Consider the following 144179-nt stretch of genomic DNA (forward strand, 5'->3'; position numbering starts at 1 on the left):
AGTATTTTTGAGCCATGTGGTATGTTTTGGTTTGGCTCTGTTTTGTGGCAATTTTATGGGCTAGGGGCATTTGTCTACTTTCTGGGGATAGGGCTTCCCTATATAATGTTCTTATCTCTTTGAGATAGGGTTATGAGGGTTTGTAATATTTTCAGAGAAAAACAGTGAAACCTGTTCTACTGCTCGGCTGTGGATGTAGCTTCCATCTTGGAGGTGAACCATGTAAATCTCTGTGTTATGCATTGTGTGTGCTCTCTCTATTTTCGTTTTTCTTCTGCAAATTGCCATTCTGGGCGTTGTTTTTTAACAGTTTTAGGATATTGCTTGCGGATTTATATCTATGTTTTCAGTTGGTTTAATTGTTAAAGAGAGTGTTTTAAAAGTGTGGGTGTTAAAGAGTGGTAAGTGATGTAAGTGTTTGTTAAAAAGTGGTAAGTGATGTAAGAGTTTGAGAGTGAATAGACTGCCCCTTGCCGGTGGAAAGTCATAGCCACTAGAGAAGTACTCCATGGAGCTGCGAAAATCATACCCACTGTGCACAAATGAATTGTCAGTGGTGTATAATTAGTCACAGAGTGGGTGACAACCGTAAGTGAATGTAAGTGATTGTAAGGGGGTCGTGTTCCTCTCATACTATGGATGGTGGCAGCCTGTTTCCCTCAGTGCCGGCTAAAGTAATAAAACGGGTGATTTCAAATGCCATAGTTTTTTAAAGTGTGTTGAGTTATCAAGCAAGTGTTTTATCGAAATTTTGAGAAAATTTAAAGGTGTTTGATTTAATTGTCGTGAATGTTTGGTTATTTTATTTTGTTGTATTATAATCTTACTATTTGTTATCTTACTGAGTTGTTGAGCTCATCCCATTAATTTTGACATTACAGAAGAATAAAGTGGAGGCACTGGTTGTAGCGGAGTTTGAGGGCGACTCAAAGTCTTCTTTAATTTGTTTTATTTTAGTACATGAATATAGTAGGGAGCTACTTCATGTACACTCTGAGTGATTTGAAGTTTAAGTTAAGGATATACCTTAGATTGTCACCAGTAAGTATTTTTTGGGATTTAAGGTCTAATTATTTTTGTTGAGACTTTAATTTGATGAGTTAGTTTTATGCTTGATTTTGTAAATGTTTATCAATCGTTGATCAGCTCCCGTGAAGGCTGTACCTTTACTTGTATCCCGGTCTGGGTCATTACACCCTTGAGAGTTAGTTTGGCAAGTGTCACAGAAGAAATATGTTTCGAATAAATGTATGGCATGATTAAAGATATATTAATAATATAGTGACTAGAGTAGAACTATTTGGGGGGAGGGGTAAAGGATTGAAAATGGGGTGGTGAAAATTGATGACAAGAAAATAGCGCAAACTGAAAATTTTAGGTACTAAGATCCAATTACAAATAAAAGAAGAAATAGATGATGATATTGCACAAAAAATTAGAATAGGACGTATGAAGTGAAGGGATGCATTCATAGTGTTGTATGATTGATGTATTCCTTTAAAACTCAAAGAAAAATTTTATAAGACAGTTATAAAACCAATAATGATTATGGAACTAATGTTAGGCAGTAAATTAAAGAAACAACATATAAATAAACTTGGTGTGACTGAAATGAAGACATTGACATTGATGATTGGTAAAAGAAGAATAGATAAATAACGAATGAACAAATTAAACTTAATATAGGAATAACTCCAATACATGATAAGTTGCGAGAAAGTTGTTTGAGGTGACATGGACACGTACAACAGAGACCTTTGAATGCTTCAATACAAGATGTGACTTGATACAAATTGAAGGAACTAAAAGAGCCAAAGGTAGATCTTAAACAACTCTAAGAGAAGTGGTAAAACTTGTGTAGCTTAGGGCTACCAACAAAAAAACATATTTCTAGTTAACCCAAACGAATACATTTTTTCAACCCTAAATTTCAACTGCTGACCAGCTCTTGTTCCTTTAGCTCTTCTAATCTGCACTTTACCACTCCTTATTGTGCATGAGATGGCCTTTGTGGTATTTTTGCCTAAACCACCATGATTTTTCTCATCACTAATCAGAGCCACTTTTTAACTACTTGGAATATGTACATTTTCTCTTTTATCCTTTCTAGTTTTTGAATCCTTTTTTTTTTTAAAGATAACCCAGAAAACCAAAGTTGCTCCCTAATTAGAAGGATAACTTTCACTTTTCCTTTTACAAAAAATAATAAACAGAGGTACCACATCTAGGCATAGTCTCATTTAACTAAACCCTACACAAACTTTTGCAGAGTCTGGCTTAGAGCCTTGGACCACAAGCCACAAAAATAAAGGTTTGGCTCAACTTCAATTAGCTGAGTTTGCTAATTGACAATTCTTTCTTCAATGGCCTGAGTTTTGCCAATTGACAATTCTAGGTTGAGTATGCCTAACTCCACAATCAATGGTTCTCAGAAACAGACAGCCTCAGATCTCTCTAGGCCTTCAGGCCCAGCAATTGGCAATCAGTCTAACAACCCACTGAGTCTAATGGAAGAACCCTGGAATATTCATCAGAAACTTTGGATCAGTTGCCACTACGGCAAATGGTCCAAACACTTAGAATACAGTTCAATCATCTGATCAAAGAGTCTTTTCAAGATATTTTTCACAAACAAGCATGCAACCACTCAGGACACCGAAAGCACTGTACTGGGTAAGAAGGTACAGTCTCTCTAGACTGCTGAAAGGCACACTCCACAGAATTAAGGTCCCTAAAATGGAAAACTGACAACAGTTAAATAATCTCCATGATTCTTGAAAAAATCCCATTCAAAAGCTAACACGCTAAACTTATCAGGCTAGGTAGATTTTTCAGGTCCAATAAGGAACTAGGAAAGAACCAAGACATTTGATCCCATACTGAACTTGGGTATGTTCACCTTAACTTTGGTAGAGATTGCCAAATCTTTGCAGTCCATGGCATGTATGCAGAATTATTGAATACTGATACTTCTTTCAGTCCAATGGAATGTCCATTTCAAACACTTCTAGAGTGCAAATGCTGCTGTTCAAAGTTTGGCACAATAGACCATTGAGTCTTGTTCTTCTAAAGATTGTTCTGTCTTATCCTGAATGGATTTCCTCTTTTATTGTCACAGAATTTTGTACTAATTCTTCCAATTATCAATGAAAGTCTAGATAGCTTTTGTTCTCTCTCCCAAACCCCACCCCCCCCCCCCACCCCCTAAACACACACACACTCAGAAAAAATACCAAAACATTGGCTTTGGGTGAGTAATCCAGAATCTTAGGTTCCTCAGGTTAGTATAGAGGACTATATGGCAGAGAAGTGGATTGTATCACTACTAAGTCATGAATCAAAAAACATATCAATACTCAATAGTAACTCCAAGATGCAAATTCGTTTTAGGTTTCTTTCTACCATTAGGAAGAAATAAATTGGAGTATAAACAACCACCCTGGATGTTCGATTCACCAATTTTATATATAAAAAAATATAATATGTATGTCATAGAGCCTGATAATTCTAGCATAAAATCATTAGATATTTGACTAACCATGCAAAATAACAAGAAATATTGTTAATAACATGCATAGCCACAAGCATAAACAAATTCCAATGCTAGATCATTAGATTCAATGCACAACTAAAATTGAACTTTTGCAATTATTGGCAATTTGATATAACTGTTCTTTCAACATTATCTGACATATGGAAAATAAGAAATACAGAAGCAACAGGCATTTTCTTAAATCCCATTTTTTGTAACGCAATTCACATGATCAACTTTATTCACCAAATATTATGCACTCCTCTTATCAAAAATCAAAGAACAGCCTGGGAGAGAATCTATTCTTTTATTGAAGCTAACGATGCTGACACACCTGGATATATTCTATGGTGCAAGTAAAAACAAAGCCAGCAACTCCAACTGTAAGAAAGTAAGTATATTTTCAATCCACCAAAGGATTGTTCCAGGGCACTTCTTCAATGGAACTAGGAGCTTGCACCATAAACACGGATTCTCTGGTCAATCTGAACACGGCAACATGGACAAGTAGCTTTGGTCTTTTGGATATATTCCTCATTGCAATTGGCACACAGTACTTGATGAGCGCATGGAAGGAAAACAACCGAAACTTCATCCTTCATGCAAATTAGGCACCCCCTGTCGAAGTTATCCTCTTTATCTGAAGAATCTTGCAATTTGTTCAGTTCTGGATGCATTCTTGCACTTATTTCTTTCTGGGACTTAGCTGTTTCATCTCCTGTGCACAAGGTATTTGATGAGCAATTAAGCTGGGTAGATTCTGCTGATGCTTTGAGGCGAGAGAGTTCCTGTTCCAGTCTTTGGATATCATCCTTATGACGCTGGAAGTCGATCTCTATTTTGCGTTGCAAGGCTTCCCGCTTTCTTTTGACACTAACCTCAGTTGCATCCTTGGATCTTCTTTCCTCCTCCGCCTGAGCAATGGCCAGCTCTTTAGCCTTCAACTCTTGCCTCCACTTCCCCTGTAATAAGGAGATTCCAAAAATATAAAGGCTATCTTGATTCAACAAAGTCGATTAGAGGAAGTAAAATTGAAACCATTTTCCATTACCAAAGAAAATGAAAAGGAAAACATCCAATGAACAGCATATTGTAAGAGTTGACAAGAACTAATATGAGTTGACAAGAACTAATATGAAGGACCAGTGGTGCACCATCCTAAATACACTAACTCTTGAATGTTGGGAGAGAATAAAATCCAGTCCAGATAAAAGGGAACTGCGGTTATGCACTGTGAAAAAAAAAAAGCTGATGTTAAAGGCAAGACATGTCCCAATATCTTTTGAAGCATCTCATATGACTGATACAAGAATTATAACCCATATTAGATGTGGCAAACTGATTGAATGATCACATCAATGTACTTATAGAGTGCAAAATGTGATGTGTGCTCAATGATGCATAAAGGATTATAAGCCTCAAGTGTTATACATTGTTTGGAACTTATATTCACTTGGTTACACATCATCATTACCCGCTTTACAGTAAACTTGAAACTGACACAGGGCAGAAGAGCAAAGATAAAACCCAAATATAAGAAGTTTGTTTAACTCACATCAGTTTCCTTGTGAGTCCCCTTGATCAGATGCAACTGCTGTTGTAACTGGGCAATCTTCTGTTTCTCCTCAGCAACCTCCTCCTGCAACTTAGCCTTCTGTTTCTCCCATGCCAGAAGCCTCTTAAGGCACTTTTTCTCCCTTTTTGCAACCTCCAAACAGGTATTGACGGACTCTGATGCACTCAACTTGGAAGCTTCCATCTCTGCCCTGATCTCAGCATTCTCAGTTTCAAGCCGTCTCACAGCTGAATTTGCACGATCAACTTGACCGCTTGCTTTCCTAAGAGCATTCTCCATCTCTGAGAGTCTCTTCATGGTAGTGTCCTCAAGAGCCTGTTTACCCTTCTTCAAACGTTGGGTTTCCTCCCTCTCCATCCTCAACATTTTGAGCTCCGTGAGATCATTGCCAAGCTTTCTAGCAGCTTGCATTGCTTTCTGGTGGGCCCACTCCTTCCTCTCCTTCACCTGTCCCTCAAGTTCCCTAATCTGATGGATTAGATTCATGATCACCTCATTCTTATGATCAACTGATCTACCATCCGGCTTATCATCAAGACTCAAGTTACCCAAGCTACTCAACACAGAGTTCACCACATCCGTGTTCTGCAAATCTCGAGGCTCCTCAAGATGCTCAGATAGGACTTCAGATCCAGATACAATCCCTGTGGGTTGTTCACCATTCGACAAAGAGCTAGGACAAGACTGTGATTGCACCTGAGTTTGTACCATAGTTGCTTTTGTGTTGGCCCGGAATCCCGCAGCAAACATTGCAACATTCCTTTTCAATAGAGACTTCATCGACGGGGATAGATTAAACCTTTTTGGACATTCAATGTCTTTTGTCAATGTAGTTCCAAAACATGAAGAGAACCCCCCATAAACAGGAATATCACAAGGTCCTCCACCTCCATACCCCCAGCCTCCATGAAATTTACAGAGCCCAGGGGAAATCCCAATGGTGTGGCCATTTACAGTTTCAGCATTACCAATGGTAGGACTACTACCAGCATTAGAGGGAGGCAGGACTGGGATCTCCATGGTACTAGCTCGGCCAACATGGAGATCACTCATGAGGAGACACCACATAGCATCCCCTTTACTTAAATGAGGTCGAACCTGCTGGAGCAGGCAAACCATACCTGCCAAAGAGTACTCCTCAAGTTGCCTCAAATCCACAAAAACCGATTCTGGTTCATCAGAATTCCCATTGTTACTGCTACAGCTGCTGTTCAGATAAGCAATCGAGTTTTGGAGGATGTTGGTTAGAACATCCATGCTACCATAGCAATGCCCATTACGGAGGATTGCTTTCAAGGCAACATCTTCATCATATCCAAGGGCAACTAGTTTCGTAATCGCTTCATTATACAAGAATTCAAGATTCTTTAATAGTAGTTCTTCTAATTGGTCTTCAGTACAGTAACCCCAACCAGCCTCATCGTAATTAGAGATAGGATTAAAATTAGGATTCCTGTGGTGTTCACCATCATCGGAGAGTCGATGATCAGGTAGTTTCAGGCCGAAATCATGCAGGGTAGCGGCGAGCCCGGCTCTGTCCGGGTGGTGGGTATCGATGTCAAGTTTCATCGATCGAGGTTTCCGACTGCTTCCGAGATGCTTCTCTCTTACAGTGCAGCCCATATTTAAGGGAGAATCAGGAGATGGAGACAGAAAATATAAAAGAAACGAAAATGAAGAACCCTAAAAAGAACAAGTGATTGAAATTGACGATCGGATAAGTTGGAACCAATCGTCCATCAATGGATTGGATAGAAAATAAAACAAAATTTTAGATGGGATGAGAGAAATCTCACCGATTAGATGAGAAACCCGTTCTTCGCTTCGGTCTCAGTTGCAGAGAGATCGAGTCTCACTAAAGAGAGGAGAAATTTTAGAGAGAAAGAGAGAGAGAAACCAACATGGAGGTTGAGAAAGGCTCATATAATATAACAGAGGAGGAGCTCCAAAAATTATTGAAAATTACCAAATATATCACGAAGACGGAAAAATCTTGATTTCAGCAGTAACGCCAAAGTTTTCCTTTGTGGGGTTGGGGGTTGGGGGTTGGGGGTGGAGTGGGGTGGCAGTGCACATTCTGCCATGTGTGCCACCTGGTCTCTGCTGTGCCGTCGGATGTGCACTGCCACCCTGATGATACTACAGAGGATGTTGGTCCCACTCGTATTAAAATCCTCTGTTGTGCCGTCAGATGTGCACTATCGCCCCGCAGGTACTACAGAGGATTTTAATACGAGAGGGTGGGGTGGGGACCGTGGGGTCTTCTCCAGCGCACCCCCGAGCATCCAGCACGGTAGTAGGCATCGACACGTGGCTTAGGTGTCATTCGAACGGCATGGATCGATGAAGCACAGTTGGACGTGATGCGCATGCGATGGAGAGAAGGATTGAAATCCTCATTTCCAACCCGATCTGTGCCGTTGGAATGGCAACCAAGCCACGTTCGATGCCTGTTGTTGCGTTGGACGATCTCCAACTCGGGGGTGCAGTGGAGAGGAGTCGATTCTGTGGTTGAGGTGATTAGAAGAGAAGGAAGAATCCCTTCATCATTTTGGTGATGGGCCATTTGATTGGACTCTCGTTCTATCATCAACTCTTATCCTTTAACTATTTAGGGTCAAAACTACACCAATGCCACCATGTTAGAAGAATTGGGTGAAGGGAAACACGATCCTACAATTGTTGTGATTTTATAAAAATCCAGATCAAAAGATGAAACAATTCCATTACCATTTTAATAAATAAGCTCCTATGTTGTTCAATATCAATTACGGGGAAAAGATTCTCATGACACCATCGTGCCGAATTTTACGAACATCCTCTTACAAATAGTAAGAATCCGGCACCCTCCCTCTCTCTCCTTTAAAACTTTCTATGTACGATTCGTTACCCGGGTTTTCCATACGCCCAAATATTTTTATTTTCTGGTAAAAAGCAAGACTATTCATTCATGCATGCCTAACATACGCCCGAATATTGACATAGTGGTATAGATGGATGTGAAAATCAAACATCAATAATCTTTTTTGGGTAAACATCAAACATCAATAATCATCATAAAGATTAGGCAACACATATATTATTTATTATTTTCTTTCCTTGTTCCCATAGAAACAGATATTACCTATTCAAATCACTAGATCTGTCCATCACATAGAGATATCATGCAATGATCCATAATGGCGAAGTAAGCCCAACCACCCACACTCCCAAAACAAGATAAGCATGTAGGGGGTGTTAGATCCCAATCCCCAATTCCATACGTTGGTCCCCCTCCTATGTAAGTCATCAAAATCGATGTAGATGAAGCAAGTCACGGTAATCCTGGCTCTGCAGGGATTGGTGGTGTGGGGAGAGATCAGCTTGGAAATTTCATCTTTGGCTTTTCGACTAGAATTAGTGAAGATCACTCGATTGTTGTGGAGGCCCTTACTGTGAGACAAGCCATCATTGTAACTGTCTTGAGAGGTTACCAAAATATTGTCATTGAAAGTTATAACTTAATGGCTATCAATAGTCTCAAAAGGGTAAATCACTCTATTATCAAAAATTAATATTGAAAGTGATAACTTAATGGTTATAAACATTCATGAAAAATATTATTTAATTTATGATTTTAATTTAATATTTATGATTAAATTGGTTTTACTTTATAACTTTTATGATTGTAGACAAACAATGACAAATCAGATATTTGAAGACGTAATCACATGTTTAAAGATAATTACGAGCCTTCAGAGATTCGGCAGCAATGTTGCACGGAGATAATACAAACTTAGGAAATCAAATTAATTACGAGCCTAATTTGGATTTGCCTGATTTTGGGTTTAGAAGTTATGGGGAAAGAAAATAAATAAATAAATAAATAAATACGGTTTGAAGGGCAAAAAGGAGATTTAGAAAAGGAGAATATGGTTTAAAAGAGAAGAGGGGAGAGCTAGATGCTCCACGATTTTTCTCTCACCCATCTTTCCTAAAATCCCAATCCTCCTAAAATCCTATCTCTTCTATGAATCTCATCTCTCCTCAAATCGCTCCATGATTATTCCCCTTTAAATTCCTCTTTTTCGTCTCTCCTTCTCTCACATTTTTATCTTGGAATCGGCAAGGGAAGTAGAGAGTGAACATACAGAGCACCTCACCACCACCATTGCCCTTGTGTTGGTTGCATCATCGTTCAGCAGTTTCACCCATCCTTCATTGTATAACTGTTTCGGTTGCCTCAGCCATCTTTCACTGCATCACCTCGTTGCGCTCGTTGTGCTTCATTGGAGATCATTGCCACAGTATCATGTCGTTGGTTAGCACCATGAACAACTAAGTTTTTATTGTCTTTGGATGAGATGAAACATAGATTCTTTTAATTAGTTTAAGGTCAAATCCAGATTTTAGTTTTGTGTTTCATCGGATTGTTTGATGTTGAGACTTTACTCTTTTGAATGAGTATTTTACTAATTAAATCTGGTTTTAGGAATTTGTTTATGTGATTCCAATTCCCTACTCAAGTAATGGTTTTATTGTGATTGTGGTTGTACCTGAAGGCATCGCAGATGCGATCACAGTGGAAGCGTAAACAAAATCACAGTATCGATGGAGAAGTCATTCAAATAACAGAACAAAGCATGGATCGATTATTACCTAAGCCTCATAAGTGCAAGACCTCCAATCGATGATAGTCCTTTCTCGATCGTTCCATGCCCCACGCAAGCTTTGCGTTCCCATGGTCAAGCTGTCTCCTCCACACTTCCTAGAGCACAAAGTATGGACTATCTCTAAGATCAAACACTAAAAGAGGGGAAAGAGAAAACGGTTTAAGAGGGAGAGGGAGAGCTCCATGTTTGGGTGCATTGTGCATTCCTTGAATGTGATTTTGCAATCCCAAAATCAAATATGAACTGCTTCTCACTTCATCCCAATTTGGTAGCTCACATAGGCAAAGCATATAATTGAATTTCTTAATGGGACTCAATTGCTAGCCTATCTAATCTTTTCCCACAAGGAAAGATATGCATTGCTAGGGGAATCCAATCTTGGGTGGAATATCCAATATTCCCCAATTGGCTTTCATTTTCTAACAATTTCCTCCATCCTTCTGTAAGATCCAATCTTATAAGAGGATCATGAAAAGGAAACCATGATCAACCGTTACAGCGTAGATGAATGGAACCGAAAGGAAAGGGGTAGGATCACAATGGGATTCCACTCAGCTTCTAAGAAATGTAAAATCGAAGATGCTAAGTAGATGTAATAACCTACGCCCAAGTTAAGTAGTTAAATCACGCATCAGTCCCCCACAAAACAATGTTGCATGGTTCAATATAAGGCATGTGTACGAGACTGTCAATCCTCAATGAACCGATACACCGATCGAGAGATTCAATTACCTTGATTGGACCAAGAGAAAACATTTCAAACAAAATATTCAAGAAAATAGATAATGTTTCATATATATAAGTAACTAAAAACATGTCAAAAACATTTTGAAGATGCTACTGGATCCGGATTTGTGTCCAATCCTGTATAGAATACTCTCCTCAACATACTCCCAACGTATGGGCTGTGGGTTCCATGTTGGACATCTTTTTTGAATACAGTCAGACATTGAGAATCCAGTACACCGATATATAGTCAGAGAAAGACATCAACCGTTGGTACATCAAAACTCTCAACATATGAATGCGTCGATAAGGACCCCTCAGGTCAAGGGACCAATCGTGAACTACTTAAGAGAATCTCATTTTCTTTATAAACTGACAGTACACTACATGTGAAATTCTCAAGTGATCCAATCCAATGTACACTCATATTTGTGTCTTGAAAAAATATCCTCCCTAAACACACACAATGTGACCACCATGCCGGACAGGGTGTCCAGTCCCATCCCTAGTGGTGAACAGTTTTAGGTATGAATACCTAGGGAAAATAACTGAGCTCAATAACTGATCATGCTAATCAAAAACAAAATTCATTAATTCAATAGAAGGAGTTTTGTACATCAGTGCCTCCTAGTGTTTTGTACAGCTTCAGCTCTTCTTCCCTTGTTAGAGAAGGGTTTCTTGGTCATCTTTCCTTGTAGACACGACTCACAGGTTGGATAAGGTTCTACCTTCAATGATTCCAAAGGCCCATCCTTCACCAACCTGTTTATCCTTTCTACTCCAATATAACCTAACCTCAAGTGCCAAAGATATGTTGAATTATCTTGGGTTGATTTTCTTTTCAAAGAAATATTGGAAATCTCATTAACTTCTAGTACCGGTTTTAAGAGATATAATCCGTTATCTAGTAGGCCAGAAATAAGAAATGAGTTATTAAGCCAAATAGTTAACTTATTACCAAAAAAGAAAGTGTAACCATCCAAAACAAGCCTACTAACAGAAACAATGTTCCTCCTGAAATGACGAACATAAAAACAATCTCTCAAAATTAAAGTACTATTATAAAAAACTAAAGTAATATCTCCAACGGCCTCAGCACCCGTACCCGTTCGCAAACGAACTTCATCTTTACTCAGTCTTCTTGTCAGCTTGAACCCCTACAACAAGTTACAAATATGGACGGTAGACCCCGAGTCCACCAACCATGTGTTAATAGGTTCCTCTGACAAATTAGACTCATAAAGAACCAAGGTTTTAGAAATACATTCTTCCTGTTTCTCCTACTTCTTTTTATGAGCAACCAGAAAAGCACAACATTCCTTCTTCCAATGTCCGTCCTTCTTACAATAGAAACAAGTCCCCTTGCTCTTGTTCTTCTAAATTCTCTTGTTGTCAACCTTAGGGTTTTTGCCCTTGTCAGCCTTCTTCTTCTTGCCCTTGGGCTTTGAGGAAGAAGACTTGTCCTCTGTAGTCAAGACCTCAACTTTTTGCTTCTTGGATGCAGCTTCCACTCCTTGCAACATGTTGCCCAACTCAGGGAGTTTCACAGAAAGTTTATTCATGTTATAATTAACAATAAACGATCCGTAGATCTTCTGAGACAGAGAGTAGCAGATGACATCCGTCTTATAATTCAGCTTGAAGGATGTCCCAAGGTTCTCCAGATCTAGGAACAAGTCCCGCATTTTCATGACATGGTCAATAACCGGAGTACCTTGAGCCATCTTTGTGCCATGGAGGAGTGTCACTAGTTGATGATGGGCATGTCTTTCTTCTCTCCCATACATCTCCTTCAACTCCTCCATCATGTCCTTGGTCAAGTAGAGATCCTTGATCGAATCAACAATGGTCTTTTTCAGAGAACTCAACACAAGGAGTTTTGCCTTAGAGTTCTTCTGTCGAAACAACTCATAGGCAGGTTTAGAATCGGGGTTCTCCTCATTAGGAAATTCAGGCTCATCTTCGTCCAGGACAGACATTAGACCTTCTGCAGACAGGAATAACTTGATGTTCCTCCTCCAGTCAACATAATTTGGGCCAGTCAAAATATGGTATTTGATAAGGGCGGCATAGTTCATTTGAGTTGACATTTTTTTTTAAAATCTACATGATGTACAAAAATAATTATTAGCATGATCGACAACCATTGAAATAACCGGGGTAAGAACAATCAATGGTCAATAAGGGGTGTCAATGGGTCGGTTCGGTCCGATTTTGGATCGGGCTTTTCGGTTTCGGTGTGACTTTTATAGAAACCGAAACCGAATCATTAAGAAATGTTCGGTTTTGGTTTCGGTGCAGTTTGGTTTCGTGTCGATTTCAGTTTATGATAACGGGTTGATATCGGTTTGGATTCGGTTTGATACCGATTTTATATAACTAGTAAGGTCCGGTTTTTCTTCTCTTTCTTTTTTAACTACATAAAATATTTCAAATACAATGCATCTTTCCATCCTATGTCCTATGGCCTATGGATACAATTGGTTGGGTAATCACTAAGACACTAACAAAGGATATGAGATAAAATGAGAAAATATCACAAGAACTGTAACAATATGTAAGTATGTTAAATCAATAGAATATGAGAGAAATTATAAGAACAACATTTGAACATTTGATAAAAGTTCACACCATATGGAACCCAAGAAAATTTTCAAATGCAACTACAAGTCAACATCCACTTAAAAGTCCATACAACATTTACTTAAAAGTCCATACAACATCCACTTAAAAGTCTTAAAAGTTCAATATTAAGAATTAATGTTCTCTTAAAATAATTATGTTCTTTGTCCCTCAAGAATGATAACACAACATAAGACTTGAAAGTTGAGACCAAAAGTGAAATAACATGTCCTGCACACACCAAACAAAAAAAAAAAAAGATTTAACTCCAAAGATCAACAATTGTTATATTTTCTTAGAAATCAAAGAATAAATTATGAAATGTGTGCAAATGCAAACTACCTTTTCAACAGGCTCGAGCCAATCCTTCTCTACTTATTATAACCTGAAGGCTCACCAGTCTCCCTTTCAATCTGCAACCGTCCAAGCACATTTTCTAGCGCGTTGTCCACATCAACGGGATCATCAATAGGTTCATCTACATACATAAGAATATAATATAGTAATTTAGCAACTAAAGTAAGCAAAAATGAAAAATAACTCAATGGAAATTGAAAAATTACATCTGACATCTATATCAAACATCCAGTCTCGAAGACATATTAGTGCTTCAGCGTTGGTAGGTAGTAGTTTGCTCCGATTTTTGTCAATAACACGACCCCTAGCGCTAAAAGCTGACTCAGTTGCAACCGTTGAAACTGGTATAGCTAAGACATCACGAGTCATCCGAGCCATGTCTGGACACCTTGACCCATTCGCCTTCCAAAAAGCCAACACATCATACTCATCATCACGATTATTGAACGAAATCTTGGGTTCATCTAGATACACATCTAGCTGAGCTTTAGTTCCATTATCTGCCTCATCAATCACGGATTGCATAAATTCCTATGAAAATTGAAAAATATGAGTCATTAATAAGATTAGCAATGAATATGGAAACTTGCAACTTAAAAAATGAATCAAAATTACAAGAAATGTAAAATTTACTTACAGTTCTGGTTCTAGATTTCCCAAGACTAGTGAACAGTACTGGAATTTCATAATCACTTGCTTTCATACTCTTGTATTCATTAAAAAGTTGATACAAAGCAAATTTCACATTGTTTCCCATATCAATTCCAATTGGATCCAAAGGAGCAAGCTTAGCAAATGCCCAAGTCACAAAACTAAGCTTGTAACGAGGATCGAACACTAAGGCAATGGCCAAAATTGGACTATAGTTCCTCCAATATTTGTCAAATTTCTTTTTCATTTCAACTGGCATTGGCTTCATAAAACTAAGCCTATGTGATACATCTTCTAACAATCTTTTGTGAATCTTCCAAACATTTTCAAAATACAAATTTGATGTAGGATACTTGGAACCTGAAAAAACAGTGATTTCATAGAAGGAATGCAAAAAGTCCATCAATTTCTCAATCTTTAACCATTGATCAGAACTTGGACAAGTCTTATAATTGTCCTCCACTAGTCCAAGGTTCTCAAATACTTTCCGATAAAATAAAACAGAATCAAGCATGATATAAGTTGAGTTCCACCTTGTGGTGACATCTCCATGCAACCCCTTACTACTTGGTAATGACAATTGCTTACAAATATCCAAGAATTTCATTTTTCTTGCTTGTGATCCTTTCACATAGGCTATACTAGATCGAATCAATGTCACAGCCTCGTCTATATGTTTTAGTCCATCTTATACAATGAGATTGAGAATATGAGCACAACACCTATTATGAAAGAATTCTCCTTTACATAAAAGAGCATTCTTCAAATTCAGATTTCTCTTCAACAACTCAATAAAACTGAAATTAGAAATAGCATTATCCAAAGTAATTGAAAATAATTTTCGGTTAATACCCCACTCAGACAAGATCTTTGAAACCATTTCACAAATATTGATGCCAGTATGTGGAGGTGGCATGATACAAAACTTCAATAACTTCTTATGCAACACCCAATCCTTATCAATATAATGGTCAGTCAAAGATATGTATCCATCATTGGTGATGGATGTCCATAGATCACTTGTCAAAGAAATCTTTCCATTAAATGACTTAAGTAGATTATGGATTCTACTGGACTCCAAATTGTAAAGCTTCAAAATCTCTGCCAATTGTGTGTTTCGGGTAATATGGGTGTAGTCAGGAAAAAGGTATGTGATTAATTCCCTGAACTCCTCATACTCAACAAAGATTAAAGGTAACTCATGTCTCACAATAAGCATTGTGACCTTATCACGCACCCAGAATTGGTCAATCTTTTTATCTCTTAACATTAATTTTCCATCATTAACACCCAGAGTCATTTGGGTTGGTCCTTTGTTTTTCCGTTTTGGGCAATTTAAAATATGTCTCCTAAGGATTCCAGTTCCATTAGTAGTACTATCAACCTTATAGATTTGCCCACACCTAATGCATTTTACTCGTTCCATCCCATCACTAAAACCCTTCCCCTCAAGAATTTCAAAATCCTCCCAAACAGTACTCCTTCTTTTCCTCTTGGTTACATCTATTTCAACAGTTGTTGTGCCAGCAGGTTCTGTTGCTGAAATTCCAAGAATGTAAAGTCCATCATCGGACATCACATCAGCATCTGAGCCACAATCGGGCTCATCTTCTATGTTGACTTGTGCGTTGGACATTTCTATAACTATAATTAATAGAAAAACATATAACGTATTAATAAATAATGACCAACAAGGCCAGCAACAATACACAAAATTTCCTAAAAATATACATATACAAGGCTACAAGCACAAACATGACTGCATGACACATCATATGAGAAGAAATGAAAGATGAAAAAAATACTTAATTTTGATGAAAAGAAAAAAGAAAATACATCATAGCATTTGGTAAATATAATTTTCAGATGTAAAACTATATTACTTTTCAAATCAAAGGAATTTGATTGCAAAGTAAAGTGAAATATAAAACCAAATTTGGTATGTTTTGGATTTACACCATAATGTGAGGTAATGAACTATAAAAGTTTTTATTTTTTGTATTGATTGGTTTTCACTTCTCTTCCCCCCTTTTTTTAATTCACCTTTCTTCCCCCTTATTCCTCTTGCAACCAAGCAAAGCCTACAAGATCTCAATGAACCAAAACACTGAATATTAGGTTGTGGTTGTCACTGTTGTCAAGGAATTCAGGCTCTCCATGACAAAGAATAGAAGAATCAAAGAAACGGGATGGGAGATTTGATGAGTTCCAATAAATGGACAAATTACAATTATAGGCATCATATTTTGGCTTACTGCTTTAAGAGTTTAAGTCTTCAATTTTATTTACAATACTTATTTTCTGAATCCAATTACTTCACTGACAGAAAGGAAATCCTAAATCCCATGTCTAGTATGTAAAAAATCAAGCTTGTTCTACAGAAACCTCACCTTTTATTGCCACTCAAAGCTAAATCAAGTGCAACAAATACATCTCATCGTTCAAAACATAAGAATGATAAGATCAAAACATTTAGAACTGAAAAACAAAGCACAGCATTACCCAAGCTGAACACTCTTTTAGTACTTTTCCATAAAAAGAAATCAACTCCACTACAAATATCAGGGTGAGCCGATGAGGAGAGGTTCTCAATCCAATGGGTTTTGAAAGAAAACGACTTAATCCACCATCAATGCTTATACATTCATGATTCATTGCACACACAATCATCTCGAAAAATCATATGAACACCCATTCATTGCACACACAATCATTCAAACAGAAGGAACTCTTTGTTTCAGCAAACAAAGAGAAAGAACAACAAAACAAAAGCAAACCTTTGTTTCAGCTTGTGAATAAAAACAAAGCGTGTGAATCGTGTGATGATAAAACGCAAAACCAGCAGCTCCGGTGTCTCTGCTCATCTGCCGAGTGCTGAGTGCCGCTAAGGCACTGAGAGAGAAAGAGAAAGAGTCGCTCGCCGTCGTCTGGTCTTGAGGCTTGAGTGCCGGCGGCGCTTAAGCCTGAAGGCTGAGCCTGAAAGGCTCCTGAAACTATGAGAGATTGAGAGTGAAAGCCGAAAGGGAAAGAGTGAAACGAAGAAGATTGGATTTGGATCGAATCATCGAATGCTCGAAATCCTCGAATAGCGTCTCTGCGTTTGCGTCTTAGCCTCTTAGAGTCTTAGGGCATTTGGTTAGATTTTAGTTAGATTAGGGTATTTAGGTTTTTAGTATCGGGTCGGTTCAGTTCGGGTCGGTTTGGGTTCATTTTACCAGGTTCACTGATGTATCGTCGGGCTAGCCCAAACCGAGCCGAAACCGAATGGCTCCTATGTCTACAAACCGAACCCGATCCAATAAGGGATCGGTTTGGTGTGGCCCAGGCTAGTTCGGGCCGATTTTATCAGTTCGGGTTGGGTATTGACACCCCTGGGTCAATCACACCCCAAGCTTCCCTCTAGCTTGTAGGACATGAATTGGAAACCATCAACCCTCATGCTCCTGACTTAGCCTATCGGAGTTCATTATTCGCATCTTGGTTGGGTGGACTATTCTGTCCATCACTTAGACTTCCAATGTAATTTGGCCACCTAAGTGTCATACTTATTCCTATCGAGTGACACACACTCAAGTCAAGTGTTTACCCTTAATTTTGGAGGGAACTATGGTGTTTGTGAGTTAATGCCTATTATCATAGTGCACATACCACTGACCACATTCTCTACCTATCACATGTGAGATGAGTGCAAACAATTTCACCAATTCACCCAAATATTATCCTATCGGCATCTACAAGGGTGGATCAATGAAATTTCTACAATCACCGACTAAGGGAGGCCATGAGAATCCCATCAACTAGGGTTTCCCATATCACACTTGTATTAAAATTGAGGGAAAAACGGGAACGCATATAAACCACAAACATACATCCAATGTATAAACACAATAGCACATCCATCCAAGGAAAACTATAAACATATAAACACCAATGGTTATGGGATAGCATCTTTAATCAACATGAGTTCATATCCAAGACAAACTCACTTTGATTAACAGATGGATGAGAGCAATCATAGCCTCATATGTTACTCCCACACATGGCAAAATTAGTATGATAATGCATATGCAACTAACTATTACAGGAAAATTTCAAAACTGTAATAAATTTGGACACTTCAAGTGAGCAAGTCCATCCTTCAATCTTCTCCCCACAAACCGACAAGATCCTTGATCCACAATCCACAATCCACAATGGCCTCCAAGTGGTTACAATGAATAAATTTAAACTAATTCCAAAAATATTACAATTGTTTCCAAATAAATAAAATTACATAACAGGGAACCAGTCCACCAAAATTGGACTGCCTAGAGGAAAGAAGGAAATTACATATAAAATCACATCCATGCCATGTCTAGCACACACATACATCTAATGCATGTAATTTTTAAATCCCATAACCAGGCCATGGTCCTCATTACATATATGATGCTCAAAAATAGTATTCCAATATTTTATGTGAAAATTTCCCAAAAACACAAAAACATCATTATCATGACAATCCAAGTCATTATGATCATGTGCATCCAATGCATCTATCATGCAACCATTTCCATGACAACTTATGTCATAATGGTTATGTGCATTACATGACTATTACCATGACAATCCAATGTCACTATGATCATGTACATCACATAGCCATTACCATGACAACTTATGCCATTATGGTACACGTCATGACACATACCCCCACATAAGCCACCACATACATGCTTAACATAAAATTAATAAGCATAAAATTATAATAAGCCATTATGCCAATTGGGGAAGGTGGGTGAAGGAAAGAATCTCTCCACCCATCTTCTCCAATGAAATTCCCTTTCAACAAGCAAAACAGAATTGTTTTTTTTTATAATAAAAACTGCTACACAAAGTATAGCAAAACAAAAGGGAAAATCAGGAAAACAAGTGCACAAAGGCACAAGGCAGCACCGCATACGGCAAGGCTGCCCACACACGCACGCGGTTGGCAGCCCTGCGCGCATGCCGCAGGCGGCCAGGCGCACACGGACAGGGGGCATGGGCACGGCAAGGGGTGGGGTGTGTGCGGCTAGGGGCGCGCGCAGGCAGCAAGCCCGTGGCCCCTATGTGCGCATGCATCTCACCCCAATAAATTTTTTTTTTTTTTTAATAAACAAAGCTGAATAAAATTTTTATGAGCATCACATAATAATGAACAAATTAAAATTGAAAATAACCCCATCGATAAAGAGGCTCTGATACCACTGAAGGCATCGTAGATGCGATCGCAGCGGAAGCGTAAACAAGATCATAGTATCAATGGAGAAGTCATTCAAATAACAGAACGAAGCAGGGATCGATTATTACTTAAGCCTCACAAGTGCAAGACCTCCAATCGATGATAGCCCTTTCTCGATCGTTCCACGCACCACGCAAGCTTTGCGTTCCCACGGTCAAGCTATCTCCCTCCACACTTCCAAGAGCACAAAGTATGGACTATCTCTAAGATCAAACACTAAGAGAGGGGAAGGAGAAAACGGTTTAGGAGAGAGAAGGAGAGCTCCACGTTTGGGTGCCTTGTGCATTCCTTGAATGTGATTTTGCAATCCCAAAATTAAATATGAACTGCTCCTCACTTCATCCCAATTTGGTAGCTCACATAGGCAAAGCATATTGAGTTTCCTAATGGGACTCAATTGCTAGCCTATCTAATCTTTTCCCACAAGGAAAGATATGCATTGCTAGAGGAATCCAATCTTGGGTGGAATATCCAATATTCCCCCACTGACTTTCCTTTTCTAACAGTACCGAACTAAGCGTATTAAGCGAGAAGCGAAGGACGATAGTGATCGGCAAGATAGGTTACATCTAGGATGAATTACAATTATCTTTTTGTGATGTCATTAGGCTTGTAGCTGTGATGAATCGTTTGATGTTTACAAGAGATTAATCAATAGGTCAATGTGGATTCGAAACCTGAAGGCAATTTTCTCCTAGAGATTTTATTTCTTCACAATTTTGCAATTTTTTCATCTCTCTTGATTAATTAATTTCTTTTTCAGAAACTTCTAAAAAGCAAATGCAATTTAGCCTTTAGTTCCCCGTGGATACGATACCCTTTCTTACCGTTGTTCTAGTAGTAATAATTAGGTTAATTAATCTTTATTTTTTATTTGATAACGATTCGATCACATATCCATCATTTGATGACTGATTGCAATATACTAGTGTCTTGTATTCAAGAAGTCTTCTTTACTCATACGCTAAGGGAGGGCAACTTTGTCGCAAACGCTTTAGCTGCAATTGGTGTTCATTCAATAAATTTTCTTTTTACCTAAAAAAAATGTAGGAGTTGTTAGATGTAAAAATAAAAAATCAACAGGTAGTGGTATAGATACATCACCTTATTATTTATTGCCTAACATAAAAATTATTTAATTGTATGCACTAAATAATTAAAAGAAACCATATCATTTAGGGTTACACATCACCCCCTGGTTTTCAAACTTTAGATCACCCCTGGTTTTTGAAAAAACTCAAATCACCCCCTCTACAGTAACGGTGTTAGTCTGCTGTTAGTTATTGGTGTGACAAGACTATTTTACCCTTGTACTAAAACATTAGAATTAAATTTATAATACTACCCTTCCTTCATCTTCAACATTGATCAAGGGTAGTTTAGGGATTTAAATTTATTTAACTGGCTGACATCATCACTTAACAGCATAAGACTAACGGTAGGGACTAATTTGTCATATTGGGGTCTAAACCATGGGTAATTTGAGTTTTTTCAAAAACCAGGGGGTGATCTGAGTTTGGTTTGAAAATCAGGGGTGACGTGTAATTTACCCTATCATAATAAAAGAATCTAATCATTAAATACTTACTAATTTTAAGGTAAAGATAAAATTGGCTTGACCAATAGAACTTTCAAGAATTTATCATTAATGATCGGTTACTGACAATGGCCTTTGCAATGCATATTTGACAACTGGCAATTTTTTATTTGACAAATGGTTATTGTGCTCACTAAAATCCTTTAGACAAACCAAAATCGAAAAAGAGGTGAAGGTGCCATCTAAATTCAAATATTATCTTCACCCTTTGATTGGATTTGGGAACTAAGGCCAAAGTTTTCCTTGGGGTGGAGGAGGATACTAGTTGATGGACCTTTAGTTTTATTTCTATTAACTTGTTTAGTGATGACACTAAAACAATATATTGGTTTGTTTATTTCATCTTCATTAATTCATAGTTGTTATTTTGAGAAAGCTTACGTAGACTCTTAGCGAGTTTGAAGAAGTAAAATCATGAAATTCATCATGGTTTTGTATTTTAGATTGTTTTATTAAGTAAGGAACACATTAGATCTCATAATAGTGAAAAGATCCATAACAATAATAATGGAACAATATTGTTAGGAACCATTAAAGTTCTCCCTTTTTTATCGTGCCTAGAACCGTTTAGGAACCAACATTGTCTCATCCAATTAAGAATTGAGACCAAGACCTAGGTTTTGGCCCGTAAACTAAATGAGATGGTTCTGGGATTGATACCTTTGGTACTGGTACCGGTATAGACCCGTCCCAAATACAAGGAACCGTCCCAATTGACACCCTTACGCCGACGTGCCTAGCCTATACTCATATTACCTCTTCATATCATTTTGACAGTAAAAATATTCAACATGAATGGTTTTACCTCCGGCTACAACAGGGTTGGGTTGGGCCAGGGTTTTTAATACCCCAATCCAACCCTGAATACTCCTAGCTTAGCCCAGGCCCGCCCCTACCTCAGGGCCTAAAAACCAGCGCAACAGTATTCAGGCCCTGAGTCAGGGTCAACCAGGGCAAGCTTGGGCTAACCTTGAGCCTGATCCTAATGGGTTGGGCTCAGGGTCAAAATTAGGGCTGGGCTGGGTCGAGCTGGGTTGAGCCCTAGTCAAACCGACCCTGAATAAGGGTCAGGAATTTCAAGCCCTGACTCGCCTTCAGGACGACAAATATTTAGTCCAGACCTTGTTTGGGCTCAGGACGGGTTCGGACCGACTGGGCCAAACTTGTACCCCTAGTTTTACCATTTTAATTTAAAAGCATGAATATGGACTACGAACTAGAGTTTTATGATTTTAGGCCATCAAATCGAGCCTTTTAAGTTGTTAGGCTTAATGATTTTGGGCCATCAAATCGAGCCTTTTAAGTTATTAGGCTTAATGTTTAGAAGCCCACAAGTAAATTGCTTTGATTTGGGCCTATGTTTCCTTTTTCAAACATTGGAGATCTGGTTCACTTAGTATCTGCACCCCCACCTGTCATTCATTTTATTTGGTAACATCTATGATTGTCATCACTGCTACATGACACACATGATTTTCACCCAAAACAAAAAGAAACATGACATACATGATGGAAGTGGGTAGTCAGTCACATATGATTATCTCTTTTCATATGTCAAATTCTGATATGAACAAGCAGAGAAAGTGGTTAAAAGGATCGAGTTTCCTTCCACCAACGGTAAATGAGATCTTATTGATTGAGGGGCGGGAGAGGACGAGAATGGATATCGGGAGGATATTTTGGAACATACTAAAACCTTTGTCCTATGATAATGGGTGAACCACCGTTCTCTATGGGTGGAAGAAAACTTTGTCCTGATTAAAGAGTGTGTTTAAATTATAAAAATACAAAGAATGCCATTTCATTATTGAATTGTAATAGAACTCAGCTGCATTCATGTAATTTTCATTCATTATTGAGGCACTCTCTCCTCTTGTTTGGGGTTGAAATTTCACTGATGTGGTGAGATTGGATCCTATACAACATGGACCAACATCCCTTGTATGTGGCAAATGATGATATCTTTTTTTCTTATTTTGTCACTGTACATGACTTTATGCTCTGGTCTAGTGTTAGAGATTTAATATATTTTTGGTAGCTAGAAATGAGTTTAATTATGTAGTGCCATCTCAACACATCAAGATTCGTTGTCTGGGTGGTGTAGTTGGTCATCACGCTAGTCTCACACACTAGAGGTCCCCGGTTCGAACCCGGGCTCAGACAAAGTCATAGTTTACATTTTTTTTTTCTTTTCTCAATCTTTAACAAAATGATGTTTTGGGTACCTCATATTTCAAAAGTGATGTTTGGGGTGCCTTTTAAATTGGTTTTATTTAAAATTATTTTATTTTCCAATTTTACCCTTCTAATTGATTATGTTTGGATACTCTCATTATTTACCATCATCCTTTCTCTCTTCCCTCCATTACTCTGCAAATTTCCAATGATTGCTTCACAGCTTGTGACTCCAATGATTGTGTGCAGATCGTCATCGATTCGCCAATGAGGATTCAGATTTGGCCATTTGGGTTGCCAACTTGATCGCCAGGATGACTGAGCACAACCCTATCGCACAGGATTAGGCCCTTTGGTGATGTTGCAAGTATCCAAACACTGACATACAAGGGTAAAATTGAAAAATAGAATAATTTTAATTAAAACCAGTTTAGAAACACCCCAAACGTTGGTTTTGAAATATGAGGTACCCTAAATGTCCTTTTGTTAAATATTAGGCACCTTGCATGTATGTCATTTTCTCAATTTTGAGCGATAAAGAATGAGAAAATTCCAAGCGCCATATCGGGACTGGATGGTCAATTCACGCCCAACTGTGTCTAGACGCAATTTTTATGCCTTGGACATGCATCTCAAACAGGGTTTGTCTTTTTCTTTAAATCAGTTTGACTATCTAAAACAAGGGTTTGTCTCTTTTTTTTTTTTTTTATTATTCATGTTGAAACACTTTAATTAATGCGCTATGCTCTTATGTGAAAATCTAATACTCAAACTCAGCTCAGAGGATAGGGACAACAACCAAACGAACAATTTTTGGTTCAATTAAAAGGAGAAAGAGATGGAGAGAACTCACTAGTTAGCTATTTGGGAAGAAAACGATATGACCCAAGGTGAAGAATCTTGCTGTGAAAACCAAGACTTCCTGCCTAGAAGAGAAAACCCTCTTGAAATGATTCAACTTCTCTCCCAAATCTCTCGCTCTCTCTCTCTCTATTCCTCTACTCTTTCCTCTCTTTTTTTTTTTTTCTCTAATTTTCTCTCTCCCGATTCTTCTAATCTAAGAACTCTCAAGATCCCAGAATAAAGAAAACTTCAAAATCACATATCTCTTATGATGCATTCTCTTTGTTCCAAGCATGGGAAGAGGAAACGAAACCCTAAAAAGTTAAAAACATTTCTAACCAGAACAAAAAAGTTAAAACATAATCATTATATATATAAAAAAAAAGATTTTTAAAGTGTATACAGTATATATATGTATGGTAAATAACTAAACATAAGAATAATGCTAAATAAGGATTGGGCTGGCCGGGCTCAGTCTGAGGCCTCAACTTTGGCCCGTCCTAGTCCTGACTTGGGGCCTGCAATTTCCAACTCTGACTCACCCTCAAGACTGAGATATCTAGCTCAGGGCAGGCCTTGGCCGACAGGTTCAAACTTTCACCCCTATAACCGAGGAATAGAGAAGTAATAATAAAAGGCCAAACCATTGGATTTTAATTCATTGTTCTCACAGGTGAGGGTGTCAAATGAGAACCAAAATTAAACTGGCCAGTCATTTTACACCCAATTATGTCTAGGCGTAGTGTTTTACGCCTCGGACATGACCAGGTGGAATTCTTTAAAATCTTTGATTTTTTTGATGAGATCTTCAACCCTAATCTTAATTATGGATTAAAAGTACTTTAGAACAGAATTGTTATCAAATGCAGCAAAACTATGACTATAAGAGATTTTAAGAACTAAATATATGAGAGAGAGAGAGAGAGATAATGGAATCCATTATTGTTACCTGAAGTGGAGCAATAGGATGACTGAAGCCATAGTTTTCCTGGTCTGATTATGATTTTGTAGTTTTAAAACAGAGTCCTGCGACTCACTTGTTTATTGTGATGATCGATACCATTGAAGAGTTATTGGAGTTGTACTCCTAATTCTTAAAGCTGTGTGGTCAACTTCCTGGTGACGTGGAATATTCCAAAATTATTATAATCGAACTACATGCCACATGCGATGGGGTACCAATGATCAGTCACGCTGAGAAACCTAATTTTATTCTTTTTCTTTCATCTTAATTTTGCTTAATTTGATGTCTATCTATCTCTCTATCTATCGATCTATCTATATATGGGTATAACCCTAGATCAGATATCTATCCAAATTTGAGAAGAAACAAGCCAGCTAGAATCTTTGGATACTATTTATAATTAATCTTTCCCCCAATTCCTGATCATCTTCTTCCTCTCAGTACTACTCATCCATGGAAACCACCAAGTCCCTCCTTATGACCTACTCCAATTCACTAAAGCCTTTACTAGATGAGCTCCCTACAGTGAACTGGTGGGGTGATTTTGCTCTATACCAATGGGAAGGTTTCTGGTATGTACCCCGTCATCCCGAAGGCGCCATGGAAGCTCGTTCGCACTTTAAAGCTCGCAACGATGATGTTATCTTAGCTTCTTCCATGAAAACAGGCACTACATGGACCAAAGCCCTTGTTACCTGCATCATGAATCGTCCATGCAAAGGTAGTATAAATGGTGAAGAAGAAGAAGCCCATGTCAAAGGTAATGCCATTGACCCTTTGGTCACTAAGTGTCCTTCTGCCTATGTACAAACCATTGGATTTTAATTCATTGTTCTCACTGGTGAGGGTGTCAATTGAGAACCAAAATTAAACTGGCCAGTCATTTCACACCCAACTATGTCTAGGCGTAGTTAGGACAGCTGAACAAGGACACTTAGTAACCAAAGGGTCATTGGCATTACCTTTGATACTATCTTTGCATGGACGATTCATGATGCACGTAACAAGGGCTTTGGTCCATGTAGTGCCTGTTTTCATGGAAGAAGCTAAGATAACATCATCGTTGCGAGCTTTAAAGTGCGAACGAGCTTCGATGGCGCCTTCGAGATGACGGGGTACATACCAGAAACCTTCCCATTGGTATAGAGCAAAATCACCCCACCAGTTCACAGTAGGGAGCTCATCTAGTAAAGGCTTTAGTGAATTGAGTAGGTCATAAGGAGTGACTTGGTGGTTTCCATGGATGAGTAGTACTGAGAGGAAGAAGATGATCAGGAATTGGGGGAAAGATTAATTATAAATAGTATCCAAAGATTCTAGCTGGCTTGTTTCTTCTCAAATTTGGATAGATATCTGATCTAGGGTTATACCCATATATAGATAGATAGATATCAAAACAAAAGATAGAAAGAAAAAGAATATAATTAGGTTTCTCTGCAGCGTCACTGATTATTGGTACGTACCCATTGCATTGCATGTTCCATGCCATTGCTCCACTTCGGTTAACAATAATGGATTCCTCAATATACCAAAAACTTGTCTTAGCTTTGAAATTGATTTAATAAAATGAAGGGACATGCTGCAATGAACATGGTCATCCCTCCCCCCACACAACCCAATCCAACCCAACCGAACCCAACCCAATTCAAATTAAATAAAGGTAAATTATTAGTGCCACCCACTGACGTTTGCCTATATTTTAAGGCACACCCACTTACTGTCATAATATCAGCGCCACCCACGGCTTTACAAAACTAATTCCACACAGACCTCCTACCTGTCGTTAGTTAAGAGCTGTTAAATGGTGATATCAGCTATTTAATATTTTTTAAAAGACAACTTTCTGCCCTACTTAGTGGGCAAAGTACCTAATCTACCCTTTCAATTAAAACACCCATAAACCCTTCTTCTTCCTCACACTCACCCAACCACAATCTTGGAGAATCCACTCCAACCTACCATCTTCTGAAGAAGAGACCCACTCTGGCAACTGCAACCATCTCTTCAAGCTCCACTTTCAAATTTCCCCACTGCAACTCCACCAATTCCATCCCTCCTTCCCCATTCCCCACTCTCACTTGTACCATAAACAATGAAGGTGCGACTTCCAACACCTCTATCGACAATCCCATCATCTGCTTTTCCAACCCAATCACACTTTTCTTCTTTTCTCTCTGCTGTGTATCCTAATTTCTTCCCAACCCCAATCACTCTCTCCCAATCACACCTTGCAGCAAGTAGGGTGACTCCAACAACGAAGATCTAACGACATTGTCTAATGAAGCCAAATCCCCTCCGGCTCCACAAACTTTGTTCTCCAGATGGGTACATGACCAAAATTTGTCTTCTCAATGAGGACTACGCTCCCGTTGTCATCCAAATCTAGCAATTGGGGATACATTTTAGCGATTGTGGGTCTCGAGTCCTTGAAAAATTCTTCTCTGAAATTGAAATCTGGTGGGGGAAATTTGATAGAAAAAGGTTCTGGGAAGATTGCATTTGCAGGGCTGTTGAGATTTGAGAAAGTATAAACAGAAAATAGGGAAAGGACGGGTTAGGGTTTCAATGAATGAATGAGATTGGGACTTTAATTGGTTTGATGAAAAACCGAATTAGAAAGAAGAAATAATGATAGTATTTAAAAGAAGGAAGAAAGATACAAGCAAAGAGGAAAAGAACAAAAGCTAACGCAGAACCCACGAACACCAACACCATAAACCTAACAAAAATTTGCTTAGAAATGTTGTTGATAAAGACGTATTGGTTGCTGATTATCCGTTGAGACCAGGAGTTGCAAGGTCTTGGTATGCTACACTTCATAGAAACATAAATAACTCAGAAGTGAATAAGGATTTAGCAGACTGAGTGCATTGGAAGAAGCTAAAGTGCTTGATTTCATGGTAGCTGGAGACCGAGAAGAAAGGGGGAGGGTCACAACATGGAGGTTGGAACCGCTGTCACTCTGTCAGGGTTCTCTGCCTCGTTCGGATCCTTCGTCGGATTCCTTAATGGCCGGAATCCGCTCCTGCAATTTACACAAAAAAAAAAAAAAAAAAAAAGAAAGAAAGAAAACCATCGCAATGTTTTTTTTTTGTTTTCGTCGGTTTTTTCTGCCACTGGAATCATGGTCATTAAATGAAAGCTGAACGGTTGAAGAACACTTCGACGACGGTTGCAAAGGGGTTGCAAAGCTGAACGGTACGTGGCGGGGAGTTATTTCGTTCGATTAAGGAAGAAGTGATTCACTTGTTTTCATTGGAAGAGTAATGGTCTTAAAATTGTATTTACGGAGAACCAAGACTTTGTTTGAAGTCTAATATAAAGGGTATATCGGTCAAAGGAATTTCATATGTTAACACTGTTTAAAATAGGTAACGGTTGATATTATGGTAGTTAGTGGGTGTTTCTTAAAATATAGGTAAACGTCAGGGGGTGGAGCTGATAATTTCCCTTAAATAAACAACTAATTAATTAGTAAATTCTAAATTTACCCTTACATAAGAATAAATTATTATGTACCAATCCACCACTAATCAACATCATCATTATGAAATCTAGGGCATGTACACATGTATTGTCAAACCTCATTCTATAATACATGTCCATATCAGAGCGTCTATGTACGTGATTGGAATCCGCAAAACACGATCAAACATTTTTAATCAAAACTACATATAATCTATTATTTTATGTGAAAATAGCTTTTGCAAAAACCATTTATAAAATAGTACTGGATCCAGATTCTAATCCGACCATTCACAGACAACCTTTATCTTGATGTTCTCCAATCGAGCAGTGGTGACCATGTTGAGTAACTCTCTCACTCACGAAATATTTGCGCATTCCCAGAACATTGGCTTTGACTCTCTTGAATCCCAGTCATTTATGATCTAAAGAATGCGTTCACATTTCACAGTGACAAGGTCATCTCAGGTACGGGGTGTTGCGTGTGAAAACCTCCGTCGCCCGGTTCGCCCATCGATGAGCCTGCAAAAAGATGGGTGAGCACAAGAGAGCCGGTGTGGCTCCAGCCTAGGAATCTCCAATGCTCAAGTCAGGTCTCCAGTGCAACAGCGTAACAACTTAGTCAAAAGTGAGATGAGCGTTTGAGCTCCAAACCTGAGTATTTATAGAGTGAGGTGAGGCGGTTGGGAGAGTCCTAGTATGGTAGGAGTTCTTCTCTTCGAAGGCTATCTCGCGTAGAGCGAAGTGGAGAGTTATTTTCGGGGTCGGACTCTTGTTAAGGTAAGAGTCCATATCTAAGTGTGATTCCGTATTACGGTAGGATTGTGGCTCGATCCTTATCTCGCGATTCTCGGATTGTGCTGACGTGGCTCCGTGATTCTCAGCGAGCCGTTACAAAGGCTTTTGTGGAGGGCTTGACCTCGGAGCTTCGCCACAGTGGTCGGCCTCAGAGCTCAACCTCGGCCTCGGCTGACTCGCGTGAGGTCTGCTCGGGGTCGATGGCTGATTTGGGGGTGCTTTGTGGGCTGAGCCATGGTGCTCATCTCAGAAATGTGATCTCTCGAGGACCGGATCGGCCCGACTTCCCTCGGTTCAGGTCGGTCCTCGAATTGACCTCGGCTCGGCCAGGTGGCAGCATCTGATTGGCGAGGTGATTCCATGCCTTATCACGGGGTTTCAGTGATACATGTCTATCCCAATCCAACATCTGGCATATATGAAGGAATCAACAAATTAGATTATTCACCAATGCACATCATAATGTGCTTCGTATCTAACATCAATATGTTTAGGCATACCTAATGCGACGACTATATCATAAAAGCGCCCAACCCAAACCCTAATCTTGACTACAAATTTAAGTTAAACTAAAGGAAACATAATGCTCAAAAAGTTTATATCACATGTGATAATATTAAACCAAAATATATAAATGGTTCAATATAATGACCGGTTGGCGTTCTTTCTCCCTATAGTATATTAGTAGGGCTTGGTATTCTTTTTCTGATTGAGCACCAACCATTTCAATCCCTTTTAAAAACTATGGTTCAGATATTTAATGTTAGGGATACAATTCAATTTTAGTGCCCATCATGCATTGTATTTATTTCCTGGAAGAGGGTTGGGTATTCCGTTGGCTTTCTTAGAGCTAGTGGCTATGCCCAATGGATAGGGTGGGATGGTGGGATGGGAGGGTAGGGGGTCATTTCCATAAGGAGAGGGAGAGAGACAGACTAAGGCTAGGGATAGCGCCGACGTAAGGGTGTCAATTTGGGACTAGAATCGAGAACCGTCCCAGAATCATCCCGCTAAAACCTGGTATCGGACCATCCCAATTATTAATGGGCCGGTATTGGGAATTGATTTTGATAACGAATAATAAATGGGACGGGACAGTTCTAGGACGGGATCCCAACAGTACTAATTCCGAAATAATAGTTAGATACTGGATGGAACCGAAACTACCAATATGTTATGTATGTAATGAATGAGGGGATATTATCAATTTAGGAGGGAATAGTTAGTTAAGATTTTAAATATTTTAATTATTATTATTATTAATACTGTGTTTAAATGTTATAGTTAATGTGGCACGTGGCTAAATAGTTATAAGCAGTGGAGAGAAGTGTGGCAGTTAGTGTTAAATTAGGGAAAGGGTAAGTAGTTATAGATAACTACTAATGTAATTTGATTTTTATAAATAGCAGAATAACGAGTAAAGAAGGGACTTTTGAAATCTTAAATTATCTCTTAAGAGTTATCTTAAGAAGAGGATTGGCCACCTCCCAATTGTGCCAAGATGTCTGGTGGCTTCGTCCGTAAAACCCCAAAACCCAGATCCTTCTCTCTCTTTTCTTCCCCCAATTATCTCTCTCATATTCCCTATTTTTTCTCTTCTTTCTGTTATTTTATAATTCTAGATTATCTCGCACATAACACAATACCCTTTCAAAGGGCATATTTCATGTTCTTGTGTTCAAGTTTTATGGTCATAGTTTGATTAATTTGGGTGCTATTTTCTCTTATAGATGTTTCAGTTGATGGACCTTTAGTTTTGTTTCTATTAACTTGTCTAGTGATGGCACTAAAATAATATATAGACTTGTTTATTTCATCCTCATTAATTCATTGTCGTTATTTTGAGAAAGCTTACATGTGTAAAGGGAACCCTGGAATGGGTGGAGGAGGAGGAATTATAAGAGATGAAAATGGTCATGTCTTTGCAACCTTTGCAAACATTATGGTGATTGTACTAATTCCATCGGTGAATTTAGAGCCTTAAGGGATGGTCTAAAGCTTTGCATTGAAATGGGATTTTCGAAATCCCACATCAATTTGGATTAAGCCTTGGCGGTGCACTGTATTTCCAAGTAGGATTGCAATGTTTGGAAGGGGTAGTATTGGTTCCATGAAATTTTGTTCTTTGTTCAAGCTCTTCGCCCAATGATTTCCTTCACCTTTAGAGAGGGTAGCAGAGTAGCGGACTAGTTAGCAAATTATGCTTGTGCTTCGGCGTCCAAAACACTATTTAATTCTTTTGCTAATCTTCCTTCTGATTTTAAGCAGATTAATCGGAAGGAGGCGGCTGGTTTCCCGATTGTGCGGAAATAATACTGTTTTTCTTTTGGGTTTGTGTAGGGTGATAAGCTCCTCTTTTGAGTACGTGAGCATCGTATGTATTTTTGGGTGGGGTAAGGCGGGAAGTCCCCCCCGTGTATTCTTTCTTCATATTTGATTTGATCATTAATAAAATTTTAGGGGCCAGCCCAGGTCCCAGATAATATTTGGGTTAAGAAAAAAAACTAAAGCTTACATGTGATCTTAGCGAGTTTGAAGAAGTAAAACCATGATGTGGTTTCATATTCTAGGTTGCTTTAAAAAGTAAGGAACACCTTAGATCTCATAATAGTGAAAGATCCACAACAATAATAATGGAACCATATCGTTAGGAACCATTAAAGTTCTTCTTCGTTTTCTCACTGTGCCTAGAACCATGTAGGAACCGGTACTATCTCGTCCGGTTAATAACTGGGACCACGACCTATGTTTTGTCCTGTAAACTAAATGAGACAGTTCTGAGAACGACACCTACCGGTATAGACCTGTCCCAAATATAGGGAACCGTCCAAATTGACAACCTTACGCCGATATGCCTAGCCTTTACCCATATTTCCTCTTCATATCCTTTTAACAGTCTAAAAATATTCAACATGAGTGGTATTATCATAGTAATTTAAAAGCATGGACATGGACTACTAGCTAGAGTTATGTGACTTTAGACCATCAAATTGAGCCTTTTAAGTAATTGGGCTCAATGTTTAAAAGCCCACAAGTAAATTGCTTTGATTTGGGCCTCTGTTTCCTTTGTCAAACATTGGAGATATGGTTCACTTGGTCTCTGCATCCCCACCTATCATTCTTTATAATTGGTAACCTATTTCTTTCTCATATGTCAAATTGCATATGAGCAAGCAGAGGAAGTGGTTAAAGAGCGTGTTTAAAGTATAAAAATGCAAAGAATGTCATTTCATTATAAAAATTGTAAGAGATCTCAGCTTCATTCATGAGATGGGATCATGGTTTGAGGAATTGGTATCAGATTGACTAGATCAACCGATTCGTATCAAGATCGATAGAGACCGATATATATTGGTATCGATAGAGAACGATACTGATTCCTGGCCAATCTCATATCAATGGATTGGTACAGATTAAAGGTTAAAATGTAAAATAAAAATTAATTTTTGAAGAAAACAGGAGTAAATCTATCTGATCCAAACTGATATGGACCGATCCGAATCGATATTGGCCAAAACCAATACCGATTACTAAATCCTTGGGTGGGATTGGGTCCTCTACAATATGGACCACGAACATCTTTCTTTCTGTCACTCAAACCATGTGTCACTTTCAGATTTTAGAGGTTTAATAGCTTTAAATTACTATACTTTACCATCAATTTCTGTTGTCTGGGTGGTGTAGTTGGTCATCACGCTAGTCTCACACACTAGAGGTCCCCGGTTCGAACCCGGGCTCAGACAATTTATTAAATTTTTTAGGGGTGAAACAACCCTGATTACTTTTAACCCAACCCCGCCCTATCTCAGCCCAGGCGCACTCCAGCCCAACTCAGCCTTGATTGTCCCTGATCGAGCCGGGATGTGTTGGGTTGGCCCTGATTGATCCTGACTTTTGCTAGGGAATTGGTTTGTTTCATATTCAATGACTATTAAACTTTCTTTGGGTTAAAAAACTTAGTCCAATCTTAAAATTGTAAATATTTTTCAGGAAGCAGTTTTCTGTGCAAGAGTGTGGCCTACGCCAGCACTCCAATGTGTCTATCTCTCTCCTCCTTAAAACAAGGGGGCAGAGGTGTCTTTTCACATGGGGAGGAGAGAGATAGACTCATGGGAATGCTGGCGTAGGTCACACTTCCGAACAGAGAACTTTTTCCCATATTTTTGTTCAATAGATAAATATATCATTTTTTTTTTGGGTAAACCAATGGATAATTAGATACTAAACAAAAATTGTAAAATATAAACATAAATTGTAAAGCATAACCTAACACAAAGTCAGGCTGGGCTTAGCCTGAGGCCTCAAACGGAGCCCAACCCGATTCAAACTCAAGGCCTGAAAATTTAAACCCTAACCTACCCTCAAGGTTGAAAAATCCACCCTAAGCCCTGTTCGGGCTAAGAGCGTGCTCGGGCTGATAGGACCAAACTTACCCCCCTAATAAGTATGAAATCAATGTGGCTGTGGGGTCAAGGTTCGTAATCTCGCTCTCAGATCGAGAAAATTGCCTAGATACTGATTCGATACATATGTACGGACAAGGGTAAATTGGTAATAAAAACAATTTTTTTACAAACCATGGTGAGGGTAGAAGGGGACGCCCTCTTTGAAGTTTTGGTGGTGTGAGACATGATTGCATATACATATGGGAAGCACTTTTATATTGGATACCAAATTACTCTCCGTGAGTAAAATTTTAAAAAAAATATGAATACAAAGTACTTTTTGAACAGAATTGTTATCAAACACATGAATGAATAACAAAGAACATCCAAGACGAGGTATCGTGGTGTATGCTTTTTGCTGATGATATCATTTTGGTGGGATAAGAGGATAAGACAAAAGCAGGGACTAATGCTAAGTTAAAGTTGTGTAGATCGATTTTGGAAACAAGGAACTTTAAGATTAATAAATCAAAGACAGAGTATATGATGTGTAAGTTTTATGAAAAATAGTAATTTTAACCATTATTAATTTGATGGGCAAAACAGTAATTGTATGTTAAAAATCAAACAAAAACCATCTTCTTTTAGTGATGTTCTCACCACGAGGATGCCACCACCACCGCCATTTGTCATCACCACCGACACTGCCATCACCACCCCCTTCTTGGTCCCAGCCCCGCCCAGCCACTACCACCCTCTCCTAAAGAAACATAATCTATTCTCTGAAATAAAACTACCAAATGGAGTTCATATTCTTAAAATATTTCAGTTTGGTGCAACCAAAACAATTTATATTTATTGACCAATAATCTATTTGTTGACTATTTCACGAAATAAATCCAAAATTGAAATAGATCATACCAAATCACATAACAAAAATAAAAACAAAATGATAAAGGGTAAATTATACATCACCCCCTGATTTTTGAAAAAACTCAAATTGCCCCCTCTATAGTAACGGTGTTAGTCTACTATTAGTTATTGGTGTGAAAGGATTATTTTACCCTTGTACTAAAACATTAGAATTAAATTTACCATACTATCCTTCCTTTACCTTCAACATTGGTCAAGGATAGTTTAGGGATTTAAATTTATTTAACTGGCTGACATCATCACTTTACAGCATAAAACTAACGGTAGGGACTAATTTATCATATTGGGGTCTAAACCAAGGGGTGATTTGAGTTTTTTCAAAAACTAGGGGGTGATCTGAGTTTCGTTTGAAAACCAGGGGGTGACGTGTAATTTACCCAATGATAAATTATTAACAAATTAAATATACGATTGATTAATTAGCAAATTCCAAATTTACTCTTACATAATAATTTATTATTATGTACCAATCCACCACTAATCAACATCATCATTATGGAATCTAGGGCATGTACACATGTATTACCCAAACCCCATTCCATAGTACATGTCCATATCAAAGCGTCCATCTGAGTTCCATAGCTTTGGGTCCGCTATCCCGATCATGATTTTCCTACCCCCAGAGGTAAAGGAAATGTCACGCCCCTATTCCAGACAAGGAATATAATATCATATAAAGGGTGACTAGGACGACGCGTGTCATCCTACTAAACCGCCCGGATCACTGACACAGTGTCCCAACGCACAGTCATATCCAATATTAACACAATGTAACATTAGAATGCAGAAAAGAGGAATATTACATTCCAAGGATCAGTAGTATTGCGGAAGCGTATAAATCGAATAGTTACAAGATGTTCAAAGCTAGATGATAAATACAGTAATTAGTTACATTTCCAATGATCATCTAATAACTATCAAAAATGGTATTACAGTAAGTATTTCACCATAGGCCTTAGCCTCAAAAGTAATCAAAAAGGGATCGAGTCCCGAATATCCTCACGGCCCGTAGGCACAATCATCGCAAGGACACCCGTCGCCATGTTCCTCAAACACGGCCTCCGGTTCCTCCTCACCGATCTCATCGTATCCCGAGGGCTGAACTCCAAGTCCCGCGAGATATCCGTCACCGCACCATAATCTAAAAAATGTGCGCACGAGGGGGTTAGCTCCACCGAGCTGTGAGGGGATGGGAATGCACAAACACGCAATTCACATAGTCCAATGATGCATGCACATGTTAAGTCCATTTTTCCACCTAACAAACAACTAAGTCAATGGCATATGCTATCGTGACAACTCGGGAGACACGTGGGTCACTTAACTTATCGCCACAATGAAACCTCAATTGTCACGTGGGACCTACGCCGATCGAAGCCTCCAAGACCACTCGTGGCGGACTCGATAACCAATACTACCATGATTGGCCTCTCCCACCTCCACGAATCCGGTGTCTGATTACCCAACACCTAAACCCCTGTTGGTAAGGGTCGTAGCATAAGGGTGTGAAATCCTAGCCACAAATATACTACATGCAAGTCCTATCGTCCCGAGAGGTAATCCGGGCGCATCAACTTTTCATCCGGTTTAGTGCCCGGTTACAAGACGGCACGGCGCATACATTCAACATGACATTCAACATAATTTCTTCATAAATGTTTATAGAGTTCGGGGTTCCGGCACCGGTACCCACCGGCACCGAGACCCATCAAGATACAACATTATCAATCAACATTATAACAAATAGATATAAAATTATGCAATATGCGCAAACATGCTTATTAATTATAATGAGTACATAATATATAATGCAATAATAATAACAAGCCCATACAACCAAACCCACTCACAACGTATACGCCAAGCACCCAGTTTATCAGTTGTCGCCTCGATCAAGCAATAAGCCACAAAAGTGAATATTTTAACCTATACAAAGAGTGGAATAAGGTTAAACGAGCGAAAGGAACGGATCCCCAAAAGATCTCCCATAAACACTTAAGTATAAGGTTTCAGAGACGAAGTGGTTGCAGGAGTGGTTTCATGCCCAAATTCTGCAACCACATGTAAATCCTAGGAAACCGGGACAGTTTTAGTCAAGGTCGGATGCAGATGTGGTTTCAGAAAAACTGAATCCAAGTGTAAATCCGAGCTTCACAGGGGCTCAGGACAATTTTTGCCAAGGTCGGATGCAGATGTGGTTTCAGAAAAACTGAATCCGAGTGTAAATCCGACCTTCACAGAATCCTTCTCGGGAAGGTAGTTTCAGGGGGGTTTCTTGCAGGTCTGAAATCACATGTAACCCTCACACCTTCAGGTCCAAAATCCGAAGGATTCCCCTCCAAGGACCCCATTTCAAGTGGTTTTTAAGGCACAAGGACTTCTAGAAAACTCTATCCTAAGCTCCTTAGGGTCCAACCTTAAATCCCCCAAATGGCAATGAGAACCCTCACATTAGAGCTCATAATGGAGTGAACTAACTCCACCATAGCTTGGCTTTAAAGCTCCATCTACTCCCTAGGTTCCAAGAGAGATCTAGGTCAATCTCTCCCATTACCCAACCCCTTTTGAAATCCAAAATAGAAGAAGGAAGAAGCTTACCTACCCCCAAGATGAGAGCTCCACGATTTCTGCCCAAGAGATGGGGTCTCCACCTTCCTCCAAGCCTCTCTCTCCTTCCTCTTTCTCTTTCTCTCCTCTTTCTCTCCTCTTTCTCTCCTCCACGATTTAGGGTAGAAGAGGATGTTGAAGAAGAAGTAATGTTCTCTCCCCCTCCTCCTCTCTTTTATAATAAATGGGTATTTGGGGTACCTCAAGTCAAATGGGTCATGAGGCCTAATGGGTCAACCCATTAGTCCTATGTGGGTAAGTGGATGGAATAACCCACCATTGGGCCAATAGGTTAAGTGGGCCTGCCCACAACCTTAATTAAGGAAAAGCCCATTCTTAGATGGGCTCATATGAGATGGGTATAAGTCCCCAATGTACTTCCTAAAGGTACGCGGGACCCGAACTTAAATTATTCCCTTCTCTCATGAAATAGCTCGAGCGGTTCAAGCCCGGACCCGCACTTCGAGGTTACCAAGGGAAGAATAATTAATAAGACTTGAGGCTAGAACTTACTTTTCCCCCTGTCATGGTTTATTACCCATGACCCCGAACAGCTTCGCCACGGCAACGCTAAGCTCATCACCGAACGAAATATCCAGCTGAGGTGACGGTCCAGGATGCTCTCTCCGAACTCCTCGCTTCCCGGGCTGGTACTTGGAGGGTAGTCGACGAAGTCGCCGTCCACGAACTTTCCCCATCGGCGGTTGAGGAATCTTTCCTCCACAGCAAACCCGTCTTGTGGTCAACGATTTTGTAGCTAGGTTTGACCATCATGGAGAACAGTCACCAAGATACATGGCAGCGGTATCTACACGTCACGAGAAGAAATGATATTTAATTATATCCCGGGGTACGGGTATAACATCCCCCCCACCTTATAAGAAATTTCGTCCTCGAAATTTGACGTACCTTGTAAATAGGCAAGAAAAGGGTATTTTGCCCGCATTTCTACCTCTGCCTCCCAAGAAGCTTCCTCTTCCGGATGGTTGCACCATTTTATCTTCACATAATGAATGGGCCGGTTGCGAAGATGAACAACCTTGCTGTCCAAAATCTTTTCAGGCAGCTCTTTATAGGACATGTCGGCCGCAAGTTCTGGTGGTTCATGCGTCAATACATGGCTTGGATCATGGACATACTTCCTCAACATAGACACGTGGAAGACGTCGTGCACACCTTCTAAAGATGGAGGGAGTGCTAACCGATATGCCACCGGTCCAATCCGTGCAAGGATCTCAAAAGGTCCTATAAATCTCGGACTCAGCTTGCCCTTCTTGCTGAAACGCATCACCCCTTTGGAGGGTGATACCTTAAGGAACACTTTATCACCGATAGTGAACTCAAGGTCCTTCCGTCTCAAGTCTGCATAACCCTTCTGCCTGGACTGAGCCGCCTTGATCCGCTCACGAATCAAGTCCACCTTCTCGCATGTTGCCTGAATTAACTCGGGTCCAAGAATACGTCGTTCACCTACTTCGTCCCAATATAATGGTGTCCGACACTTCTTCCCATACTGAGCCTCAAACGGTGCCATGCCTATAGTAGCCTGGTAACTGTTATTATAAGCAAACTCAATAAGTGAGAGATGCTCGTCCCTGCCTTGCATATCAATGGCACAAGCTCGGAGCATATCTTCTAATGTCTGAATAGTCCTCTCCGACTGTCCGTCGGTTTGAGGGTGGAAGGCTGTACTAAAACTCAACAGTGTACCCATTGCCTTCTGAAAACCTCCCCAGAACTTAGATGTAAATCTGGGATCCCGATCGGAGATGATGCTGACAGGAACTCCGTGTAGACGAACTACATTATCAATGTACAAGCGAGCCAGCTTGTCCATCGAATAGGTAATCTTCATGGGGATGAAGTGAGCCGTCTTTGTCAATCATCAACGACAACCCATATGGTATCGACACCTCTAGGCGTAGGGCAACCCGGTGACAAAATCCATGGTTACATGCTCCCACTTCCACTCGGGAACAGGCAATGACTGTAAGAGGCCATGAGGTCATGTCTGTCCGCCTTCACCTGCCGACAAGTAAGACATTTTGCCACATACTCAGCCACATCCTCTTCATTCCACTCCACCAGTAATATTCCTTAGATCTCTATACATCTTCGTACTACTGGATGAATAGAATAGGGAGAGTCATGGGCCTCGGCTAACACTTCCTTCCTCAATCGAGGGTTACTAGGAACACATAGCCGTTGTCCGAACATGAGAACACCACTCTCTGTTAAAGTAAAATCCAGTTCCCGCTGCGTGTCCCCCTTGATAGCCTCAATAACCTTTTGAATCTCCTCATCAGAAGCCTGGGCTGATTGAATTCGCCCTACCGTGTGGATTGTATTGATAAAGCTGATAGAGATAAGGTAACACCATCAACCGTAATTCCAGGTCCATCCTTCTAGCTTCCTCGATGAGTTTCTCACTGGCGCTAGTGATGCCGGTGACAAGGACCGAGATTTCCGGCTCAGCGCATCCGCTACTACATTTGCCTTGCCTGGGTGGTAATGGATAGTACAATCATAATCTTTCAACAACTCCAACCACCGTCTGCCTCATATTGAGCTCCTTTTGTGTAAAGAAGTATTTGAGGCTCTTGTGATCACTGTATATTTCGCTCTTCTCACCATATAAATAATGTCTCCGGATCTTGAGCGAAAACCACAAGGCAAGCTCCAAATCATGGGTCGGGTAGTTCTTCTCATAGTCCTTCAATTGCCGAGAAGCATAGGCCACTACCTTCCCATCTTGCATTAGAACACAACCCAAGCCCATTTTAGATGCATCATGTAGACTACCATCCCTCCAGTACCATTAGGAATGGTAAATCTTGGAGCGGAAACCAGCCTCGCTTGAGCTCTTGGAAGCTCTTGTCACAGCCTATCGACCACTCGAACTTCACTCCCTTTCGGTCGGTCGTGTCATAGGAGCGGAGAGCCTTGAGAAGTTCTCAATAAATCTCCTGTAATAGCCACTAGTCCCGGGAAACTACGAATGTCCGCCACATTCTTGGGTATCGCCCGATCAACTCATCGACTTCACCTTGCCAGGGTCAACCTCTATACCCTTACCAGAAACAAGGTGTCCCAGAAATGCCACTGTTGTAGCCAAAACTCACACTTACCGAATTTGGCGTACAACTGCTTTCTCCCTTAGGCGTTGCAATACTAGGCGGAGATGGTGCATGCTCCTCGTCGCTCTTGGAATAGACCAAGATGTCATCAATGAAGACAATGACATACTTGTCTAGAACATCGTGGAACACCCGGTTCATCAACTCCATAAAGGCGGCCGGGGCATTGGTCAGCCCGAAGGACATGACCAAGAACTCATAGTGACCATAGCGAGATCCAATCTTGTCTTGCCGATATCACTATTTCGATCTTCAATCGATGGTACCCGACCGGAGATCAATTTTCGAGAACACCTTCGCACTCTGTAGTTGATCGAACAGGTCATCGATCCTAGGCAAAGGATACCGGTTCTTGATTGTCAATTTGTTGAGCTCACGGTAGTCAATGCACAGACGCATACTACCGTCTTTCTTTTTCACAAACAACACAGGTGCTCCCCAAGGAGATACACTGGGTCTAATGAAACCCTTCTTCAACAGGTCCTTCAACTGCTCTTGTAGCTCCTTTAACTCAGTTGGGGCCATCCTGTAAGGTGCCTTGGATACTGGGGCTGCACCAAGAATCAGATCTATCATGAACTCTGTCTCGCGATCTGGTGGCAACCGCGTTAGATCCTCAGGAAAGACATCTGGAAAGTCTTTCACCACGTACAACTCTTCCAAAGGCCTGCCTTTGGCTTCAGTGTCTATCACAGATGCTAGATAACACTGACATCCCTCTGCCAACAACTTCTGTACTTGGAGGGCAGAGATGATAACTTTCTTGGGTCTCTCCCGCTTAGTACCCATAAACACAAACTCTTCACCTTCAGCTGGTTTGAATAGAACCTTCCTCTCTGAACAGATTAGACTGGCTTTGTGAGTTGATAGCCAATCCATTCCCAAAATCACATCAAAGTCTTTCATATCCAGCAGTACTAAGCTTGCTTCGAGTCCGTGACCACCCACACATACCGGGCAAGGATCATAAACCGAGTTAAGTTCAACCTTGCTACCCGTTGGTGTACTGACTATCAGTTTCTGGGCCATTAGCTTTGGTTCAATGGACATCTTCTTAGCAAAACTAGGGGACACAAAAGAGTGTGATGCCCCCGAATCAAATAAAGCATAAGCAGGCTGAGAGCAAACAAGAACGACACCTGACAAGCAACAGACAACCAATCATAGAAACAAAAGCTATTATATGCACATCTTAAGAGTAGAGTGCATTACCTGTATTAACTGGATCGGCTGGCCTCTTCATTTGTCACAGAATACACCCGACCTTGAGATCTATGGGCCGGAGCAGGAAGAAGAGAACGCACAATCGCCTTGGCTTGGGGTGCCATCGTAGCTGCACCTGGAGGACCTATCATCCGCGGATGAGGACAGTCTCGAACCATATGCCCGGACTCCTTGCAATTGTAACATATAAGAGTCTGGGAACCATAGTGAGGAGTTGATGTAGGCCTGGGTGCTTGCACCGCATCTGACCTCCGGGACTGGACCGGAAAAGTAGTAGTGTAAGATCCTCTCTTTTGGAATTTTGTGGATCCCCTAGGTTCGTGAGAGGTCATGGGCCTTTTACCAGCCTGAATGGCCCTGTAATTCTCTCTCTGCTGGTCCTCAATCACCTTAGCGGCCTGGACCGTCTCAGCGTAAGTAGGGTACTTGTGTAGCACCACAGAAGTACTAATGCTAGGTCTAAGCCCCTTCTCAAACTTCCTAGCCTTCACATTCTCGGCCTTCATGTGTACCGGGGCGAAGTAAAACAGCTCCTCAAAAGCTTGCTGGTACTCAAGGACCGATTTGGATCCTTGAAAGAAGCTCATAAACTCAGACTCCTTCCTATCACGGAAGTTTTGAGGGAAGAAATTTTTGAAGAAGACTTCCTTGAATTGAGCCCAAGTTGCCTCTGGGTGAGTTGCCCAAAAATGGTCTTTAGAGGAGAGCCACCACGCATCAGAATCACCCCGGAGCTGGTAGGTAGCACACCGGATCTTGTCCGTGTCATTGCACTGTATCACTTCAAAGATTCTCTCAAGATCCCTTATAAATGTTGCCGGGAAAAAGGAATCATGGGCCATCTTGTAGAAGGTTGGAGGACGATGTTTCTGAAATCTCTCCGATAACCTAGCAGCATCCACCCAAGCCGGAGTCACCGCTTGGACCGAAGGAGCCACAGAAGTGGAAGGTAGAATAGGTGCTGGCACCTCTTGTGTCAAAGGAATTCCGGCAGTGGCTTGAGCCAGAGGAACACTAGGTACAGCAGAACCCACAGGGGCAGGTGGGGGAGGATTGACTTGCACAGGAGGAGGCACTGGCTGCCTTTCCCTAACAAAGGCTTGGAACATAGCCGTCATGTTTTGCATAAATTGGCGCTGCTCTTGTTGCGCCTCCCTATGCTCTCGTTCCATGGATTGCAACCTATTGCTCAACAACGCGGCGACATCCGCATTATTACTAATTGGCGGTGCTACCGGTAGAACCGTATTCAAGCCTCACCGGCCTCTTCCCTAGCAGGAGAACGGTTGGCATTTGACCGTGTATTAACCATGGTTCACACCTGGTTACTGATCAACACCCACATTATAGGCACAATTGCAATATTAAGCAAACCAATCAAAAAATCGATTTGCAAAGGTAAACATAGGTTACACGAGGGGTAAGGGAAGCAATAATGAGGGTAATAAACATTAGAAACAAGTTGGTTAAGCAAAACAGGGTCAAAAAACCCTTTCTGGCCGGGTCGGATTTACATGCGGTTTCACTAGGCTGCATCCGAGTGTAAATCCGACCTTCACAGGACCAAAGGCTGGTCTCGGGAATCCGCGGATTCACAGTCGGATTCAAAATCTTGCATCCGAGTGTAAAACCGCATGGCCTAAAAACAGAATTTCTCACTCGAACTCTCCTTCAAAACCCAAATTTCTTTTTCCAAACACTCCCTACGCTCTGGAGAACCCAAAACCGCACTCGTTCCTTGCTCCCTCTCCCTTCTAGGTGGATTTTTGGCACTCAATCCACGCACAACAGCTCCGATCGAGTTCAGGTATGCCCTCTTCCCTCTCTATCGATCTATCTCTTTCTCCTTTCGACTTCTATTATGGAGAAACCCCAAAATCCATTTCGGGTTTACAAGATTTGGGTTTTTTTGTTTTCTCCTAGCTATTTAGATGGATTTTTGTCCATCCTACCTTCGTTTCCCTTCATATGCAACCTAGTTGGGGCATTTCCCCCAATCTTGCACCATCACCAAGGGTTTGGGTTGGATTTTGGAGAAATCCCCAAACCCTAACCGAAATTCTATGTCTTTTTGCCCAATTCAAGTTCGGTTTTGCTAGGTAGGCTTGGTGTATATAATTTGGGGTTGTCTCAAGCCATTACTTATTTATTTCTTGCAAATTAGAACTTCAAGAATCACATCTGAATTTTCTTTTAGAGATTCAAGCATTATTTACCACAATTTAGCTCCATATATTGCTTGAACTAGGTATTTAGTATAAACTTCATGTGTTAGGTGTACTATGGCCATGTATGTATATTGTTTACCATGTCATTCAACTTCCAAACACAAAACTGAAAATTTCCTCTTTGGGTTTCATAGTATAATTTTTTTTTTTCAATTCAGTCCAACTTTGTTTGAACTAATTGCTTGTATAATGCTCTCTAAGCATAAATGTGGCCATGTACATTTATCCTCTATGAGTGCATCTACATGTTGGCCATGCATCAAGGTCTAGGTTCTAATTCCTTGTTTCTTTTCATTGTATATCTTCTTAGGCCTTAATATCCAAGCATTAACTTAATATATTTCTGTATTCTTGGCCTTCCTTGGTTGCAGGTTAGGGAATCTAAATGGCTCCTAGAACAAGGCGCGCGCGGGCCGAACAAACTGCCCCAGTTGCTTTGGATACGCAATGGTTCCAAGACCTAGAGAAACAGGAGATGTACCAAGACCACTTCCGCTTTAAGAGTATCTTGGAGGGGAGAGATGTGGTACTGGAAGACCTCAAGGCCTACAAAGTAGGGCCGAGATTTGAAGCACTGGGGTGGTCCAACCTCCTCAACCTTCCAGAGCCATTCTATCCCAAGCTCGTTCGTCACTTCTACGCCAACCTGCACACCGAGAACCTAGGCACACGAGATTACCGGATCCTCTCTTATGTCAAGGGAGTCACCATATCCTTCACAGGGGCACAGTTGGCAGGCATCCTCAATGTAGCTATCTGGGGAGAGAAGACCTACTGCGCACCATGGAAGAATCCCTACTCCTTTCTCAGGAGAGAGGCATACAGGGAGTTATACAGGGAGCTTACACGTGGGGCATTCGAGAAGAAAGTGCCTGAGACTTCTTTTGCCAATTCTCCCAGGATACTGAGTCGGATTGTGCAGCACAACATCGTGCCTATAGCCGGTCACCGCACCATGCCTTCCATCTTCGTAGGCTATGTGGCCTATCACCTCTACAAAGGCATTCCCATCTGCCTGCCCTACATTATCATGCGGACTATGGATCATGCGGGGCGAAATCCCAGGAGGAACTTAGATTTACCCTATGGGAGGTTGCTCACCACTATTTTTCAGCATTTTGGAGTTGACTTGAGTGAGGAGGATCAAGACTTAACCGAAGATCCACCTCTAGATCGTAACGCAGTGGCGAGGATGCGAATTGCGATGGATGCATATAGTGATGGGGAGCCATTGGTCCCAGCAGAGGGTCACGGGCCTGAGCCTCAGTGCAGGAGCCTCCTCCTCGCCGGCTTGTGCATGCGGCCTCTTCATCCAGACCTTGCTCCTAGTGGGTCCGACATCGATGCAGAATTCTTGCAACTCTGGGCCGATGAGCACCAACATGGCTCGGGGTTTGAAGGAGTGAACACTAGGCTCGATGCATCAGACAGACGCATGGAGAGCCTCGAGCAGCAGATGGAGGACTTGCACTCCTACCTCCATGATGAGGGCACAGAGGACGAGCCCAGTAGTGATGATGAGATGGAGCAGTAGACCTCCTGTCCATTCCCACCATGCTCTCAATGGACCCCTAGCTTTTTGTCTTACCATGCAGCAAATTTATTTTTTTTTTTTTTCTTTTTCTTGGTTGTAAGAACTCAAGTCTCGTTCATTGAATTTTGTTGTAATCACTCGTTTGGCTTATGGAAATGTATTAACACTGAAATTAAGGAATATATCTATAATTATATACACATGTCTTTCATTTCACTGTTGTCTATTATTTGCTATTGTCTTCGGCTTTCTCCCTAGCATTCACACACATTCCAATTATGCATTGTTAGAAGCTTTTACTTTAGCAACCTATTGTGTAGAGTAAATCACAATTCCGCTAGACTGTGGCTGGTGCAGAGCATCTCGCTCTGATACCACGCTGTCACGCCCCTATTCCAGACAAGGAATATAATATCATATAAAGGGTGACTAGGACGACGCGTGTCATCCTACTAAACCGCCCGGATCACTGACACAGTGTCCCAACGCACAGTCATATCCAATATTAACACAATGTAACATTAGAATGCAGAAAAGAGGAATATTACATTCCAAGGATCAGTAGTATTGCGGAAGCGTATAAATCGAATAGTTACAAGATGTTCAAAGCTAGATGATAAATACAGTAATTAGTTACATTTCCAATGATCATCTAATAACTATCAAAAATGGTATTACAGTAAGTATTTCACCATAGGCCTTAGCCTCAAAAGTAATCAAAAAGGGATCGAGTCCCGAATATCCTCACGGCCCGTAGGCACAATCATCGCAAGGACACCCGTCGCCATGTTCCTCAAACACGGCCTCCGGTTCCTCCTCACCGATCTCATCGTATCCCGAGGGCTGAACTCCAAGTCCCGCGAGATATCCGTCACCTGCACCATAATCTAAAAAAATGTGCGCACGAGGGGGGTTAGCTCCACTGAGCCAGTGAGGGGATGGGAATGCACAAACACGCAATTCACATAGTCCAATGATGCATGCACATGTTAAGTCCATTTTTCCACCTAACAAACAACTAAGTCAATGGCATATGCTACTGTGACAACTCGGGAGACACTGTGGGTCACTTAACTTATCGCCACAATGAAACCTCAATTGTCACGTGGGACCTACGCCGATCGAAGCCTCCAAGACCACTCAGTGGCAGACCCCTGATAACCAATACTACCATGACTGGCCTCTCCCACCTCCACCGAATCCGGTGTACTGATTACCCAACACCTAAACCCCTGTTGGTAAGGGTCGTAGCATAAGGGTGTGAAATCCTAGCCACAAATATACTACATGCAAGTCCTATCGTCCCGAGAGGTAATCCGGGCGCATCAACTTTTCATCTGGTTTAGTGCCCGGTTACCAGCACGGCACGGCGCATACAGTTCAACATGACATTCAACATAATTTCTTCATAAATGTTTATAGAGTTCGGGGTTCCGGCACCGGTACCCACCGGCACCGAGACCCATCAAGATACAACATTATCAATCAACATTATAACAAATAGATATAAAATTATGCAATATGCGCAAACATGCTTATTAATTATAATGAGTACATAATATATAATGCAATAATAATAACAAGCCCATACAACCAAACCCACTCACAACGTATACGCCAAGCACCCAGTTTATCAGTTGTCGCCTCGATCAAGCAATAAGCCACAAAAGTGAATATTTTAACCTATACAAAGAGTGGAATAAGGTTAAACGAGCGAAAGGAACGGATCCCCAAAAGATCTCCCATAAACACTTAAGTATAAGGTTTCAGAGACGAAGTGGTTGCAGGAGTGGTTTCATGCCCAAATTCTGCAACCACATGTAAATCCTAGGAAACCGGGACAGTTTTAGTCAAGGTCGGATGCAGATGTGGTTTCAGAAAAACTGAATCCAAGTGTAAATCCGAGCTTCACAGGGGCTCAGGACAATTTTTGCCAAGGTCGGATGCAGATGTGGTTTCAGAAAAACTGAATCCGAGTGTAAATCCGACCTTCACAGAATCCTTCTCGGGAAGGTAGTTTCGAGGGGTTTCTTGCGGTGTCGAAATCACATGTAACCCTCACACCTTCAGGTCCAAAATCCGAAGGATTCCCCTCCAAGGACCCCATTTCAAGTGGTTTTTAAGGCACAAGGACTTCTAGAAAACTCTATTCTAAGCTCCTTAGGGTCCAACCTTAAATCCCCCAAATGGCAATGAGAACCCTCACATTAGAGCTCATAATGGAGTGAACTAACTCCACCATAGCTTGGCTTTAAAGCTCCATCTACTCCCTAGGTTCCAAGAGAGATCTAGGTCAATCTCTCCCATTACCCAACCCCTTTTTGAAACCCAAAATAGAAGAAGGAAGAAGCTTACCTACCCCCAAGATGAGAGCTCCACGATTTCTGCCCAAGAGATGGGGTCTCCACCTTCCTCCAAGCCTCTCTCTCCTTCCTCTTTCTCTTTCTCTCCTCTTTCTCTCCTCTTTCTCTCCTCCACGATTTAGGGTAGAAGAGGATGTTGAAGAAGAAGTAATGTTCTCTCCCCCTCCTCCTCTCTTTTATAATAAATGGGTATTTGGGGTACCTCAAGTCAAATGGGTCATGAGGCCTAATGGGTCAACCCATTAGTCCTATGTGGGTAAGTGGATGGAATAACCCACCATTGGGCCAATAGGTTAAGTGGGCCTGCCCACAACCTTAATTAAGGAAAAGCCCATTCTTAGATGGGCTCATATGAGATGGGTATAAGTCCCCAATGTACTTCCTAAAGGTACGCGGGACCCGAACTTAAATTATTCCCTTCTCTCATGAAATAGCTCGAGCGGTTCAAGCCCGGACCCGCACTTCGAGGTTACCAAGGGAAGAATAATTAATAAGACTTGAGGCTAGAACTTACTTTTCCCCCCTGTCATGGTTTATTACCCATGACCCCGAACAGCTTCGCCACGGCAACGCTAAGCTCATCACCGAACGAAATATCCAGCTGAGGTGACGGTCCAGGATGCTCTCTCCTGAACTCCTCGCTTCCCGGGCTGGTACTTGGAGGGTAGTCGACGAAGTCGCCGTCCACGAACTTTCCCCACTGGCGGTTGAGGAATCTTTCCTCCACAGGCAAACCCGTGCTGTGGTCAACGATTTTGTAGCTAGGTTTGACCATCATGGAGAACAGGTCACCAGCATACATGGCAGCGGTATCTACACGTCACGAGAAGAAATGATATTTAATTATATCCCGGGGTACGGGTATAACAGGAAAGGTCCTTCCCTTTTGGGCCGGTTGTGGGCGAGGAGGGATTTGAACCCCCGACACCGTGGTTCGTAGCCACGTGCTCTAATCCTCTGAGCTACAGGCCCTTCCCCGTCTCCACTGGATCTTGGGGTGGGCTTACTACTTAGATGCTTTCAGCAGTTATCCGCTCCGCACTTGGCTACCCAGCGTTTACCGTGGGCACGATAATTGGTACACCAGAGGTGCGTCCTTCCCGGTCCTCTTGTATTAGGGAAAGTTCCTCTCAATGCTCTAACGCCCACACCGGATATGGACCGAACTGTCTCACGACGTTCTGAACCCAGCTCACGTACCGCTTTAATAGGCGAACAGTCCAACCCTTGGAACATACTACAGCCCTAGGTGGCGATCCACAAAACACGATCAAACATTTTTAATCAAAATTACATATAATCTATCATTTTATGTGAAAATAGGTTTTGCAAAAACCATTTCTAAAATGGTACTGGATCCAGTTTCTAATCCGACCATCCACAAACAGCCTCTATCTTGATGTTCCCTAATCGGGCAGTGGTGACCATGTTGAGTAACTCTCTCACTCACAAAATGTTCGTGCATTCCCAGAACACCGGCTGTGACTCTTTTGAATCTCAGTCATAGATGATCCAAAGAATGCGTTCACATTTCGCAGTGACGAGATCCTCTCAGGTACGAAGTCTTGGTGACACATGTTTATCATAATCCGACATCTGGTAGTAATACATGAGGAATTGACAAATTAGATTCTTTGTCAATGCACATCATAATGTGCACTCGCATTTGTACCTTGACATCAATATGTCTACACATACCTAATGCAATGATCATATGATAATTAGGGTACCCAGCCCAAACCCTAGTCGTGACTACCATTTTAAATTTTCGGATCCATAATGCTCAAAAAGTCTATATTATGTCATAATATTAAACCAAATGTATAAACGGTTGAATACAATGTAAACTGGACTGAACCTAAACAAACGGTGTTTAATGGACACAAAATTCCAACAAGAGAGAAAGATAGAGAGAGCAAATTATTCAAGTATGAGAATTCTTATATACATTTGCCCATGGAGAGTAGGGATTCAAGTACGAGAACTCTTACGTTACCCCATGGAGATTAGCTAGGGTTTACATTGGTTGCTTTGAGTGGAGCAAAGAACAAATTAGACGTCAGTTTTTGCCTCTAAATGGTTTCTTCTACAAAATAGAAAATAAGGCAATTGTCACAAAGTTTGTTAGACGAAAATTCTTAAAATACGAATCGTCTAAAAAAGAAGAAGACGATTCTTCCTGAACATAAAAGCTTCCATCAATCAAATGAAGGTACCAACATCTCTCCCTATGGATTGCTATTAAGCAATTTCAACAACCCCACCTCCAAGTTCTGAAAGTAGGTCACATCTAAATTTCTCCTCATCAACAACCAATAATTCCTTCTTTTTTTCTCTTTTTTTTTTTAAGAAAATAACCAATAATTCTGGGTTTCTTAAAGCCTGCAATTTCTAGGATGCAGAGGGCGAGAGGGGAGAGAAAGGTGTACATGGTACTAGTACCGACATGGAACAGAAACTATCAGTACCCTTTCAAAGGGCAAATTTCATATTTTTGTGTTCAAGTTTTATGGTCGTAGTTTGATTAATTTGGGTGCTATTTTCCCTTATAGATGTTTCAGCTGATGGACCGTTAGTTTTGTTTCTATTAACTTGTTTAGTGATGACACTAAAACAATATATAGACTTGTTTATTTCTTCCTCATTAATTCATAGCTAGTCGTTATTTTGAGAAAGCTCACATGTGATCTTAGCGAATTTGAAGAAGTAAAACCATGTATTCATCATGGTTTCATATTCTAGGTTGCTTTATAAAGTAAGGAACACCTTAGATCTCATAATAATGAAAAAAATCCAAAACAATAATAATGGAACCATTAAAGTTCTTCTTCTTTTTTACCATGCCTAGAACCGTGTAGGAATCGGTACTATCTCGTCCAGTTAATAATTAGGACCGAGACCTAGGTTTTCTCCTGTAAACTAAATGAGACAGTTCTAAGATTGACACCTTTGGTATCTGTATCAATACCGGTATAGACCTGTCCCGAATACGGGGAACCATCCCAATTGACAACCTCACGCCAACATGCCTAGCCTTTACCCATATTTCCTCTTTGTATCTGATGAAGAGTCTAAAAATAATCAACATGAGTGATTTTACGATTTTACCATTTTAGTTTAGGGAGAATGTTCTCTGTGCCGCAGCGCAGCCTGCACCTAAGCACGTGGGCAGCCTATGCAAGGGGGCAGGGTGGTCATTGCGCCCATCCCCCATGTGCCTAGGTGCAGGCTGCGCTGCGGCACAGAGAACAACGCCCCTATATAAATGCATGGACATGGACTACGAGCTAGAGTTATGTGACTTTAGGCCATCAAATCGAGCCTTTTAAGTTATTGGGCTCAATGTTTAAAAGCCCACAACTAAATTGTTTTGATTTGGCCTATGTGTCCTTTTTCAAACATTAGAGGTATGGTTCCCTTGGTCTCTGCATCCCCACCTATCATTCATTATAATTGGTAACATACTAACATCTAAGTTTGTCATCACTGCTACATTTCACACATGATGGAAGTGAGTGGTCACATATGATAATAGAACTCAGCTACATTCATGTAATTTTCATTTTTTATTGAGGCACTCTCTCCTCTTGTTTGGGGCAGAAATTTCACCAATGAGGTGGGATTATGGTTTGAGAAATTGGTATCGGATTGACTGGAACAATCGATTCGTATCAAGATCGATAGAGGCCGATTCATATCAGTATCAATAGAGACTGATACTGATTCCTAGCCAATTTTATATCGGTGGATTGGTACAGATTAAAGGTTAAAATATGAAGAATTAAATTAAATTTTTTTTAAAAATAGAGATAAATCTATCTAATCCAAACCGATATGGACCAATCCGGATCGATATTGGCCAAAACCAATACCGATTACTAAATCCATGGGTGGGATTGGGTCCTCTACAACATGGACCACGAACATCTCTCTAGAAACCTTGTGTCACTTTATGGGACTTTTTCTTCTTCTTTATGCTCTAATCCAGATTAGGTTTAATACTTTTAAACTACTTTACTTATTTGTAGCACAACCAAATACCATCAATTTCTGTTGTCTGGGTGGTGTAGTTGGTTATCACGCTAGTCTCACACACTAGAGGTCCCCGGTTCGAACCCGGGCTCAGACAACATACTATGTTTTTAGGATTGGAACAGGACTCGGTTGGGTTGGTCTTGATTGATCCTGATTTTTGTTAGGGCCTGGTTGACTTGTCCTGCTTCATTTGAATGTGTATTTGTTTGTTAAACTTAGCCCAATCTTAAAATTATAAATATTTTCGTTCAATAGATAATTATATCTTATTTGTTTTGGTAATCCAATGGATAATTAGATACTAAACAAAAATTGTAAAATATAAACATAAATTGTGTAGCATAACCTAACAAAGGGCCGGGTTGGGCTTAGCCCGAGGACTCAACCCTGTCCCTAACTCAGGGTCTGAAAATTTAAACCCCAACCCTCCCTTAAGGTTGAAAAATCCAACCCAAGTCCTGTTCAGGCTTAGGGCGGGCCGATAGGGCCAAACTTAAACCTTAATAAGGATGGTTTTAACGTGACTGTGGGCTCAAGGTTTGTAATCTCGGTCTCGAATCTGGAAAATTGCCTAGATACTGATCCAATACATATGTGCGGATAAGGGTACAATGGTAATAAAAACAATTTTTTTTTACAAACCATGGTGAGGGTAGAAGGGGGTGCCTTCTTTGAAGTTTTGGTGGTGTGAGACATGATTGCATATAGATATGGGAAGCACTTTTATATTGGTTACCAAATCATTCTCTGTGAGTAAAATTAGAAAATAAAATATGAATAAAAAATACTTTTTGAACAGAATTGTATAAAGATCCTTGTTTGTGAGGGCAATAATCCAACATAAATTTTCCAAACATTAAAATTGAATAAAATTATCATCCACTGTAATTAAAACATTGAAAAAGAATACGGTTTATTTGGTTCCTTTTTCGGTTTGAAAATGGGTAATTTGATTCGATTTAACGGGTTCAAGCACTAAATCGAAATTGAATCGAACTGATGAAAGATTCCAAATTTTGAAATCAAACCAAATTGATTTAATTTGATTCGGTTTTAAAAGGCTAGTTTTGGGTTTCGGTTCTAAATTGATATCCTTAACTTTAGCCACTCGATCGCCACGGGAGTCAACTAACCTCTAATCATCATCATTGAAAGGTCCTCCCAATGTGTCAAAATGGGATTTTCATGTTCTTAAGTGCACATTTAAATTGCATCCAAAGGTGGCCATTGCACTTGAGACGATCGATAAGAACATGTTCTTGGCCCCTGCCAGATGCACTTTAAAGGTGCACTGGGCAGTGCACCACACCTGCACTTGAGAGGATAAAAAGTCGTCAAAATGCAGTGTCTGCAAGTTGACAACCTTATCTCTTCTCATTTATCAAATTACAACCGTGTATGTACACGATCTGCATTAAATGCAGCCAAATTGAAATTAATGTCAGTCCAAAATGTCATAAAAACCCCTAACCCCCTTACTTGATGAAGTTGATGAGAGAATCTCCCGAGTCTAAATACCTTCCCCTTATAATATTAACAAGTAGAGAAAGTATAAAAATAGAAAGAATGCCATTTCATTATTGAATTATAATACAACTCAGCTGCAATCATTTAATTTTGATTCTTTATTGAAGCACTCTCTGTTCTTGTTTGGGGCAGAAATTTCGATGAGGTGGGATTGGGTCCTCTACAGCATGGATCAGCAGCAACCCATGTATACGGAAAATGATACATGCAAATATTTAAAAATTTAAGTTCTGATCCATCGTTGGCTGGGTGGTGTAGTTGGTCATCACGCTAGTCTCACACACTAGAGGTCCCCGGTTCGAACCCGGGCTCAGACAACCATTGTAATATGTTATGTTTTTTTTTATAATTTTAGTGTTTCAAGTAATGACGCCACCCCTATACAACCGGTTTAAGTAAAAAATATTCAAAACCGAACCATTTAATAAACGATTTCACATGTTGCAATCGAAACCATTTATAAACGGTTCTATAAGTTTTTTTCTGTTTTTTAAACTTTTTCATTCAAATGTTTAGTTTTCATTACATGTTTTTTTTATATTGAAATAGAAATATGAATTAAATTCTTATATTTTTTCTTTAAATAATTGTTTATTTATACCATTACATATTTACTAATTATTTATTGATACCTCATTATATTTAATTATTACTAATGCATATTACTAATATTTATTTTGGTTTAAACGGTTTACCATTGGTTTAAATGGTTCAGTATGGTTAAAAATGTTTAACTATACTCTCTCAATTGTAAAACCAAAATTGAACCATTTATTAAATGGTTTCGGTGTAAATGGATCGGTTTGGTGTCGGTGAATGATTTCAGTTTGATTTTGTCACCCTCGAACATTTGACCCCTCCCAGAATTAAAAATGGAATCGTTTTGGTTCAATTATGGTTGTAACATAGGCTCCTGTTCGATTTTGTTTCAATTTCTATTTTTCTACGTGTTGTAAATGATTTCGGTTTGATTTTGATACCCTCGAACATTTGACCCCTCCCAGGATTAAAAATGGAATCATTTTGGTTCAGTTACGATTTTGTAACATAGGCTCCTGTTTGATTTTGTTTCAATTTCTAGTTTTCCACATGTCGTACCTTCAATTAAACCAATTGACACCCTTACTCACATGAGCGTGTAAGAGTGAAGAGAGAGAGCTCAAAGGGAGAATGGAAAAGAGAGAAAGATGGAGATGAATTGAATGTGAAGCTATATCATGAGAGAGAGAGAGAGAGAGAGATTACTTATTTTAATATAGACAAACCGAGATCGATGACGGCAATTTCTAGCATTATATAACGCATCTTTTCTTTTTTTTTTTGATAAAAGCACTTCATTAACGAGGGAACAAAGTCCCCGAAGCATCAGCAAACAGAAGAGGGGAGATAAAGGGGGGGGGATGGAAAGCCAGCACATGGAATGCTGAGATTCTGCCGCCTTAGAGGCGAGCAGATCAGCCACGCTATTGGCCTCACGAAAGACATGCTCAAACAGAATGACATCAAAGTACGAAAAGAGAGAACAACAGTCAGAGATAATGGCGGTAATCCTCCACGGCACGTCTCTAGTATGTCCATTAAGAAGGTTAACAAGAAGGAGATTATTGTTCTCCAAGAAAACGTTTTTGAACTGAAGCTGTCGTGCCATTAGCAAAGCTCTCCTAGCCGCAATTGCCTCAGCAACTAATGCAGAGTTCCACCCAATGCCCTCTGAAAAGGCACAGATGAATTGTACAGAATTGCTTCGACAAACTCCCCCTATACCTGCAAAACCTGGATTGCCCTTGCTAGCTCCATCAATATTGAATTTGAGTAGGGGTGCTTGTGGCTGCCGCCAGCCTATTAATCTTGTTGGCCTTGGAGTGCGAAAATGATAGTGATGGACGGCCTCTTTAGCTGCAGTTATAGCTCTTAGAAGGATGCCATTAGTATTGAAGGGTTCCTGGCGAAAGGTATAGTCCCAATAACCAACCCAAATATACCAAAGGATACTACAAAACAACGCTATTTTCAAAATGTTGTCTCTGGTGGGTGTATTGAGCCCTTGGAGAAGGGTTCCCAGAACTCCAAGTAATGTATGATTGTCGATCAAACCTTGAAGTTCAACCTGATTCCAAATAGGGGAAATGATTGGGCATGTCAGAAACAGATGCTCCGCAGATTGAGAGTGAGTTTGGCAGAGATTACAAAAAGGATTTAGATTCAACCCTCTACTGAGGAGGATATCAGGAAGTGGAAGCCTGTTGTGAAGTGTTTTCCATATGAGATGCTAAACTTTGGGAATAATCGAAAGGTGCCAAACTTTGAGCCATTTACTCTGTGGTTGGTGGAGAAGACCAAGAGTGGCAATGTTGTATGCCGAAGTGACAGTGAAGTTTCCAGAAGCAGTAGGAACCCAAACATATTGGTCCTCCATGGAAGATATAGGAGTCGGGATAGACACAATCGTCCAAGCTACATCAAGAGGCCACCAATGGAAGACGACTTCCCATTTTCAAGAACTAGAAGGGGCATCAATGAGATCCTTGACCAGAATGGGAGCCTCCCTTGGCAGGGGGTAAGGAGCCGATGAAGGAGGGTGATTAGGAATCCAGAAATCCAACCAAGGATTGATAGATAGACCATTACCCAATCTAGAGAAGAGGCCACGACGAAGCAATTCCCTTGCAGAACAAATAGACTTCTAGCCCCATGAGGCAGTGGGCGAGCAACTAGCTGCCAAAAAGTTAGTGTTTGGAAAGTACTTGTGTTTCATAAGTCTCCCCCACAAAGAAGAAGGAGAAACCAGGAATTCCCAAGCCTTTTTAGCCAAAAGAACCTGATTCATATGAGCTGATCGCTTAATATTCAAACCCCCAAAGCGCTTCGGCTCACAGATGGTGTTCCAAGCCATAGTAGGGATAGTATTTTTCTGACCGCTGGACCAGAAGAAATTTCTACTTATACCATCCTATTCCTTATGTAAAGAAGCAGGGATCTGAAAGCATGACATCATATATAAAGGTATCGCAGAGAGGGTGGACTGCACTAGGACTGCTTTACCCGCCGGGGAGAGAAATTGTGATTTCCACAATTGCAGTTTCCCGTTGACACATTGAATCAGATTGGAACAATAAGTCTTTCTTATCTTCCCCCCCCCCCTATGTAAGGAATTCCCAGATAAGTATCAAGAGCTGAGGTAGGACTGATTTGAAAATATTTGCGTAATTGCCTCTTAATGTTAGAATTCACATTGGGGCTGAAATGCGCTCTAGTTTTGTTGAGATTAATAGATTGACCAGAGAACCTGCAGTATTCCTGCAACACCTCATCCAGACCTCTTGCCTCTGCCATGGACGCGTCGTCAAAAAGTATAAGATCATCTACAAAGGCCATATGGGAGATTCTTTCTCCCCCACGTTGAATTTGTATGCCATGGATCTTTTTTTCCTGCAAAGCCAACGCCAATTTGGTGGAGAGGACTTCTGCACAAAGAACAAAGAGATACGAGGAAAGTGGATCCCCTTGCCAAATACCTCTAGTAGGGCTGAAGTATGGGAGAGGCGAGCCATTCAATAGGATGCCAAATTGGGGACTCTCCACACAAAACATAACCCTATTAACCCAAGATTGGTCGAACCCATATTGCAGTAAAGTTTCCTTGAGGAAAGACCACTCCAGTCTGCCGCCGTAGGCCTTCTGCATATCAATCTTTAGAGAGAATAGTCTTTTACCACCTCTCCTAGTCCCCTTGATTTTGTGAAGGAGCTCATGACTGATCAACACATTATCTTGGATATGACGGCCTTTAATAAAACCATTATGGTTGAAGGAAATAATCTTGTGAAGAACCAGTCGCAATCTATTGACAATGATTTTTGAGATAATCTTATAAACAAAATTGCAAAGACTGCTCAGTCGGAATTCATTCACAGAAGTCAGATAATCAACCTTGGGTATTAATGAGATGTAGGTGAGATTCATTTAGAGAGAGAAGGTTTCAGTTAGAAAAAAGCTTCTAACACAAGAGATGATATCCTGCCCTATAACATCCCAAGATTTATGATAGAACATGCCTGAAAAGCCATCAGGACCAGGAGACTTGTTAGCGGGCATGGATCTGACCATTTAGTAAATTTCCTCATCAGTAACTGGTCTGATGAGATTCCAATTATCTTCATTGGAAACCCGATTCCTGATAGGCCCTAAATAGGCAGTAGCAACAGGGGGTGTTGTGAAAGGAAAATGCTACTGCAACAGGGGGTGTTGTGAAAGGAAAATGCCCTTGTAAACTCTAAAAAATTCTCTGTCAATATCCACCTCATCCGTTAGGGAAAGCCCTCCCGCATTAATTGCTTTGATCACATTTCTCGCCCTTCTTTTGATCGTAGTGAGGTGAAAGAACTTGGTACTGCGATCGCTGTGCACATACCAGTTAGAGTGCGACTTTTGTTGTCACAGTAATTCCTCTTGATGATTCAACTTTCTCAAAAAGGCCACATGCTGTTTTTTCGGTCAAGAACCAAGCATCATCTCTGAACTCAATAGGGACATGATAAAGTGATTGAAGAACCCCTTGTATTTCCTCGATCCGTCTACAGATATTCCCTACACAATTCTTATTCCAGCTTTTCAGAGTTCCCTACAAATCCCTGAGCTTCGAGCAGCATTGATAAGATGCAAATTCTCTATGTTGAGAAGAATTCCATTGAGAGGCAACCACATTAAAGTAATCCGGTTCAACCAGCCATAAGGCTTCAAAATGGAAAGGGCGCTTATAGGAGGGTTTCAAATCGTCTGTGTATAGAATAATCGCCCTATGATCAGAGGTTGCAAGGATCTCAGAAAGAACAACTGCTCTAGGATAATGAGAAAACCAGTCCATATTGGAGAAAAACCGATCCAATTTAGCTTCAATTCGATTAGACCCCACTTGCCTATTATTCCAGGTATAAGGATAACCAATGAGAGGAATACAAGTCGAGTTAACAAACTGGCTAAACTCCCTTATTTGTGAAGATGAAACTGCTCTATGGCATTACACCACATTAGAAGGAGACCACCCGCCCCATTAACAGCTGGACTGCACACAAAGTTCTCATAACCAACCGATCGACAGAAGGAGTGGAGACGACTAGTAGACTTCTTAGTTTTAGAAAGAAAGCACACAAAAGGTCTAACTCTATTTACAAGAGAGCGAACTTCTCTTTCTGTCGAAGGTTGATAAATCCCACGACAATTGAGCGCCATGAAGTTCATTTCTCACTGGGTGACCTAGTCTGGCCTATCACCGGTGCCTCAATATCAATTATCATAGCTGAACTGGTGTCAACTTTTGCTTTCTTTGAAGGTCCTCCTTCCCCAGTGGGGGAACGGCTGCAGGGTGAGTGGGTCATGATCCTCTATAAGGAGTGGCCTTTTCAACGGCAAAATAGGGCGCAAGCCCCCACAGAAAGCCCCACGTAAGACCGGCTGACCTGCAAGAGTAATGCCAGGTGCAACCGAGGGCCACAGCTTGCCAATATTAGGGAGGGCTTGGGCATGTATATGAGCCAACGAACCTTGATGAGGTTGCTGTACTTCTTGAGCAAACATTGGTCCCTTCATTTTCTAAGAAGTGGCTTTAGAACCATGAGCTCCAGCACTGCTACTAGTACCAGCATTAGTATATTGGGGAAACATATTCTGAAGCTCCGGATTATTTTTCACAAGGTCTATCATTATCTTCCTGGTATTGGCTGAAGTCAAGGGAAGTTCCACCCCAAACACATGAGCAAGCTGTATGATAGATTGCAGCACTTCAAGTCTATGCTGCTGAGAATAGGGTACCGAGGACTGTGCCCTTCCACTTTCTCCACCCGTTAGACCCTAAGAGGTGTACGATATATAACGCATCATAAGTCTGAAAAACATGGAGAAAATAAAGAAATAGTGAAGTTGAGTCGTGATAAGAGTCGCTCTCTTTAAGACTATAGACATCCCCAATGGTTCAGTCGAGTCCTTGCGAATCAGCCTCCAAGGTAAAATAGCGCTGCAGTCAGAGCTATTTAGAAATGATGCACCTCAAATACTAGGCTACTAAGGACATGAAAAGGTGCACTCAATTGGACATAAACAACAGAGAAACAAAGCTGAGGAAAAATGAAAGAAGCTTTCTAAAAAATTATTACTAGAAAAGTGGGCAAGACATACTCTTCACTTTATATATAGAACAACAAAAGGCACCCCCAAGGGGTGTCTCCAAAGGATATACCCATAAAACATGCATTTTTCATAAGACTTGTTTATTGATCATTCAAACAAATCTTCAAATAAGCACGCACATCCATTGATCATTTAGGTGTCTATTAGAAAGCGACAAAACGCTCTAATAAACTTTTTTATAAAAAAATAAATAAAATATTTTGAATAAAAAATATTTTAATTAAATTCACTTAAAATTCCAACATGAATTTTACTGATATACCAATTATAGTACTGGCGCATAAGGATACTTGACCAAACTGTGACATATATTATCTCACTCAATATGGTATAGTTCTTGTGATGCTGCTACATGTAGTTATAATCACCATCATCATCATTATTGAGCTGTTTATTAACATGAAAACATAAAATCCGTTTAATTAAGGAAGGTAATTTAGCAAAATCTTCTTACCCAAAAAATAAAAAACCCTAAAACAGAAAACTAACAAAATCCCTTTCACTAAGAAACTCTAAATTGAACAATTCTCTCCTCCCGTGACCTCGAATATTCCAATTATTTAGCTTCCCAATTAATCTACCACACTTTCCTCAACCCTATAAAATTGAAAGCAACTAAAAAGACTGTGACGATTAAAATCCCTTTAATTAAGGAAGCTAACTTAGCAAAATCTTCTAATTACCCCCAAAAAAAAAAAAACCCTAAAACTAAAACTAACAAAATCCTTTTCATTAGGAAACTCCAAATTGGTTTACCAAAAAAAAGGAAACTCCAAATTGAGAAATTATCTCCACCCGTGACCCCGAATATTCCAATTAATCTTCCACACTTTCCTTAACCCTATAAAATTGAAAGGCAGCTGAGCAACTGAGAACATTGACGATCAATTAGTCTGACGATCTTATAGATGGAGAAGATGGAGAAAAAAAAAAAGATTAATACCACCTCCAATGCAACTTCAACCACCACCACCACTATCTCTGCCACCACCGCCTCCACCGCCACCTCCACCTCCACCTCCACCTCTGACACAACCACCACCACCACAGCCACCACTACCACCACCACCTCCATCGCCACGCCCACCACCGCCACCACTACCTCTACCTCCACCACTACCTCCACTATCGCCACCTCCACCATCTCCACAACCACCATCACCATCAACACCATGGCTACCACATACGCCTCCACCAAATTTTTGGGTATTTAATGATATTTTTTAGGGAGAAAGTTCTCTGTCCGGGAGTGTGGCCTATGCCAACACTCCCATGAGTCCATCTCTCTCCTCCCCATCTGAAAAGACACCTCTGCCCCCTTGTTTTAAGGAGGAGAGAGATAGACACATGGGAGTGTTGGCGTAGGCCACACTCCCGGACAGAAAACTGCTTCCCCATTTTTAAAATTTTATAGAAGTTCTAGAAACAGAAATGATTGTTCATAACAAATGCGTTTCTATTTTTTTTTTTTTGGCCAAGAAATAGAAATTATTATGTGTTACCAAACGTGTTTTTTTACCCAGAAATTTGGCCCAGTAACAGAAATGCAAAAAGTCATTTTTGAAATAGAAACATGGCCCAAAAAGCGAAGTGTTATCATGCAGGCCCTATGTCTATATGAGTTCTTCATATTAAAAACCAAGTTAATGCTAATAAATCCATTCATTGAGATGAAGATCGAGTTTCCCTTCACCCACGATGAGGAGAGAGATCAAAACCTTTTAAGTCACATCATCCCACCTTTGATTTGGAGTGTAAAGGATTGAATCTATTTTATACAATCAAGGGTGGGAGTTGATGATGAAACTCACTTCCCTAGAGTGCAAAGGATTGAATCTATTTTATACAATCAAGGGTGGGAGTTGCTGATGAAACTCACTTCCCTAAGAGTCCAATCATAAGGAAGGTCACATTATAGTGGATGAAGAGAGATCCGGATGATGATAAACTTAGGCTCCATTTGGTTGCAAGGAGAATTAAAGGGAAGGGAAGGGAAAATTTTCAAACCTAAAGAAGAAACTTTTGTAATCATTATCCTATGTGATTGTATAAACTACCTAAATTTCTTACCATATATAGTAAATATACATTTTACATGTAATATTTATTTTACATTTTAAACCAAAGGGAATTGGATGCAAAGCAATGTGAAATTTAATAACCAAATATGAAATGATTTGGAATTATTGATATTGTCACATGGTGTCACATGGGGTAATGATTATTAAAATTCCTTTTCTAAGTATGAAAATTTCCCTTCCCTTCCCTTTAATGTCCCTTGCAACCAAACGGAGCCATTAAAAAGGGTGGAAAGGGAAACTTTTAATTCCTTCTCCTACAAAGGGTTCACTAAGAATGATAGGTCCGAGATACTCCTCTCCATGGTTTGAGGTATCGGATCGGTATCAGCCAAGACCGATCCGATCCAGCTGTACGGACAGGGGTAAAAATGTAAAAAAAAATAGGGACAAAAGTATCATATTTGCCCAAGTTTGGGCGATCCCGATCCAGCCGATACGGAGATCACGAACCATGCTCCTCTCATAAATCAGATAGCTTTGAACAAAGATAAACGCAGCCTCATGTTAGTTCTATTGATTTAGCTGCAGTTCAAGTTCATCCCATGCATTACAACCCTTCTATTAGACTCATTCTTTGTTGGTTTAGGATCCTCCACAGATTCCTTAGCTCATTCAAACATGCCAAAAAAACTGGTCAGCGGCTGTATTTGAATTTTTTTTTTTTTATAAAAAAAAAAGTTGTGTTTGATTTTTAGTTTTCAAAATCAATACATGGACACCCTGTTTAAAGTAGCCACGGGGAGGATACAATATGCATGACAAAGTTTTACTGGTTGCCAGACTGACCATGTATTTGATTTAGCCCTAACTTTTGTTGTTTTGTGATATAAAAAAATAAAATAAAATAAAAAAAAAAAAATTTTTTCCTTGAAGTAGAATTGAAAGATCATCTTATAACAAGTCCTTCATTATTTTAAAATGCTTAATTGGATCTTTATTGTATCTTACTTTTTTGTGTTTGGTATGATTTCTTGGAATATATTTACGATTAGCATGGAGCAACAAAACCCTTCATTATTGGGCTCCCCTTCCCCCTTTCTCGTAACCTATCCCCTACAAAATTCAATAGATATTGTTTCTTAAACTTTGATAATTAGAGTGGAGAGCTGTCTATCGTAGTTGGAATGGGCTAGCATGGTAGGCGCTTACGCACCCTGAAGACTCGAGTTCAAGCCTCAGCTCCACACGTAGTATTCCCCCTTGTATCCCCTTATTCCCCATCCCCCTTTTTAACATTTAAAAAAAAAACACTAACATGTAGAAAATCCATGGAGGCTCTATTTATCCAATGGTTAATTTATTCAACTCACATTCATCAAAATATTTGATTATGAAGTTAAACTAATCTACTTTTTTTGTGGTTAAAGTTAAATTAATATTTTTTTTTTTGGTGGTAAAATTTAAACTAATCTACTTGTGGCCATGGAAATAATATTTTCCCTAATTTATACTACCAAAAAAAAAAAGTTTAATTTAGTTCATAAGTAAGTCTTGTGAAAAATCTCAAATCTTATGTTTTTTAAACTTATGTTTCATACGTATAACTACAAACTATGAATCACTTCTCAGATGAGTAGATTAAACTTTGAAGCACCGACAATTTTTTTATTTTTTATTTTTTTTGAAAGAGAAAATCTCTTGAAAACTCTTAACTTGTAAGTTATAGGATTGGTCCTCATAAACCTAAACTTACATACCTTATGCATACAATCATAGGAAGAAACACCTAACTAATATTCACCAATACAAGGAAAATATTACACCAATATTATAGCTAACACCCCTCCTCAAACTCAATATGGTGGATGAGAAATCATTTGAAGATTGGATATCAGAAATCAAATATGCAAAGAAGTGTGAGCCTAGGCTAGGTTAGAATAACGGTGAGTTTATATTCAGAGGAGATGGGTGCTAAAAGCAGTATTCCATGACGAAAATAGGGACAAACAAAGTGATAATCAATTTTAATATGCTTTGTTCTGTTATGAAAAACTCCATCGTGACTTATCTAAATGACACTTTTATTGTCAAAGAAAATTAGAGTTGGAGCAGTCATGGATACACCCTTGTCAAGTAGAATCCTTTGTAGACAAATAAAGATGTAGATCAGCAAGGACACGATACAGCCTTACTACAACAACTAGAAACAATAAATCGCTTTTTGTTATGCCATGAGACGAAAAAATCTCTCAAAATATATAGAAGTTTGTAGTAGATCAATGCTCTATTACAACACCAGCCCAATCAACATCAGATATGCCCAAGGATCAAAAGACGAAGATGCAGGAAAATAAACTCCTTTAAATAATGTGTCTTTTAAGAATACGAAACACAACGGCACAACGGATAGACTGAGGAGTAGCCATAAACTGGATGACAATATGCACAACATAAGTGATACCAGGCCGAGTAACTATGAGGTAGACTAAACTTCCCACCAATGTGCTATAAAGTATAGGATTAGAAAGTGGCTCTCTATCAATGAAACGAATCTTGACATTGAGTTCTAGTGGAGTCTGAACTAGCTTATATCAGAAAGTCCAATCTCAGATGGTAGATCAAAAGCATACTTAACTTTAGACAAAACATAACCAACAGGTGTCAGAGTAACTTCAATCCCCAAGAAATATATTAGATTACCAAGGTTCTTCATCTTGAATTGTCGATGAAGAAATATTTTAAGAGTTTAAATACCCTCGAAATCATCATCAGTAATAATCATGTCATCCACATATAAAACTAATAAAACAATACTCTGACTCGTTTTCTGGATGAAGAGTATTGAATCATTCGAGTTCAGGGAAAAATCAAAAGTGAGAATGGTGGAATTAAAATTTTCAAACCATGCCCTTGAAACTTGTTTGAGACAAATTTGGATGAAATTTTACGTAGATGGTCAAAATAGCTAAATGAGACTAAATCAAAGAGTTTTGTCTCAAATTGAGGAGGTTCCAACACCACGGTAAAATCATACATCATTTTCACAAATGGCTGTCGGATTTGGGTTAAATTTTACTCATGAGTTCAAAATGGCTAAATAAGGTGCTATCATATGAGTCTTGGCTCTACTTGGAAACGTTTAGGTATAGAAAATAGGCTAGGGGTAAAACAGTCGTTTTCACCATTCGATCACCACAGGAGTCAGCCAGTCCTTAATCATCATCGCCGAAAGATCCTCTAAAAGTGTCAACTACAAATAGAAAACCTTATCTATTCTCATATGTAAAATTGCAATTTGAACAGGCAGAGAACGTGGTTAAAAAAAATGTGTTCAAAGTATAAAATTATGAGGACTGTAATTTCATTATTGAGTTGTAATACAAGTCAGCTACATTCAAGTAATTTTCATTCTTTATTGAGACACTCTCTCTTCTCGTTTCTACACCATGCACAATGTAGTGCCACCAACAACCTTTATATGCTGGTGTCTATTGAGCACAACTTCCCCAGCTCAGTTATTATTGGGGAAGCTAGAGCAATCCGTCTAGGATCGAAGGCGGCTACGAATGATGGGCTTCGTCGAGTTATCCTCCACTTCGACTGTCAAAGGTCCTTGTGAAGTGTCTACTAGGCCCCTTGCTCGCCCCTCCTATTGAAACCCCCACCATTATGATGGATTTAAGGCTTCTTTCTTCACGCTTTGAGTTTATATATCTCTTTCTCTTTTGTAGGTAGAGATGACAATGTTTGTGTCCACAATATCTCCAAGTGGGCGTTGTGCTATCCTTATTTGGGTTTGTGAAAATCTTCATTTCTAGAAGACCTCCTCAATATTGTATCTTCCTTTTTGCCCTCTGGGCCCTAGTATATCACCCCACTTGCGGGGTTTTTCGTGCCATATAAAAAAAAAAAAACAAACAACCCTTGTATGCTGCAAATGATTATATATCTATATTTTTTTTTTCTCTAGTAATTTGGTCCCTATCTCGAACATGAAAACATGTAAAAATTTATGCTCTGGTCAGAGTTCAGAGGGTTTATACTATTAAACTACTTTGATTATATTTAGAACTTCTGTAAGGCATCAAGTTCTGTTGTCTGGGTGGTGTAGTTGGTCATCACGCTAGTCTCACACACTAGAGGTCCCCGGTTCGAACCCGGGCTCAGACAAACTATAGTTTAAATTTTTTTAGATGTAGAGAATCTTGTTGAACCTTTCCAAGGATGTTAATCCCTCTTAAACCCTTTTGCCCCTTAGAAAGATGAATAAAATTTTCCCGTGGTCGAATTTGCACCCCAAAAAAAATAAAATTTGAACTCTTAAAATATTTGGCCGAATATTTCCAAGTGAAAACTTATTCTTTATAGACAATAAAATCCAAGTTTTCCAAATTATATTTTGTTATATAAAACAGATCGATAGCTTTGAACAAAGACAAACGATTCTCATAAAATATTACTTCTTACTCATTACCCATTATTTATCAACTAACAATTCATTCAAACATGACCATTTCACCAGGATGCAAGAATTCAATTTATTATTATTTTTTTAATTCCTCTCTCTTTCAAAATGAAGGTATCCTAAGACCTGCTGACATATTATTAATGTAATTTCCATCAATTGCAAACTATAATTAATGTAAATTTTCCATCAATTGCACAAATCCACGATTTCATTGATGGATCCACATAATTTAATTAAGAAGTAATATTCATCTCAACAGTCAAGTTTCAGTCTTATACGAATATATATATATATATATATAAAACAAGAGTAAAACATGGTTGAAAGTTATGAACATGCGATGATTTCCAAGTAACAATATGTCAGTGGCATTTAATGTAAATTTTTTTTTTTTTTTGTAATTTTCGATAAATTAATTTTGACATATCATCCATATAACATATTCAATTTAAATAAATCAAAAATTGACTAGTGAGATGGGTGTGTGATTTTCTATCAATTGCACAGACTCAAACATGTTAGCTGATATGGCATCAATGACAGTAGTGGCAGGTCACTAACTTTAATGACATTATCATGATAGATTTATTATTTGCAATAGCTGTAGTTCAAGCTCATCATCTCATCACAATCCTTCTATTAGACTCATTCTTTGTTTAGGAGTCAAGGCCAACCAAAGTTTATATATGACCTTATATTATCCTATATAATTATAGTTTGCTGGCTTAGGAACTTCCACAGATTCCTTAGCTCATTCGAACATACAAAAAACCTGGTCATTGGCTGTATTTGATTTTTAATTTTAAAAAAATATTTACATGCACACCCTGTTTAAGGTAGCCAATAGGAGGGTGTTCAAGATGTCTCTTGAGTTAGAGATCTATTTGTGTCAGACTCACCATGTATTTGATTTAGCCCTAACTTTGGTTGTTTTGTGATAAAAAATCCTTCAAGTAGAATTGAAAGAACATCTTAAAGGATCATGGGGCAACTAGACCTTCATTATTATAAAAAGCTTAATAGGATATCTATTGTATCTTATTTTGATGTGTTTGCTATGATGTCTTAGAATTAGGGATATAAACGTATCGGATTCGGCTCAAATATGGATCGGATGTGATTCGATCCGGATATTTCTATGCCGAACACGGATACCTCTAAACAGACTCAAATGGCTTCAGATACGGATTGAATTCGGATTTTCAACTGTCCGTTTACGTCTCTACCTTGTGTAACCAGGACCTTCCTCCCCCTAGCGGATACATTAAGTCACTCTCAATTCATATCTCGAGATCATGATTCTCTTTTCCTCATATTCTAGAACGTGTTGAATATTTAAGAAAAGATCATTATTTACTTAATTTTTTATTAAGTATTCAGATTTTTTTTTCGAACGGATTTATATCAGAATATTTGAATTTTTTTTTGGATATCTCTAAACGAATACGGATGTCTCTAAACAGATACGGATGCGGATCGGATTCGAATTTTCGGATATCCATTTACATCCCTACCTGGAATACATTTAGGATTATTATGGAGCAACAAGACCTTCATTACTAGGCTCCCCCTCCCCCCCCCCCCCCCCCTTCTCTTGTAATCAATCCCCTAAAAAATCCAATAGACATTGTTCCTTAAACTTTGATAATTAGAGTGGACAGCTGCCTAGCACAGATGGAATGGGCTAGCATGATAGACGGATAATAACGAGGGAAGAGTTTGTCCAAGTAGCATGTCTGGAAAGGAATCTCTTGATGGATACTTCAATGTTACTATGTGGAAGAATGATATAGCAATTCAAGCGATAGAAAATGGTGTGAATTACTACATGTTATTGATTCAATCAAATACCTTGCCATGTATAGGCTTGCATTTTGATGTATGTCCATGCATGCCTACGGTTAGTACTCCAACAACTACTACACATAAGGGTGTCAAAAGTGAACCGAAATCAAAAACCAAAACTGGGTGTCAAAAGTGAACCGAAATCAAAAACCAAAACTTAAACAGCCCATTTGAAGTTGAATCGAATCAAATAGAATTAAATTAGTTTGGTTTTGAATGTAAATTTTTGGTTGTGAATAAAAAACCATTCATTGCATACCGACCAAACTAATAAACTAAATAAAACCACAGAATAAAAATTGAATAAATCGTAAACTGATAAGCCGAATAAAAATCGAACCGAACCTTGGTTGGACCAATCCAAAAGCATTACATTCTATAAAACCAGTGATCAAGAACTCGACCGAAACCTGTTGAAACCATCGAGTTGTCTCGGTTTCGATAGGTTCCGAGACGAGTTCGACTGAAACTTTTAAAAATCCCTTAATTCGGCCTGGTTTCGAGCGTTTCTTGGGAGATCAATAAAGAGGTTGACATTAAATTCCAACCCTGTGCTTTTCTTTTTCCAATCGCTAATGGACTATTAGACCAATTGGTCTCATAACATGTCATGGGATACGTATGTTGTGCATTCAGAGGACCGGCTTCGCAATCTTCAGTGGTACGCTACTCGTGGATTAGACCTACCAAGAAACTCCGCATGGAATTGAAGACGGGTATCTTAATGTTTTATTTGGATTCAATATATTATTCATGGTTCAAGTACTTTATAATTATGTGAACTAATAATAAATTTATAATACCATTTTAGTGTCTGTATTATATCAGCGCGTACGTTAGTAAACTTGGGTCAATAACCACAAGTACTATTTTTCAGTGATTTTTTGGTGAATGTAATTCATGGATTGTGTTTAAAATGTGAAAAATAGGTAACCTGCAAAAAATCAGACCTAAAAAACCTTCTTTTGGGGTCGAAACCTTAGTTTCCCCATCAATGGGAAAAAATCCCAGGTTTCGACCGAGATATGGTCGAAATCGAGACGAACTCGAATTCTGGCTGGTTTAAACCCGAGTTTTACAACCTTGTATAAAACAGAACTAACTATTCGATTTCGAGAGTTGCCCTCTTCCACTTTTTTGTCTCTTCGGCTCTTCCTTTCAAGTTGAGATGGTGCAACTGTCGCATTTGTGAACTTTCAGATTTGATGGGCTTTTCCAGAATGAATCTGTTTGATAGTTTAGAAAATTTTGAAATTTATATTTTGGAAGAAAGTTATCTGTGGGGGAATGTACGTACCGCCCACATCCAGACACAAAGGGGGCCGAAATGACCACCCCACCCCCCATGAAAGGCGGAAATCCCACTCCCATGATGCCACACACATGCTGTCATTGACCCCCGCACATGCATAGAGGCTGTACTCCCCTACTACAGAGAACACCGACTCTTATATTTTATACCTATTTGGATATATTTGTTTGATCCCTGTAGATTTTGATTTGTGGTGTGTTTATATGGTGTTAAATATATTAATTGTAGTTTAAACCTTCAAGGCATCCAATGATTGTATAAAGTTTATTTTCCCCAATGATCATCCAGACCTTAACCAAATTCAAATCAGATAACCAAACCGAAGAACAATCAGATAATCAAAACCAAATAAAAGATTAATAATCGAAACTGAATATATAGTAGTCAGTTTTAATTTGAAAAATTAGAACCAAATAGTATTCAGTTCTATGTATGTTTATCCATGTTATATCATGAACTGAACCGAAACCAAATCGTTTAGATAGAACCAAGCCGAACTGATAAACACCCTTAATTACGAACCCTGAGGCCTGTAATTCTAAATTTTACAAAACTCTATTTTGCTACTTAGAAAATTCCGATTGGACTGAAATTTTATTTTGAAGAAAAGATCTTAGGGTCTACCTGCCCACAAATTTAGGCCTCACCTAAACTGACATATGACACATATTTATGAACCACCAGGAGATTCCTTCCAAGCAGGCCTCATCGAAAACCTCTTCCCAAATAACAATTATGCTAATGCCCTCCTACTTTTAAAAAATCAAAATTAGTTTACTTATATTATTTCCATAACAAGACTTTACTAGTAGTTATCCTTTTTTTAATTTTAGAAGTAATATTTTTAGAACTTAAGCAATCGGTAGAAAAATAGTACTTGGTCCTCAAAAAAATTAAGATAGAGCTTCAGTAATTATACTTATCCATCCATTTTATTTATATAATAGCTTTGGATATCCTCTTTATGTCTACCATTAATTGCCTAATACAGCTGAAAAACACACTTATTGTATCCCTTAATGGGTCATCACAAAATCTGTCGGCATCGTCAAAAGTATTCAGAAATTGGTTTGCCTTCCCAATACGTAATACATAATGAAAAAAATTCCTTTGTAATGTCTTAGTCTAACGGTGCATTGCGATGCAAATTTAAAAATTTGACACGTGAAAAATACGACATCTAACGAAGAGTTAAGCATTAACTTACATGACTTACAAGACAAAGAGATAAACATTAATTTTCACTATAAATTTCAAATAGAAATGGTCATCATCTTCAATCTTCATGGATTGAATCAAGGAAAGATACAAATGGACTCAAGTATTAAGGATAAGAAAGCCAGCCAATGAAATTGAGAATATTCCTATTATGGAGAAACTGAAACCCAATCTCATGTGCCTTGTTAAGATAAGCCAATTAATTATCTCCACTCCATTTAATCTTATTTTATTTGTTTCTCATGTGGACAACACATCTCTTTTTTCTTTAAAAAATAACTTCAGAAAAAATAAAATAAAGGAGTTGACTAAAGATGATGGTGGGCTGTTTCAGTCACCAATCACCATCTATCTAATTTGACCACAAAAATAACTGATTTTTCAATTCCCCTTTCTCCAACCTTACATTGCTCAATGCTCTTAATTGGTTCTTGCTAACCATCTCAATTAACTTAACTTAATTATATAACACTTGTCAGCTGCCTATTAATGGAAAAAATAAGTAAACCGTTGTGCATCCCGTCAACAAACACAAGTAATTTTTCTCTTCTTGAGTGAATCGAATAAAAAGCAAACAAATAGAGTAATATATATTGAACACAATGAAGGTAATAACTAAGCTCCCAAATCAGCAACTTAATGCATCACAAGCACACATGAACACCATCAATTTTTAACGTGGAAAACCACCTCAATGAGAGGAGTAAAAACCACGGGACTGTAGTCCACCAAAATTTCATTATCTCCAAATAATGGGAATACGCAAGAGTCTTCTCTAATAAAGTTAGAGGCATACAACTATTCCAAACATCAAGAATAATATAACATTGGCATCTATCATCAATAAGATGAACTCCAAAAAGAGGAATGAATAAAAAAAGAAGAGATCTCACCAAAACAGAGGCAACAAAAACGTAGTTATCGGATTGAGTTAAAGGAATCAAATCAACAATCACACCGTTCAGAATGAAGATCTATGTCTTTTAGACAATTCGATCAGAACCCTATTCATAATTCACTAAAACTCGAGGTGGATGTGGGGATGTAAATGGATAGTTGAAATCCGTATCCGATCCGTGTTCGAATCTATTAAGGGTTTTTGAATCCGAAATTTTGGTTTTTGAAAAACATTTGAATTCATCCTAAAGTTAATTGAATTCGAATTGAAATATTTCTATTTTGGATTGAATAATATTCGGTTAATTTACTATCCGATTGTAAAATTCGACTAGTTCAATATTTTTGTAAAAACATATGATATATTACTATATTATCCTTATTATAAACCTTTTTATAAGGATATTTTGGTAATATACCTAGTCCTAAGTTGAAATTGATAAACGGAGAAAGAAATCCATAATCGATATAGGTCAGATTCGTTTACTAATTAGATAGTTTATCAGATCAGATAATATCCGGATATCCGATAAACTCCCGAATTTGAATATGATATTAGTTTTTAAAATTCCGTCGGATATCACATCGGATGCAGATATATCATTCGGTAAATAGATTCAAATTCGGATAGTAGTAAATCCGAGCCAAATCTGATCTATTTTTCTTTTTCTTTTTTAAAGGAAAATCCGATCCGTTCACATCCCTACTGAGATGGTTTTTAAGAAAATTATTCAAAACTAAACAAACCCATTTTACAACTATTTGGATTTAGTTAGCTAGACGGTTTGGATCCCATCAGAACCCTATGGATCCTGAGTGGATTGCTTAATTATAGAGTTGAACACAAACTCTAATTGTATGGTGTGCATAGATAACCAAGTGCATCTCGCATTTTGCTCATAGGGAGAATATTGAACCATTTACTGCCATCCGATCGATCGAATCTTTTCCCTCCATGCCCGCCATCAACCTCAACAAGCTTGATCACTGTTGATCTTGTATGAACTTGTACAATCTATACTAACGAAGCAGAATCTGTCTGATATACACCGTTAACTGCATGTACAACGCCAGAAAACCATGGTAAACACCAAGCTTCAAGGGTGGGCATTTATCAAACTTCAACCCTTGTAAGCTTCTCCATTTTAAATAAGCTCCACCCTCATTGCGCCACCTTTGAAATCCGTTAAACCTCGTTCTAATGCCATGTTGAGATTGACTGCACAACTATGAAGAAGAAACCAAGTAAACAATCTCACACAAACTAAGAATTTAACGTGGCTCAGCATGAATACCTACATTTAGCAAGAGAACCATAGAATTTTTTTTACTAAGAAGACAAAAAACTCTACACTACTCTTCATCTCACTATGTGATCTCTCTTACTTATGTCTAAGATTTTAACTACACATAAAATCTATATAGAAAAGTCACAAAAACAAAAAACAAAAACCTAATCCTTCCACACAATTAAAATTTTTGTCATGTACTTATAAAGAACCCAAAACATGACCCAAACATATATAAGCTCAATAAAAATTGAATGGACCACTAAAGATATATAAAAACCCAAAAAAAATACCCTAATCCTCCCACACAACTAAAATTTTAATCGTGTACTTATAAAGAACCAAAAATGTGACCCACACATAACATATATAGAAAACCCAAAAAAAACCCTAATCCTCCCACACAATAAAGAATCTGAAACATGACCCAAACATATATAAGCTCAATAAAAATTGTGTAGACCACTAATGAATTCAAGAAAAAAAAAAACCCAACATTTTTCTCATAATTATGGTAACATATAGTCTTTTACTTTGCCTTCTATTCTTATCATGGTTTTGGTAATTTGTGTATCGGTATTGGTCTCGAAAAATACCGATCGACATGGATTGGCAATATCAGATGGTTTTGACCCATTTTTCTTTTAAAAAAAAAAAAGTTTTCATACAAGGTCGTGTAAACCGTGTATGTGAGAGGGTGGGAGTTTCAAGGCATTAATTAATGGGTGGGGATTTATGACTTTTCCAACTCTTTGTGAGAGACCTTCTCACATACACGGTTTACACAGTCGTGTATGAAAACTTTTTCTAATGTTTTTTGAACCATTTTATGGGAGAAATATTTCTAGGTTGGGGGTTGTTTTGGTTGGTTTGAAAGTCTTAGTATGAAAGTAAGTGTCTAAAAAAGTTTTTTTTTTTTAGGGTGTGGGGGAGGGGAGGGGGGACGGGTGTGGGGGGGGGGGGGGTGTGGGGAGGGGGTGGAGGTTAATATATAGGGACAGCCATCTCTTAAAAAAGAAAAAGTCAAATTTAAAGCTTCCCAAAGGTTCTGTTTTATGGTTTTCTTTGAAGAGGGGAGGGGTGGGGTTGTGGAAGGTAATATCTAGGGACCACCATCTCTAAAAAGTCAGAACAAAAATAATATTTTTAATTTCCCAAAAGAAATAAAAAATACAAGTCAAATCATCAAATTTTCCAAAAGGTTTCCCTCATGGAAAGGAAAACCATCAAGGTACCAACCATATCGATATTACAGCTTGACACAGCATCTCTTATATTTTGACTTTGACCTTTTCCTTCTTTTGATCCATCATCATCATCATCTCTCTCTCTCTCTCTCTCTTTCTCTCTCTCTCTCTCTCTCTTACTTTCTCTTACTCTATATAAGTTATTACTCTTCCCTATACATGTCCTTCCCTCTTTCTTTCTTCAAAAACAATGGAAAAAGATAAGAAACCAGATCTAGCAATGGAAATTCCTAGATATTTCAGGTGCCCTATTTCAATGGAGCTAATGAAGGATCCTGTCATCATCTGCACTGGTGTTACATATGAAAAGAAGAACATTGAGAAGTGGTTCTTCACCTACAAGAAGACTACTTGCCCTGCAACAAATCAGATCATCAACAACTTCAATCTCACCCCAAACCATACCCTTAAGCGCCTCATACTTTCATGGCAAGAGAGTACATCGTCGAAAGAAACCATACGGGAGGCGGCGGCGGCGGCGACGAGCAAGCATGATGAGTTAGTCTCCTTGTTAACCACAATTCATTCTTCAACACCATTCAAGGTAAGTTCCTTAAAGAAGCTCAGATCAATAATTGAATTGGGTGATGAAACCAAAACTGATTTCATCCAATCAGGTGGTGTTGAAGTATTGAGTCATATAATTGTCCAAACCCTAATTGAACCTTCTGATTTCATCACATTTAGAGCTTGTGAAGAGGCTTTATCTATCTTACACCAAATTCCCTTTTCCAATAAGGTATTGCTTCAGATTACACCAAATCCTGAATCCATTAAGGCTATGGCTATGATGCTTCAAAGAGGAAGTGGTGAGGCTAGACTTCAAACTGTTACTATTTTTAGAAAAATGGCTAAAGTGGATTATGATTTCAGTTGGGTTATTGAAGATCAAAGTATTGATCTATTTAAATCTTTATTAGAATTCTTATCAGATGAGATTAATAGCACTGCAAGCAAATATGCATTGGATGTTTTGGTTCACATCATTGGATTATCTAAAAAGAATAGGGTAAAAGCAATTGAAGCTGGTGCAATTTGTGTTCTTATTGAGCTTCTACCAGATTACAATGGATCTAAATGTGAGAAAATATTGTTGATTATCAAATTGCTTTGTGAATGTGCTGATGGAAGATTAGCCTTAGTTGAACATGGATTAGGGATCGCGGCGGTATCGAAGAAGATATTACGAGTTTCGGATACTGCAACTAAACTTGGGGTGAAGATCTTTTGGTTGATATGTAGTTCTCATCCATCAAATAATGTTTTAGAGGAAATGGCCTTACTTGGATTGGTGAAGAAGCTAATAGAATTGGTACATATAGATGAGCAGTCATCAATGAAGAATAAAGCAATGAATATCCTTAAGTTACATGGTAATACATGGCAGCAATTTCCTTGTTTCCCTTGTAATTTGAAGGATTTTTTGTAATCATAAATGAATGATTTGAGGTGAAAATTCATCTCTAGTGATGATATACTATATTATATGTTCAACAAATTTTGTTCCAAAGAGTGGTTTATTGGGTTTGTGCCTTTGTGGGTTGTGATTTTTTATTTCTTTCCTTAATTTTAAGTAATAGATACATCTATATTGTTTGATATTTCTTCCTCTACAACTCAATATGTCTCATACAAGTAATCTGTTTCCCTAAGAAACCACAAGGAGAAACTTAGGTTGCATTTGGTATGCATTCTTGGAATGCATTCTAGGTCGATTTGGCATTCTCGTATGATAAAATTGTTGCTTTTTACGTCCAAGAATGGAAAATTGACCTAGAATGCATACCAAACACAGCCTCAATTTGCCCTAGATCTGTTTTTGTTTTTTGTTTTTATAAGAATTTGCCCTAGATCAGATCAATTACATACCACTGTTGTGAATGATTATATGAAACTCATAAATAGTCTGTTACAGTCTAATAAGAGCTAAAGAAAAATTATAAATTAATTACAATTAAGATCCCATTAATAGATTGTCTAAGCAAAGATTCCCACCAGGAGTGGCGATCATTGGCCGGCCGGCTGGCCAGCCTTCCAAACAGTCAAAACCGGCTCATCGTTGTCTATTTTCTATGTCTGGATCAGTAATCACAATTCATTAATATAACTTCAGTTTGGGTTTTTGGATTGACTAATCTCAATTAACATTAAAAAAAAATTTTGATATCTAAATCATCAGATTTCTAAAAATGAGCTGCAACCTTCTTTCAAAAGTAAAAAATGAAGAGTTCTCCAATCAAAATACTCTCTTAATATTTTTATCCATCTCAATTGTAGAACCTTTGACCTTCCCAGGCCTGTGGAAGCCTAGTTTTTTCAGGAAAAAACTCAAAAAAAATACTTCTCTAACTATCTCAGGTTAAGCATCAACCAACTTTTGGTTTAAATTTTGGTTAGGTTCATGGTTCATGGTTTAAAAAATTAATTTGAACCAATTGCTTTGCGAGGTGGTCCTTGCTAATTAACAAGGGATTCCACGTGCCCCATGCTACTCAAGTCAAAGCGTAAGCTAGTGATGCTTTTAGCTACTGGCATACGTGTGTCCCATACTCCATCACTTTGACTAGTATTATGACTCCACTTGTATTTGAAAAAAAGAAATAATCTTATGATCGCTGAGCAAGTATCTACGTATTCACTCATAGAAAGACAAGCATTATTACACATAAAAATTTGAGAAGATACTACAAGAATATTCTACCCTAGTAGTGATAAGAATTGGTTTGCTTCTAGTGCCTGAAAATAATGTCATTTGCATCAACCAGGACTGAATTTGGGTTGGTTTATGGTTTGAAACCTTTAATCTGAACCAAACCAATTTGGGACTAAATTAATGGAAAATTCTGATATTGAAAATTGTTAATCAAATCTGATAAGTTAAGGTTTCGAAGCAAATTAAGGACCCAGTTTATCTGTATTTCCTTTTTTATTCCGGTTTTTTTTTTTTTTTTTTTTTTTTTCCACTGAAACCTATGGTCTTAAGCCCATAGAAAGTGCTAACGGAACCATGCCAGTAAGAGGTTTAGAATTGCAAAATTAGTGAGACCATGCATGAGTAGTATTTTATAAGGTAAACCAAATAAATTTTTTATTTTAATTAGAAATAATTAAAACTAGGGTTATTAGATACTTGAACCATATGCCAAAAGCTACAGAGCTGATGGAACGCGTTAAATCAAGCCCTTTAACATATCTCATACTAGGCTGGTCCAATCTAACGCTCATACACTAAAGTGGTTCCCATTAGGCATATAACAGACCATCACGCTTCCGTAGCCGTCGTCCTTGACGGCTCTCACTCTAGGCAGCTTTCACTTTGGCGGTAGGTAAACCTTTCCAAGCGACTCCACTTTGCTCCAGGGTTTTTGCCTGGTGGCAAGTAGTACTTTCTTGACGGCTTTCACTCTACTCCATGTAGCCCTCTCCTAGGTAGCCCTTTCCATGACTCGAACCCATGACTTGGTAACCAGCTCTAATATCAAATGTCAGGTACTTGACCGATACGCCAAAAACTCTAGAGTTGATGGAACGTACACATTAAATCAAGTCCTTTAACTTATCCCATACTAGGCTGGCCCAATCTAACACCCATACACTAGAGTAGACCCCATTAGGCACATAACAAGGATTATGTAAGATCATTAATATGAGTCACCATTCCCCCCTCTATGAAGACAATGACTTAGTCTATCATAGCTATTCATAGATTAATTTGTATATATATATATAGATCAATTAACATAATCAGCTTTTCTTCCACATGGGAAATAAAAATTCACAAAACTTCTTTTTCTTCTACTAGATATATTAAAAACACCAAGTGGGTATTGCACATTTTTCATCAATTTTCATAAAATTCTTCATTGTAAATGGACAAATTATAATCTCTTTTCTTTTTTTGTTTCATTCTTGAATCACAATTGGCACGAACTAATTATTTGATATTATTGGCTTTGTGCATGAGAAATTCTTGCTAGTCCACTTTAATTTTAAGGATCTACTTATCATGGTCATGGTAAGGCTCACACTAATGAGATTAGTAGACTTAGTCGCAGTTATTCAATTTTGAATAGTTAATCACTAAACCTGCTTGCACATCTAATTAATTGGAATTTAAAATAGAAAGTCCACTCCCTACCAGATAAGAGGAGAGCTAAACAGATGAGAACGTTTGTGGCTTGAAATGCATAAATAATGATAAGGCATGGATTCAAGAATGAAATTAAACTTTCTTTTGCAGACTTGGAAGTTTCAATTCAATGAGAGAAAGGTTGACCAAACTCTATAGTTTTGCTTCTTTAATCAACTAATTTGTTGCAACATGAAATCATGCATGTGGAGTCTTAGTTTAGCCATCCACTTATCAAGCAGTGTTAAGTTTTTTTTATGGTTACTAAGCTCTTCTCAATCAAGATTTTGTCAATTGAAGCAATCCCTAATAAATCTACTATTGGTATTTGACAGCTTCCTTTGAATGCCAGTATCTCATCACTTATTACAAAAGTCTACTACTTTGAGTTCCACTCTCTCACCACTTGTCTTAAGATTTGCTAATCAACTTGTTGTGTCTTACTCATACCCATAAACCCGGGAAAAAAATGTCTTAGAAAAAAAGGAACAAAGGTTACTTCCTAACACAACTATCTGCTATTTCTATGGAACTTATTAGGGAAAGGGATAACATTAAGGGAAGGAAACACAAGAGGAGTATAAAAAAAGGGGGAAGAGGGAAGGGGGGGTTGGGAGGGTCATACCTAACAGAGCCTCACCCCTGCTTCGCGAAGAGGCTGTTTCCTAACTTGAACCTGCAACCACAAGATCCTAATGGAGCAACCTTACCATAGCGCTGGCATGAAATCCACAATTGAAATAAAAATGAGAAATGCCTACTAGAGAAAAGATTAGTGGTGGGCGGGGTTGACCTTGCGCACCGTATACGATATTAAATTAGGACTAAGTTACTCTACACCATATGGATATGGAAGGAATTTTCACATCCACTCTCATTGATACGTATTATTGGACTTTATTAGAGAGGGGTATTTTAGATTTGGTCAATAGGGGGTGGGAGTGTAATGAAGACCCAAGAGTTCAATCTCATGGTTACATCACCAGTGGAGAAAAATTTTCTCTACTCCACATGTGAAGAAAAACTTAGACCATAAACTATGTTGGGTAAATTATAATTGGGGTACCCTTTGTTAGTAAAAATTATGTTTGAGGTACTTCATTTTTTAAATATTACATTCAGGGTTCCTTGTCAATTGGTTCAACACTTCAACTTAAACCCCATCTCCGCCCTCTGGCTTCCTCCCTCCCGGGCCTGTTGGATACGAATGTGCAATCACGATGAAGCAACCAAGCAAACAATCACACAACACGAGAAATTTAATGTGGTTCGATAAGACTACCTACATCCACCAGAAAGAACCAGGGATTTTTCACTAAACCTAAAAAACCATGTACACCACTCTCCACCTCACAAAGTGATCTCCACTTTGCTTATGTTTAGGATTTTCCCACAGAGACAATATATAGGCTGCAGGAACCCAAAAACTCTAATCTCCACACAATTACAATTATACACTGAACTTGTAATGGATTCAAAACCCACCTCAATTACAAGTACAACCCCAATTATAATTATGTAAACCCGCAAAATACAAGACACAGCAAATCCCAACAATCTTCACAGTGGTTTGGATTCTGCAACACACCCTGATGTTCATTATGCAAATTTTCCCATTGTCTCTGTCTGTCTACCATACCAAATCGGCATGGTCAACATCCCCGCCCAGGGTGTCCCATACAGCTCATCGATGCCGCATGATGTGACATGCCTCCACCTCTACTATTTTTGCATCCCGCTCTGAGAGATCACTGTCACTCACCAAATCCGAAGCGAAATACACTTGCTTATTTCCAAGCATGGCCCCTCTTAAAACCCTAAAAACTCCCAGCAAGTCTGTATAATGAGTTGGTTTCGATTCCAAGTCCCAAAGAGACTGAAATAATTTTGTTCGGAATCCGAACTTCAAATCTTAAAAGTGTCCAAATTGCAATAGAATTATCTGATTTAGCTTTCCCTGTGTCACTCAAGTGATTCTTGTGATAGTTCTGAACCCTCCAAGGATTTCAATGGAAAAGGCCACAAGAATCTCTTTATATCAAGCCTGGTTTGACTGTATACACTAATCAACACCTTCTCTAGCCGGCGGCACAGGGCCAGGGGTGCTAACGGTCTGATCAACTATTAGAAAGATAGCTAGTGGCGAAAGTTTTTTTTAGCCACATTGAAGAGAGAATCTCTCCATCCACGGTGATGTGATTCTATGATTGGACTCTTAGAATAGCGGTTCTCATCATTACTCCCACCCCTCATCCCGGGTTCAATCAAAAGTCAAATCCCATGGATTAATAGATTCTCTCTTCACCATCGATGAAGGAACCTGGTCCTACGTGAATTACTGGAGTTTCCCTCCCTCACAGTGTCTCAAATTTATGAAATACCTACAACTTGTCTCTTTTTAGATTTTGATTTTGGGCGAAGGTTTAGGGACGATCCCGTTCATTGGTGATGTTGCAATTCTAACCATTAGATATCTAGAGAATGTTTTTTTTTTAAATTCTATCCTTAAATTCAAGGGCTAATAACTATCACTCCCTTGTACTTGGCTTATCTTTACTCAACCTCCCCTACCCCATACATCTTTTATGATTCCCCAGAAAAGCGAACTTCTAAGTCTCTTTCCCCTCTAGTGATTCAAAACACTTCTTACCCATGGTCCCCTTCCCTCTCCTCTTGCAAGCAACCCGTTCCCACCACCATTCCCATGCCCTACCTCTGATCCCTGCCCCACCCCTTCAAAACACTTCTTACCCATGGTCCCCTTCCCTCTCCTCTTGCAAGCAACCCGTTCCCACCACCATTCCCATGCCCTACCTCTGATCCCTGCCCCACCCCTCCACCCCACCTCCACCCTCCCATGTGTGAGATAAGTGAATTTTATCCCATCCTTTCAAAGGGAGTCTTATCCTCCTTTTGAGAGAGATGAAATAGTGTGTCACCACCTAAACCCAATCAAACCTGTCTGATCAAAAGATTGAGTATGCGTCAGGATGCAGATCAAGGAAGGTGTTGGGCACCTAGATTCACTCGATTAAACCGGTATTCCTATTAATTTATTATTTTTATTAAATGATAAATATTCAAAAAAAATCAAACATAAATGCATACAGAAATTAAATAAATGAGAGAGATGAGGACTTGTAATTAAATTGACAAGTTGAATCCTTATCCCCTTATTGGAAGTGAATCATTGATATTGACAGGTGAATTGAATCTTATTTCCGTTGATGTGATTTGTAATTGAATTGACGAATTGAATCCCTATCTTCCTATTACTATTAAATCATTAGTATTGATGCGCAAATTGGACCTTTTCTTTTAAAATTTGAAATTGAAATAAATGATTGAACAATATCCCTTGTTGGGTATTGGTAAAATAATTGATGATTGAGTATTTGTTAATGATGTGAACCGGATAATTTAGGTAAACGGGTTCTAGATTACTCTTATTGTGAGAATTGAACATTATAAACGAAACGAATCCTCGGAAATGCGTATGCATGTGAATAGGTCCAAAATAGTTTTTTTTTTGGAGTCATGACTCATGAGTTTGGAAACCTCTCATCAGATTTGAAATCATGTTAATGATGTTTAAATGTCTTTCAATCACGATTTTGTCTTCCAAACTACGATTTTGTCTTCCAATCACGATTTTGACTTTCGATTATGTGATTAGCTACTTACTGGGCTAGTGTTGCTCACCCCTCATTGTTATTGATTTTTTAGATTGATGATTAGAGCCTTTGGGAGTGATTAGACACTTAGATAGAGCTTGGTGCAGATTATACTTTGGTGGGAGAGAGATTTTAAGATGGAAGTAAAAGAAGTTTGGAAAAACAATATTTGGTGTAACATCGGCATTGTGGGCCTGTTGAGGATTTTGGGGTGTGACAAATTTACTCCCCCTTCCCCCCCCCCCCCCCCTCAAGTTTTTAGTTTTGGTGTTGCTATCATATTGAGCTCATTGAGAGGTACCCTTGCTAGTAGTTTGGCCACCGGACGCCATGCTCTGATTGTCTTCTCTGGGTTCGACAACCCCTAGAACTCGTTCCATCTCAGAACTGCGGCCTGCAATCACCCTTGAAATCCTAGAGCAGTGCTTCCTTAACGACGAAGCCCTAAGACCAAGGGCGGCGATATGGTCTGATTGAGATGCCCTAAAGCCAAAGGTTGTGATTCTATCTAGTGTAGATTTGGGCTAATGGGGTTTGGATTTGATTAATTCCAAGTCGGGTTTGGTTCCTTTTGGAATCAATTGGGCCTAAATTATAGATGTTGGGTTGTGATCAGATTTTATTTTGGGCCCATGATCTGCTGTGTTTTGGTTTTGATCTCCTTATTCATTAAACAATTAATGGGCTTTATCCTAGACCCAATTTTGATTTGGTTTGGGCTTGAAATATCAAGGTCAATTTGGGGTACTTAGTATATATGGACTTTGACTGGGCTCATTTGAGCTATCAGTGTACAAATCCGCAAGTATGGGACCCCGGGGTGTATTACAATCCATGCTATTTGGGCTCCCAATGGCCCCATTTCACTTCAATATAATCCAAATAAAGGCAATTCAAATTCAATAATTAATTCAATTGGGTCTAGCTAGCCCCAATCCATCCCACAACAATGTCAATCTATAGGCCCATTAGTTATCTAAAAAGGATGTACCCAGTGCACAAGGCTCCGGCGTTTAGCAGGGTCTGGGGAAGGTTAAACGTACCCAGCCTTACCCTTATTTCCAGAGAGGCTGTTTTCAGGACTTGAACCCGTGACCAAGCGTTCAGCAAGTGAGCACTTGACCAATGCGCCAAGCACGACCTTCCCCATTAAGTATCTCTTATAACATAATTAGGAATTCATTTTCAGTTTAAAGCAGTCAATCTAAGGTAGTGTAATTCTACACCATGTTTATCATAATGTTTAGTTAGGTTAATTTAGATTAAATTAGTGTACTTTTGCCATGTGATAATGTAAGGAAGTTTAATTACATTAGCATGTTCAACTTAGGTTTTTTTTTTTTAGGTATTTTTGGTAGAACATGTTCAACTTAGTTTAAGTTTCCATAATATATTTAGGGGAAGCAGTTTTCTGTACATGTGTCTATCTCTCTCCTCCTTAAAACAAGGAGGCAGAGGTGTCTTTTCACATGGGGAGGCGAGAGATAGACTCATGGGAGTGCTGGCGTAGGCCACACTCCTGGACAGATAATTTTTTCCCTATTTTTTACATCCCCTCTCATTTCACACCCTCACTGCAACATACAACGATATCGGACTAAGATCAAGTAGACCAATAGGTATCAGTTTAAGGTTGACTTTTGTAGGATGATTATCTTATTGGTTAAGTATTGACCTGGCCCAGTATATGTAAAAAATAGAAAAAATCGATTAAAACCGGGCCAAATCGACTATTTGACATCCCACAATCCACCTATCCATATATATATATTAAATTATACAATTAATTAATAGTTAAACTTTTCTTTAACTTTGATTAAGTTTCTAATTCCTTCCTTAGACCACTCGAACATTCTCTCTCTAAGTACTCTTTCCATGGTTTCCCTTTTATCCTTTCCTTCACCCTCCCTATAATTCTATAAAGGGTTCTCTAACACTTCAAACTTCATGAGATAATAAACCAAGAAACACACCCATCAAGGTTAATACTTAAAGCACTTTGGGGGAAAAGAATGTTATAAAATATGAAATCAATCCCCAAAATCCCTACTCTCCTTCTCTATTTATCAGGGGAAAAAAAACAAAATTTGGTGAATAATTCTGAAGATAATTGTTAAAATCAAAATACCAAGAACCGTTAATTTCTGCTTCAAGAAGCCAACCGAAAGCAAGGCAAGGTTGATTTGCATGTTTTAAGGCATAGAGCTCCTCTCCAGGGAGCTCAACACCCAGAGAGTACCCGAGGGGCATCCAACGGTTGTGTCACACACATCCTGATGGCTGATTGGTACGCGCCAGGATGTGTGCCAGGATGTGTGCAATACAACACAACCGTTGGGTGCCCCCTAGGCACTCCTTGGGCGTTGAGCTCCCTGAAAAGGAGTTGGATCCCATTTTAACTCTTATTTCTATGAAGAACTGACTTTCCCTTGATTTTTCCTTCACCCGCTATTCGTTTATGGTTTCAAATGCTTGGATGCGAGTGCGACCATGAACAGTACCTGATGAACCACAAATCATCCCAACCTATCAGAAGATACCACGTGTCCTGGAACAGCGAGAGATCACCCGGACACCAACAACATGAGATCCACTGGGGGATCACCCACACTTGGGCGTCATCCCCCTTGGGCCAATGTTGACTTGTACATCCTTCCCCCTCAGGCCTTATCCACTGAAGAGTTGGGTCCTCGACAGGGTACAAGTACGAGCTGGACTACATGACCACCACGTCGCCAACAAGATACACACCACCACGAAGGCTCCGGGCCCTCACCTACCACTTGCGTAACCTAGATGGACTCAAGCACCAGGGACCCTATCTACCACATAGAAGGATCTATCCGTTAAGAAGGACAACCCTACTGGGACACTAAGTCTCACGGGAAGACAACCAATCAGGGAGGAGCCTTGCTACTCAAGAACTCTATCCACTCCATGGTTCACTCTTCCATCTACGAAGAAGAATCCACATCAACTAGGGACTCTCCACTCCGCCATGCACCGCTATAAAAGAGGAGGTATCTCACACCCTCAATCTATCTTGAATAATCTCTATTCATCTGTTTGCTCAGGAGATCTCACTTTGACATCGGAGAACCCTAGGTCGGAACCAACCGGTTCTCTCTAGTGACCCCCTGGTCCTTTTGCAGGTGACGGCACTCGTAGGACCGCTCAACGATTTCTTGACGCAACAGTACCAATGATATTTCAGGTATTTTTAAGGGTATTTTAGACATTTGTATATAGGAAAGGTCATTATGGCATCATGTAATAAGAATTTGTCACCATGGTGAAAAAGAAACTTTCACCTTCCATAAAAATCAGCTTGTTTTCTCCAATTTAGATTTGGAAGAAAGAACGCAATCTGGGCGCCTACGAAATGACTGTCGCACTTCCATGAAAAAGTAAAAAATCCTATGGGTGCAGTGATCATTTTGCGCGCCCCTATGTCTCGGTACCGATGCAGCGCACTACATGCACCCAGGTAGTATTCTCTTTCTCTTTAGGATTTTAGCAGGTTATTGAACCATTTTGCTCTAACATGGTTTGTTTGTAATCGGATTGCCCGGCCAGGTCCTCTTTCTGGTTCGACCAGCAAGTTTGAACCTCAACAAAAACTCTGGTTCTAGATCAGACGGTCTCCAACATTCAATCATGTATGACTTTTGACTTAGGCATCTGTTTTTTATTCACAGATCCACCGTACAAATTTTTTTCCTTTTTAAAACAAATGTACGAACGATACTGTGAGTTTTGGGAAAAGAGAAGTACTGTATTTATTTCTTTCACTTATATTAACAAAAGACCTCAACGTTTCTGTGCTGAACCAGAAGAACTTCCTTCCTCTTCCTCTCCCCTTAAACCCATTCACACAGATCACAATCCCCTCTTCAACACCCAGAAAAGAGAAAGCCCATTATCCTTCTAAAACCCTTCTATCGATTCCCAAATTCTAAGAATACCAAAGTTAGAGATGGCTGTGATGTCTGAGCAACACCCATCACCTGCCTTCGTAGAAACTGTGGATGAGATAATGAGAATCTACAAATCATTACCACGCAGACCCACCATTGATGAGGTTGAAGTAGCTAAATCTGTTCTCAAAACTGTAAATAGTGAAGAACAGATGAAGCTTGAGGAAATCTCCAGAGAACAGATTCCCCAAGATGTTCCAGAAGAGCTGTTTTCTCTGTTGCAGGAAGTGAAGAAGAACGCGATCATGTTGCAGAGTCATGAGGAAAGGAGAGAGGCTCGTTACTTGGTTGATCTGGACAAGATGTTTCGTACTATTGATGATCTCATTCAAAGAGCTTCTGGATTGGTTTCTGGAGATACCCAGAATAAAAAACCGTTTGATTTGGGAATTCCGGTTTCTGAAAGTGAAACAGTTGCTGTTATCAGGGATCAGAGCCTGATCAAGAAGAAGGAACCTGAAGGAGCTGAATCAAATGTCTCAAAGGCTGGATTCCTTGCAGGTCAGCATGTAATTTTTATCTTCTTTCTATTTTCTTCTTATTATCAATGGTTCTGCTTGTTTCTGATTTCTTTCCCTCATTTATGCATTAGAGACATGATTTATGAAATTTCGCTTTCTAAGAAATGTGAAAGTGGGGAAAAGAGAAGTATTCGTAGAAGAGGGAGTTCAACTATATTGGTACTTAAAAGCCAGAAAAGTTCTGGTTTACATCTATTTATTTGATCAGTTTGAAATCAATTATTACCTTCTAACTTTGCAGATTTCTCTTAATAATGTCAAAAGAATTTTTTTTTTTTTTTTTTTTTTTTAAATAGTTACCTCTGCTTTCATTTACTTGCGGATAAGGTCAGTGATTCTTCAGTGGATTTGTCTGTTTTGTTACTCAAATGTACAAGTGAAGCTCAATTTAATTGCATCTGAACTAATTTTTGAAAGCCCTTTTAATGAATTGGGCAGCTTCTTTGAACCAACCTGAAATTGATCTAATTCTGTCTTGTTGGATGACTTAGTTTTACTTGCATTCCTAATCAACTATAGGATTTTAGGTCTAAATGTAATTTGGGGTATTTTTATAGGTGAAGGAGATACAGAGAAATTAAGTCTAATGAAGGTTGCAGGCTTAATTGAAACATCAGCTAAAACTGGAGTTGTAGTTCTTGACCTTGGAGGAAAGTTAATGGATCAGGTTGAATGGCTTCCAGTGTCAATTGGGAAGTTATTAGATGTGACTGAATTGAACTTATCTGAGAACAGAATCATGGCTCTTCCATCAAGCTTTGGTGGTCTCAAGGCATTGACAAAGCTTGATATCCACTCAAACCAACTGGTAAACCTTCCTGAATCATTTGGGGAACTTGTCAACCTGACTGACCTAGACTTACATGGAAACAGGTTAAGATCTCTACCAGCTTCTTTCGGGAACTTGACAAATCTTATTGTTCTTGATTTGAGTTCAAACAGCTTAACTGTATTGCCACCAACACTGGGAAATCTAACTCACTTGAAAATATTGAATGTGGAAACAAATGAACTCGAAGAACTCCCTTATACAATTGGGTCTTGTTCATCACTTGTGGAGCTAAGATTGGATTTCAATAAGCTAAAAGCACTTCCAGAAGCAATTGGGAAACTTGAATGCTTGGAGATTCTTACATTGCACTATAACAAAATCACAGGGTTACCTACAACTATTGGTAATCTTTCCAGTCTGAAGGAACTTGACATCAGCTTCAATGAAGTTTCAAATATACCTGAGAACTTGTGTTTTGCAACCAGACTTGTGAGGTTGAAAGTTGGGAATAACTTTGCAGATCTGACAGTTCTACCAAGGTCAATTGGCAATCTTGAAATGCTTGAAGAATTGGATATAAATAACAACCAGATTAGATTCCTACCAGAATCTTTCAGGTTCCTTTCAAAGTTAAGAGTTCTTCATGCAGAAGGGACACCATTAGAAGTGCCACCAAGACAAATTATTAAACTGGGGGCTCAGGTAATTCTCATTCTAACTTAGTTAAAAACTAAACTTATTTTGGGTTCTTCAAATCCTCAAAATTTTCTTGCTCATTTGTCAGGAAGTTGTTCAGTACATGGCTAATCTAGTTGCAATGAAGGATGTCAAGACTCAGCCAAAGAAGAAGAAAAGCATCTGGTCATGGTTTTTCTCATTATTTCGGCGCTGACAAAAGAACCCACCAAGATCATGAAGGAAAGAAAGCTTGACTCTACAATTTCTGCAATTTTAATTTGTACAGTAGGAGATGTTTTTGTAAATTTCCTTGGAGTTGTGCTTCACATTAATGTCTTGAAAAACCCTGTTTAGAGTTTAATACCTGTAACTGTAATTTTACTTGGAGCAAGTTTCCCAGAGACTATGTATAGCTTATCAGATGTTCTTGTCTTATATTCTTTATAATTCAATATATGATTTCTATGGGGTTGTACTCATCTGTTTGAATGAATTGTATTGTTCTGGAACAAATGTCAGAGTAGAGCTGAAGGAAATAGAATAACTAGGAACACTGTGGTTCTGTTACTTTTGGCTTAATCTTGAGAGTTAAGACAAACAAGACAAGAAGAGTCCAAATTCCCACTAGATTGATCAATACCCCCAAGAATTTTCTATCCTAAAAAACCCAAAAAGTCCACCTGATTTGATGATTATGGTGACTATTCTAATGGAGACCGCATTCTCAGGAAGATAAAACTAATAGGTTACGTTTCAAAATAGTTATTATAAGTTCATTTACTTTTCTATCTGGTATAAAATTCTAAAGTGGGATTGGGGTTTTAGGAATCTATGGGTGGAGTAGGAATTATTCTTGTACCAAAAAAATTATAGGGAAGGGGATCGCTGAGCCTAGCATGGCTTCTATGTCAGTGTGGGGATCAATGAGAGCACACACATCCAACCGGATGGAATTTTTCATTTCATCATTTAGATCTTCTTGTGTCTAGGTGTAGGCGTCACACAACCTGGAAATCTTCTTTTACCAAAATAATATAATAATAATAAGGGAGGGGGATTTCTACATGGCCCCTGCACCAGCGGGGTGTCAATGAGCGCACGAGCATCCAACATAGGTGAGATTTTTCATTTCACAAGGCGTCATTTCACTCTTCTTGTGTGTGGGCACTGGCGCCATGCAGTCTGGCAATCTTCTTTTTTCAAAATAATATAGCAATAAAGGAGGGGGATCGTTGCCAAGATGCATGGCCCCTACACCAACGAAGGGCCAATGAGAGCACGTAAGGGCCACATTGCCTGTCAGCCTTATTTTTACTTAATAATAAAATGAAGGGAAAGGGAACTCTGACAGGCAAGGTGACCCTTGCGCTTAGACACAAAGGGGCATGAAATGATCGCCCCATCCTATGAAAAGTAGAAATCTCCACTCATTGTGATGCCTCCACGCAAACTCTCATTGGTCCCACACTAGCGCTAAGGCCACGATGTCTTTCAGGGAACCCTCTCCCTAATATTAAATTATGAAATAATGTTGCCTTGATAGTTTCCATGAATATAATATGTGCATAATTTAGATAAATTCAATGCATGATTAATGCATGCTTACAATATTTTAAGAAAAAAGGTTCTCTTAGCTGGGCTAGGTAAGCACCTCTGTAACTATCTCCTCTTTCTTTCTCATATGAAATGACCGAAATTGCCCTCCATCGTTGAGTATCATTTTATCACATCTCATTGATGCATTCTTCTACGCTGCTTGCTGAACCTTCCCCTAATCCCCTTATTTTAAATTGATAATAAGCTTAAAGTGCAATTAGGCCATTGAGTTTAGGGATGTAAATGGATAACCGAAATTCGAATCCGAATCTGCATCCGTGTCCGTTTAGGGGCATCCGTATTCGTTTAGAGATATCCGGGAAATAATCCGAATACTCCGATTAAAATCCGTCCGAAAAAAAATCCGAATACTTAATAATAAAAAATTAAATAAATAATGATTTTGACGGTTTTTGAAGATTCAATAGGTTCTAGAATATGATGAAAAGAGAATCATGATCTAAGAGATATGGATTGAGAGTGAATTGTATCCACTAGGGGGAGGAAGGTCCGGGTTACACAAGGCAGAGATGTAAACGGATGGTCAAAAATCCGAATCCGATCCGCATCCGAATCCGTTTAGAGGCATCCGAATTCGGTCAGGGAATATCCGACTCCGATCACATCCGATCCGTATCCGATCCGAATCCGATCCGTTTACATCCCTAATTGAGTTGAGCCTTGCCCTTAACTATTCTTAAATAAACCCCAAAAAGGGCAGGGGGCCCCAATAGTAAGAGGAGGCTTGTCCTTATTTTTGAACAGTAGGGTATGGAGCTGTTGTCAGTGCTCAGCTGTTGGCTTTGTAGTAGGACCCATCAATGAAACCTATTATTATATGGTGAAGATCCATGAAGCTTCTGGATAGTACTTGTTCCTTTCCCATGTTCTAGAGAAAGTTTTCTCAACAGATAACCTGTGTCAAGTGCGCCCCCTTCCTTTACCCAAAAAAAAAAAAAAGTGCGCCCCCTTCTAATATCCCCAACTCTGACATTTCATTGTTGGATCACTTTTATCTAAGGACTGTAAACGAATCGGATTCGACTTGAATAGTGCTATATCCGCATCCTAGTGTAAAACGGATACGGACACGGATACGGATTGGATATTTTATCCGTTTACATGTAAATATAGTTTTTCGGATAGCTATAGCCTATCCATATCCGCATCCATTTAGCTTTCGGACGGATTCAGATAGTGCTAAATGGATACGAACACGGATACGGAAACGGATTTCGACTATTCATTTACACCCCTATTTTTATCCATCCATGCTTAGTGTTTTTTTTTTGGGTTTTATTGTAAGAATCCATACTTGGTTAGAAAGAATGTAAAATGTGCCCACACCCATTTATATTGTTTTATTTTTGCTGCCTCCCTCTCTCTCCTCCATTTTCATGCAGTCCTCTTATTGGTGTGCCGGCAGAGTGGCAATCCATCTCCCTTTAATAGAGAAGGGTTTTTAGAATATGGCCAAATGTTTCTGTGTCGGGGGCATAAGTTGCGATCAGACACATGGGGATGGGCGAAATGATCGCCTTGCCCCCCTAAATGGCAGGCCGATGTGTCTGGGCGCAAGCTATGTTGCGGCACAAAGAACATCAACCGTTAGGATATATAGTGACATTAATGTATCCAATAACCCACATTAATATTTACATCTCCTATATAAAGAAGAATGTTTTTAATATGATTAGATAAATTACACTTAGGATACCTAACGTTTAGAGAAATTATACTTGAGTACCTTACGTTTGATTTATTATGTCCATGGTAACTTTCTCACCATGCCCACATGCATTTTCCCTCTTACGTGGGGTTGAATCTTGCATTTTCTCTTTTATATGGGGTTTTTAATTATTTTCAAGAGCACCACGGGTGTGACGTGCAGATTTCTCCTCACAATAGTGGTGTTGTGGAAAACTTTATCCCTTATATGTTTGGAATATTTTTTTTCCATATTTCCAATTTTATCTATAGATATTATATCAAGTTTTTTTTTCTCTTCTTCGATCGATGTGTCGCAATACCCACCAAGGCACTATCTGGGCCATCAGAAGAGATAGCAGAGATGCCAGATACCGTCTCGCACACATCTAAAGCCCGTATTAAATGGATTTCCCTTCATCAAAAATTTTCTTTTTTTATTTTGGTCTATCCTAATCAAGGACCCATAAGTCAACTACAAACTACAAAGGTGGTTGAGTCTTGAGTTTGTTAAGAGAGTTATCTTATCTTGTATTTAGTTTAGAATTTGTGAAGGTTCATTCTATGTATTCTCATATCCTTTTTTATGTCTTACATTACATCAGTGTTGACGTAATTGTAAGAATTTTAAATAAATAAGTAATCAATGTAATTGAAAACGAAATAATTTTGACTTTTTAATGGAGAAGAACGTACTACTAGTGTACTACAACCACCAACACAGATCCTCTAAGGCCCAGCTGTCCGTAACGATCTGTGCAGCACAGATTGGGTCGCGTGGATAATGACTGCTTTATCCTTATTTGAACAAAGTATTTGAATAAAGGTAAGACGGTCTTTGCATGCACGACTCAATCCCGCTCAGACCGCTACGAACAGCACCCCGTAAAGAATCTGGATCCCTACAACCACCATGGATGAACGAAGCTTAAATGTTTATGAAAGTATGAAACTAAATGATATGGTGAATTGTCTGCCAACCGCCACTAGCTAGCGCAGTTCGGTCATGGTCTTGCTTGTAGAATGCGGGCGCCGGTGAGCCGCTGTTATCTCTAGCAGTAATTGTATCTATAAAATACGGCTATGACTTGTGATTTGTGAACTAGTTAGTCCTCTTTCCCAAACCACATTTAGATTAAGGAAAGATTTTTACTTTTGTTTTTGTTGACTGGAAATCTGAATTTCACATGGCACGTGATGTGGTCAAAAACTGAAAATCTGAAAGGGCGGCGTGGAATGTCAGAGACGTCAACCTACAGAAAAGTAAAGAGGGCATAAGAGGTGAATTGGAATAGGGTCCACTGTAATTTTCTTATGCCTAAGTCAATTTTTGGCACAACCAGTTAGAAGGGAGAGATGGGTGTGAGAAGACATTTCCTTAATCAAACCAGGGTTTTGCGATTGTGACAAAACTAAAAAAAAAAAAAAAAAAACTAGGGTTCTACGATCATAATTGAATTGCGTCCAAAGCTAATTTTAAGACGTGGACAGATTATTTGTAGAATAAATCAGTGGTTGAGAGACCTAAACATTTCCCTACCCTCTATAAATTCTACTAATACTTGTTCTTCTCAATTAAATTCTATTAATCTGCCTGATATATCTTTTCCTAATTATAATTTATTTTTGCTAGATTTTCCTGTGTTGCTTTGTGCAAGATTTGGAACCAACAATTTAGGTAAGCCGGGTTGGGTCTTTGGTTTTTTGATTGACGGCAAAGTCCTCTTTCTCTCTGCTGATCGAAGTAAAAATACACATGTTTTGGAACCCGAACTCACTGCTATTCTCAACAGTCTTGATTTTGCAACCCTGAGAGGGTTGAAGTTGAAAGAAGCTTTGTGCTCAAACAATATGCTACTGGACTTCTTCCAATTCCATCCCTTTCCCCTTGGCTTCTTGAGATCCTTGATATTCTCTTGAAGATTTCTGCTAAATCTACTGACATAGCCTTTAAGCATGTTGCTAATCTATCTATTGTAAATGGTTTTAGATGTTTTTTTGAGTCAACACCACATATCCCGTGTATTGTAAATGGTTGTATTCCTCCTTTCTAATTAGTAAAACTTTCGTTTTTCCTTACCAAAAAAAAAAAAAAATGATGTGGAATTGAGTTCCATTCTTCTTTACCAGTGTTTTCATCTAGTTTTTATAGGGGGTAGGGACGAGATGCCATGGTGTGACATAATGGGGCTTTGGACCCGCAAATGACCCAAGATTAGTTGGTTTTCGTAAGCGGACATTAAATGAGAGGAAGCATGTCAGAGGATAATTAACCCTTTTAGTGGGCATCTTATCTCTTTAATCATGCCTTCATTAAATGCAGCTGATTTGTAGCGTGACTTGATACATTGAGACAAGATGCATGTAACCGAGATATGAAAGATGGAAGTCTGTTCCCCGTTTCCAAATGTCGAATGATTGATGGCTTGTACCATCCTGATATGTGTGTCAGATGCAGCCTTTACATATTATGGAATAGTGGGGTCCATTCCGATTTTCAAAAACTTCTATGAATCAATATCGAACTTTGCTTCTTCATGAACCGACTTCAAGATTTGCCACGTGTCATCCATCCGTGGAGCTATCTTTCAGCAACACATCAATACGTTAATTTTGGTTTAAACTTATCAATAAAAATGATTTTATTTTTAGGGACAAAGAATGTTGTCTAGTCGTGTAACCCCTAGTCAGATACAACCTTCCTGAAATGACTGCCTTGCCCTTACAAAGCCCCCCTAATATGCCCATCCTCTCATTAGCTCCCACATTGGTGCAGGGGTCACGCGGTCAGGTAGCGTTCTTATTCCTTATTTTATTTTATTTTATTTTTTCTCGTCATGTAGTAATTTTAAGTTATCTATTTGATTGATTTGCATATGTCAAACATATTGATATTTGAGTTAAAACTTCTATTAAGAGGGGGGGAAAAGGAAAAACCTTTATTTAGATAAAATTTTGAACCAATTTATTTATTGGGAAAAAATTATGCACAACGCCAGCTCAAAACTGAAATTACACACCTCACACATATCACTGTTCATTTGAGGGGATGATATATCATAAATGCCCTTCCCCCTAATGTCAGATTCCAAAGGAGCGGTTTCCTCATTCGCCTAAAACTGCACTTGGGCAATGTAGGGAGCTTCCTCCCTAAATTATCTTACCAGGAAATGATTCCACAAAAATAAAAAATCTGAATTAAAGTTTTATTCAAAGGAAAATAATCCAACCAAATGTGATGGAGGTGATGTCTTCCATCCATGGTGACAATCACAAGATTAGCCAAGGTAGAAGTACCTTATTTTTTTCTTTGTTTTTTAAAGGAAAAGTGGAAAACAATATCTAGAAAAAGTCAAATAGATAAATGTTGCTTGAAGCTTCAAGTCTTCAACGGTCATTATTAGGATATCTCAGATTTGAATTTGAGGAAAGATACCTGATATCAACTGCATATGAGTTTAATGTCCAGTCTGGCGGCCATAAAAAATTAACTGGCAGTCTTACGCTGGGCCCTTATGAGTTGGATATTGGGCCATATCTCTGAGCCCAGATCCATCTAAACCCAGATAAGCAAGCCCATATCCAGGTTCAATACTATTGTATTTTTTTTGGTAATTAAAAAAAACCATTACTAATCAAACATAATATGTACAAGATCCTCCAAACAGTCAAAAGATAAGGAGTTAATCCTAGCAAAACGAGAAAGTCTATCAGCCGGTGCAATGTAAGATCTAGATTGTTTTATGATGCTTACAGACCCAAGGGAAGCAATGAGTTGGGAGATATCATATAGCCAAGTTATGATGTAATATGGACAGGGATTGTCTTCCGAGATTGTAAGCCACTCCTTGATCTCCTGCAAGTCAGTCCACACAATCACTTGTCGACATTCCAATGAAAATGTCTTTTGGAGCCCTTCTTTGAGTCCTCGCAATTCTACTTCTTGTGCTGAGCCTACATTTCCATAATTCATAGATGATGCAAACAACTTTTGGTTAAAAATAAGCAGATAACCCCAACCACCTTGAGAAGTTGATGGGCAGTAACTCCCATCCGAAATAATGATACAAGTGTCTGCTGAATCCAACCCTAAGTAAAAAGAAAGTGAAAATGTATGGAGAGATAAAGGGCTGGTATCGTGTGATCTAGAAGGGGTGTGCCCCGCCTCCTCCAGGTCAAGTGATGGATAGAGATTTAAATCCTTAATCCATTGGTTAATATTGTCTAACTCCGTGTGGGAACTGGCCAGATGATTGTGGAAGATCACTTGGTTTCGAAGGATCCAAATAAAATACACAGTGATACAGACAGTGTTCAGAATATATTGAACATGTGATTTAGATGTACCACCACTTTTCCAAAGATTAGTTAACATGTCCAAAAAAGATTCACCTGTGAGAAATTCAGTTCTAATACCAAGGGGGGTTGCAGCCCAAACTCTCTTTGTGAACTCACAGGATAAGAAAAGATGCCAAGGTGTTTCGGTTTGGGCTCGGCAAAAAGGACAAAGAGGACACCCCCGCATTCTTGGGTTTGCCAGGATAGTTTTGATTTAGTGTGTATCCCATCATGTAGCAATCTCCATAAGAAAAGAGGGAATTTTGGCGGAAGTTTCAGTTTCCAAATTTCCTTCCAGAGGGGGTTTGCAGGGGCTCTTGAAGTATGTGTTTGGTGGCTTAAAAGGGCTGCAATTTTCTTTGTAGTGAGCTTTCTAGATTTGGATACTGGAGAGAAAAGATGGTCATCAAAAGGGTATACTGATAATGGTAAAGATAGAATATTGTTGCAGATAGGTGGAGGGAAAAGTGTGTTGAGTAGAGGTAAGTTCCAAGACCTGTTGTGTAACAGCTTAGCTACCTGATTATACAAAGGATTCCTGGCTACAACTTGGTTCAGTGAAGTGAAAGGAACAGAGGGAATCCAAGGGTCTTCCCAAATACTAATTTTAGAGCCATCACTAATTTGCCATCTAACCATTCCCCTCAAACTTGGAAGTGTAGTTCGGATACTGTTCTAGGTCCAAGAACTAGTTTTCAATCTTGCCTTAGGGTTGAGAAGAGAGTTATTTGGAAAATATCTGCCTTTAAGCACTTTGGCCCAAAGAGAACGAGGTTCAGTCAGTAATCGCCAGCCTAACTTTATGATCAGGGCATGGTTATGGTTCCAATGGGTATGAAGACCCAACCCCCCTTGATTTTTAAGTTGGCAAAAGGAGTTCCATGGGATAAGTGAGAGTCTTTTAACTGGCGATGATTTCCCGGCCCAAAAAGCAGAACTGATTGAATCTAGCTTGGAGCAGATAAATTTTGGAAAAAAAAAACAGGACATATAAAAAGTAGGTATGGAGTGAAGAACTGACTTGATAAGAGTCAGTCTACCCGCATGGGAAAGGAATTTGGTTTTCCAATCACCCAATCTTGATGAGACACGGTTTAGAATAGGAGTCAAACATCTATGCTTAGATCTAGCATGAAATAAAGCAGTACCAAGGTATTTAGAGTCTTCCCCCATTACCTGCATATCTAGAGCTCTGCAGATCTCATTCTGTAAACCTTTAGGTGTATTTTTGCTAAAGAAAATGCTGCTTTTGGCTAAATTCAGCTGTTGGCCAGAGAGGGATTCAAAAAGATTTAGGATGGCTTTAAGGGTAAGCACATCATCCAAGCTTGCTCGACAAAAAATGAGTGTATCATCAGCAAAGAAAAGATGGGTTATTTCTGGACCTGATCGAGAGATTTTGATGCCCTTAAAGAGATTCAATTGCCTATAAGTTTGTAACAAACGAGATAGGCATTCCATAATCAGAAGGAACAGGTAAGGACTTAGAGGGCACCCTTGCCTAAGACCACGGGTAGGTTGGAAAAAATCAAAAGCGCTTTCCTGTAGCTTGATGGAAAAAGAACAGTTCAAAAGGGTAGACAGAAGCTGTGTCCAATGAGAGTCAAAGCCAAGGTACCAAAAAAGAGAGAGTAGAAAACTCCATTCAACTCTATCATAAGCCTTAGACATATCAAGCTTTAGAGCCAAGTACCCCGTCATACCCTTTTTCTTCTTCCGTAGATAATGAAAAATTTCTTGAGCTATTATGATGTTGTCAGTGATCTGGCGCCCTTTGATGAAGGCAGACTGAGTCGGGGAAATAAATAGTGGGAGTAAAGGTTTTAAGCGGTTGGCCAAGATTTTAGTGATGATCTTATAGGAAACATTGCATAGACTAATAGGTCTGAACTCATCAACCTTAAATGACCCAGTTTTTTTGGGAATTAGGGCAATGAGAGTATGGTTTACCCCAACAAGTAGGGTGGCCATAGTGAAAAAAACTTGAACAAAACAAAGAATGTCAAACTTGATAAGATCCCAACAGAAATGGTAAAAACCTACCGATAACCCATCAAAACCAGGGGATTTAAACGCCCCAATACCAAAAACTGCAGCTTTGACCTCATCCAAGTCAGGATGGGAGATAAGTGAACTGGTCAAGTCCAAGGGGTTGAAGAGACATTCTACAAAGGAGGGGTCTAGGGGTTCCAAGGAGGTAATGATGGAATGGAAGTGGGATGCAAAGAGATGTGCCATTGCAGGGGGACTAGAAATTAGGTTCCCCTCAGAATCTTTTAGAACAACAACACGATTTGATCTAAGGTTCTGAGAAGCCACAACATAGAAAAATTTAGTATTTCTATCGCCAAAAGAGATGTATTTATCCTTTGACTTTTGAAACCAAAAGATCACTTCAGCATTAAGGATCCTGGAGAGGTGGGAATAGGAATCTTCAATCAACTTGGAATTATCCTCAGAAGGTGGAGCTGCCTCCAGGGCGGAGATATTAAATATGAGCTCGGACTTAATAGACTCAATTTTTCCAAAAACATTTGAGTTTCAATCTTTCAATAGATGGGTAAATCCATTTATTTTAACCATTAAATTGCCAGAGGCCTCTTTATCCCAAGCAGTAGCCACAAAATTAGTGAAACTGGGGTGGGAAGTCCAAGCAGCCTGGAAATGGAATAATTTCTTGAAGAACCAGAGTGGTGGGGTCGTGTCAAGTAACACAGGGTTGTGATCAGATCCAAGGGCAGGTAGTAGCTGGAGGGTTGCAAAAGGCCACAATGAGATCCAGGTTTGATTAACAAGACACCTATCTAGGTGTTCCCGAATACAATTTGGTGGTTTTCGATTGTTCCTCCATGTAAACCAATTCAGTACAGGCCGTAACTCATCCAAACAATGGTCAGAAATAAGATTAGTGAGTGCTTCAGCCAAAGGAGATTTGGATAAGAAAGGCGAACCACCCAATTTGTCCTCTTTACAAAGAATCTCATTGCAATCCCCCACCATCAAGAAGGGGCAAGATAGAGTAGCAATAAAAGAATACAAAGCGGACCAAAAAGAGAGACGAAACGTGGCTTGAGGTGGGGCATTAAGATAAATCAAACACCAGGTATGCCCAACAAGCAAATCAGAAATGAACAGGGCGATAAGTCTATCAAAGACAACAGTGTCAATTACAATAATATCTGGTCTCCCCAAAATCCATAGTCCTCCCCCAAGACCCCTTAAACCGGAACTACTTTGAAACTCCCGAGTCTTGAAGGAACGAAGAACCCGGGGGAGAACACGTAGTTCAGGGGACAACAATTTGGTGTCACATAAAAAAAGAATATCAGGTTTATGTTTGTTGAATAAATGACGTAAAAATATGGACTTAGATTTGGCCTTCAAGCCCCTAATATTCCAACTACACACTTTCATAATGCATGCACCGAATCACAACCTTAGCATTCAAATTAACTAGAAAAACACAGCAACACATAAGAATTGTAGTGAAAATAGTAATGAAAGAAGAGAGGGCTTTATAAGGGTTAAAACGTATTACCAAAGACAAAGGAAAGTCAGAAGGACCACGGGGCTGGCTATGCGTTGTTTGGCGCCCATCAGAATTTTCAAAGATCAAAATGGGCCGCTTCTTTTACGAAGAGGCATGAAAATCCTTGTCCGATTTAGCTCACAAAGCCATGTTCTCAGCTTGTTGGAAAGATCTTCATGGGAATCAACCATTTTAATAATGTCAGCCGAAAAATTCTTAATGTTATCAAGCTCAGCCTGATCCTCAGAACCAAAACAATCAAAACCAGAGTCATGGCGCTTCCTTTTGCATCGGGTGCTGCTGGTACTAGCCTGTTGTTTCCCTTTCGCCTTTGATTTCTTTCTACTGCTAGTGGTAGAGCCTGAAGAAGTAGTGGAGTTTGAAGCAGGCACGGATGAAGAGGAAGTGATTTGACCGGATTCATAAGATCCTTTAGAGCTCTTGCCCTGAGGCACAGAAGTAGGCTCAAACCCAGCACCAGAGGAAATTGTGGAAACAGGTACAGAAGGGGGGTTCAAGACCACATCAAGCTTTGGGACCTTGAGACAACACTTAAAGATCTTCACCACAATAGGTTTGTTGCCAGAGGATGCCTGAGGAAGAGAGGCTTGCTCGGCCGAGGGGTTTGGTGCGCAAAAGGGAATAGGTGGACAGGTCTCAGGGATGGAAGAAGGGGGCGGGGGGGGGGGGTGGTATAGAGAGTGCGCAGATGGTCATGGGTTTGGTATAGTAGATTAGTAAAGAAGAAGGGATTAGAGAAAAGAGGGGGGTTTGGTGGGAAGCTAGGGTTTGCAATTGAAACAGTTGGAAAAGAGTAATTGGTGGGGCAAGGAGTTGAAGGGGGTTCAAAAGTAGGAATTGCTGCATGTCTTGATCAACATCAACCCTTGAAGGAGAACATAGCAGCGGAGATCCTCACACAAGGGTTCAAAAAACAGTAGCACTCAGTAGGGAAGCGCGCGCGCGAGAGAGAGAGAGAGAGAGAGAGAGAGAGATTCAAATAACAATTAAGATAAAGTAGGGTCAGGAATAACGAATCTCTTTATGATAAACACATTCATTTTACAAGTTTGTTATTACTGGTAGTTCCTTCAAAGGATCAGACTATTGACGTATGCAATACTTGAATTCTCGATGTAGATGCTACATAGTTGGTTCTTATTTTTCAATTGTGTCAAGATCATTTTTAAACAACCAACCTCCATAACACCCTTGACATTAACTCAATCATTAGATTTAGGATTTTACCCAAAAAAAATCATTAGATTTAAGAGTAGGGTCATTAATTGCATATAATATCTCAAAGGAAAGAAAAAAACATCCCAGAAAAAAAAAAAAAAACTTTACTTTAATTTCAATTTCATTTCGGTCCAGCTTGATTCTAAGACGAATAATTTCTATTACCTTTTTCTTTACATTATAAATAGGATTATCACTCATGAGTCTTGTTCTATCTAAGTAAATAATAATATTTACTCATAAGTGCACCTTATGATAGATATAATTAATAAACCCCCTCAAGTAATAAAATTAGCTACATTTCAATTATTTCACTTAACGATAACACGTAGCTGACCGATTGGCATGGAATAAATTATTGTCTCTACCCCTAATCCATCAAAACAGCTAAGTTAAAGAAGCATAATCCTTCACTAAGCATGGTGATGCCTATAAGGACCCTTTTATTAAGCATCTATTGTGAGATTATTACTTTTGATAAAGAGAACGTCACTCGATCATGCAACACATGTCACCCTTGCGCCTTGACAGGCTTTACACATGGGCGTGCAAAATGATCGCCACACCTAAGGGTGTCAACCAAACCGGAATCGAATATGGAACTCGAAACGAGCTGGATTAAACAAACTGAACCGAACCGGATAAATTTGGTTTGGTTTCGATTATGATACATGAGCATTTAACTCGGTTCGATTACGATTTTAGTTAAAAAACCATCGGTTTGAAACAAAACCGAACCAAATACCATATTTAAATCCAAAACTTGATATCTTTTTTTTTTTTTAATGGTGTTGTCTTTCCTTTCAAAACTATAATTTTAATGTGTTTCTCTGACTTTATTGATGGGTAAGCTCAAAAATAAGATCTGAAAGTGGAGAACTCACTTGGGATTCTTATTTATTTATTAATAGTTTTGTTTTTTTTTTGGATATATTATTAATAGTTTTGGTTCCTTTAAGGTTTTGTGAGCATCCCTTCTATTTATACAAATGGAGTTTCTTTAGAACACAACAAGGCAACAACAATTGACTGCCTAGCAGAATGGAACCATATTGGAGAACCGAACTACACTTGTATTAGAAAATCGAATTAGAAGCGTAACCGAACTGAATCGAGTAGGTTTGGATTCGATTTCCACTTCCAAAACCAACTCAGTTCTTGTTTCGATTTCAGATCATGCCATCAAAGCATGGAACCGAACCGAATGACCGAAACCAATCCGATGGACACCCAAGCCACACCCCCCTTGGAAGTTGGAACCCCAAAAATGATTAGGGGTGTGAGTGTGACGATCACTTTGCGCACCCTTGTGTTATAGGGTGCAACCGTGCAGGGGCGGTGTGTCGGGCACAACCGGGTGGCGTTTTTTCTCCCTTTATTTTATTCTTTCTCTCTCACACAAGGATGAATAAAGGGAGGCATTGCAAGTTGGTGCATGCCCCCAGGAGGTCAAGGGTTCGACTCTCCTGGATTGCATTTGTGCCCAAAAAGAGGCACCTTTCTCCCCCCCACCGTCTTAGTTGTAGATTGTGGGTTCGTCTTAGTTTTCCCCTTAACTTGTAGTTGGCCTATGGGTCCTTGAGCAGGATAGACCAAAAAAAAATAATAATAAAAAATAAAAAATAAAAAATAAAAAATAAAATAAAAATGAAGGAAGGAACACAAATGATGGTATCACACGCTCAATGCCTGGTTGCAGCATAGAATCTCACTCGCAAAAGCAAATCCAAAACTTCCTTACGTTTCTAGTTTTCAGGTGTAGCTTGCTGATGCAGTAGAAGTGAAGGTACGGGCTTTCTTCAAATTGAGATCTTTCCGTTAACTTCTTAGGTCTAAGGGAGTACAGAGGAAGGTTTGGCTATATTTGTATCTATTCAAAATTCAAACCCTGCGAAATCAGATGCTGAAATGTAATGGGTCTTTTTTCTCTCTGGGTTTAATCCTTTCCCCTCAATCATTTGATATATAGTATTAAGCCATGAATCCTGGAGCATTCTGTAATCATTTGATATATTAGCCATACATAGCTTTATATTTAGTGCACTGAACTAATTTGTTTTTAGTGGATCCAAAGTATCTAGGAGCCATTCTGTAATCTATTTAATATCTTGCCATTGGCAAATATTTTAAGCTTCTTTAACTGTAAGTCTGTAATTTTCTTTAATTCATGTTACGGGTATTGGTTTTTGTCATATGGGTAGTGTTATTTACGCTTGGATTAACTACATAAGGAATATTACAGCTCAAATTCTCGTTGTTGGGTGATATATGTGGTGAATTTCATGGTTAATCCCTGATTGGCAGAAACTACTTTCATTTTGTCCTTGCTAAAAATTGGTGAATCGATGAACATCTATTGGAATAATTGTGTAAAAATCGTGGTAGCCCACAAAACTAAGTTGGTCACTAAAAAAGAGGGGGAGAAAAGGATTACTAGCCAATTTAGTTAAGCCAATGGGGGTTCTGGGCACCTCTGTTCTGACCCTTATTATTAAATAGGTAGCTCTTAAATTCTTTTATGTCAGTTTTGATCAAAACTTTAGTTTACTCTTGTTTCAGGCTGCTAAAGAGTTCATAACTTGTCTAAGAGATGTAAAGTTGGTTGAATCATTGGAGGATACCTCAATAAATCCTGTTGAGAAAGTGGAAGTGGTGCCAAAAAACTACCATGGATTGGAAGATGAATGTGTTCATCTGGGACATGGATGAGACACTAATACTGCTAAAGTCACTGTTGAATAGTACATATGCAGAGGCTTTTAATGGTTCAAAGGACATAGAAAAGGGTATAGCAATTGGGAAAATGTGGGAGGAACACATTCTGCGGGTCTGTGATGATTATTTCTTTTATGAAGAAGTAAGTCTGGTATTTATACTTGAATTCATCTCTCTCTGTTGCATGTTAGAGTTCCATTTTTGTAGTCTCCATTGTAAAAATTTACCTTTTTGTTGAGATGAAAGTTATTTAGTTGACATCGACTTTATTTGGTACATGGTTAATCAGATTGAAGATTACAATAAGCCATTTCTTGATGCGTTAAGTGAATATGATGATGGGCGGGATCTATCTGATTATGATTTTGCCAAGGACGAATTTAGTCCTCCTAATGATGATCCTAACAGAAGGAAACTAGCATACCGGCATCGTTTCATAGCTGATAAGTACACACAGGTGCTCAGCATGTAATTCTTATGTTTTAGTTATTTTGGTGACTTGTCTATCATGGCTCTTTTTTTTATGTAATGGCTAAAGAAAATAGCATTCACTTGATTTGCTATCCTTTTTTTTTTGGGGGGGGGGGGGGGTCAATAAGATAGATAGCTTCAAATCATGGGTGATTTTATTTCCATGCTTTACTATGGTCTTGCATTCATGTTCATGATGTGGATTAATCTTTTTTTATTTTTTTCAATTCCAATGTCCTCGTGCTGTATTTATTAGTGATAAGGGGCTATCGTTTTATTGTTTTAGTGGTAGAATATGGTTATTACATTTTCCACTTACCTTTTTTTTGTGGAGTGGAGGAATGTCCATCTTCCTCTGTTACTTGTTGGTATACTCTGCATCTGAGTCCAATAAGTAGAAAGCTTTTAGAAGCAGTGTTTCAAATTTCAACAGGATTACAGTACATGCAACTTCATCTTTTCTTTTATTGGAATTGCCTGCAGTTGTGTCTTCTTATATCATTATCTGAAAACAATATGCATGTAAGCTGCAAGATTTTGTCTGAAATTTGAGGCCTTGTGATCAATCCATTGAAGAAAACTACATTCTCATCTGGATTCAGTTACCGATCACAACAAACTTATGGTTGGAAGTCCCTCGCAACTTGCGGTTATGGTTTGCGCAAGCTAATATATTTACTCCCCTTTTCATGTCCTCTGCTGAATACTCGTAAAATTCTCAACGAGGTTTCTGTCAGCTTAATTCATTTATGACATGTGTTAGATCACTTTTCTTCTGCCTTTGTCCCATTAGTTTTAAGCCATAGTTATCGTAAGCGGACAAGACTCGCTTGTTGGAGCCACTATGGAATTGTTCCTTAAGTTCAGTTCAGGTATACTCTAAATGCTGTTCATGGTGAACAGTCCTCTCCTCTTCTGTTTTATCTTCTTCTTTTTCTAATCTGTGATTATCCAATTCTCACCTGTTCTGCATTATTTGAGTTGATCCTGTCAATTTGGTTTGCTTATTACAGAGTTCAAGTTCTGCACAGTTTCTGAAGCTTGCCAGAAGTAGTGGATATATAACCTAGTGTATGGGATAAAATTTGAATCTTTTTATTCATTATTTGTCTCTGATTAGTTAATCCTTATGCGCAAGGTGTTAAGTATTGGTATTGGGATGTGTATCAAAAAAGTTTGTTTTAAGATACATCTTGGAGACGTATCGGAAAGATGCTAAGAGAAGCTAGATATGCTTAAGATACACTTTGAAACACATAGATATGCTTGTGATACACGCAAAACTAGTGTTTTCAAGCATTGTGCACCATAAATAAGCAATAAATAATGATATTCTAATGTCAAGTTATTTTTGTCTTCGTGGCATCTATGTGATTCAAATCTTCAATGGCAACTGCAATTTCAAACCTACTAATAAGAGAAATAGGAATCAATTCAGCAAGAAGATTTGGAGAAAAAAAAATTTCTATTTTCATATTAGGATACTAAGCTGGAGGAACCTGTAAAATTCGAAACTGAGCAAGCAGTATGTAGGTATAAACATATTAAGCATACTACTGTATTAAGTTACATGCATTAACTATATACACATTAACCATACTAAAATTGTGCTAATAACATATCAACAAATCTGAAGTAGCATGTAACCATTATTAATAAGTACTTAGCAACAAACTTAATCTTCTGTTATAGATCACAAGTCATTCATGATCCAAATCTAGGTCAGTTTTCTAGTTTAAATGTGATACTTGGCAAAACCTCGCAAGAAAAATCAAGATTCAAGCAAAAAAAAAAAAAAAAAAAGATTTGTTTAACATCCGTCAACCCGGGGCTTTGATGAGTGTTCATGCAATTTTTTTTCTTCTTTAATCACTTCTCCTAGGTCTTTTTTAGTGTAGATGGGATCCAAATAAGTTTTGGCAAAAAAATCAGAGTAGGAAGAGTTTTTTTTTTCAAAAACTGGGATTTTAGGTTTTGGTTTGACAGCCTGTGTATCGAGTGCATCAGTACCATTAATGTAGTCCTAGGTTGGTAGGTGACCAACTAGGAACCAGTACTACAGGATCTTCTATGAACAGGCAGTCCGATTGGGGCAGAATAAGGATTTAGGTCAAAATTAGGGTTAGGGTTAGGGTTTGAGGTGTTGGTTATGCTAGGCAGGTATAGGAGAGTCTATCAGTGAAGGTCCAGAGATGGTTTGATGAACAGAAGTGTGTAAACTAGAATAGCAGCAGGTTAGGGTTTTGGGTTCTGGGTTTTTGAAAAGTGTAAAGTGAGGGGATCTAGGGTTTAGAGTGGGAATTTGGGTGGGAGCTTTGGATAGAGTTCTTCAGGGGAGGGGAGGAGCAATCGGCCAAGGTATGGATGTGTTTTGATGGCTGGAATTATCTGGTCAGGAATTTAGAGTGAAAAGAAAAGTAAAACTAAAAGGGGGAATATTAGGGTTGGGCTGTGGAGGGTTGGAAGAAGAAGTATGGGGATGGGGATGCAGTCACACTTACTTGCAGTAGCAGAGAACAATCGTCAGCAGCAGAAACTTGAATGAAAATTGCAGTTTGGACAGAAAACTTGAAAGAGAGCTTGTACGAACCACCTGGGCTTCACACCGCAAGGTTTCGATTGGATCACACACCAATCCCACCAGCTTTGATCAGACACAAAGCAATCTTCACAGTGGAAGAGAAGCAGCAGCAGCTTGCACAAGCAGATTTTAATTTCAAAAGTGGAGAATGAGGAGCTCCACGGTTCTATTGATTTAAATAGTGGCTTAATGCCTTACACCTATTCAGCCTAGGAGTCTAAATCAGAGCTCGACTGGACTAAAAAATAAGGGTATTTACAAAAAAAAAAGAAGGAAACGTCCCCCCTAGCCAACTTAAACTAATCCACATCCCTCTCTAAATTGTGGAAGTATGGAGTGAACCCAAAAAAAAGAAAAATACATAAAAATAAAAACGGGTGACTTAAGTCACTTAAATTGATCTACTGGTTCAACCAGGTTGGGTCGGTTCAATTTAAAAACATAAAACTCTTAAAAAGAAACCAAGTATAGAACTTCTACTTGGGCAGCAACTTCCGGTTCTTCTTCTTCTTGCGGATGTAGTGCTTCAGCTTTGCATCAATCGTATTGGTTTGTACCAGTTCGATACAGTTCTGTACATAATTATTTTTATGTATCAGTGTTGTATCGTGTCGACGTGGCCAATCTCGATATGTATTGGACCGATACAGTCGATACGCATCAAGACTGGACACCTTGCGTATGCACATATTTTTTTTGGTAATCTGCTTACGTTGTGCATATTTCTTTTGTTGTGTCTTATTATGGGACACCCACTTAGGTGATAATACAAACTCACCTGACATTAAATATCTGCTAAATGGCAGCTCCGCTGGCTTCAAATTTTGTGGACAGGTTAACCATAAGGCTGCCTAACCACATGTCAATTTTTAGTCCAATCTCAGTTGGCTAGGTGGCAAGACAAACCTTCAAAAAATTTCATGACATCGAAGCAGGTTCACGGGGCTGTAAGGGGGGGGGGGGGGGTTGCATCCGTGCATGGACATAACTAGGGGTATGCCCTTACATGGGAGGGTAAATGATTAAATTTGAGGCTGAAATTTGACACGTGGCCAATCCAGACCTTGACCTGTCTATCCAATTGTTGGGAGTGTTAACATCTTCCTGGAAGTAGGAGCATTTGCTGTCGTGTGCTGTTTGCCTGTTTCAAAAGAACACCCATTTGGGCGATCCTTTTGACTTCTCTTTTCTATTTTAAATAAAGTTTTTGTTCAGATAGGCATCAATTAAATCAGAGTTAAATAATCTGATGTCCTATTGCTGGGCATGCCCTTTTTGTTTTTCAAGCCTGATTTCAGATCTTTACTCTAGTTGGTCAAATCTTAATAAAACTTTTTAATTTAATATTTTTAGATCCCTATCTATTTGAATAATCTTTTATACACTTCTCTCTTTTCATGGGTATCAGACCTCCCCTACCTTTCCAAAGACCAAGAGAAAATTTAAAAAAAAATGTAAAAGTCCAGCAGCATTCTTGCTGTTTTTACTTCCCCTTTTCCCAATGGTTATTTCTAGAAGTATTTAAAAAAAAATGTGTGACTATTGAAATTTCAGTGAATTTCTAGTGGCATTTCTAGATTTCCATGGTTACTATTAGAATAACCCAATGTTTCTGAAAGCTACTTCATTTATTTCTGAGACAATATTAAAAGTGACTTGAAAAATCTGGAGACAGGAAAAATTGGTAAAAGACTCGAAACATCTGGGACAAGTTGTTAGGAAGTGAAGGCAGGTTCTAAACCATATAGATCTATGGTATATAAATCCACATATATTACTAACTTAGCAAACTGTCATATTCAGAAGGGAAAAAAAGGTAATAACTAAAAATTGAAAAGAACAAATTCATTAGAAATCAAGCTTCTTAGCATATGCCATGGGTGAAGCTGGTACAGATGATAACTGATTATAAGCCTGCAGACGGGGTTTCATATGGTAGAGTGCTTCTAAGAAACTGCAAGCAGCCGGTGTTACAGCTAAATATCTTTTCTAATGCTAACAGTGATTTGCATTTGGGGTGGATGGATGGTGTTAATTGAGTGCCAAGGAGAGAGTTCCAGATAAACATACAAATTCACCCCAAGGGGGTAGCTCAGCTGGCAAGGACCAACACCTCACATTTAAGAGGTCATGAGTTCAACTCTCCTTGGGGGTATGCCTATCAGAAAATAAATAAAAACATACAAATTCTTGCAAGGTCTCCAAAAGTCAATGGATCCAACTTAGTTCTGGGAAATTGCAAAGTTAGAGTTCTTTTCTTCAGGCAAACCAAAAATGTTCCATGTCTTATCTTATAAGTGCACAAATTTTTGGATGATAGCAATTTCCAAGAATAGATAATACGGGAGTTCATTATTATTTGAATTTTGTATGTTATTTATCATCAAACACATTCATGAAAGGCATCTTTATTATAGAGGAAGTTGCAAATTTCCTCATGGGAAGTACTGAAGTTATAAAATGTGGATGTTCCAATTCCTAAAGGGGGCTGCTCGTTATAAAGGAAATTGTCCTCCCCACCCTGGTTATTCCTCAAAGTAAATGGTTTTATCTCATGAAACCTATAGTGGTTGCTAAAAATATGTTTTAGGAAAATAGCTCAACTCCTTCAATTGTTGCAGGGTTTGCATAACGTTCTTGATCAAGAGGTGATACAGCGCTGGGACAATCTGTATGATATGACTGACAGTTACACAGATAGATGGCTCTCCTCAGGTATGTTACTCTGAATGCAAGATATACCCACATGTATCTATAATGACTACAATTTAAAATTTTCCTTGCTGGGCACATCCCTAATATAGTACATCAATAATGAACTCCATGAAAATTTTGAATTTTAGAAATGCCTACCATTATTTCTTGATTTTCACTTATACATAGAAAACATTTATAGTTTGAGATACGTATCGAAAACTAACAAAAATTACATACATGGGAGTCTATAACATGTTTAGTCTTCATTTCCTTGCCTACACTTCCAATCTTACCATTAGATGAAGGTTTATCAAGTTTGTATTAAAATGTGAAGCTGGAGGATCTTCAGCACCGTGGTCCGTCAGCAGCTTCATTTTGAGTTTCACATTTTCCTGGTGAAAATAATCTCCTAAAATCCAGGAAATCAAAACCATAAGCCATGGGCCCCACCAGTGCTGAACTGTAGGAATAAATACTCCCACACGTAGAGGCTATTATGAACAGAGAAAATCCTGTAATTAATTTTAGTTTTTTTTTTGGGGGTCTCTTTATTGACGATCCTGTCGCAATTTGATCTCTCGCTGGTCTTTCACTGGTTCGAGATCAATAATGCATTATTTGATATCAAAACTAAAGAACGACGACAGCAACGGTGGCTGAATTCTTCCACCAATTGAAGGTTGATCGTGCAGATCTGATTTAGCGTGGCTACCAAACTCGAGGTCAAGTTCTTTTCAAGCCGGGGAGAGTTGACGCAGATCGTCGTAGGAAGGGAAAGAAGTCCTGCGGTTCAGATCTGTAGTTGAAGACTTGTTGTTAATGCTATCCTGAATTTTAGAAGCTGATTCTCTGTTTGCAGCAGCCTCTACGTATGGGAGTATTTTATTCCTAAAGTTCAGCACTGGGTGGGGCCCATGGCTTATGGTTGTGATTTCCTGGATTTTAGGAGATTATTTTCACTCAAAAACAATCTATGCGTGGAAGACATTTGATGGGGTCCAGCTTAGAAAGAGTCCACTGGCTTGCGGTTTCCATATTATTTAAAATTCCTAAACTTGGAATCTCTTAAAGATAAATCATGGAAGGGATCTCAGCATGTTTTTTTAAAGATATGTAAGCAGGTTACCTGCATAGGACAGTTTCTATTACTAGTTGGTTTGTATTTTACATTTGAAATGTATTAGGAAACCTCCAAGTGTTGTGTGAGGAGTTCCCTAGAAAGTTTCTATTGTCTGTTTTCATTCAAATCTGTAAATATGTAAGGCTGGTTACAGCCCCCATATGTTGAATAATGAACTGAGTTGGACTGTTGCCATGATTGATCTGTAAGATGCGAAGATCCATTGTGGGAAGCAGTGTTGCTTGGTGAGATGTCTTGCAAATATGATCAGTGGGATGCTGATCGAGGCTTAGGTGGGGTGCCCAAGTCATATCCCTTTTATTGTTGCTTTCATATATAAAATAAAGAAGAAAAAGAAAAGTGTTGAAAAAAGAGAAAATCCTGTTATCAATGTCAATTCTTCCGCGATTTTATCTCTCTCTGGTCTTTCAATGGATGGTTCGAGATCGATAACGCATTAATAAAGGAACCAGAATTTGGAGAAATCAGATAACAGGAATTCAACATATCAAATAAGGACAGAATTGCTCAAGTGATCTGAGGGAATAAGGTACTGAAATTTTAGGACAATCCAATGGTGTGATTAAGAGATATGGTAATATCCTACTGGAACAAGGAGTCTCAAATTGCAAATTAAGAACAGAATGTGATGTTTGGGATCTAACAATCACCAGGCAAGGATCTGATTCGGTTGAATTATATGGTGTATACCGTGGGGGTATACATGGGAATTTACTGTGTATTTTTCCCTTTGTTATTTTTCCTCTTTTCCCTATCTAATAGCTCTAAATATTAGAGTTAGTTAGAGTAGGGGTAGCAGTGTAATTTTTCTTTTCTATGCTTCTTTATAAATAGAAGCTTGGCTGGTCTAATTGATCAACTAAGCATTTCAGTCCCAAACTTCTTCTCTCATATTCTAACAGATTTATTAAATAACAATGGTCTGAAACTATAGCAGCAATCAGAGAACAGAATGCAGAATCAGATTTCTAGATAGAAGAATAAATAAGAAAAGAAGAAGATGAGAACAGAACGTATGGAGAGAGAAAGAATAATGTGAGAGGGGAGATAATTCTGCCCTCCAGTCACACATGCACAGCAGCACACGCTTAATAAAATCTTACAAATCTTCATTATCATTCCTATCATTGGGATTACATTGATACATAAAAGAAAAACACAAAAAAGACTCCTAAGCCAAATTAACAACTGTCCTCCTCTAGAACTAACTTAAGCTGATCAAATACTTAACTAAAAGGATTCTTTCTAGACTAAACTTACTTAACGGCATATGGGACCCACAAAATCTTATCCATATACTTGATCCCATATACAAAATTAATACCCCAACTATAGGCTTATAAAAGAAGCGCATTACATCAATAAACCCAAAAATAAATAGCCCAAGACCCATAGAAGCCAGCCGTGGGCCGAAATAAAGTCTTCTGAGGTCCAATTGGCCCGATTGGACACCCTTAAGTAAGCCGGTTGTGTGTGGAGTTTTCTCTTCTTTCTTGTAAATATTCCTTTCTTTTCAAAAAATATTTTATTTTTAAAAACAATTTTTTAACACTTCTAACTTGCTACAATAGGAAAACTGACCAAAATCCCATAGTACAGGGAATATGCATGGAAGATGGAGAGCTGATCAATCACCTATATAGTCTTGGTATATATAATAACTTACAATATTCTTCTTTTGCATATTCATGTGGGCCAAAAGGGTGTGATCCTTTAGACTGCCTTTTAAGACATTTCAGCAGAAATTTATTGGAAGTCTTACGTAAGGCCATCCTATTTCATGGTGGACACTATGAGATAGCTGGAAACTTAGATTGCTTGGTGCGTCATTATCTCACAAGATTTCAAATCCGTGAATTATTTCCAAAAGGTCTAGTGTGTGGTTTGTGTGTTTACCAATATATATATATCATACTATATTATAAATGTCGAAACTCAAAAGTCATGGCAAATCTTTTCATACCAAAAATACCCTTCAACAATATCAATAAGCCCAAAAAAATACCCTTCATTAATTATTAATTATTAATTGTTATAATTTTCAACTAAATTAAAATTTTCCTCCATTAATAAACCCCCCTCAATGTTACATTAATTATTCTTTTATAAAAATTAATGGACCAATCATTTCCTACTCAGTTTTCTCATGTTTTTCAGATAAATTCATTAAGAAATTATTATTATTATTTAGATATTAGAAATTAGAAATTATAAAGAGAGAGTAAAATAATCCCATTTTCTGTTGAACAATGTATAAAACCCCACTTTCCAATGTATAAAATAATCCCATCTTATCTTACCAAAAAAAAATTTACAATATTATCTATTATTCCTTGAACAATCGATAAACCCCCCTCAATTAATTGTTATAATTTTGAAAATACCCTTCATTAATTATTAATTATTAAGTATTATAATTTTCAGCTAAATTAAATTCTTCCTCCATTAATAAATCCCCCCTCAATGTGACATTAATTATTCTTTTATAAAAATTAAGGGACCAATCGTTTCCCTACTCAATTTTCTTACGTTTTTTCAGATAAATTCAATAAGAGATAATTATTATTAATTATTAATTAGAAATTAAAAATTAGAAAGAGAGTAAAATAATCCCATTTTTTGTTGTACAATTTATAAAACCCCACTTTCCAATGTATAAAATAATCCCATCTTATCTTACCAAAAAAAAAAATTTACAATATTATCCATTATTCCTTGAACAATCGATAAACCCCACCCTCAATTAATTGTTATAATTTTCAGCTAAATTCAATTCTTCCTCCATTAATAACATCTTATCTTAAAAAAAGAATAAAAAAATATTACAATATTATCCATGATAAACCCCCCCTCAATGTTGCATTAATTATTCTTTTATAACAAATAAGGTACCATTCGTTTCACTACTTAGTTTTCTCACTATTTAAGTAAAACATTTAAAATGTTGGGTGTTCATTTCAGTGATTCATACATGAAAAAAAGCAAACACGTGCAACTTTACTAGTATATATATATAAAAGACTCTTGTTTTCATGCTCTAGGAATATGTGGTTTGATTTCCCTTTTCTTGTGCTTGACTTGGAAACCCATCACTGCAGCCTCTCACACCTGTACCATGAAGTAACTTAAGAGAAGTGAACTATCTTTGAACTCTTTTTCATTTTGTGCAAATAGAGCTATTGTCCCAGTCCAATAAGTGTTCAAATTTCAATTAGTAACAGTTGTTGGATATCTTGACAATTAATCTGCCTTTTTTTCTCATTCAGATGTGAAAGAGAATTCCACCAATCTTGCACTAATATGCACTAGGTTTTTTCCATCTGTTTTAGTAATTTTTATCCTTGTACCAATGCAGCACGGACCTTCTTGGAACAGTGTTCAGGAGAAAACAAAAGCTTGGCTCCTCATGTTGCCTCATCTAACATCTCTACTGGTACAGGATACAAGAACATTAATGTTTTAGTCACTTCTGGATCACTTATACCCAGCCTTGTCAAGTGTTTGCTGTTTCGGCTGGATGATTTAATTACACATACAAATGGTCAGTTAATACTGTTTGTCAAGAACATTAATTTTTTATTTCCTTGGACTTTATTTTATATAGATTATAATCTTGGTTTGTCAGCACATGTTTCTTCTCTGTTTCTTAAGAACATTAATTTTTTTTTGGGGGGGGGGGGCGTTGGAGTTGGTCATGCTTCCATTTGTTGATCATATATAGATCCACTAAAAAAGGACCTGATTAAATTACATTAACAATCTGCTCATTAGGCTTTATCTGACCTTATACTGTTTTGTTTGTAAATTTTCATGGACACACCTAAAGATGTCACTGGAACTTGTTTTTTTTTATTAGTTGTCTTAATATCATGATTGTCTAGCTATTGACAGTTTCTGATTCTTCAGTCTACAGTTCATGGGAAGTTGGAAAGCTCCAATGCTTTTCATGGATCAAGGAGCGTTTCAGTGGACCAAATGTCAGGTTCTGTGTGATTGGTGATGGATGGGAAGAATGTGAAGCTGCACAGACAATGGCATGGCCATTTGTTAAAATTGATCCACAACCTGTGGGTTTTCACAGGTTTCCAGGCCTTACAATGAAAACAATCGGCCACTATCTTGATGTTGTGTATGGTGTTCCAAAAAATGATCATGAAGAGTAAGTTGCAACACCAACTCCAAGCTCTCATCTTTCAGTGTTTTATGTCTGATTATGTGTAAAGATACATTTTTATGTTGGCATTCCATTAGAAGTGCATAGAACTATCTCGATCTACGGGTTGATGGCCTACCAATACTTATTGTTAACTGATGCATATGCTCTTCGTTGGCCCTAGTTCAAGAGCCGTCTCCTAACAGTTTGATTGGTTTGAAGCAAAAGCTTGCCTCAATATTGTTGGATAGTGAAAAAAGTGGGCTCTTGGATTCTTAAGGTTGCTAGTGAGACAACAGGGTTTCTGATGGGATGACTACGCAGAGCTATTCATCCACTCTTTCATGTTACTTGTCACTCTTGACCTCAGTAAGGAATTCTTAGGGCAGAAGATCTCTGCCTGGTGGGATCTTTTTCCCTTATTTATTTATTTATTTATTATTCTCGCCTAACCTGCTGGATAATGCGGGAAGGGAGGGAGGGGGGATGCTCAGAAAATGCTATAAACCACTTGCAACTATGGAACCTGTAACTTGAAATTTAAACTCATGAAACCTGAAATTTGAAACATGAAACCTGAACTTCAAACCACAACTTCAAACCAAAAATCTTAAACATGAATCCTGAAATCAGAATATGAGCCATGAAAAAGATGAAAACCTGAAACCTATTACTTAAACAATTGAAAATCATATTAATATATGAGATGCGATATGAGGTTCGATTGTGAAAATAATGAGTGAGGGAATTGGATATTTGCTATTGTAAATACAAGGTGTGAGTTTTGTTGTAGAGGAGCCTTTTAGACTGGTTACAGTACAGCATCCTGAATTGACATGGATTTTTGCATAATTCACATAAATGATACCTCTTGTTTTGGCAATATCTATTTTCACAATTCATAGAACTGCTATCATCTGTTTTTTTATTGACTTCATAAACGAGTGGTTGCAATTCTTCCAAGACACCAGTTCTTCTATTACTCTGGAGAATTTCTAGGTTGTGAAGTGTTGATATCTGTATATTGGATGCTGGTTCTCAAGAAGGTGAATGAATATCTCTTGCCTTTAACCTGGAAGCTTTTGTGCGGCATGTGATTCTCTCACCTAGTCTCATTGTATTTATGGTGATTTGTTAACTTTCCTTTTTTGATTCTTCATGAAACCAAGAGGACTTAAGTGTGTCTTGCTACAATTTTACTTCCATCACATGCATCACTCAGGTTGAGAACTCTTTCATTCACAAAGCCTTAAAATGATGCACTTTCACTATCATTGCAAATACAGCTGGTGATCAAGAGATTTCTAAAACTAACACAAGCTGAAAAGGCCCCTGAAGGAGGACTCAAGTGTGTGTTGCTACAATTGTAGTTCCAACACATGCATCACTCAGGTTGAGAACTCTTTCATTCACAAAGCCTTGTAATGATCCACTTTCACTATCATTGCAAGGACAGCTTCAATTGGTGATCAAGAAATTTCTAAAATTAACACAAGCTGAAAAAGCCTTGAAGATGATTGTCTGGTCAGCATATTCTCATTCTTTGATTTCAATTTTTACCCTTAGAATGTTCATAATGCATTTTCATCTTATTCTATGGTAAGGTATTGTTCCATTTGTAAATCCACAAACCAAGAAGGCAAAGGAATATACATAAAAATAAGCATTTTGTTAAGCAGTATTCAGGTATAAAACTTGATTATTTTTATGAATTATTTCATATGGATATTGGGTCTGTTTGGCGTTTGGTTGTATTTATCAAAACTATTTCTTTAAGTTGAACTGTTTTTTGGCCAAATATTCATGTTTTCTCATAAACACACAAAATTAGTCCCATAAAAAAGTGAACCACTGAATTTTTGGAGTGGTTTGCAATTCAAGAGATGACCCATCAACATCAAGGCAATGCACTATAATTTGGACAAAAATTAGAAAATAAAAAATAGAAAAGGGCAAAGAAAATTGAAGGGATTTTCATGATGGTTCTATCAGGTTGAGATTGTCGATGCTTATATCTCATTTGAAACTTGCAGTTTTGTTCGAGATATCTCGGTTTTGACAGAAACCAAGACAAATCTAAGTCGTACCAAGTTTTGACCAGTTTCGATCTGGTTTCGACCATATTTTGCACATTTTGATACTTTCGACCAATTTTTTACCCAAAAACAAATTATATACCAAGTTTTGAGCAGTTTTGGTAGTTTGGACCAGTTCTGACCAGCTCATGACATGTCGAATTTTGCATAAAAATACTAGGTTTCGATCGAAAACTTGGGAAATCTCAGTTTCAGTCAAGATCGAAACTGACCTCGAAACTGAGATTTAGAACCTTGCCTGAAACAATAGGACTGTTATAACTTGTGGTGGTGTCACACCCAATCAACAATCTGTGACGAAGCTGTTATGGTTATAATGGCTCAGTGAGTCAAAATTTTTCTTGTCAATTGAATTTTCAAGATGGTTCTGTCAGGTTGGGATTGTCAATGCTGGGCAAGTTGATGATGGTGATGGAGATAAAAGCAAGAAATAAGGCGTCATTAGATCTTGACCTGATTTATTTTAGAATAAACATTCCAAAACTCAATTTTTGTCCTTTATTTGCCTGGATTACCAAGTGGATGATGTTGGTCTCTTCCTTGGTTATTTTTGGATTCAACCTTTTGTTTTTTTATGAACAAAATCTTAATTAATTAAAATAAAAACAAATGCATGGTTACACAACTTATGTCCACCATCGTCTTTTTAATTAACCTATCAACCACCGAAATTATAGTTCTATCTTTCTTTACAAAGGGTAGGGATGTAAACGGATCGAATTTGGTCAGATAGTAGCATTATCATATTCGGACGGATTCGAATAATTTTTGGATAGTGATTTTTTAATATAGATTCTCCTAAATGGATATGAACATGGATCGAATACGAATTTTTGACTATCCGTTGACATCATTACCGTTTTTATGATGAGAGTTAAGAATGAGACTTGAGATTTCAGCAATTACCCTTTCTTCTACTCTTCCTAGTCTTTGATTTTCTTACATTTTTTACTTTGGGTTTTATCTTGTATTTATTTTAATAGATATGTGATTCTATGTATAACATTGCATAAAACAATATATATAAACCAATAGCACATCTAGAAAAAGAATCATAATTATCTTAATTTATAAATTAATAAAAATAAGATAATAAAATCCAATAAGTTAACTTAGAAGGATAGACGAACACGGAGATATATTTTACATATTTTATTACCATCGGATTGTTAAACGAATCAGATACTAATCGGTCGGATAGGGGGATTAATATATTCATATTCGATTAGTTTCAAACGGATTTTGATTCTCCTAAACGGATACGAACGCAAATCGAATACGGATTTTTGAATATCCGTTTACATCCCTAACAAAGATTGCAAATTGAAAACACTTAACAAGTTGATAAATATCATATAAAAAAAACAAGGGCAGATGTTCTCTGTGTCGCAGCGCAGCCTGCGCCCAACCACATGGGCCTACCATTCAGGGGGTAGGATAATCATTTCACCCACCCCCATGTGTCTGGGCTTAGCCTACGCCCCCAACACAGAGAACATTTGGCCAAAAAACAACTAAGTTCCATGGCCATTCCACTTGACCTCTTTCTTTGAACCAAGAAATAAAAAATTTACAGTCGGTCCAAACTTCAACTTCCATCCAACCTTGTAAACCTTGAAGTAGACCCTGGCCTCAAACTCTTTTGTACAACCTGTAACACCATAATTCATAGAAATCACAATAAATGTAACATTATGAAATAACACCGAAGCCCAACCCGCATCTCCATAATGCGGGTCCCAACTTTCATCATAGATAATCACTAGTTTACCACTTCCTTGAAGTCCCTGTTAATCTAACAAGATCATTTGATGCACCATACGAGAAGAAGAAGGAATTGTAGTACATGGAGAAGATATAAAGATATCAGACTAAGCACGAATCCATCTAAAAATCAAGGTCATCACTCCGTATGGATCAGGCTTAATACCAGAAAACAAGACTCTATTACGTAATAACCACACAAAATAAGAAGTAATTGCAAAAACATATAAAACTTTTTTAAACTCATCAGCTTCAGAGAAAAAGTATTCGACATAAAGCATCTTTGGATTTAACTTTACATGGGTTTTTATATGTGGTTTACACATAAATTACTTGTTTTGCTTCCCACCTCTTATTCTCAACATCATCTTATTTTTCTTTCATTTTTTTTTTATGGATGATGGGACAGAAATAGTGGAAATACCGAAATACCCATCTCCTTAGGGTGTGCAAATTAAAGTTCTAATCCATTTTATCGAGTTTTAATATGTTTAGATCATTGAAATCAAATCAGTTTCAGTAAATGCCAAATCTTGACTAGTCTTTGCTCTATCCTAATGGAAATCAGATTCTGAAACTTGTGGTCAGGATCATTAGCTCAAGTCCACATGTGTGAATCATATCTTTATCCCTTCTCTCTGTAAATGTAGTTATCAGAGTTATCTTTATTTGACTCAGTTTAACCCTTTTTGGTTTCCATTGCTTTCATTCATGGTTTTTCATTGTTGGGCTTTTGGGTCTATCCTATTCCTTGAGGGGAAAAAAAAACTTTCAAGAGACAAAATGATCACCCTACCCCCATGAAAAGATGGAAATGCCGTCTAAACAAATGTTTCTGTATGCGTTTCCATTAGGCCATGCTCCTGGACAGAGAACGCCTTCCCTAAATATTAACTACGCAAACCAACAAGAGACATCATCCGAAACAATAACATTTAAGTTTTTCAATCCTAACTCTTACTTCTAACATATATACCTATGGAAGTTTTTCAGTCCTAGCCTTTACTATTCTCTTCAATAATAAGTCTAGACATCTACTGTAGTGGCTCCCAATTCCCTTGTTCTTTGCAAACCTTGGTAGACGGCTCTTGCCTTGGTTTTTTGCACGTTCCCTATAAAACCAAAGTGCATAAAGATTGTAATAAACATCATTGTTATGCACAATAATTGAAGCTCATCTTTCTTTCAAATAGCTTCCATAATCTTTCCTTGGAACAGCTTCTACGACGATAGATAGGGGTCAAGTCAGGTTTGGCATCTATGCCCCCTGCCCTCCAAACAGTATGGGAGAGCCTTTCAGTTCGTACTGCTCACACTCCTAGATCTTCACGGCACCTCCTCCACCATAGTGTGAGCTGAGAGCATCTATATCATCACAAATAATAATAATAATAATAATAATAATAATAAAAGAAAAAGATCTCTACTTGGTGGTGTTTTCTACGCCTTCTCACAGGCACCACGAGATGACGTCTCTACCCCCTGGGTAGATACCCAGGCATGCTCACCCATTGGATAGATTCGTTTATCAATGTTTTTCATAAGCCGAACAGGGTCAAATTTCATTATGCCACTAATTTCTGACAATCCCATATGAAATAGCAAGTCATAGCCAAAAAGATAAGACACCACAGATTTAAGGTTAAAGCTTTAAAGGGTTCTCTTCTCTTCCCCCAACTCCATCACCTCACCAAAAAAAAAAAAAAAAAAAAAAAAAAAAAAAATTGTGGGAATGGGAAAGAATTATATCTTCTTTTACATAAAATCCTGATCTATCTAAAACCGCACAAATAAGTAAGGGCATAAAAACAAAGAGGTTTAGATGCGAATATACTGCAAATGGATAGAACCCAAGATTTTTGGACTAAATTTTTGTTGGGCCTAAAAAATTAGGGGCCCACAATATCAATAAAGGCAGGAAAATAAGGAACCAGCCGGTTTTCTTGTAATGGCAAAGGTGGCTAACCACCTATTTCACCCAAAAGACACCTACTACATAGTCACAAAGGAGCCACGGACCACTTTCATTTTCATGACTGAAGAGGAAAGACAGTGGGGGATAGACATCCCTACCCTACTTCGAATACATTTTTGTCTATAAAAGGACTGACACATGATGGGGCAAAATGACTATCCCACCCCTAATGAGAGGTGAACATTTCATCACGTACATTTTCATTCGTCCTCATGCTGACGCATGGACCACGTTTTCGGACAGAGAACCCCCTCTCTCTCTCTCTCTGTCTGTGTGCAACTCTTAATAATTCAAGGAAGACTCATCCCCTTTAATTTTACTGTCTCATCTACCCTTAATAATTCAAATAAGACTACGTGCGTGCGAGCATGTGTATGGAGGGTGGGTGGGATGGGGAGAAACACTAAAAAGCAACGTGCCGCTGTGCACTCATTTTATGTTGGGGAGTGCAGGGGCCACGTGCGCGTAAGCATCTTTGAAATGAAATTTTCGCCTTTCATGGGGGCAGGTCGATCATTCCCCCTTCCCCCCCCCCCCCCCTATAATTCAAGGAAGACTCATCCCCTTTAATTTTACTATCTCTGCTACCCTTAATAATTCAAATAAGACTACGTGCGTGCGAGCATGGGTGGGTGGGTGGGTGGTTGGGTGGGGGAGGGTGGGGGAGAAACACTAAAAAGCAACGTGCCGCTGTGCACTCATTTTATGTTGGGGAGTGCAGGGACTATGTGCGCGTAAGCATCTTTGAAATGAAATTTTCACCTTTCATGGAGGCAGGTCGATCATTACCCCCGGGTGTCTGGCCGTAGCCCGTATCCTCCCCAAACACCCATCCATCCACAAGGTCAGATTGTTTTATTACATAGCACCCAATAGTGAGGCCTAGCTTTGGACGGCTCTGATTACTGTCAAATTACGTGGCCCATTCTGATCCATATATTTTTCCTGTAAGAAAGGAGCGTGTGGCTGGGCTTGGATGTAACTCACGTGCATATTGTGGGTGTTGCTAAAAGCAAGATAATATAAGTGTATGAGAGAGATGCACCCAAACTGAGATGGAGGGGAGTCAGTAATGTGGGAAGAAAGACAGAGAGAGAGAGAGAGAGAGAGAGAGAGAGAGAGAGAGATAAGGGAGAGAGGGAGAGAGGGAGAGAGAGAGAGAAAGAGAGTGAATGTTTTGGTGGCCCATGGTTTCTAACAGAGCTGATCTTGAAAAGCCACCAACATAAGTTGAAGAAAGGCACCCACTTCTCCCTTGCAAAAGCTGTTAACACCTAATCATCCAGAGCTCAGACAGGGGAAAGAAAAGGTAAAAAAAGTCTCTTTTAAGTTTTGACAGTTCCCTTCTACACCCCCCCAACCCCCCAAAAAAAGAAAAAAAAATTTCACAGTACCCTTTCTCACCCTACTGCTCTTGTCTAATTATCCTTCAAAATAACCCTCTCTCTCTCCTGCAGCTGCAGGGGTGCTTGCTTGTTGCCCCACTTTAAAAAGTTGAGCTTAGTTCATTGCTTGCAAAGTGTTATGGGGATTTTTGGGTTTCTGGGTATGTGATATCTCAGCTTCATATATGGATTTTCATCTAATTTCCTCTTGTGTGTGTGTATATCATAACACTTGTTTTCCTGTGAGTTTCTGATAGTCCTCTATGTTTTTTCCTGCTTTTTGTTGGAAAGTCTGAAATGGGTATTGGTTACTTTCTTTGTTTCCCTCTGGCTTTATCAATCTCTGCTCTTGTTATTGAAAATTCTGTAAAGGCCTACAGAGTATGTTTACTTTGGTTATCTATGATCTTATTTTTGAACCTTTCTTATTTTTTCTTCATCTCATTGTCTTTGGTGTTCTTTTTCTTCCTTACCACATTCTTCAGAAATGTTGGCCATGACCATAAGAGGCAGAATTCTGTTTTCCTCTGCTTGAGGCAGCCGGCCTTATAAAGCTTTGAGGAAGAAGGATAAATTCTCAGATAAGCAATGCCTGTTCCTCTTGCCCCCTATCCGACACCTCTGGTACCATTTACACCCCCAAACGGTACATCATCTTAATTTCCTTGTGTTTTGTCTAATTTTGAAGAAGTTTCTTCTCTTCATATACAAGACTAAGGAAACAAGCACTACTGTAATGGAAATTATCTTACAAGAACATGCATTATTGTCTCAAGATTTGAGAATCAATCTGTTCTGGTCTGGGTAATGGAGGCTTTTCAGTTTGTGGAATTGTTAGGGAATTTGGGGTAGATCTAATATTATTGTGTCAGATAAATGCTCTTATTAAGAACTCTGGCATCTAGGAAAATCCTTATTAATGGACAATATACTGATGCTTAAATGGCATCTAAGAGATAATTTCTGGTTCAATTCTAAAATCTCAGTCATCTCACATAGCAGGATTTTCAGAAAATCAGAGAGCTCTGTACCCTGAGTCAGGGCAGATTCCTTAAGCTCTCTAGCTTTATAGACCCATTAATATTTATCCACTCTCACCAATTTTGAATAGACAATGTAGAGAATTTGTTAATCTTCATATAAATTAATGCAAAGCCCTTTTCTTCAGGTTCACAGAGCCAACTTGTGTGTTCTGGCTGTCGGAACCTTCTTCTCTATCCAGTGGGTGCAACCTCTGTATGTTGTGCTGTTTGTAATGCAGTGACAGCTGTGCCACCTCCAGGTATGTTTCTTCTCTATTTGTTTTCCTCCTCTGAGCATTGCCACCATCTTCAATTTTCTTAAATTTTTTTTAGGCACAGAGATGGCTCAGTTGGTCTGTGGAGGCTGCCACACCTTACTGATGTACATTCGTGGAGCTACAAGTGTACAATGTTCATGTTGTCACACGATCAACCTAGCCTTAGAAGGTATGAGATCTATTAGCCATCTACATAAATAATGAAGAAGGTTTGAAGGATCATTGATATAGATTAAATAAAAAAAATGCGATGAACAAGTCAGAGTGTTTATGTACATGCTACTGTATTCAATATACATCGTGTTTTATGTACATGCTAAAGTATTCAATACACATCTATTGGCAGCAAATCAGGTTGCACATGTCAACTGTGGGAATTGCCGGATGTTATTGATGTATCAATATGGAGCACGATCTGTGAAATGTGCAGTTTGCAATTTTGTGACATCAGTTGGGGTATGTGTATCACTTCAAATATTTCTTTCTCATTGATGCTTGTTGTACAGCCTTTGCAATATGGATTACAAAGGAAACGAGATATCCTAACAGAAAATCACAAAATAGAAATAAATTTCCCATAGTTTGATCACTGAGAATTAATAACCATTAAACCTATTTAATGAGAAAAATCAACCACACTAGGAGAGATTTTTCTTGGTCTCTCATCACTGGATTTACCTATAGTGCCTGCTTAGCAGAAAAGGCTGTGTTTCCTTGTTTAGGCCTTTAAATCAGCATACCAAGCATAAAAGACTCAAGGCGATCTAGCTGGAGGCTTGTTCTCTGGATACCTTTTTCCTGTAAGACTTTTCCAAGCAAGCAAACTACCTTATCCATTCAGTCGTTGTTCATACTAATTGCCTTTTACACTATGTCAAAAAAATGTATCCAGGACATTCAACTTTGAAATTTGAGTGTTGGACACATTGACACAATCTTATCTTAGACATGCTTATACATGCATTTGGTTAAACTTATTTGTCATATACAGTTTGTTTTCAACTATTTTGCCTTTATTGCTTTATATAATTTTCATGGAAATTAGCTTCATGAAAATTAGCTTATTCTAAGTGTATCCCTTTTTTACCACAGAACTACATGAATTTCATTTTTTATTATCATGAGCACAAAGTAAATTTTAATAAGTAAGCCATACATATAGGAGGATGTGATTTGGGTTTTCGAAAAGTTTCCAAGTCAGATACCTCATATTTGTGTCACACACGAAAAGAGATGTCACTCTCCCTGCCATTTGGATTAAGACAGTAGATTCTTGCATCCACACATTGCAGATTAAAGACATCTTATCATATGGAAAGATATTCTAGATTTTTTTATCGGCAGAAGAGTGTTGAATGTATTCATCATATGGTACTGCTCCTGTTGCCTGTGCTTTTCAGGAAGCAGTAAGATACAAATTTTCTGTATCATCTAGTTTACTATTTGTCGAAATCCTAACGTTTTATTTAATATTTATTTTTAATCTTCTGCGATAAGTGGGCGAGCCTTGGCGCAACGGTTAAGTTGCGCTATTGCAACATGTTGGTTGCGACCCCAAGGGGTCAGCTCAGTTGGCAAAAGACCAACTCCTCAAATAAGAGGTCATGAGTTCAAACCACCTTGAGGCCTATCCCCATCCCCTATCCCCCCCCCCCCCTATTATACAAGCTCTTAATCCTTAAAAAAAATACATGTTGGTTGAGGGTTCAAAACTTGGAAACAGTTTCTTCCGCGAAGCAGGGGATAAGGCTGTGTACATTTGCCCCTCCCAGACCCTGCAGTAGCACTGAGAATTATGAAGTTATACTTATTATTTCCGAACAGTATCATTGTTTCAGTGCTTTATTGCTGCTTTTGACCTGTTCATTATTGAATGATACAGGCTTCACCAAGCACTACCGAGCAAAAGTTCAATAACTGAGATTGTGAAGCTGCGGATTATGGACTCCTAAGAGTTTATTCTTTCTTCTTACGGCATCTCACTTACTGCTTTTATCAACATGTGGCTTTAGGTGAATGTATAGAGTCGTTTTTTCTTATTTTGCTATTATTGAATAAGCAGTTTTGGCAGGTTCAATGTGTGAGGTTATTCCACAAGAGGACTGTTAGGTTGGAAGTGCAGTTAGAACAGATAAAGACGTGCAGCTTTTTTTTGCGATTAGTGGCATGAAATCCACATCATCTATTTACCTCCCAATATGTATGCTCTTGGACTTTTTGAATGAACAATAGCAATAAGTTATGATTGTTGGCTATCTAAGATGACACTAGGATTGCTTCAAACAATCAATACATCTAGGTTATTAGCAGAGTGGAACTATTTATTCCCCTGGCTAGGATTATGTTCAAAAATATTTACAGAGGCTGTTCAATCAAAAGTTGTACTTGATAATTACAATAATGCCTTTAACCTAAATAAGTTCCTAGAACATTTGACTAAATTCTAGGTAACACAAACAACAGGAAGCCTGCTCTTGCATAAAGAATGTGATGCTATCCTTGATTGCTGCTCATTAAGATAAATAGAAATCTTTATCAAAAGAACAGATTGTAAATTGAATGTGCTTCTGACCCAATCCTCGCGTAACAATGAAGAGAAACTTCTTATCAGAGGACAAAATTATGATGTATGAAAGAAAGCTATGTATTCTCTGTAGCCAACACATTCTTTATCATTATGTCTCTTAACCTCAATGAAAGATCCAGAAGTCCAAAAATATTTTCCTAATCTTCTTTATTAATGAGGTGGGTTTTGTTTCAATGGGCTCAGCCGATCTCCCATAACAAGATAAGTCATCAGTTCTCTAATTAAAGAATCTTTTACAAGGTCAGGAAACATCAAAAACCCTTTCACTGTAACTGAAATGTTCATTTCATGGAACCTCTCATTGGCTGGCCATAATGAGAATTCATTGACATATCTTGAGGTTACGTGCAATAACAATAAAAACCAACAGATTCGCTAATAAAAGTGATAATGTAAACCTTGAGCAGCAACTAGATGGTTAATGCCCTAGAATTCCTTTGTATAACAAGATAAGGTATAGCAATAAAACCTGGTTTTGTCAGCAACATTGGCCTTGCATTTGTTGCCAGCTCCCAGCTTTCACTCGGCCTAAATGATCTGAAACCAAAAAAAAATCCATCCAACCCTGATAGCAACTGGTGAACTGATGTCACCCACAAAAAGAAAATGGATAAGCATTAGAGCCTTAGGCTAAAGAAGGGTATCAGTTTGAATGTCAGTTTCTCCAATTTACCAATCTATAAGATACACTCTATTTCGAAGGTGTCTTTTTGTTTTATTATCCCTTCTCAGGAAACAATGCCTTTTCCACTCCTCTCTGTACACCATAATCCTCCAACTTCAATAGCTCCAAGACCCAACTTGAACTCAACCAGAGAATCCCAACCAATCTTTCACCTCTTGGAGAGACATAAGTGTTCACTCTTGAGAGACTTCCAACAAATCCATGCTCAAATGATCATCACAGGATACATCCATCATAGCCCATCCCTCATCAAACTCATCTCCCATTCTCTCTCAGGAGATTCCACAGGTCTAGCTTTTGCCACCATGATCTTCAACCACACAGAAAGATCTAATATACTAATCTGGAATACCATCTTCAGAGGCTATGTGAATCACAAACTACCACAAAAAGCATTTCTGGGCTATATGGAGATGCTCCAAGGATCTGGCATCACCCCTGACAGATTCACATTCCCTTCTTTATTGAAGGGTTGTGCACAGTCCTTGGCTTTCACTGAGGGGAAGGCTTTACATGGTCAGATTGTGAAGCTTGACCTTGACTCTGATCTATACATTGAAGCTACACTGATTGGAATGTATGCAGCTTGCGGGGATCCATTCTCAGCTAGAGTAGTATTTGAAAAGATGGGTCAGAGAAACCAAGTTGTGTGGACTTCAATGATCGGTGGTTATGTGAAGAATGATTACCCGAAAGAGGCACTGCTGCTTTTCGGTGAGATGGAAGAAGAAGGACAAGAACCTGATGAAGTCACCATGGTGAGTCTCCTTTCTGCCTGCACAGACTTAAGGGATTTGGAATATGGTAAGAAACTGCATTCTCGCATTGGGGAATCTGGTATGAAGGTATGTGTTGTTCTTGGGACTGCTCTGATCGATATGTATGCTAAGTGTGGAGACTTGGATTCTGCAAGAGAGGTGTTTGATGCATTGCCTAAAAGAAATGTGTTTGCTTGGTCTGCTATGATATCTGGGTATGCTCAGAACAATCAAAGTGGGGATGCATTGAGGCTGTTTAAGCAGATGGTTACTGAAGCAAACCAAAAGCCAAATGACATCACAATCTTGGCAGTTCTTTCGGCTTGCACTCAGTTGGGTGATTTAAATCTAGGTAGATGGGTCCATGCATATGTTGGTGCAGCCCAACTGAATAATTCCACTAGCTTGCAGAATTCACTCATAGATATGTATGCGAAATGCGGAAGGATAGATGTTGCCCAACAGATATTTGATGACATGATGGAGAGAGATGTTGTCTCATGGAATGCCATGATCAGTGCACTCGCCCTTCATGGACTCGCTGAGCAGGCTTTGGCCCTGTTTGCTTTCATGCAAGTGGCTGGAATCACGCCGGATGATATCACCTTCATCGGTGTTTTGTCAGCTTGTAGCCATGCCGGATTGATCCAAGAAGGGAACCTCCACTTTCAAAACATGAAGATTCAATATGGAATAGTTCCGAAGTTGGAGCATTATGGGTGTATGATTGATCTTCTTTGTAGAGCTGGGCTTTTGGACGAAGCTGAATGTTTTATCAAGGAAATGCCGATGAAGCCAAATGGTGCAGTGTGGGGTGCTTTGCTTAGTGGATGCAGAGTTATTAACAATGTAGAGATAGGGGAGAGAGCAGCAAATCACTTGCTAAAACTCGAACCAGAAAATGATGGTGTTTATGTACTGCTGTCGAACATCTTTGCCAGACAGAAGAAATGGGAAGACGTGAGCAAGTTGAGAAGTTTAATGCACCAAAGAGGAATCCGAAAAACACCTGGTTGCAGTTCCATTATTGTTGATGGAATTGCACATGAGTTTCTTGTCAGAGATCATTCTCACCCAGAATCAGAAAACATATATTTGATGCTAGATCAGGTTACACAAAAATTGAAACAGGCAGGCTATATTGCAGAAACATCAGAAGTACTGCTGAACATTGATGAGGAAGAGAAGGAAAACTTGGTTTTACAGCACAGTGAAAAGCTGGCAATCTGTTTTGGTCTTCTGAAGACAAAAGCCAATACTGAAATTCTCATCATGAAGAACCTCAGGATCTGCCAGGACTGCCATTCTGCAATAAAAATTATTTCAAAGGTTTATCAACGACAGATAACTGTTCGGGATCGAAGCCGTTTCCACCATTTCAAGGATGGATCTTGTTCTTGCAGAGATTACTGGTGAGAATGAGATAATTGACCTAACTGTAAAGTTCAACATTTTAATGAAGAATATAATACCAGTAAAGATTGGGATACTAATGTCGGTACTCACTCTGGTTTCACTTCAAGTTCATGACCAGAAGTCGAAGATACTATTTTGGCTAGTTTTGTAATATTCATTCTTAGTTTGGGTAATTTGGTTAAACAAAAGATTAGGTGGCTAGTTTGATTAACTGAAACACAATCTTGGTTATCTTGTAATTTTCCCAAAAAATACAATGAGGAGCTAAACTTTAAACAAAACGGATTCAGAACAGCGGCGAAATGGGCTCCAAAATCTCTAGGCCCGTTTGTTTGATGGAGAGGATAGGGCAGGAATGTTGTGGGATTGGATCCCACAATGTAGTGGGTTGGGGATCAGGGATGAGTTTTTTTTTTCAAACTTTTCCCATGGATAATAACCAAAGTTTGTTTATGCGGGACTTTGGATAGGATAGCATGGAAGTAGGATTTTCAAGTGCCATGTCACTAGAAAACAAAATATTTAATATTGTTCCAGTTTTTGTAAGTTCACCACCCTAGATTAGACAGACAAGATTGTGATGTGATTTTGAAGTGCCATATCATTACTTTCTCACCCCCACGTAGATCCCCGTATTCAAATTGACCAATTCGACATGATCGGGATTCCAATTTTTAGAACCATGATTTAGCTTCGGCATCAATCTCTACTTGTGGTTAATAAATTTAAATTGTGTAAGTTTAAAATTAACAAAATAAATTTTGGTTAAAGATTTAGAAAGTTGATGACACAGAAAATTTATAGTATGGTCTGCCGACCAACCAAGAGATTGAATATTACTGTATCTATCTAAAGTATCTGAAATATCCTCAAACTCATAAACATATCCCATCTAACTCTTGAAATAGTGTTGCCCTAATCGCTGTTCCCCCTTGCCCTTTTATTATAATTAGATCAATTCTTTTTTTTTTTTTTTTTTTTTCTATTTCCATAGAGTAAAAATCTACAATCTAATCTACAATCTTGTATCATTAGGCCAATTCTCTCTCTCTCTCTCTCTCTCTCATTTATTACCTGAATTCAGTCATGACTTAGTCCTTGCCCCAAGCAAACCATCCTTGCCTGGTTGGGCATTGAATTCATGCTCAATTTACACCCACCGGATAGGTATCACAGCAGCAACTTATAGGTCTGGTTGCCATTAAATTTGAATCCGGATGGTTGAAACTTGAAAGCACAAGCTTTAGCTTCTCCTTGATCATGAGCTTTGTCTAAAAACAAAAAACTTGCTAAAATTGAGTTAATACATTAAAAAGCAGGTTTTTAAGGGGAAAGTATCTCAATTTTTAACATGAACAAGCACACACTTTGTTTAGTGTCCAACCCAAAAGCTTAAGCTATTAGGTTGAATGAGACAACTGGTATATGAAAGCATCCATGATCCAGAGTTTCCAAATGTCGATTATTCCAAACACAATCCCTATGCAGATGTATATAACTAGTTATTTTCCATTTAAAACCTTGATTTGGAACCTAAGCTGATGAGGGAATCATCAGGTAGAAAATAATCCCAGACAACTGCAATTCAAGCAAAAGGTCTTGCATTTGCAAGCTTTGAATCATATATCTACATTCTCCAACATTTTCCAGGTTATACAAAAATGTTTCTAGTTAGTTCCACAGATTCTAGCAATTTCTGGAGAAGAAATATATATTCATTTCATTTACAGAAGTAAATTGCTTGACCAAACATGAAACTCTAGCTCCCACGGTATGTAGTGAATGAGAATGGAGAGAAAAGAAGGGGAACATGAAAATGTTCTGATCTCTGAGATTCCCTGATCTCAAAGACGATGGCGACATAGGGAAAGAAGCCATTAGGAGAGTACTTCCCAGTGTTGAAACTTATTCGATAAATACCAGGGTCCACATTATCCACAATGCTCATCAGACGGCCACTCCGTCCGTCTTTGTCCGTAATTGATGACCCTTGAAATATCCAACCCCCTGAATCTAGCTTACCAAACAATGGACGTGGTTGAGTTCCCTTCCACATCTCCAGCTGTACCTCAATGCCAGCACCCGGAGATCCACGAGACACATCAAGGACATGGGTTGTGATAGGAGGGCGGGTCCTAACTGAAGATTGAGAAGCTTTGATGGCAGGAGCACCAGAACCTGCAGTCAGATGGGCTCCAATGATGTTCACACGATCTTCTACAATGAAAGGTTGACTGAATCAAACTTTAAATTTAATTCAATGAGACATAAAGGGGAAATTCAGTTCCTATCACAAACAAAACTGTACTTGTATTAGCAACTCAACTTGTGGCTGGCTCCGAAGGTTGTATGCTGCAATTCATGCCATCATAGCATTTTTTTTTTAATAAAGTATAGTCTATCCACATAGGTATTCAAGACTTCCCTCAATATAAAAATAGTCTCAAACTTAATCAGAAGTCTGGTAGAGTCTATTAAAGTAGTCGAAGACAAGATAACCAGATCAAACACAAGATGGGCACAAGAATGTGGATGAAATGGGCCAAATTAGACCTTCTAGCACATGCATGGACATGTAGAGGTTGAAGAGATAGATAAAGCAGTTAAGTGGCCATGCATAGTTTCAACAGAATTGGGCATATTAGTTGTTTAAATGTTTTAATAGAGCAAGGTGAAAAGTAGTTTTAATAGAGAAAGGAGGATACCTTCTGCTTTTGTCGCTTGGGTGGCAGAATATTCTCCACCAACAGGAGGAGATATGCCTTTACCAGTGAAGAGCTTAGCGAGACGTAGTTCTGTTATCTTCATCTGCTCCTGTGCTGCAGTCTCAAACTCAATTATGGGTCTGTTTGGGTAACGCTTCTGCAAGTAGCACATATTTACATAAGATCTGAGCACAATATAAGCCACAAATTCTCATAGAAGATTACAATTTTCTTCTGAGTGAAAAGGTTGCCTAATGGTCAATAATCAACAAATCCTGAGTTGGACAATATTTTCCCTGATTGCTTAGTGTCAAAGATGATTTCACTGTTAAGAATCTATCTAGTATCTATTAACATACCATCTGTCTATAAAAGAAGCATGCAACACACTCTTAAGTAGATATAAACTTACAGAACATCACATACTAACATTTCAAACAGGGTTAAGCATTGAATTTGATGATCAATTTCAATCTACTTTCTTGTCAGTACATGCCATAGGCATCTATTGATGCATAGCGATCCCCCCCCCCTCAATAAAAAATAAAAAAATAATAATAATAAAACAAAATAAAATAAAATAAAATAAAACCAAAAAAAAAAGTGGTGAGGGGGAGGGGGAACGTGTCAGTACCAATTGAACAAAAGAAACAGGCAAAAATAGATGAAGGAAGAGAATGTGTTACCTTCAATTCAGCAAGAACTTCAGGGGTACTCCTACCAGATGCACATATAAGAAAAACAAACCCAAACTTTTTCCTGTAACGAGAATTCCACTCAAATAGTTCCTGCAAAGACATTTTTCTTTATTTTTTATTCAAAACCATGAAATAGCATAAAGGAAACTAATTTAAAAGTTCCAATACAAGAAGTAAATTCCCATATTGAGGTAGCAGACTCAATTCTCTTAGATTTTTTTTAGGGGTGGGAGTCTTAGATAATGTAGTCTTTTTGACTTGGTCAACAAGTCGCCAAGTCAGTGGTGAATAGTCACAGGTTCAGTATAGAAACCTAAAAAAGATGCCAACACCGGATAGCATCCATGAAGGATAAATAAGTACATCAGTCAATCAAACAGCACTACACTAGAGGTGCATTCACAGGTTCAGGTGGGTTGAGCTAGATGTCTCAGGCTATATGCCTGGCCAAACCCGTACAATTATTAAATAAGCAGGGGGTGGGCATGCTTGACCCCAGCCCATCTCTAATTAGGCAGGTCCCAGCAGCCTGCATAAAATACAAAAGGAAGATGGTCAGGTCTGGGCTGGGATTGAGGGGGCATGCTAGCCTGTTGGTTCTGGCCCCATGCATAGCCAAACCCCATTTAGTATTTGTTCTGGTGGACCAGACCTCATTATAGCTGTTTATGGTAGCAACAGGTTGAGAATTGCCAACCCCGTTCTAACAAAAGAGACCTGCCAATCAAGTAAATTCTTTACCATCTGTAATAATAATACAAGAAGAAGAAGAGGAATAGCTCTACCATGGACTGGTCATCAGCTTTATATAAATTAGTAACCGACTCTTAGTATGATGTCGACTAAGAGCCAAAGACTAAGTACAATGACTAATTACAATAAAAGTAAATAACTACCTAAATCTAATCACAATAGGAAACAATTAAAGACATAACAACTAACTACAACTCAGACATGATCCCACGGTACACAGTTCCATGGAACACAACTCAATGATACACAATTAACACCATCTAAACTCCAACCATAGTGTATGATTAGATTTGCACCCTAGAAATTTGAGACAGAGAAAGACGGACTAGGCCAATGTCTCCATCCAAACTCCAACCCATAGTTAAGAATAGGTTTGAGACCTAGAAATTTGAGATAAGGGAACATGTACTTGACTGAAGCTTGCATTATCAACAGTGTAAGATCTGCTAATTTTTGACTTGGTCAACAAATTGAAAAGCTAGAAGAGTTGGTTGCAAATACTCATGTGGTTGGTATAGCAACCAAATATGCCCCGTAAGCCCAGTACTTGGACCAAACTATCAGTAACTGCCATTGCATTGTCAGCAAAAACACTGGAACAAGAAAACATACAAATTGTATGGAAACCCACCCTAGGAGGAAAGTCTTCTTTAAAATCTGCAACTCTCAAATTTTCTTTTCTCCTAATTATGATAGAACATATAACAGTGCCCTAAATATAAGGTATAGTTCAATGAGCTCAAATAAAGACAAGACAAAACAAAAAAGTGGTAATTTTGATTACCCATCCATACTAGCTCTTGGGCCATAATTGATGATTTTTCATAACAACAAAGAAACAGAACATCTTAGAATCTCTGCACAAGGATATGGCCTTAGTCCAATTCAAATTCAAATAGATCTTTTCAGCTAGAACTAAGCAAACTAATGGTCCCCCCTCCCAAAAGGTACACAATAACAGTGTTATCATGTTATTTTTGGTAAGAAAAATAAAGACAACTTCTTGTCAGTCCATTTTGAAAAATATGACACCATTAAGATCATTAGTACTAACAAGAAATGGCTTAAACATATTATAGAAATACTCTATGCAAACCTGTAAGGTGGAATCAGTAGCAGTTGCTAGGGCAGTTGATTGCTCACCTTTGCTCCACCTACCCAAAATTAAATACAGGATAAATAAAAGCAAAACCATAATAGAACTTGCACAAATCAAGATGCGACATCCAATGAGTGGAATAAAGAAACTATAAATGTAATAAGGTAGTGAATAATTTAGAGGTTATAAGGGTTCACAACAGATTCTAGACTAGTGAGAAAACTTCCTACTCCAGCCTTCAACATAGCTCTTTCATAATTTAGAATAGAAGAAAAAAGCTCATAATTGGGGGAAATTTTGTTAAGTCACACAGACTCTACATATGCAAATTCCTACTACGATTCTCCGTAGAATAGCATTCATTCCGGGCAGAAGACAGATGGCACGGGCACAAACTCCAGAAAAATTAAACAAAAGGCATTCAATTCAAGCAGCAACCTGTTTCCAGCTTAACCAAGACTCCCCAGCATCAGAGAGACAGTAAGAACAATCAGGAAGGGGGAAAAAAGAAGAAAAAAAACACTCAACCGTGCACTAGTTTCACTTTTCTGGTTGCCGGATTTTGTGTCTCCAATCTGCGGATGAGCAGCAAATGCTTCAAGCCAGCCATTAACATCAACCTGCAAAATCAATTAAAAAACATGAAGTCGACATCCAATTCCAGCGAAAAACGCGAAGCCCAACTCCAAACCCTTTAAGTACACACGCATACAAAAGTGGGGTGATTGCAGAAGGACCTTGTTGAACCATATATCTCTCGCAGCTTCGACGGCTTGTTCGAATGAAACAAAAGGGGCGATCGCAGCTATTTCCCGGGCGAAGGTTGTGCTTCCACAGCACGCCAGGAAATCTTTCTCTTCAAAACCTAATTCCATGGCTTATCTCTCTGTCTCTCCTCAACAAAATTCCGATGCTCAGATTAAACTCTGCTGCCGCTGCGTATAAAGTGTGGCCGGAGAAAGATCAATAGACAGCGATGCAACTAAGGATGACACTTAATTGATAGTGAAACCAATTATAAACCATTGATTTCGTATGGACGGTAGTGATCTATCATACTCCGGTGGGAGTGTGGGACTCGAACAAAAAACCATTATTCGCAAAATTAAACATACCCGGTGGGACTCGAACCCACAATCGCCTGATTAGAAGTCAGACGCCTTATCCATTAGGCCACGGGTACTTATTGATTGGGTGGTTCAATAATATAAACTTTTATGATAAAATAGAGAGAATACTGAAGGTTTTTAATACTAATTTAATATTGGTTTTGATCAAGCTGACCCAAAGTCCCAGACCCTTAGCATCTATTGGACCAAACCAAAACCAATGGATTAGGAAATATTGACAGCATGTTTAACAATGTCGAGATCCTAGATCAAAGGTGATTAGAGTGCAATCTCACTATCGGTGGATTAGGAAAGGTTGACATCATGTTCAACAATGTTGAGATTCTAGATCAAAGGTGATGTGAGTGCAATCTCATTATCGCACTCACACCATGTCATGTTAGGGATCTCTTCTCTCTCTCTCTCTCTCTCTCTCTCTCTAAAGAAAATAAAATTAACTAAAAAACAAAGTGTCAAGATTATTCACTTACATCATCCCTTACCTTAGTAGGAATCGACATCTCCTACTTTCGTGTGCGCCCTACACACAACAGAGCGCGCAAAGACCACCTTACCCCTAATAGTCGTCGTAGCATGAACAAATAAATTATGAACAATTCCAATACCATTTTTATAATGCTTAATAATACAAACCTTAGAAAAAATTTTTATTTAATGATAGATACAATATCCAACAAAATTGTGCATATCTCCCAAAGCCAATTCAAAATTACTCTGCTCCCAATGATCTTGCTTTTGCAACCCTTGGAGCATTCCCCTTGTTTTCTACTTCCTGCATGACCAAATCCATAGTAATAACAACTAAGGCCTAGTCTGCTTCTTTAGTTTCCATCACAAAGCTCCCATTGTGTACAAATAATGGTAGTAAACTCAGGTTGAGTAAGCTCAAATTAATCTAAAAATAACAAAGGAGATGCCGAACATGGGATAACACTTTTGATTCCTAGCATTCCATATATATAATAAGTAATATTGAAACAAGAACGCAACGAGACTTGGAAAAGATAAAATGAATATAGCAAGACCACATGTAACCATCTCTGCTCCATCTAACCGTGCACTGATAAGACCCAAATACTCTCCTGAATGATATTGGTATATGAAACATTTTAAAATATTTATGATGAGACTGAATAAAAATATTTTGTATTAAATTTGATATGCATTGTTTGATGGTAACTTTTAAGAAGAGATATGAATTGGAAATTTTATTTTTTAATATTTAGCTATTAAATCATTAATTTCAACACTAAAAAGTCACTAATTTATAAAGAGAATTTCTTCTTACTAGGAAATATGGCTCTCTATTGCCTCACCCAAAGCAGTTTTCTTGAATGTTTCTAATATTCATGTGGTAGATTAGGTAGTGTCTAGATTTTGTCAACTAGGGTCAGATGAGGTCTATCTTTATGCCCATTTTACTCAAAAGTTGACCACTTGGTAGGGAAATTAAAGCTTTGAAGACACATTAAAGTCTCAAATTTTTGAAAAATGGTGAAGAAAAAAATGTTGGTTATCAAAAAAAAAGAAAGTGAAGAAAAACATGTTGGCTGAAGTACAAGAGGAAAAGACCAAGTGGGCCACTGAAAATGGCTTTTTGCCGCCTTCTATTATTATGTCAAATCATTTTATTTTTTTGGTAAACTTTATCTTATATCGTTATGACCAACAAAAATTGGAAAATACTATAGTTTTAATTACTATATATTATATAACTTCAATTTTGTAGTTATTGCCTTCGTACGAGGAAATGATAAAAGTAGGACCGAAGATACCTGGTAGCTTAGACAAAAAGTACGATGCACCTACATTCGGAAGTAATCCTAAAGCTGTTTCACGCATTACAAATATCCGTGTAAACAAGCACACTAAAATATTAATATTTTTAGAAGGGATAAAATGAAAAAGTCTAAGACTTCAGTATACGAATATATTAGAAAGTTTAACTTTGTCATAATGTTATTATTTTTATCATATAAAAAAGATTATATTATTTTTAGCTACTTTTAAAAGAAGTTGAACATTGTCCTCATTCTTTTTCTCATTTATCGCATTCCCATCAACTAGGGGTGAAACAGAGCCGGGTTGGGTAAGGTTTTTTAAAACCCTAGCCCACCCCTGAGTCCTCTTAGTTCAACCCAAGCCCAACCCAAACCTAGGTTGGACTGAGATATCTCAGCCAAGGCCCAACCCTGCTGGGCTCAGACCAGACCAACTCGGCCTTGATTGACCTTGATCGGGCCAGGTTGGGCAAGGTTGGCCTTGATTGACCCTAGGGCTTGGTGGGCGCTGATTGACCAGCCTCATGTGATTAGGTATTGGTTTGTTTCATACTCAATTGACTATTAGACTTTTCTTTGGGTTAACAAATTTAGCCTAATCTTAAAATTTTAAATACTTTTGTTCAATAGATAATTAGATACTAGACAAAACTTGCAAAATGAAATCAATAGATTATAAAACATAACCTAACACAGGGCCGGGCTAGGCTTAACTCGAGGCCTCAACCCTGGCCCAGCCCAACCCTGACCCCAGGCCTAAAAATTTTTAACCCTAACCTGCCCTCAGCGTTGAAAAATCCAGCCCAGACCCTGTTCGGGCTCTTGGAAGGCTCGGGCCGACAGGGCCAAACTTGCACCCCTACCATCAATTGTAAGAAAATGAAAAACATATTTTTAATATGGGAGCAGGCTATTGTTATACTAGGATATGTAGAAATATTCCTTCACACATGTCTTGAATACATGTAAGAGGACATGCTATATACTTCATCCACCTATTAATGGACAAACTTTCAGATCAATTCAATTATCCATGCATGTGCTATTACAGAGGTTTTTAAATGTTTGAACGTCTAGGAAATGCATGCAACTTGAACTATTAAAAAATTAATAGAGAAAACCTATACAAGGTGGGCCAAATGGTTGAGAAACATCATCAAAATTAACAAGTGACCTATTGATGGTGTCCATTACTATTCGATTTTCAACTTCAAATCATCAGTGTATGTTGTACAAATCAACAAGGAATGATGGAAACATTACACTTAGTTCTTATTATTATCCTTAGATGTCAATTATTATCATTCTTAAATATTTCCTACTAAGATATACTTGAATGTTGTTAATATGGTTTTCAAACACAATAAAAGTCTTTGCCGCTACTATTTGCATTAAACAAACATTAGGATGTAAGAAGGAAATAAGGAAAAAAAAAATCTTGAATCAAATGAGAGGCGACAAACTAAAATTAAAATTTGTGTGAACGACGTATTCCTTTAAAGCTTAAAAGAAAGTTCTATAGGATTGTTGTTCAACTGACAATGATGTATGAGGCCGAATGTTGGGCATTTAAGAAGTGTCATATTGAGAAGTTATGTGTAGCAGAGATGAGGCTGTTAAGATGGATATGTGGGAAAACTAGGAAGGATAAAGTACGGAATGATCGTATTAGAACTGACTTTGGAGTTGCCCCAATCAATGACAATCTTCAAGAGAGTCGTTTGAGATGGTATGGTCATGTTCAGCGGAGACCTAGGGATGCCCCAGTAAGGAGGAATAATATGATTCCGATAGAAGGAGCTAAAAGAGTTAGACATGCCTAAAATGACCATAGGAGAAGATGTGAGAAAGGACATGCATTGTCTGGGACTTGTCCCAAGTATGACCTTGGATAGAGCTTGTTGGAGGGCAAGGATCCATGTTGTAGACCTCATTTAGCTGAGATTCTTCTGACTTGTTGGGCTGAACTTCTCACTTTCATCTCATCCCCCATCCCTATATTGGTCATCTCTCCATTGGTGCCCCCTTTTTATTGTTTAGACAATAGTTTCCCTATTTTGTGTTGTTGAATCCATGTAGCCGACTCCATTAAGTTGGGATAAGACTGAGTTTGTTGTTGTTGTATTAGTTTCTTCTTGGCTACTAAATAGAGACAACCATTTTTGAATACATGCAAATTAATAATAATATAACAAATTTTACTAGAAGTTCCAGACATTACTGCTTTCTCGATCACAACTCGAAACTTTCCATTCATGGATAGTCCATCACCACCTCCCATGACCACTCCGTCAATTAGTGAGACATTCACTATAAATTGGTGTAAGGATATTATGGTAATATCCCTTTATAATGTTTTAATATAATCCTATTTGTATTATGGCTTAGTTTATGAGAGGCAATCTAGTAATTAGTCCATCTGACCTAAACCCTAGTTTCCCTATAAATACTAGCTGGAGGCAGCAACCTGAGTGTTCCAAACTTAATACACAGGGTGTAATGCTTTAAGCTTTGTCGCTAAATCCTTTGGATTTGAAAAGTAAAATAAATTACATCTAACAAGTATCATTACTAAATATGGTAAGAAATTTAATTAATTTATAAAAACATTTTGGATAATGATTATCAAAGTTTTCTTATTAGGGTCTAAAAATTTTCACTTCCCTTCCCTTCCCTTTAATTTATCTTGCAACCAAACAGAGCCTTGAGTTGGACTGACCTTGGCAATTCTCGATCAGTACAACCTAATGTTCCGCAAGTAAATAGAGTGTATTTTTTTTTTTTTTTGGGGAGGGGGGGGGGGTTTAAAAGTGGAATGTATTGACTATTTACAATAATTTACCTTAAAAATCTCTACCAAAGAAAAATTTACCTTCAGGAATCCTTTTCGTATTCTTTCAATTTCTTTAACATTTGTGAAACCTATATCGTTAAAAAAAAAAAGATATAAAAGTTAACAGGAGAAAACATGTAGAAGCATGCATATAGGTTTAATAAACAAAAACTGTATTATGATTTTTTTTTTTTTTTGAGAGAGAGAGAGCTGATTTGGTTCTTCCTTGAAGGGGTGATGTATGGCCATGAAAGAAAAACTTGGGAGGGGTACTCTTGCAGAAGAACAAACCCTAACTAGAACTCATCAACAGTTAAGGTAGAGGAGCCACAAACACACTTTATATAAATAGATGTATGGCACAGGAATTTAAATATTGCAGACCCAGAAACAAAAGTGGATTTGGGCTCCTCTATATATAGCACGGCGGTGCATTACAGAACTTATAGCGCGGCACAAGAGCTCGTCACCTGGCCAAGCTCCCATTTGGACAGCGCTAGTTGAGTTGGAAATTCACATTTCAAAATTAAGAAATTCTCTTGTTCATCGCATCTGCACCATGTTCAGCTATTCCAAATCGATCCATGCCATCCAAATGGAAGCTCGTCCACATGGCGAGCTCTGGTGCAGCCCTACAAGATTTGTAGTGCACCCGAGGTGGATACGAAAAAGTGGTAGCAGTACTAATATTGGAATGACCTAAACTTGACCAGCCACAATTTTTTTTAATGGCAAATACAGCCACTAATTAACATATACTTGCAAAGTAAGTGGCTTACCCAAAAAACAGAAAAAAAGACTTGTCAAGTGCCACTTTTTCAAGAAAGTGCTCCCCCGTCGTGTAATGTCTACACCAATGTGGACGCCAATGAGAGTGCAAAAATATCAACATATATATTATTTTTTTTTTATATTTATCTGCATGCAGAGCGGTACTTTCACACACTCTTGTGTTTGGAGCAAGAGCCATGGGATCATGTAGCATTCTTTTCCCGTTAGATATACTTAACCCAATTGCCGCACAAAAACTATCACCATGACTTTGCAAATTATGTTACCATATTACGTGGTTTTATTTTTTCTTTGAAGTGATGAAAGCATTGGTCTTTTTTTTTTTTTAAAAAAAAAAAAAACCCATCCCTACGCATAGACACAGAGGAGGGAACTGATTGTGCCATCCACTCTAGAGAAATAAAAAAAACCCATCCCTATTGATGCGTCCATCGATGTTCTTATTGGTCCCTACACTGGTGCAAGGGTCACGCAACTTAGCAGTAATTCCCCACCCAATGCAAGGGTCACGCGACTTAGCAAAAATCCTTTGGTCTTTCTTTCCTCATGGTTGATAGATGTTGTACTAACCATGCATTAGGAAGCAATCAATCACGATTGGCATGTTCCATGCATTGTGAATCTCTCTCTCTCTCTCTCTCTCTCTCTCTCTTTCTCTAAGTGTGTGTTTGCGTAAGGGGGTTGGAATGCCATGATTCACATTTCCTCGAGTGTTGACAACACCTCAGATATAATCATACATAGTTTGTTTGTGTACGTGTGTGTGTGGGGGGGGGGGGGTTATATATATATATATATCACGATATGAGATGGGTTCAGAAGACCAATGAAAATTAAGGAAACCATTCCCTTGTGAAGTAACTGTGAAGTTTCACCATGAGTTCTTCCAAGCTTCCTACTCCTATCGGAAGGAGGTACTCCCTCTCTCTCTCTCTCTCTCTCTCTCTCTCTCTCTCTCTCTCTCTCTCTCTCCTTTTCTTTATTATCTGCCATGTTGAAAGTTGGATATTGTTGAACCAAGTGATCAATTTGGGTTGGGCTAAGATACAGTTAAATATGTGGAGCTATGGTCCAACCCACTTAACCAGGCTCACTCTCACAAGCCCTCCTCACCTGTTGCATTATTGATGGGCTCTGCTCCACCCATGATGGGTCCTGCTTCACTCATGAAGACAGAGCCCACAAGAAGGCCTACACGTAAAGGGGAGTATTGAAGTAATCCTACATCGACTGTGGATGCTCCAATTATCAAGTATAAGAGCCCCAAGAGACTACCCCACTTTGAACCAATTGGTTTTGAAATGGAAGCTTAATATGCATCTATATGATTTCTTTCCATTAACATCTATTTGTGGTCTTATATTATAGAGTACAAAATTAAAACAATTTTTATGATTAAAGAGGTTTACTAATCAAGGTTTCTCATCACCATTGGTAGCAGACTAGAAGGTAAGGTTGCAGTAATCACTGGAGGTGCTACTGGCATTGGTAAAACTACTGCCATATTATTCAGCCAACAAGGTTGTAAGGTAGTTATTGCTGACATCCAAGATGAATTAGGTCAATCCGTCTGTGACGAAATTGGCCCTGAAATGTCCTCATTCATACATTGCGATGTAACCATAGAAGATGATGTGAAGAATGCAGTAGATGAAGCTGTTTCAAGATTTGGAAAGCTTGACATAATGTTCAACAATGCTGGAATCATTGGTCCACAAAATGTAAAGATAATGGAGAATGAAAAACTCGATTTTGAAAGCGTTATTGCGGTTAATGTTACCGGTGTCTTCTTAGGCACTAAACACGCTGCCCGTGTAATGATACCTAGAAAACAAGGAAGCATTATTAACAATGGGAGTGTAAGTTCAATTATGGGAGGGTTAATCTCTCATGCTTATGTAGCTTCAAAGCATGCAGCAGTAGGTCTCACAAAGAATGCAGCTGCAGAGTTGGGTAAGTTTGGTATAAGAGTTAATTGTGTTTCAGCATTCGCGGCTGCATCACCTCTTGCTAGGAATGCTTTTAAGAATGATGATGATGAGATTGAGAAGAGGGTAGGAAAGTTGTGTAGTCTCAAAGGAGTTAGCTTGACTGTAGAAGATATTGCTGAGGCTGTAGTTTATTTTGGTGGTGATGAATCAAGATGTGTGAGTGGTCATAATTTTGTTATTGATGGAGGCTTTACTGTTGCAACTACCAGCTTTGGTCTGTTCAGGCAGTGAAAATCCTGAGTACCAGAAAATAAGTCTTTGGTGTATGATGTAGTTAGGGTTATTATTGATGTATTATTTCTCTTCAAAAATAACTATGAATTGTTAATAAGACTGTGTGATGTTTATAATAATGCAAGACGCTTTTCATAAAAAAAAATAAAAATGATGCAAGAAGTAAGTTTTAGGAAAATCTCAGTTAAATATGGTCTGCCACATGGATCCTTGCCCTCCAATATGTTCTGTCCGAGGTCATCCAGTTCATAGCAAGAAAATGGTGGTTTCATGATTGAAAAATCGCTTGAATTGTTGCAAAGGTGAATCTGTTCACCCATAAGCCATGATTTATCATTACCAATTCTGATCTCTTGCTTTCTAGATGGGTTATTATCAAAAGGGTATTTTAGTCATTTTATTTTTTAATTTTGGGGAAATTTTTTTCAGTTTCAACCTAATCGATTTGGGGAAGATGAGGGTATTTTGGTCATTTCATTCTTTAATTTTGGTGGGTTATTATCAAAAGGGTATTTTGGTCATTAGATTCCTTAAAACTAACATCTAATGTCCCAAATTAACGACAGGGACCAAAATGCTACAATGTTTTGAAAGTAGGGGGGAGTTTGCAATTAGAAAAATTGTAGAGGGGCATTTGGACAATTGGGTAGGGGGGCATTTGTCAAAAACCCAAAATAAAATGATATGAGTAAGCTAATTGTTTTGAAGTTTTTTTAGTTCCTCTTTTATAGGGGTTCTTTCCAATTATTATATTGGAGAAATGAAGCACTGAAATATCATTGCAGAAGTTCACCCAAAAAAAAAATAAAAAAAACCCACCGTAGAAAAAGAAAAAGATGGGGGTTGAGGTAGAGAAAATTGAAATATATTATTTCTTATTAACAGACAAATAATTATGAAATCAAGAAACATAATATTCATTTGCAAGAAAATTAAGGCAATAACAGATGGACTGACAATTTTAGATTATTTGTCAAATTCGTGGGAATATTACTGGGATCTTTGGATGATCAAATTCTCTATTCAAAATGAATATTATCTCTGCTTCAGCATGTGCAGTTAAAATTTAGAACCCCAGACATTTACCATGTAACTGCAAATAATCATAAACTAATTTTTAAGTTTTTTGGGTGAGGGAGAGAGAGAGTGGGAAGTGAAAGAAGAGGAATGGGGCTCGCAGCTACAACTTGAGCTTGTGATCAATTGAGAGTGAGACTTGGAGAGAGAATTCGCCTCTGCAACTTGAGCTTGGTTGGAGAAATGAAGGATGTACGATCCAGAGTGAGGAAGATAGTGGTCGGTTGACGCCGGTCTGCTTTATCGTCCAAGTAGGTCTCTTCTTCAGAAGACGATAGGTTGCAGTGGATTCTCCAAGGTTGTCGGTGAGTTTGAGGAAGAAGAAGGGTTTGTGGATGCATGTTTTAATTGAAAGTGTAGATGAGGTACTTTGCCCACTAAGAAAGGCAGAATTGTCTTTAAAAAAATATTAAATAGCTGACATCACCATTTAACAACTCTTAACTAGGGGGTCTGTGTGGAATCAGTTTGGTAAAGTAGGGGGTGGCACTGATATTATGGTAGTTAGTGGGTGTACCTTAAAATATAAGTAAATGTCAGGAAAATGGTTTTTTGTCCCCTTCCTTTCACAAGCATAAGAAATAGGCATATAAGGGGATATATCCAAGCTGCCAAATGATTCGAATGATTACATTTTTCAACATGACACACATCATAGATATGTACAAAGGATTATCGTAGGAGAAGTTGTTGAAGCCGTAAGAAAGATGAAAACAGGCAAAACACTTGGCCTAGATGAGATTCCAATTGAAGTATGAAAGATCTTAGGAGGTTGTGGAGCTTATTGGTTAACTAATCTGTTTAACAAGATTATGGAGACAAGGAAGATGCAAATGAATGGAGGAGAAGCATTGTAGTCCCGATCTACAAAAATAAATGTGATATCCAAAACTGCAATAGTTATAAAAGAATAAAGCTAATGAGTCACACTATGAAACTTTAGGAGAAGGTTATTGAAGCCCGTTTGAGAAGAGAGAATCATATCTCGGTGAACAAATTTGGTTTTATGTTAGGTGGATCCACGACAGAAGGTATATACTTATTAAGGAGGTTGATGGAAAGATATGGAGATAGTAGGAAGGATCTCCATATGGTCTTTACTGACCTGGAAAAAGCCTATAATTGAGTCCCTAGAGATTTAATTCGGCATGTGTAGACACTGAATTTTTGTCACCACCCCTGGCAATGATGACAATAGGGTACAGATGAAAGAAAACATTGTGCCCTGAATGCTAGAATACCCCAAAAAACCCAGAAAAAAACCTGAAAAAGTGACATCTGGAGGGACACCATGACCGCGGTGCCGCGGAAATGTGGGGGACCATATGCCCTCTTCATCCAGGTGACATCACAGCGGTACCACATAAATTTTTACCATGGGGCTCACCCCTATGGAGGAACCCCTACCCTCTAGAGAAGAAGATTTGGAGAGAGAGAGAGAGAGAGAGAGAGAGAGAGAAGGGCAAGGGATACAACTCCACACCCCCCATCTCCCCTCATTTTCCTTCCTTAAACCCCTGTTTTTGCC

The 144179-nt window shown here is 38.6% G+C and overlaps 9 protein-coding genes and 7 non-coding genes across 23 annotated transcripts; 11 read left to right on the forward strand and 5 right to left on the reverse strand.

Annotated features, from left to right (window-relative positions):
* Positions 1–3616: 3616 nt before the first annotated feature.
* LOC122645990 (MND1-interacting protein 1) lies at positions 3617–7015 on the reverse strand. Of its 2 annotated transcripts, XM_043839435.1 has the most exons (3): positions 6905–7003; positions 5088–6714; positions 3617–4494 (listed from the first exon to the last, which is right to left on the reverse strand). In XM_043839435.1, the coding sequence occupies exons 2-3, from the start codon at positions 6675–6677 to the stop codon at positions 3979–3981; spliced, it is 2106 nt and encodes a 701-aa protein (XP_043695370.1). In that variant the 5' UTR covers positions 6678–6714; positions 6905–7003; the 3' UTR covers positions 3617–3978. The 2 variants fall into 2 exon arrangements, with proteins under 2 accessions (XP_043695370.1, XP_043695369.1); XM_043839434.1 differs by having other exon boundaries at positions 5088–7015.
* Positions 7016–13479: 6464 nt separating this feature from the next.
* LOC122645095 (zinc finger BED domain-containing protein RICESLEEPER 2-like) lies at positions 13480–15752 on the reverse strand. The gene is made up of 4 exons (XM_043838441.1): positions 14864–15752; positions 14103–14785; positions 13672–13996; positions 13480–13586 (listed from the first exon to the last, which is right to left on the reverse strand). Exons 1-4 carry the CDS (start codon positions 15750–15752, stop codon positions 13480–13482), a joined length of 2004 nt encoding a protein of 667 aa, XP_043694376.1.
* Positions 15753–23065: 7313 nt separating this feature from the next.
* Positions 23066–23139, forward strand: TRNAV-CAC. Its single transcript has one exon. It is a non-coding gene; the product is annotated as a tRNA-Val (tRNA).
* A 9751-nt stretch (positions 23140–32890) lies between these two features.
* On the forward strand, positions 32891–32964 carry TRNAV-CAC. Its single transcript has one exon. It is a non-coding gene; the product is annotated as a tRNA-Val (tRNA).
* A 15566-nt stretch (positions 32965–48530) lies between these two features.
* Positions 48531–48604, reverse strand: TRNAR-ACG. The gene has a single exon. It is a non-coding gene; the product is annotated as a tRNA-Arg (tRNA).
* Positions 48605–51687: 3083 nt separating this feature from the next.
* On the forward strand, positions 51688–51761 carry TRNAV-CAC. Its single transcript has one exon. It is a non-coding gene; the product is annotated as a tRNA-Val (tRNA).
* A 1676-nt stretch (positions 51762–53437) lies between these two features.
* On the forward strand, positions 53438–53511 carry TRNAV-CAC. Its single transcript has one exon. It is a non-coding gene; the product is annotated as a tRNA-Val (tRNA).
* Positions 53512–65494: 11983 nt separating this feature from the next.
* On the forward strand, positions 65495–65568 carry TRNAV-CAC. The gene has a single exon. It is a non-coding gene; the product is annotated as a tRNA-Val (tRNA).
* Positions 65569–73864: 8296 nt separating this feature from the next.
* LOC122646517 (E3 ubiquitin-protein ligase PUB23-like) lies at positions 73865–75144 on the forward strand. The gene has a single exon (XM_043840089.1). It carries the CDS (start codon positions 73865–73867, stop codon positions 75101–75103), a length of 1239 nt encoding a protein of 412 aa, XP_043696024.1. The 3' UTR covers positions 75104–75144.
* Positions 75145–76369: 1225 nt separating this feature from the next.
* LOC122646442 (plant intracellular Ras-group-related LRR protein 5-like) lies at positions 76370–87728 on the forward strand. 2 transcript variants are annotated; one of them, XM_043839996.1, is made up of 4 exons: positions 76370–76379; positions 85393–85955; positions 86533–87449; positions 87532–87728. In XM_043839996.1, the coding sequence occupies exons 2-4, from the start codon at positions 85454–85456 to the stop codon at positions 87637–87639; spliced, it is 1527 nt and encodes a 508-aa protein (XP_043695931.1). In that variant the 5' UTR covers positions 76370–76379; positions 85393–85453; the 3' UTR covers positions 87640–87728. The 2 variants fall into 2 exon arrangements, with proteins under 2 accessions (XP_043695931.1, XP_043695932.1); XM_043839997.1 differs by having other exon boundaries at positions 86533–87415; positions 87595–87719.
* A 14169-nt stretch (positions 87729–101897) lies between these two features.
* LOC122646153 (eyes absent homolog) lies at positions 101898–113819 on the forward strand. Of its 3 annotated transcripts, none has more exons than XM_043839644.1 (6): positions 101898–101976; positions 102394–102691; positions 102839–103006; positions 108223–108316; positions 112795–112980; positions 113346–113819. In XM_043839644.1, the coding sequence occupies exons 2-6, from the start codon at positions 102503–102505 to the stop codon at positions 113600–113602; spliced, it is 894 nt and encodes a 297-aa protein (XP_043695579.1). In that variant the 5' UTR covers positions 101898–101976; positions 102394–102502; the 3' UTR covers positions 113603–113819. The 3 variants fall into 3 exon arrangements, with proteins under 3 accessions (XP_043695579.1, XP_043695581.1, XP_043695580.1); XM_043839646.1 differs by having other exon boundaries at positions 113353–113453; XM_043839645.1 differs by lacking the exon at positions 101898–101976 and having other exon boundaries at positions 102378–102691.
* A 7071-nt stretch (positions 113820–120890) lies between these two features.
* LOC122646154 (protein LSD1) lies at positions 120891–124367 on the forward strand. 2 transcript variants are annotated; one of them, XM_043839648.1, is made up of 6 exons: positions 120891–120973; positions 121298–121458; positions 121981–122094; positions 122168–122281; positions 122459–122568; positions 123995–124367. In XM_043839648.1, the coding sequence occupies exons 2-6, from the start codon at positions 121401–121403 to the stop codon at positions 124031–124033; spliced, it is 435 nt and encodes a 144-aa protein (XP_043695583.1). In that variant the 5' UTR covers positions 120891–120973; positions 121298–121400; the 3' UTR covers positions 124034–124367. The 2 variants fall into 2 exon arrangements, with proteins under 2 accessions (XP_043695583.1, XP_043695582.1); XM_043839647.1 differs by having other exon boundaries at positions 120898–121119.
* Positions 124368–125791: 1424 nt separating this feature from the next.
* LOC122645096 (pentatricopeptide repeat-containing protein At1g08070, chloroplastic-like) lies at positions 125792–127558 on the forward strand. The gene has a single exon (XM_043838442.1). It carries the CDS (start codon positions 125792–125794, stop codon positions 127556–127558), a length of 1767 nt encoding a protein of 588 aa, XP_043694377.1.
* Positions 127559–129142: 1584 nt separating this feature from the next.
* LOC122646366 (uric acid degradation bifunctional protein TTL) lies at positions 129143–133799 on the reverse strand. 3 transcript variants are annotated; one of them, XM_043839912.1, is made up of 6 exons: positions 133551–133799; positions 133342–133433; positions 132811–132868; positions 130950–131051; positions 130264–130420; positions 129143–129736 (listed from the first exon to the last, which is right to left on the reverse strand). In XM_043839912.1, exons 1-6 carry the CDS (start codon positions 133686–133688, stop codon positions 129318–129320), a joined length of 966 nt encoding a protein of 321 aa, XP_043695847.1. In that variant the 5' UTR covers positions 133689–133799; the 3' UTR covers positions 129143–129317. The 3 variants fall into 3 exon arrangements, with proteins under 3 accessions (XP_043695847.1, XP_043695846.1, XP_043695845.1); XM_043839911.1 differs by having other exon boundaries at positions 129143–129772; positions 133551–133798; XM_043839910.1 differs by having other exon boundaries at positions 129143–129775; positions 133551–133798.
* A 124-nt stretch (positions 133800–133923) lies between these two features.
* Positions 133924–133996, reverse strand: TRNAR-UCU. The gene has a single exon. It is a non-coding gene; the product is annotated as a tRNA-Arg (tRNA).
* A 6480-nt stretch (positions 133997–140476) lies between these two features.
* On the forward strand, positions 140477–141581 carry LOC122645097 (momilactone A synthase-like). The gene is made up of 2 exons (XM_043838443.1): positions 140477–140556; positions 140767–141581. Exons 1-2 carry the CDS (start codon positions 140477–140479, stop codon positions 141569–141571), a joined length of 885 nt encoding a protein of 294 aa, XP_043694378.1. The 3' UTR covers positions 141572–141581.
* The last annotated feature ends 2598 nt before the right edge of the window (positions 141582–144179 follow it).

Source organism: Telopea speciosissima, chromosome 11 (genome assembly GCF_018873765.1).
Source record: "Telopea speciosissima isolate NSW1024214 ecotype Mountain lineage chromosome 11, Tspe_v1, whole genome shotgun sequence".
Classification (NCBI taxonomy): Eukaryota; Viridiplantae; Streptophyta; class Magnoliopsida; order Proteales; family Proteaceae; genus Telopea; species Telopea speciosissima.

Bases quoted from the DNA above. Each gene is read 5' to 3' on its own strand.
- LOC122645990 (XM_043839434.1), bottom strand. From the start codon at position 6,731: ATGGGCTGCACTGTAAGAGAGAAGCATCTCGGAAGCAGTCGGAAACCT. The intron at 4,495-5,087 runs GTGAGTTAAACA...TCCTTATTACAG, and splicing joins GGACTCACAAGGAAACTGAT to GGGAAGTGGAGGCAAGAGTT.
- LOC122645095 (XM_043838441.1), bottom strand. From the start codon at position 15,752: ATGTCCAACGCACAAGTCAACATAGAAGATGAGCCCGATTGTGGCTCA. The intron at 14,786-14,863 runs GTAAAGGAGAAT...TAAAACATATAG, and splicing joins TTTGAAGAATGCTCTTTTAT to ACGAGGCTGTGACATTGATT. The intron at 13,997-14,102 runs GTAAGTAAATTT...CAATTTTCATAG, and splicing joins GGAAATCTAGAACCAGAACT to GAATTTATGCAATCCGTGAT.
- LOC122646517 (XM_043840089.1), top strand. From the start codon at position 73,865: ATGGAAAAAGATAAGAAACCAGATCTAGCAATGGAAATTCCTAGATAT.
- LOC122646442 (XM_043839996.1), top strand. From the start codon at position 85,454: ATGGCTGTGATGTCTGAGCAACACCCATCACCTGCCTTCGTAGAAACT. The intron at 85,956-86,532 runs GTCAGCATGTAA...GTATTTTTATAG, and splicing joins AAAGGCTGGATTCCTTGCAG to GTGAAGGAGATACAGAGAAA. The intron at 87,450-87,531 runs GTAATTCTCATT...CTCATTTGTCAG, and splicing joins TTATTAAACTGGGGGCTCAG to GAAGTTGTTCAGTACATGGC.
- LOC122646153 (XM_043839644.1), top strand. From the start codon at position 102,503: ATGGATTGGAAGATGAATGTGTTCATCTGGGACATGGATGAGACACTA. The intron at 102,692-102,838 runs GTAAGTCTGGTA...ATGGTTAATCAG, and splicing joins ATTATTTCTTTTATGAAGAA to ATTGAAGATTACAATAAGCC. The intron at 108,317-112,794 runs GTATGTTACTCT...GTACCAATGCAG, and splicing joins AGATAGATGGCTCTCCTCAG to CACGGACCTTCTTGGAACAG.
- LOC122646154 (XM_043839648.1), top strand. From the start codon at position 121,401: ATGCCTGTTCCTCTTGCCCCCTATCCGACACCTCTGGTACCATTTACA. The intron at 121,459-121,980 runs GTACATCATCTT...CCTTTTCTTCAG, and splicing joins ACCATTTACACCCCCAAACG to GTTCACAGAGCCAACTTGTG. The intron at 122,569-123,994 runs GTATGTGTATCA...TGAATGATACAG, and splicing joins ATTTTGTGACATCAGTTGGG to GCTTCACCAAGCACTACCGA.
- LOC122645096 (XM_043838442.1), top strand. From the start codon at position 125,792: ATGGAGATGCTCCAAGGATCTGGCATCACCCCTGACAGATTCACATTC.
- LOC122646366 (XM_043839910.1), bottom strand. From the start codon at position 133,688: ATGGAATTAGGTTTTGAAGAGAAAGATTTCCTGGCGTGCTGTGGAAGC. The intron at 130,421-130,949 runs GTAACACATTCT...TGCTACTTGCAG, and splicing joins AAGTTCTTGCTGAATTGAAG to AAGCGTTACCCAAACAGACC. The intron at 129,776-130,263 runs GTATCCTCCTTT...CTTTCATTGTAG, and splicing joins CCAAGCGACAAAAGCAGAAG to AAGATCGTGTGAACATCATT.
- LOC122645097 (XM_043838443.1), top strand. From the start codon at position 140,477: ATGGGCTCTGCTCCACCCATGATGGGTCCTGCTTCACTCATGAAGACA. The intron at 140,557-140,766 runs GTATTGAAGTAA...TTACTAATCAAG, and splicing joins AGGCCTACACGTAAAGGGGA to GTTTCTCATCACCATTGGTA.